Source organism: Protopterus annectens, chromosome 13.part0 (assembly GCF_019279795.1).
Source record: "Protopterus annectens isolate FY-2018-M chromosome 13.part0, PAN1.0, whole genome shotgun sequence".
Taxonomy (NCBI): domain Eukaryota; kingdom Metazoa; phylum Chordata; order Ceratodontiformes; family Protopteridae; genus Protopterus; species Protopterus annectens.
In genome coordinates, this window is record NC_056747.1 from 934,759,297 (window position 1) to 934,903,475 (window position 144,179).

Consider the following 144,179-nt stretch of genomic DNA (forward strand, 5'->3'; position numbering starts at 1 on the left):
CTTCCCATTGGTCAGACTGCTAGTTTCTCTCTATCCTCAATAATAAATGACACAACAAAATATTTTAACTCATCCTCTTAAGGTAGCTGGTCTATCATCATCTGCAGACAGAAAACCACTCATTTTGAGAAGAGAACCATAACGTCTGATTTAGAGGTGCTGAGTTTTATCCTGAAAATTTTAAGCTCAGCAGATAACTGCTCCAGCGAATGCAGGCAATCACTGTTATTTGAAGTCAAAAGAACGGCATCTTCTTCAAACAATAGCAATACATCCTTTTCATCTTTGAACAGAATATTTTCCAGTCATTAGGTGCACTTAGATTTCCTCTCCATAGAAAGAATAAAGAAGAAGGGAAACAAGACACACCAACTTACTCAATTTGAGTATGTTCAACTTAATTCTGATAATGCAGACACAGCTCTGACTCAACAAATACAGGTACTGAACAACACCTACTAATTGCACTGGGATCCTGAAATGTTGTAGCACCTCCCACAGAATATTTAGGAATGTGGTCATATGCCTTCTCCACATTCAGAAAACATATGCATTCAGTACTGACAAACTCCTATATCCATTCCAGTAATTAAGCAATGTCAAATAGGTATCTCACAGCTATTGCACAAATTCTGCCTTTCAGCACCCTGGCATTGAATTATCAAGAAAACAAAGCAGCATGATCCTTCTAGAACTGAACACACTCTGATCTCCATCCCTCTTTTGGAAAATGGAGACTGCCACCTCAGTTTGCCAGTCTAGCAGTACTTTCCCCACATTCCATGCAACAATGAAGAGATATTTTAACCATGACACATTAACTTTTCTCTCATTCTTTGTTACAGGCCACTCTCTCACTCTCAGGAACCACATGGCCTTCCTGAAAAAATTGAGGGGGGATAAATGTCTCCAAAACACCATCATACTAGGTGACTACATGGGGAATGTGTTGTTCCGAAGTATACCTACCCCCCACTGGTGAGATCAAATCATAAACTAATCTGCTTGGAGGTCCTTCCCCCGCCCCCAATAAAAAAAAAAAGACCACAGTGAAACTTCTCAAAGTCGACTTCACTTAAAAAAAAAAGTAGTGTGGTCTTTAAGGCCCCTGACCCAGATATGCAATAATTAGTTCAAAATGATGAAGAGATTACTGAACCTACACATTTGCCAACATACTGGCTGACAGGTTCAGTGCAAAAAAGGAGAGATATCTATACCAGAGGATTGTAGCCCACAGCTGTCTTTTTAATCTTACCCTCACCTCAGGAGCCAAAGGAGTGAGCGCTGCGCCACTGTGGTCCCCCTTCACAAGGGCGGTGCCTCCCCCGACCCTGGAAAAAATTAATCCATTAGCTTGACAAGCCCTTATCTCAAAGCCATGGAGAGGATCATAATGAAACTCATAAAAAAGACATAGGGAACTGTTTGGCTTTGTCAAAGGCAGATCATGCTTTTTAAACTTGGTTGACTTTTTCGAAGACAGTCACCAAGGCCATGATGAGGGAAAGTATCATAAAAAAAAATCAGCTTGAATGTAAAATAAAAACTCACACAAGATGGGTTGCACTGGCTGGCTAAGGACGACAGAACCCACAGGAGTTGAGTTGAGCCATGTCAGAGATCAAAGCCTGTCACAACAAGTGGTGTCCCACAGGGCTCAGTCTGGGTCCCTTTGTCGGCATCTCTACTTTTGAAGTACAAGCAAACACAAGAGGGTTATGGCTGACAAAGTTAGCCATGGCATAAAGTTAAACGCCAAGAAATGCATAGTCATAGCTACCATATAGGTGGCAATCCACTAATGTATCTGACCCGACACCTGCAGCAGCTGGAAAGGCCCCAAAAGTTCCTCACCAAAAGATTTGATGAATATGCTTCACCTCAAAAAGACTTAAACCTTGACATGGTTATTAACAGAACATGCTGGAGGGACAGATTCATCACCCAGAGACTCCCTATGCTGTGGAACAAATAGTTTTATTCAAACTAAAGGGGTGGCGAAAGCCACATAACTATGGGCTAGGCTTATAAATGCCCTTGGGCAGATAGCCTAGTATGAACCTATGAACCTATGAACCTATGAATAAGTGAACAAAGCAGAATACAAGCTCATGCAAGAATCAGTGTGACCATTGGAAGCTTTTTGGACTATATTTTAACCAAACTGAAGGACACAAGATGAAGAAAGGAATTTCAGTACAAATAAATTCCAATTTCCATTTTCTAGTTTGCGCGTTGCTCTTTAGTCCCGTACAATACTGCATACTGAAACAAGCAACAACAGTAGTTTGGTGTAAAGTGCCAACAACAAACTAGAAATAACAACAGCAACAAAAAAAACGTTTGTATGCTTTTTGTTGATTTTAGTGTTGCGTACTGCCTGGGTGCACTGCTGGCCGAATAGTTTTAAACTATATTAGCAAATGAGGTACAGTTTCTGTTTAAGACAATTGGATTTAGGAGTTTGTTCATACAAAGAACAAGAAGAAGAAACAAAAAACTGTGTTAATGAATGCTAAAGGGTTACTGCTTTCATAAAAGAATTAAAGAAAAAAAGGAATATACGCATCCATCAGGTGCCTCTGTGCATTGGGTGGTCCTATAGAATATAGAATAGGAATTTATTGAAAAAGCTGAAAGTGACAGGGGTTTAAGAGACTGTCCTTTATTTTCAATGATTAGAAAACAGGTTAATCAAAAATATGTTTAGAGTTAATTTTTATAAATCAGGTTGTAGCTCAACATATTTCATGACTTTCATTGATAACAGCAACAGCCTTTCTTAAAGATTTTAGTTGCTGTGGAAGTTTGGGTTTTATCTTGCCCCAAAAGGCAAAGAAATGGAAGTCAGTGATCACAGTGCAGTGCACTGCAAAATAAGTATACCTTAGTCTTAGAGAAGGTAATATGAAAAGAAAATGGAGAGTAGTTACTTTTCAAATAAAATATGCCCAACTCCTACCCGAGATGATGGGCAAGTACTAAGCATACCAGAGTGGGTAGAAAATAACTGAGCCTGCCCAATTCTTGTATATTAATAAAGTTGTTACAGGTAAACCTGAGATACAAATGAATAAGAAAGTGAACAGTGTGCATACCCAAACAGAATATATGGACATCTTCAATCTCCTCTACATCAACAGTGGGATCAACATAAGAATTTGATATACAGTTGTCCTCTACTAATGACCCAGCAAATATGGAAAGCACAGACTTTTTTATAAGCCAACATGTAGCATTCAGTACAAAGAACCAAATAAATTATGTCACTCAAATGGAATAGCAGGACCAGTAGGTGAGAAATTATGAGTGTCCTATTGATTCTGCTGAAAAGCTTTGAAGCAGTTACAATTTATAATGACTGGAGAAATTGGAAGTTACTGCACAGAATAAAATTATTATCGTGCAACTATGAGAAACTGCAGACAAATATCTCTATGGGACCAGGAATTGTGACAACTGAGAGAAAAATATAAATTCCTTCAATTTCAGTTTGAGAAGGCCCAAGACAATTTAAGAAAAATGTCAGAATAAAAACACTGTACCATAGAGTGGTGAATTGGAAACTGAGGGCAAGAAAAAGGAATTTAAGATTCTATAGAATTCCTGGAATGCAAGATAATCAGAAAAGGGCATGGACTTACAGTTTAAAAATGTATTCTAGAGTTTTAGATCTTTAAAATGTCCAGGAGCTGCCCCTAGAGAGAGTCCACTAAATTGCATCTAAAATGTTTCAACCTGCAATGAAACAATAAGGTACATTTCCTTGGAACGCAAAATTCTTTCAGTGGCTGCAGGTTCCCAAGACAGATTGTTGAAGCAAGGAAAAGGTTTTCAACATTAAGTAGATGTATTTGACAAAAAATGCAAACTTCTACTTCATATTTCCTGTGACATCAAAGGTTGTATTGCTAGGCCTGACCCTAAACTTTCACTCTCGTACAGAAGATGAACTGGAACTTAAAACACTTGGCGCCACAGCAAGAGAGAACTGACTTAAAGAGTAGTTTGAAAAGGAGGGCAATGCCTTACTCTTACAGTGAGATATTTATGCACAGCTTGGATATATCTGGTCTACTGTTTATTTTTTCATAGGTTCATAGGTAGGTACTAGGCTATCTGCCCGAAGGCATTTATAAGCCTAGCCAAAATGTATTGGCTTTCGCGGCCCCCTTAGATTAGTTCACTGTACCTCTGTCCAGCAGGGCCACCGAAGTAATCCCCAGAGTAAACTTTCTGTTTCCCATACTCTCGTCAAGGGTTCTCTTGAAGAGTGTTAACGAGGGGCTCTGCCTAATGTAGATTGGAATCTTGTTCCAGACCATGGGAAGTCTCTGGAACAGGAATCTATCCCTCCAGCACGTCCTATTTATTGTTGTGGTGAGGTTTAGATCCCTAGAGTGTGTGGCTTGAGGGGATATGGTTTTCTTTAGGTGGAGCATGTGCATCAATTCTGGGTTGGACATGGCCTTGTATGTCAGGCAGAGATCACCTCTGTGTAGGCAGTATGCAACCGGGTACAGCTGGAGTTTCTTCAGTCCAGCTACATAGGGCATCTGATTTAGGCCAGTGATCCTCTTGGTGAGGTACTTCTGTGGTCTTTCCAGCTATTGCAGGTGTCTTGTAAGGTACATACCAAATGGGGCACTGTACTCTATAATGGGTCTGATGAGTGATGCGTAGATGGGCACAATGACCTCTTTTGATCTGGATGCAAACCCTTTTGTGATTAGGTGGGCCACATAGAAGGATTTTCTAACCACTTTGGCAATGTGATTATCAAATGAGAGATTACTATCTACTTGGGTCCCCAGACCCCTTATTATGTCTTCCATATTTAGGGGGCTACCACCTATGTGGTAGTTTGTGGGCACTTTGGTTTTCCAAAGAGGATGACTATGCACTTTTTTGCATTTAGCTTGAGGCTATGGTTTTGACACCAGGTATCTGTCTCAGTGAGACCCTTTTGGAGGATGTCTGTGTCAGCTGGAGAGTCAGTTTTACCCCCTAGTTTGCAGTCATTTGCGAACTTGGTCAGCCATAGTCCTCCTGTTCTTGCCTGTACCTCTGAGAAGTATATGCCGAACAGGAGGGGTCCTAGAACTGAGCCCTGGGGAACACCACTTGTAACCGGTTTAGAGTCAGACCTAGCTCCCACAACTCTTACCATGAGGGTTCTGTCCGTAAGCCAGTTGGCAACCCATCTCATGACATAGGGGTTAATGCTCAGGCTGGTGAGCTTGTCTATAATACCAGAATGGGGAATAGTATAGGCTGTGTGGACCACCTTTTCCTCATCTATAGCCTTGGTAACTGTCTCAAAGAAGTCCACCAGATTTAGGAGGCATGATCTGCCCTTAACAAAGCCGAACTGGGTAGGGTCCAGTGTTTGGAGGTTCCCAATGTCTTTGTTAATGAGATCCATGATGATGCGCTCCATAGCCTTGCAAACCAAGCTAGTCAGGCTTATAGGGCGATAGTTCCTGGGGACTGTTGTGGTTCCACCTTTGTGGAGTGGAATAACCATTGCTGTGCGCCACTCTATGGTCATGTAGCCTGTGGAGAAGCTGAGTTTGAACAGTGTGCTAAGGTGAGGGGTTAGTTAATCTTTAAGCTTGTGTAGGACACAGCCTGGGACACCATCCAGTCCCATTGATGCTGTGTCTTTGGCTTTGGACATGGCTGTTTTAACCTGAGTGTCTGTGATTTCAGGGGCACTACATTCTTCTGGAATGGTTATGGGCCCTTTAGGGGGTGAGAAGGGGGTGAAGTTTGCACTGAACCTGTCTGCCAGAATGTTGGCGATATCGGTCGGTTCAGTGTATTTTGTGCCATTCTGCATTAACTCTGAGCAGATCATAGAATTGCCACTTGGATTCTTGACATAGCTAAAGAATGCCCTGTGGTTATCTTTGGAGTCCTTGGCAATTTTTCTTTCAAAGCTAGCTTTAAATGATTTTATGAGGGATTGTAGTTTCTTGCTGATACTGATCAGGGATATCTTCCCTTCTTGGGATTTTACTCTTTTCTGTACTAGTTTGCTCCTTCTATTGTATTATAGCTTGTTTATGGCAGGGGTTCACCAGACTAGTTTCCTTTTCTTGGAGGAGTGAGTCTTGGTTTTGCTTGGGATAGCATGATCCATGCATTCTTGTAGATGCCCATAAAGTGCATTATTAAAGGATTTTGCAGCTTGGGCAGCATTATCCTTTAGCATGGGGGCTTTGAAACTCTCCACCTCAGTCTTAAGTAACATGAAGTTTGCTTTTGAAAAGTTTTTCACAGTGGTTTCTTTGACCGGGGATGGGGGCAGAATGTGGATATCCAGAGTGATTAGTTTATGGTCAGATCTAACCAGTGAGGTGTTGACCTCTGGAACACCGGTCGCCCATGTTGGTGATGACCAGGTCCAATATGTTGTCACCTTTAGTAGGAGTGTTTGAGTTTATAAATTCTAGGAAATGTTTGGCAAGGGAGTTAATACTTGAGTAGTTCTCCCAGTTAATATTTGGGTAATTGAAATCACCCAATATCAGGGTGTTTGGTAGTACCTTTATGTTTCCCAGTATTTCCAGAAATGCACAATGGGGGTTCTGGGACATGGTTGGTGATCTGTAGCAAGCTACAATTTGAATTGCAGTTTTGCCTGTTGTTAGTTACACGTGGATGATCTCTGAAGCACCGTGCTGTGCCACTAACCTGGAGGTGTGGGTATCCTTGATGAATATGGATACTGCCCTGCCTTTTGCATTTCGGTCCAGGTTTTGTGGCCGAAATGTATGGTATGAGTTGTAGCCTGGTAGTGCTGAGGTGCTCTCTTGAGCCTTGAACCAGGTTTCTGTTACTGCACATATAGCGATTTTCTCCATACTGAGGAGTACCTTGAGTGCGCGCATTTTGAGGTTTAGACTTCTGGCATTGAGTAGCATTACCCTCACTTTTTTGTTACTTGTGCTATTTACGGTGGTGGGTTTGTCTTTTGAACCTTGCCTAAAAAAGGCACTATGGGGGTGACAAGACCCTTGGCCAGTATTCAAAAGCCTAAGGGTGACAGGTGCAAGCCGTCTCTAGCGAAGCAGCATTGCTTGTCGAGCATGTCATCCAGGCTGACAGACACTGGATCCCCTTTGAGTGACACCAGAAGCTTAGGCAATTGTTGAAATTGATATTTTTTTCTTTATACTGTGGTATCATTCTTGGTGAGGGCAAGATGCTACTCAGGGTCAGGATCATACCAGCCTGGGCTAAGTGATCAGAGAGCCTTCCATGTCTCTTTTCATCTTGTCCAAGGAGGTATGGCTCAGGTCATTCACACCAACATGGACAATGACAGAGTTGTATTTGTACTTGTTCTGGAGTGACCTGAGTGCTTGTGTTATGTGCCAGATCCTGGCACCCGACAGGAAGCTGACAGTGACCTTCTCCTTGTTCAGCATAGTGAGTGGGACGTCAGTGTGCCTGACTATAGACTCACCTATTGCTAGTGTATTGGGTATGTTATTTTGCCTTAAGGGCTGTGACTGTGTGGCACACTGGTTTTGTGAAGTATGTGTTTCATGGTTTGTGTTGGGGGATAGGGGTTGCTTGGATGTCTGCTTTGAGGTTTCTGTTGATTTTGCAGATTTTTATTTAGAGCCTCCAAGTATGTTTTCATGTATTTATGTGTGTTTTTTGCTGGTGCTGGTTTCATAGGTCTATGTGAGACTGGTGGTGTGATGCAGGTAGTTCCCTTCTCCACTTGACTGTCTGGTCCAGTCTTGGGTTGAGAGAGCTTAACCTCCAGTGTGGCTGTATAATTGCGTCTCTTGGATGTATTAGTGTTTGGTGGTAGGAGGAGAGGGTTGTCTCTGTACATGAGGCAGTTGTAACATTGCCTTAAAATGCCCAGAGTCACCACTTGGACTGGAGAGTACACCTGAAGCTGCCCTTTCGACATGCCTGGATAGTACAGTGAACTGTTTTACAGATTGGCTGGTAAGGTCGAATACAGAGCCTTGCCCTTCTTTCTAAGTATGGGGGGATCTAGTGCTTGTTAGTGCTTGCTATGAGTTTTGAGCAAGTGCCGGGCTGAGAAGTGAATGGTTTGAGTGCTTAAGTTGAAAGTCAGTCTAGTTCCAAGGGGAAAATTGAAGAGTAGACTTTGTGGATCCAGGAATAGTTATACCCTAGCTAACCAGCGCTGCCCAGCGCACTAAACTACACTAATGCAGGTTTTATAGCAGGGAAATGAAAGAGATAGAAATTAGCCCAAAATGGCCAATAAACTACTACCTTCTGGGCTGAAACCACTCCTCCATGGACAGATAGGCTGCTCAAAGCTCCCCTCTCTCACAGGTGAACAGACAAACTTCCTTCTATCCAAGTAAGGTATGGGCAGACACAGAAACTTGTAACACAGCCCTGAATTCAGCACTAACCTGAAAACTGGACTATACTAGCTTAAAAAGGCGGGAAAACAAGTATTTTTTTTTTCTTGGAGGGGTACAATAAAAAAAAAAACACTTTAAATGCACAGAAATGGCTATCACACTTGAGTGTGTAGCCTACAACAGTTACACAGGTAATTTAAACACAAAAATGACTTTGTTAAAGTGCAGGTAGTAAAATAAGTACAGTATGTAGCTGAAACAAGCTTTTTAAATCACAGAAACTCTAAAATAATTGGCATTTTAGGCGTTTTATCTGTTTTGTCTTTCCCCAGATAATCCATTCCTCATCACCAGGCTCCCCATTTCATTTATCTAGGTTTATGGAAGGAATTAAAACTTTTAAAAGTTACAACTAGAAGAAGAATGCTGTTTAGAGCACTAGTAATGAATTCATTAAATATTAACATACTGAAGCACATAGAGAAACAAAAAATGCCATTGGCTTACCTTAATAAACAAAAGGAAGACATACTATATATACAAGAAGTGAAATTGATGGAGGATAATGTTTTAAAATGGAAAAACAGAAAACGGAATAATAAAGTTGGAATTAATCTAAGTACCACCCACTGCTGGGATTACCAAAATGATTAAAAATACCAAAAATATGAAAGTAATTCAGGTATATAATTTGATTTTAACATTTGTTTACCGGGAAATTCCGACTTGGAATGAAGCCAATTTTCAGCGGACGCCTGGGGAGAAATGCTCCAGATGCATTTCTTTGTAATGTGGGAGGAAACAAGAGCACCTGGAGGAAACCCACATGAATGCAGGGAGAACATGCAAACTCCACACAGAAGGCACCCCAGCATCGAACTAGAGCACCTCTTTCTGTGAGATGACAATGCTACCGCTGCACCACTGTGCCCTCCATGATGTGCAATGAGGAGCAATTTTAGCCTGTATTAGCTATAATGATGCACTATAGGTAGTTGGGTCTACATGTTGTCCTTTCAAAAGATAGTTTTTGGATAATATTGATGTAGGACTGCAATCTCTTCCTGGGTCTCCACTATTTGAGGATAAGTACCAGTAAAATCATTAGTAGTACCTGAAGCATTTTATGAAGTTACAAACTTAAATACATTCATGGAGATCAGAGAATCCAAAGAGAAGTAAATTTACTCGAATCTATATTCGCGCATTGAATACGGAATACAGCTAACAGCTTATAATAGTATGTAAAAGAGCAAAATGTGAAAGTACCAACAACTCTTAGCATCATGCAATAATTCATTGAAAGGCCATAGCTGGCCAAAATTGCAAACATAATCAAACAAGGTGGGGCCCCAACTATATGTACCATCTCCAAGATTGCACTACAATGTGCAAAAGGGCAAATTTAAAAATTTAAGAAAAGGCTTCCTTCTCTTACCTTATGCATCACTGTACTTCCTGGTTGTTCGCCTGCTATGGTTATTTGGTGAATTATTTTATGACGTTACGTGCTTTCGGTACTTTAACGTTTCGCTGTTTTACTATCAGTTATAAGCTGCTCGCTGTATTTGATATGCATTAACACAGACCTAGTTTACTCATATGTCTCCTTAGGTTTCTGTCTTTACAAGAACAGATTTTTCTTTGGTCTTAAAGTAATTTATAATATCAAAGTACATGACAGAAATGTGTCACTGCCATTTCATGGATGATTGGCCATTGACAGAAGAGCACAGGAAGATTATTTCTCATAATAAAAGACCAATTTGTGTTTCATGCTTGTCAAATCAGGTTTTAGGAGATCAATCCAAGAGATAATTGAAAAGTTTATATAAGAAAATGCAGGTCAATCAGTCTTTTTTATATAATGCCAAGACTCAAATGAAGATGTTCTTATGCAATGCACAGTCAAACTAAAGAATTTGGAGAACTGGAGAATAAATATCCAATAATCTCAGTTAGATAGTCATGTAGAGCTACTATTTAATTTACTGCGGATATCAAATACCAAATACATTCATTTATAGAAAGATACAATGCAACAAAAGAATGTGTTAAGGGACTAAATTTATAGAGAGCAGTCAAAATGTAATAAAAGATAGGCTTGCATGCAGAATGATATGAATAGTAAACATTTGCAAATCAAAATATGCATATTTGAATATGAACTCATATACATTATGTAACATATGAAAATTGGAAGATAATTCAGACTGGAGAAAAAATCTATTATACAGAGATACAGAGTTATCACATACTGTAGATTGTACATGGCTGCATATTATGCATGCAGTTAGCTAACAAAGTTTTACAGTATTGACCTGTAGGCCTTCCTCCAGTGATATCTAGAGAGTTTCAGATCTGCCCCTCAGTTGTTCAAAGCTGTAAATACAGTGAGTTGGCTACACTGATTTTCTTCAGTTCCAGGAAATAAAATGTATGTATGTTTTCAAAGAAAAAAAAACATTACTGATTCATTTTGTAACCAAGTACAAATGTATTTAAAAGTAAATGGCGCACTTTGCTATGTGATGACAGCCTGATGAAAGTGGCTCTTATTATTTATTTATTTTGAAATAAAAAAAAACCTTTGAGGAAATACTGTCATTCAAAGATCACATTAAAATGAACGAGGCTATTTGGTCAGGTACCATTGAATATAAAATGTATAATGCTTGTTCAAAAGTTCATTGTTCTGCAGAGGTTTAGATTAATCATACCCAATTCCAGTATTGATGTTACTATAAATATAGATTCCTACAGCTTTAAAAATAAGGACTCTAGCATATTTTAGAAATGTTAAAATTAAAAATCATTTAAGCTTGGTAGGTATTCGTGCTAAAGAACATCTTAATAATAAAACAATAGCCTAAAAATTTGGGGTTTTGGGATCTCCGTATTACAAAGAGTAGGAAGCATGACTGACGTACTCAGTATCTTGGAGGTCAGATTTATTTTATGATTTAATGCTTTACTTCCAAAAGATTTGAAGTAGAACATGGAATGGAAACACTTTTGAATGACTATATGCTGACTATAGCTTCTTGTATGCTGTTTTTGGCCCTGTTACTTCCTTACTTGTGTGGATCTGTACCCTAGTTTTCTTTATCTTCTGTCCAGTTTAGCCTAGTTCAGAAATATTTTCTTTTTAGTCCAGAAACAGTATTTAATATATTTCATTTCACTGTGTTTTCTAGGTATTAGATGTTTGGGTGGCGCAGTGGTGCAGTGAATAGCATTGTCACCATGGCTGGCCTTAGGCCAATTGGACTTATTTGGCCCAATAGCACTCCGCAATGGCTGTGGCAAGATTATGTTTTTTTTTTACAATCCACAAGACTTGTCTAAGAGTCACTACAGCATCCTGCAAGGGATTTTCCTACCTGTAGTCTTACTTCTGCAGCAGCTTTGAATCTTGTCAGAGGAGCAGACTACATTTCCTATCAATCATTGCACCAATGGCTAGTATATCATTAATACTGCAGTTTTGTGATACTTGCATAACTCACAATGTTAGCTTGTCATTCCCCATAGTAGTTAGTTGCTGTTGTTGAGAGCTCAAGAAAGGTTTTAACCCCAAAACTGAGGTCATTTTAACTTCTCTGGTCATGTGTATCAGTCCAGTTATGATTGCAGATGATAGTAAGTCCATGTTTAATACGAAGACTGAAAGTGGTGATGTTTTCCATTGCTTTTCTTACTGACATGGAGTATACAACTGGCTGTTATTGAAAATAATTATAAAAAATAACTGTGGGATAATCAGTCTCTGGCAATATGAAATCAATCACTAGTAAGCACAAAAAAATGACCAGATATTGTGACGTGAGGTAACTTGTAACCACCAAGATTTCTGACAGAATTGTGCCCGTTCAACAGTATGGCAGAGAAACACTTGCTGCAGACTGAAGAGCGACTGAGGTGGATGGAAAAATGATTCCACTTGGCTCAAACAGTTAAGTAGTAAGTAACAGAATCAGCTTGACTCATAAGGGTATTGGTATTGCAGGAGGAGTACTAGACCCCACAGTTGCTAAGGCTGGTCTTGATTTCACCACAAAGCATGAGGTTCTCCAGCTTAAGTCTCAGCTGGAATGCATTCTGTGCGGTGTCTAAATGACCTCTCTGTGTTCACTTGAGTTTTCTCCACATGTTCTAGTGTCATTCCATAAAACATTGGCAAATGGTAAGTGGACTGATGACTCTAAATTGCCTGTAGGTGTGTATATGCAGTGTTTGTGTTACACAGAAGAAAGGCCTGAAGATGAAGTTCCTTTTCTTTCTTAGCACTTGCCTAGTAAACTCTGTGCATGACAGAACTGTCCATGGGGGTCAATATAGGAATGTGATGTGACTCAACAACATTGGATGGATGGGATGGATGTTTTGCAAAATCTGAGAAGGAAAAAATATGAGAATGTGCTAACATGTGCTTTTAAATAAAGATCATTTGAGTAAGTTGCGCATTTTGCTATAAAACACGTGACTTTATTCATATAACACTTTTTATAGTCCCAAGAAGTCTTAAGGATTGCAGAGCTAGTAAGAAGATTTACCTCAATTTCAATTTGACAGAAGTATGTGCTATTGGTTCATATTTTCTATAAGAAAGGGTTGGGAGGGTGGCCTAATGATTAAGGTGTTTGTCTTGCAAACACAAGGTGCAGGGTTTGAGTCTCACAAGGGACAATTGCCTAAGCTTAAAATGGCTCGCAAGGGCAGTTAGCTTAATACTAATCTATGAATCTATATACAGAACTCATGGATTTTTTTTTCTGATGGTGACCATTCTCAGTTAAGGATATGTAAATGACATTTGGTAATATATGTTACATTGCTTGATTTAATATTTAAAAATCCTTTAAATATATTTTATGTTGTGAGGGAGCTGAACAACAGCAGGATGATCATGTGTTCTTCATAGGTCAGGGATTTAATCCTCATCTCTGGTCACTGTTATTTGGTGTTTGTATGTTGCCCATGTGGTTGCATGAGTTTTCTCTGAGGTGTCTGCTTTCCTCCCACTTCCTTAAAAAATGCTGATAGATTTTCTGAAGGACTCAGTAATCTTTTTAACACACACACTAGGACACACACAGACACACACACACACACACACAGACACACACACACATCATCATCATCATCATCTTCTTTCGGCTGTTCCCGTTAGGGGTCGCCACAGCAGATCACCTGTTTCCATTTCTTCCTGTCCTCTGCATCTTGCTCTGTCACACCAACCACCTGCATGTCCTCTCTCACCACATCCATAAACCTTATCTTAGGCCTTCCTCTTTTCCTGTTACCTGGTAGCTTCATCCTTAGCATCTTTTTCCCAATATACTCAGCATCCCTCCTCAGCACATGTCCAAACCAACGTAATCGTGCCTCTCTGGCTTTGTCTCCAAACCTTCCAACCTGGGCTGACCCTCTAATATACTTATGCCTAATCCTGTCCACCCTTGTCACACCCAGTGCAAATCTTAACATCTTTAATTCTGCCACATCCAGCTCAAACTCCTGCCTTTTTGTCAATGTCATTGTCTCCAACCCATATAACATAGCTGGTCTCACTACCCTCTTGTAGATCTTCCCTTTCACTCTTACAGGTACTCGTCTGTCAAAAATCACTCCTGACACTCTCCTCCACCCACTCCATCCTGCCTGTACTCTCTTCTTCACCTGTCTTCCACACTCTCCGTTACTCTGAACTATTGACCCCAAGTATTTAAACTCATTCACCTTTGCCACCTCTACTCCTTGAATCCTTGCCATTCCTCTATCCTCCCTCTCATTCACACACATATATTCTGTCTTAGTCCTGCTGACCTTCATTCCTCTTCTCCCTAGAGCATATCTCCACCTCTCCAGGGTCTCCTCCACCTGTTCCCTTCTCTCACTACAGATCACAATGTCATCTGCAAACATCATAGTCCACGGGGACTCCTGTCTGATCTTGTCTGTCAACCTGTCCATCACCATTGCAAATAAGAAAGGGCTCAGAGCTGATCCTTGATGTAACCCCACCTCCACCTTAAATGCATCCATCACTCCCACCGCAGACCTCACTGCTGTCACACTACCTTCGTACATATCCTGTACCAGTCTTACATACTTCTCTGACACTCCTGACTTCCTCATACAATACCACAACTCCTCTCTAGGCACCCTGTCATATGCTTTCTCTAAGTCTACAAAAACACAATGCAACTCCTTCTGACATTCTCTGTACTTTTCCATCAACACTCTCAGAGCAAACATCGCATCTGTAGTGCTCTTTCCCGGCATGAAACCATACTGCTGATCACTAATCATCACGTCCCTTCTTAACCTTACTTCCACTACTCTTTCCCACAACTTCATGCTGTGACTGATCAATTTAATCCCTCTGTAGTTACTACAGCTCTGCACATCACCCTTATTCTTCAAAATCGGTACCAAAACACTTTTTCTCCATTCCTCAGGCATCCTCTCACTTTCCAAGATTTCATTAAACAATCTGGTTAAAAACTCCACTGCCATTTCACCTAAACACCTCCATGCTTCCACAGGTATGTCATCTGGGCCAACAGCCTTTCCATTCTTCATTCTCTTCATAGCTATCCTTACTTCCTCCTTGTTAATCCATTGTACTTCATGATTCACTATCCCTACATCATCCAACCTTCTCTCCCTCTCATTCTCTTCATTCATCAACCCCTCAAAGTACTCTTTCCATCTCCTCAAGACACTCTCCTCACTTGTGAGTATGTTTTCCTCATTATCCTTTATCACCTTTACCTGCTGCACGTCTTTCCTAGCTTGGTCCCTCTGTCTAGCCAATCGGTACAGGTCCTTTTCTCCCTCCTTAGTGTCCAACCTTTCATACAACTCTTCATATGCCTTATCCTTAGCCTTTGCCACCTCTCTCTTTGTCATGCACCTCATCTCCTTATACTCCTGTCTACTTTCTTCATCTCTCTGACAATCCCACTTCTTCTTTGCCAACCTCTTTCTCTGTATACTCTCCTGTACTTCTTCATTCCACCACCATGTCCCCTTGTCATCCTTCCTCTGTCCAGATGTGATACCAAGCACCTTTCTAGCCGTCTCCCTTACTAGCTCTGCTGTAGTTACCCAGCTATTTGGTAACTCTTTACTGCCACCCAGTGCCTGTCTTAACTCATCCCTGAACACCACCTCACAATTACCATTTTTCAATTTCCACCATTTGATCCTTGGTGCTGCCCTCACACTCCTCCTCCTCCTCTTAATCACCAACGTCATCCTACAAACCACCATCCTATGCTGCCTAACTACACTTTCTCCAGTCACCACTTTACAGTCTCCAATTTCCTTCAAACTGGCCCTCCTACATAAATGGGGGGTTGCGTCAGGAAGGGCATCCGGCGTAAAACTTCGCCAAATCATTTCATGCAGACACCAATGAATACACACACACACACACACACACACATATATATATATATATATATATATATATATATATATAGATAGATATCTCTATATATAGATATCTATATATATAGATATAGATATGGGTCTACACAAAATGATCTAAACTCACAAATATCTAAACTCTTAACATAAGCAAAAACATCTATAGTCAAATATATCTAAACTCACAAATACCTAAACAGAAATATATCTCAACTGAAAAATATTGACAAAATTGAATTTAAACTAAGGAATAATTTATACCTTCTCCACACTGTTGAGTGACCTCTGAGTTGATATGTATAATGAGCAAGGAGTGTGTGGGTATAACCTCGCCCCCCCCCATATGGGTAAGCAAAAATTAGAAGTTATGTACTTACCATAACGTTCCATCTGAGTAGGTGGATTCATTTGTCTGCAACCTGTGGGTATGGATCGCATGGTTTATCTAGCTATGGATCCCTCACCCATAATGCCCTGCTCTCCCTACATGACCTCAGATCGAGTTTGCCCTGCACCAGATACCCTAACCAAAGGGTAACACACCCTATGCAGGAAACTGACAAGGCCAGGGGGATAGGAGGGTGGGATGGTTGCAGACAAATGAATCACCTACTCAGATGGAACGTTATGGTAAGTACATAACTTCTAAATCTGAAGTAGGAGAATTCATTTTTCAGCAACCTGTGGGACAGAGTCCCCAGCTACCTGAATCTTGGGTGGCCATCATGGAAGGATATTCATGCTCTACGTCTAGAAGTGACGTCCAGCTTGTAATGAGTAATAAAGGTATGAGATGAAGCCCAAGTGGCTTCTGAACAAATGTCATCCAGAGGAACCCTAGACTTAAAGGCCGCTGAAGTAGAGACAGACCGGGTCGAATGAGCATGGACTCCCTCCGGTGCGGGCCTCCCAGAAGCTTGGTACGCCAACAGAATACACTGAGAAATCCAGCATGACAAAGAAAATTTGGAAATTGGTTTGCCCAGATTGAATTTGGCAAAAGAAATGAACAACTGGTCTGATTGCCTATGACTAGCTGTCCTATGAAGGTAAAAACGAAGCTGCCTGTGAACATCCAAGGAATGCAGCTTGCATTCGCCTTTGTTTTGATACTTAGGGAAGAAAACAGGAAGGTTGATGGACTGGTTAATGTTAGCTTCCGAAGCTACTTTAGGAAGAAAGGAGGGATTGATCCTGAGGTACACCCGGTCCGGATGAAAAATCAAATAAGGCGGTTTCATGGACAGGGCCTGAAGCTCTGAAACTCTCTTAGCCGAAGTAATGGCTACCAAAAAAGCAGTCTTAAAGGACAAGTACTTAAGATCAACTGTGGCCGCAGGTTCGAAGAGGGGAGCGGTCAAGGCCTGAAGTACCAAGGAAAGATCGGGAACCGTTTCTTTGACAGGGGGTCTGAGCAAAAGGGTGCCTTTTAGGAAGGTTTTGCATAACTTAGCCGACATAAGAGACCCTGAATCATGTCCGACATGGTAATGAGATATGGCCGCCAGCTGAACTTTGACCGTGGAACTACTGGCGCCATCATTAAAGAGAGTAGTAAGGAAATCTAGAACCAAAGGAAGGGGAACCGTGAAAGGATCTATGCCTTGCCGCTCTGCCCAAATGGAGAAACGCTTCCATTTACTGCGGTAAAGTTTTCTGGTAGAGGACTTGTGGGCCACTACCAGAATGGCCTTAACTGGGGACGAGATACCGGGAGTCCTGATTAGGAGTGGAACTGGAGCAGCCAAGCAGTCAACTTCAGGTTGTCCAGGCTCGGAGTTAGCAGGTTCGACGGGTGTGATATCAGATCTGGAATGGGATCTAGAATCCAAGGTGGATTCATTGAATGAGACCTTAGGTAAGGGAACCAGATCTGTCGAGGCCAGAACGGGGCAATGAGGATCATTCTGCACCCCAACCGAGAGGCTTTCTGAAGTACTTGTAGCATCAGAGGTAGAAGGGGGTATGCGTAAAGAAGACCGGGAGGCCAAGCATGCACCAGAGCATCTCTCGGAGAATCCCCTGGTGGGGGGAATTAGAGTGAAAAAACTGTCGCACTTGGCGTTTAAAGGAGAAGCAAAGAGATCGCAACAGGGAGTCCCCCACTGTGCGAAGATACTTTTCGCTACTTGAGAATTGAGAGGCCACTCGTATGGGGAGAGAATGGTGCGACTGAGCTTGTCCGCTAGGATGTTGGTCCAACCCAGAATATGCGTTGCGATGAGAAAGCGGTTGGTGGAGATCGCCCATTCCCACACTCTCATGGCTTCTCGACATAAAGGGTAAGACCTGGTTCCCCCCTGTTTGTTGATGTACCAGACCACCGACATGTTGTCTGATTGAATAATTGTTCCCAGGGAAGGAGGGCCTGAAGTGCTTGCAACGCCAAGAGCAACGCCCTCATTTCCAGAACATTTATATGCAGGGAGGTCTCTGAATCGCTCCACGTGCCTTGGACCATCCAGCCCGCAAAATGCCCCCACCCGAGGCGTCCGTGGTCACCGTGGCGAGAGGGGAGATGCACAAAGGCCCCCTGGAGGTCCGGAGAATAGAGTCACCACAAGAGAGGCCGCTTGCAAGCCTTGCTGATTGCAATGGGATGATACGGGGGGAGGTAGAGAAATGACCATTGCACCTGAAGTGTCCATTGAAGCACCCGCATGTTCAAGCGGGCGTGTGGAAGAAGAGTAATCACTGCCGCCATAGACCCTAGCGCCCTCAGGATCAATTCCGCAGGTGGTGAGCTGGAGTGAAGGATGGCCCGCACCTGGAGTTGCAGATTCCGAACCCTGTCGGTTGTGAGAAAGGCTCTTAAATTTCTCGTGTCTAACCTGGCTCCTATAAATTCTATTGTTTGAGTAGGGACCAGGTTGGACTTTTCTATGTTTACCGTGATGCCTAGCTTGACAGCTAGATGAAGGAAGGAGTCTCTTGCCAAAGAGAGTAGATGCCTTGTTGGGGCGGTGAGAAGCCAGTCGTCTAGGGTGCGAAAGACCTGCACCCCCGAAGCCTCAGGTGGGCCGCAACCACTGCTAACACTTTGGTGAACACCCTGGGGGCTGTGGTGAGACCAAAGGGAAGGACCCTGAACTGGTAGTGACTGGCTCCGCGAAGAAACCTCCTGGATCGTCTGTCCATCAGAATGTGGCCTTGAGGTCTATAGAGCACATCCAGTGATTCTTCCCTAGAAGGGGGAGGATGGACTGCAAAGTGACCATCCAGAACTTCTCTTTGGGAACTGACAGGTTCAACAGGGACAGGTGTAGAATGGGTCTTAGGTCCCCCGTCTTTTTTGGCACTAAAAAGAACCTGGAGTAAAACCCTGATCCGATCTGGTCTGGGGGGACGGGCTGGATGGCTCTTTTCTCAGCAGATGGCCAATTTCTGCTGGCGGCCTCCCTCTGATCGGGTGGAACATCGGGGAGGATTTTTAACTTTGGGACATGAAGAAAGGGGATCTTGTAACCTCTGGATATAATCCGGAGTACCCAGCGGTCGATGTAATGGACTCCCATGCCGCTAGGTGCTCCGTCCCGACTGCCTCCAGAGTGGAGCAGTCAGGCAACCCTCAGGGTTGCTGCGATGCGTTCAGGAGAAAGGTTCCCTGGACCCAAAGTTCCTGGGAGCCCCTCTGCCCTCCTCCCTGTCCTCCTCTGGAAGGACTGGTTGTCGCGGGTTGGGAATGCTGCAACTTCGAACCACATCTTCTTCTGGCCCTTTTGGTTCCTGGAGTAGGACCTCTGGGGCACAGAGAAGCGGACTCCGGCAGACAGCGTCTTCCGTCCTTCGCTCTGAACCAAGGTATCGCGAACCGTCTTGCCAAAAGGGCAGAACTAAGGGGCGTTTCGCGAAATACGCCTTTGAAGGGCTCCGTAAAAAATCGCAGGGCGGAGCCAGGCCTGCCGTCTTGTGACTAGGCCCGCTCCCGCAGCTCTAGCGGCTCCCTCGAAAAAATGGCATAGAGGTGTTAGTCACAGAACGAAGAGTGGCCATACGGGCGGAGTGCATAAGTTTGTCCTCCTCCGATATGGACTCGGGGGGGATGCAGCGTATTCCTTGATAAGATCGCGCTGCATCCTAATGACGTGTGCCAAATAGTTGAGCGCCCTCACTGAGAAGGTCGCTGAACTAAAGATTCGCTTCCCCAAATGGTCCATCATCCGAGACTCCTTGCTCGGGGGATGGACTGAGGGACTCTCCTGGGCGAGTTCCCTCTTAGTGGCTGCTGCCGACAACATGGCATCTACTGGGGGTCCCTTGACCAGTGGGCACGGTCAGCAGGGGGGGCTAAGGATCCTGTCGGGCCCCTTAGGGATTGGCTCCACGGTGTCCAGGTCCCTCCACGCCCTGGTGGTAATAAGGTCCACCAGGGGGTCGGCAGGAGGGGACACCCAAGAGGTAGACGGGCCCGCTTCAAATGCCTCCAAGAACACTGACTCCTCCGAGGAAGACTTTGGGGCAGACCACCCACCTCTAATCCATAACATTTCCATGATGTCTCCGAAGGAGACATCCTCAGGGGGTGATCTTGGGGAGCCTTCCCCTTCCTCCAAGTCAGTGTCTTTGGTTAAAGGGGGAGTCTATGTGCCTCCTCGGTGCTTCCTGTCTGAGGAGCCCTCACCAGCAGTGTCCAGAACCACAGGAACTGCTTGGGGCAGTGAAGCAGGCTGTCCCAGTGGCTGGGTGATGGAAGCCTGGCCCAGAGCAGATGGAGTGCGGAGTCAAGCAGGCCGGGGTCCGGATGCCCTCAACAGAGCCCTCTCCACAACATCAAAAGCCGAGGGAGCCAGCCTCGACAATAGGTGCGGCTCCCCTCGGATCCGATGGCGGATCGGAGCCAGCGCCGAGCCCTCGGATCCGAGGGATCAGTGTGCTCCGACAAGGAGGCACACTGAGTCCCTCGGATCCAAGGCTCCGAGAGGTCGGATCCGACAGACTCAAGGGCAGGGTCGGATGAGGCTGCCCGGCTCGGGTGCTCGAACCCGGTAGTGGGTCGGAGAAGGAGCAATGGGCTTAAAAGGGGTCAAGCTCTCCCCAGAGGGATCTGCATCTGGGCCTGGATGAACCTTCATCATCCGGTCCAGATCAAGGAGAGGCTGTAAGTAGACCTCAGCGAGGCTCATCCTCAGGCTCGGTGAAAAGCACGGGGACCAGAGCCGAGGAGGGGACAGCCAGCAGCCAGAGGCCGGAGGAGAAGCCTGGTGCTTCTCTCTCGGTCCTTTTCCTGGCTTCCTCTCCTCCGACCCTTTGGCGGAGTTTGAATCCCAGGTGGAGGAGGGAGCAGGCAAGGCAGGGACTGCCAAGCAGTGACCATAGGGGGCGAGCCGAGTCTGGGGCCCGAGGCTGGGGCAAAAAAAGTCGCCAAGACCAGCTTCGACCTCTGCTCCTTCAATGCCCTGGTGTTGAACCCTGCACAGATTGAACACCCAGAAGTGAGGTGTTCAACCCCAGGCAGGGGAGCACCGAGTGTGGCCATCAGCAGGGGAAAGCTTATGGCCACACTGAAAAATAGCCTTTGGGGCCTCAGACATCACTATTTTTTTTTTTTTTTTAAAAAATAGTAAAAAAAATAAACACTCACACAAAGGCCCCCCCCAAAAAAAAAAACACACACACACACCAACTACGAACCAGTGAGGGGAGGGTAAAAACTATATTAAATTAACCAAAAAAGGTATAAATAGAAGGGAAACCTATAACTTTCACACAACTAAAAAGTTTTTAAAGTTTTAAAACCCTTTTTATAAAAATACTAAAACTTAGCTTTGGAGCTCTGACGACCCAGCCTTCACCATGCGCGGCAAACTAGATCTGAGGTCATGTAGGGAGAGCAGGGCATTATGGGTGAGGGGAGGAGCTAGGAGCTCGGATCCATAGCTGGATAAACCATGCCGGTTCGGATCCGATATCGGATCCATACCCACAGGTTGCTGACAAATGAATTCTCCTACTTCAGATCATTGGTTTTGGATATGGTTAGATTTACTGAGATTTTCTGTTACACCCACCATACCCCAGCTAATTATATATACCAACTCCAAGGTTGTATAACAGTGGAAAAAAGGATATAAATCCTTCTTTAGTAAGACTTCAATTCTGTAGATATTTTTGAGTTTAGATAGTTTTATATTTAGATATTTGTTAGTTTAGATCATTTTGAATGTATGTATTTCTGACTTTAGATCTGTTTAGTCAATATTGTTTAGATATTAGAGTGCTTAGATCATTTTAAGTAAAGCCATATCTATATCTCTATCTATCTATATAGATATATGGACAGATTATGAGATATACACACACACACACACACACACACACACACACACACACACACACACACAGACATAACATTCAGTTAGTCACATGATGTTTTTCATGGTGGAGTAAACGAGTGCTTAGTCCTAACATATGATCACTATATGTGAGTTTCCACCTATAGCTCATTTTTGTAGCTATTATATGGAATCATTTTTTTTTATTTTGATTAAACAAAGTACAATTATATCTATATTTACAGATGTATAAATGCTATCTGCTAAAGTGTGCTACATTGCTTGGTTTAACAGTTAGTATATACACACATACAATTTGTTACTGATAGAGTTTGATTAGTGACAGATTCATTATCACCTTGCCAGTTGTACTGGTTATTAATCTACAACTGTGTAGGATGACCTGATTACACCTCCCCCAACTCCACCAAGACTGAAATTCATAATTTTCTTGGGTGGCAAAAGCCAGGGTACTGTTTGGCTAGGCTTATATAAGTCCTAGGGCCAATAGCCTGGTACCTACCTATGAACCTATGAACCTATGGGATATGTTTGTGATTCAGTTCCTCTGAAGAGGATTGCAAGAGTGATCTAACTTGGCAAAAGTGGCAATATATCTGCAACAATGTTTTTGTTTGTGAGTAGATGCTAATACCACATCATAGAGAGTTATTTGTTAATTTCCTGTTTTCCAGAGGTAGAATCAATAGTGTATTAATATATAAGAACAGCCTGGTAAAACAAACAAGAGCTGTATAACACAGACATAAAAAATAGTCTCCCTCTAGCGTATGCTTGCTAAATGCAGCTGAAATGATGCAGTTAGCAAGTATGAATAAAAGTAGTTTAAAAAAAATAATAATATTTAACTAACAAAAGTAACAGATGGACCTGTCACTTCCATTCCCTTCACAAAGCACATCTCTTAAGAAGAATAAAGAAAATAGTTAAAAAAGGTTATATCTGAAATAATTAATTGTATGTTAATATAAATCACTTTATCAATTTTATGTGTGCACACTATGAATATTTATTTATTGATTGATAAACTGAATTGATTGATTGATGGATTTATCCTTAGTTGACCATATTAGTCCCACTCAGCTTGTAGTCTTTCTTTATGGGAGCCGCAAAGTAGTTGTTAAAATGACTAGGAAAAATTTGTTCAACATAATGGGAAATTTCCCATATTATTTTCAGTAAATCTGTGGGATCTTTTGCATCCATCTGAGCTATCCCCAACTCAGGCAAAAGCAATCTCAGTTAAACATCACATGTGAAGAATGGTTTTAAAAGGTTCCTCTGCTTAATGAATGTAACAATTTTTACTGTGGCAAAGAAAGCTATTAAATAATTATCTAGTTTAAATAATAAAGAATCATACTGCTTCATCAAAACACTGTTAGAAAGTCTAAAGGCACACATTATTCATAGTGTGAGAGCGTGTGTGTGTGTGTGTGTGTGTGTGTGTGTGTGTGTGTGTGTGTGTGTCTGTGTGTTGTGCATGCATAAGCATTAGTAAATTCTCACATAATGTATATTTGGAAAGTAAAATACTTTCTCCAGCAACAATTACATATCTAGCAGCAACTTTAAAACAGTAGACAGATGAACTACTTTACATGAAAAAAAAAAAATAATATATATATATATATATATATATATATATATATATATATATATATATAGGAACACTTTATAATCCCGAAATTTTGAAATACCGAATTTCAGAATCCCAAGATTATAAAGCCGAAAGCTCAAAAGTCTGAAACCCCAGAAGTGCGAATTTCAAAATCCCGAAGTACAGTAATTTTGAAGTAGCGCTTCTGGTGTTGCACTGTGTGAAGGGATAGCTGGAAGTTCAGGCAAGTATTTATGTCTAAGGGTTTTGGTTAGGGGCTTTAGTGTGTGTCAGTGTGTGTGGTTACTGTCATATGTGTGTGCGAGGGGAATGTAGCTTGTATGGTGGTGTTTTTGTGTGTTTGTCTGTGTAGTGCGACCGTGGAGTTAGTATATTTAAGTGGGGTGGGGGGTGCAGCCCCCCCACATGGGGGATGCAGTGGTGCTTGTCCCCCTGCTTGTATGTAGTGTAGGATTTAGTGTTTGTGTGTTGGGGGAAGGTGTGTGTCTGTGTATGTGTGGTGTATGGTTAGTGTAGTGTTCGCGATTTTAAAATTCGTGCTTCTGGGGTTTTGGGATTGTCAGGTTTCGGCTTTATGATCTCGAAATTCTGAAAGTCAGTATTTCAGGATTTCAGGATTATAAAGTGAATCTATATATAAATATATATATATATATATATATATATATATATATATATATATATATATATATATATATATATACTATGATAATAATAAAACAATTTAGTAAACAACCTATTTTCTAAGTGCAATAATGGCCTCCAGTGTAGGCATTACAGAGAAATAATGGACCTTACAGGGATAGGGACGACAACTGCCTGCAGTATCAAGCCTCACAACACCCCTGGATGATCTATTATTTCCCTGTAAACCCCCCGCTGAGCATTGTTGATTGCTTATTTTTCTCTTGCAACTTACCAATAAAACTATTAAAGACTAGCAGGAAACATATCAGCACATCAGTCTCAAAATTTACCCACCTCAGATGTTTGAAATGTACCCTGTTTGATGATGCAGATCTTGTATTTGATCTTTAAAGTAAGACTACTAATGCAAGACAATGGCTTACTATGTACCATTATGTAAAACCATTTCTTTTGCTAAAACTGTAACTGTACTGAAAGAAAACCCTGCCACGATAAACCCTTTCCTCATTTTAGTTAGCCTAACCAAATTAATTGCTACTTGCAGCCCCACCTTTCTTTGAAGTCTGTTGAGGCGAGATCTATGACTGGCATATATGGCATTGTCAGACCCCACCCTGATGGACTGCCTGCATATCTGCAAAACAAACAGCAGCAAAAATATCCATTCAAAAGACTTAAAACCTTGCCTGTGATATAAACAGGACCTGCTGGAAAGACAGGTATGTATCCCAGAGACTACCCCTTGGCTGGAAGAGGCTTCCCATCCATGTGAAGCATAGTTCCCCCCTAACCCAGTTCACATATAATTTGGACAATTGGATGTGGAACAGGAAATTCATCCCTTTTTTGGCACCTATGTCTCTAATGAACACAGGCAGCCTGTAAATGGTTCATCTCCCAGACCACGTATTGTAAATGTTTCATCTCCTAAGCCCATGCTTACACTTATCTAGGGTACCAGAACTTGCCAGAGATTTGGAATGCATGGCTAGGCTTAAAAAGTGTGGTCATTAGCCTAGTAATACAGCTATGAAGCTATGAACCTATAAGCTTTCCCCACGGAAGGAGCAGAGTACAAAGGATTAGTCCAGATAAAAATCACATTAGCTACAGATCTAGTAGACTCTCTCTCTCACTCTCTCTCTGTCTCTATCTCTCTCTGATACCCTCCCTGTGTGAGGAATTAAGGCACCTTATTGAAGTTTCAAGTAGTTTATTCAGTTAAGTAGGTATGGATGAGTGTTCTTGTTCTAAAAGAGTCTGTATAATGAAGAAATAGGTTATTGTGCCATAACTGGTTTCTTGAAAGGAATTTATAGGGAGAAGTGGTATAGTGGCCAGTTGCCTGATGGGACATACCATCAGGAATTCTGGCCATAGCCCATGATATCCCTTCTTTAGGATTTATGGGTGTATCAACAGATTTTTCATCATTTGATCTACTTTGTCTTCACAGAATGATGGTGCCCCGTGGTTTAATTTATGATGAGTGAGAGACTGATTGTAACTCTTACAAGGTGTCTTTTGTGAAGTATATCCAAATTTCAGGACCAAGATTAGGAAGCTCAGATATTTGTCACACAACTGTCTAGCACAAGCACAAATGCAAGAAAAAGAATCTAGTATAACTGGATAGCTAGAGCATACAGAACAGTTGGACAAAAGGTGATGTTGCTTGGGCGGCCTTTGCAAGTGTGAGGGAGTGTAGTAACGTATGCACGGGATACACTGCTCATCTGTAGAAAAGGTTATGGATGCTTAGTATCTCCAGCTTTATCTGGGGAACACCAGAAAGTTTACTATTTCTCTAGGTATTCATAACATGTGCTGGCACTTGTGATAAATGTATTTCAGTTCCTTTTTTTACTGAGATAGATTATATGTTTGTAGTTGTATGTAGAAATTAATTCCATTTTTATGCATTACTGATTCAAATGCTACATTTATTTTCAATAAAGAATCTCTACACCAAAGCAAAGTCAGGCAGACTAAACATTAGGCTGGACAAATTATATTTAAAGACATTGAACACTCTGTGCATGTGCACAGCCAAGTGTCTTATTACTGGACTGCTTAGGTTCATATAGACACTTTGGGTTTAGTAAATCAGTCATTGTAAAATGAACATTTCAGGTATGCCCAATGATGTGTAAATGTGGGCAATGTTAGAAGTAAGAAAGGCAGCATTTACCAGGGTGAAATGGCTTAGTGTACAGATAATGTGGGGAAACCTCTTAGTCATTCAAATGTAAATATCAAGGTTCAGCTTCCATTAAGTGAGATGAATGATGGAAAAGAGAACTGTTTTATTCAAGATACCCTAAATCGAGACTTATCTGGTGTACTTCAAGTTCAGCATAGTGGAGATAAGCACAACATTGCAAATCAAGAAATAAATAATAGTAGCAATGCTATTTCTAATGCTAAATATACGTGCCATGGCATTACTCATGTATAGTTTTTGGTTAAAGACATGATAATGGTTAAGCTGACAAAGCTGACTCAGGTAATGTGGAAAAACAAAGTGTCAGCTCTAAAGAAATAATAATGTGGAAGCTGACAGAAATGTCCCATGTAACGATGAAAAATAAGCAGAGCATTTCTTAAACATTACGGAAGGCAAAATGCAAAATATATGCCAAAAGTCAAAGCATCATAGAGCCCTGCACAAAAAAAGTAGTTTTGATAAATGAAAATGTAAATGAGCTTGGAACATAATGCTTAAAGCAAACAGCTGCAATAACCTCAGAGTCAAAGTTAGCTTCCATAAACATTTTACAAGTTCCATTTCAAGATCAAGTGGTAAAGATATGCAGTCCTCAGAAATCCCTTGTAAACAATTTTTAGAATGTTGAATTAAGACCCAGACATAAAAAAATTCAGAATATTAGGAGTACCATATACATGGAATACCATGTTTGGTTTATAGAATGTGATCATCAAGGTACTGTCTGACTTTAAAAACAAATCAGTGGAAGGTGCTCTACAGGTTATTCAGACAGATTTTATAGGATGGGTCCATGTGGTGGCACAAATATAAAGCCATGCTCAGTAATAGTAGATTATTTGAAATCAGCGGAGTGTTATCAAATTCATTCTCAAACAATGAGAAATGTTCATGCCTTAATTATGCCAGATGAGATTAAGGCATGAAGATTTCTCATTGGTGAGTGATTATGGAAAAATGCGTAGTCTTATTCCATATTCCCAGTTTGCTCAAAACACCTTGGCAGAGACTCAACCCTAGTATTGGGCAATTTAACTGAAGATCTTAATGAACTCACCGCAAAAGGGAGCATTTCCTGATTCCTTTACCTCTAGCAACATGGGATGTTTCCTGAGAGGACTTGGGCATTTTTTCATATTTATTTTTCTCTTTATTTTTCCTTGGTATCACTTTACAATATTATATTTTTATGTTTCATACATTGGATTGAGTATCTGCTTAACAACACAACTGTCTCAATCTTATTTTCATATACTGGGTTCACCATCTGTCTGATAATATAAATGGAATGGACGTAAACAAAAGCAATGTGCTCAAACAATGCTAGACTGTGCCCTCCTTATAAATATAAATGACAAGCATCATGGCAAACAGTTAGTAAATACATGTAGATAAGAAAGGGACATATTGTGTTAATTAAGGAATCTCATTTTGAACAAAATATTAACACCCCGAAGTTTCAAAATTACTGGATAAAGGAGATACTATGCAGCAATAATATCAAATATTCAGCATGACTTTGTATTATCATCAAGTAAACCAGTAAATTTGTAATAAAATATTTTTACCAGGTCGTGGCATGTAGGGTTTTGTTTGCCAAGTTAAAATGTATGGTGTTTCCCATGTTAATTAGGTCAATATATATGCACCCTCTGAAAAGTATAATGAATTGTTAGATAAAATTTTACAAGGTTTTCTAGACTTAAATGCCAAATCTATATTTTTTGTACGGCAATGGAAACGGCATGGTCTCCTTGTCTTACTAGATAAGATTCTTAAGTAGATAAATGGCAGATAAGAGTTATATAGATCCACACGGATACTCCTGAGGAAGGCTGGCACAGGTTCTCCAGCTGTGCCCCTTTTACCCAGACTATACAGTAGAAATCACTGTCACCACCCAGCTAATATTTATCAGCTACTCAAAGGCCCTTATTAAAGGGTGTCCAATTATTACTGTGCAATATTATTATCCAAATGGTAAGTGCAACCAAACAGTCAAGACTTGTTTGGAGTGACTTGGTACAGTATCACTATATATATATATATATATATATATATATATATATATATATATATATATATATACAATGTACTCTAGAGCTTATATTATCTCTACACAAAACGGCCACAGTTGAAAGGTTTAAAATATTTAATAATAAATAATAAAAACACAAAACAATATGTCTTACTACATAGTGCTAGTCAAGAGTTCAGAGATCACAGAGAAATGTTTAAAACAATACAGTAGAAAATTTCTGACATCACAGAAAAACACTTAGTCTAATCTTCCAATGTCCTAGTTATTTCTACAAGAAACACTAAAGTCTAAGATCCTACTTACATACAGACATAGGCAGTGCTGGTGATGTTGGATGTTCTCAAGACAAATGCTCAAATGCTCTCATTCTTTATCTCCTTAAATTAATAACACAGTACCACTGATTCATTTCAGATTACGTCATTTCTTTCATGTTTCCCAGGCTAACAGAACTCAGAGGTTAATAGCCATATTAATATGGCAGCTGGTTAGGAAGCCAGGACAATAAAAGAAATTATACATGCAAATTCTAGCCATTAACTCTGGCCTCAAAACAACAGGCAAGATGCCTCCCTCTAGACATCTTGAGTCCGAATTTTGAAATCAAAGAATTGACTTATCAGCTCTGTTACAGCAGAGTGCACTCTTGTTACATTTTTAAAATTCAATATCCAATGCAGTCTTTTCAGATTTAAGAGAACAAGCCTGTGGCTTACATTAATATTCACAAATGACAGAATTATCTACCAAATTCTATCTGGCTAAACTGGCTGCCTTTACCTATCTTCACACATCTCCCCCCCCCTGGAGAAATCAAGCTAGTTTTTCAAGTGACCCTTGAGAAACATTTCTTGAGAGGGTTAGGTCTACCTAAGTATACCTTACTCCATTCCCTGTCTTGAGAGCCCATCTGCATTGGCATTACAAATCCCACTGCAGTGATGCACTGACATATCATATGCTTGCAACCCTAGGCTCCATCTTAGCAACTTGGCATTTTGCTGGCTGGCTCTGTGTTACTATTATAGGGGGTTGTGATCTGTCACTACAATTAATTTTCTTCCATAGAGATAAGGCTGAAGTTTCTGCAGTGTCCACACTATGGCTAGACATTCCTTTTCTACAGCTGCATAACACTCCTCCCTGGGCTGGACCCTATGACTGAGATAAACCACTGGGTGCTCTCCTCCCTCTGAAGAAATCTGGATAAGTACAGCCCCCACCCCATGGTTCAAAGCATACACCTGCACAACAAATTATTTGCTGTAATCTGGACTGGCTAACACAGGGGGTCCTCCCAAAGCTTCTTTAAGCTTCTGGAATGCCTGCTCACATGCTGGGGTCCACGCTACATTATCTAGCCTGTTCTTCCTTGTTAGGTCTATGAGTGGAGCAGCTATGGTACTATAACTGGGGATGAACTTTCTGTAGTACCCTGCTGTCCCTAAGAATGCCCTCACCTGATTTTTGGTAACAGGTGCAGGCCATGCCTGAATGGCTTTAACTTTGGCAGGTTCTGGCCTGATCTTACCACTCCCCACTCTATGTCCCAGGTAGGAAACCTTTGCCATACCCACCTGATATTTGCTCGGCTTAATGGTCAACCCTGCCCTCTGTAGTCTGTCCAGCACCTCCCTGACATGCTGAAGGTGCTCTTGCCAGGAATGACTGTAGATGGCAATATCATCTAGGTAAACCATCCTGCTCTTGCTAGGATATCATCTACCAGCCTCTGGAAAGTTGCTGGAGCATTTTTCATCCCAAAGGACATCTTTGTGAACTTATACAAGCCAAAAGGAGTCACAAAGTCTGACCTCTCTCTAGCACTGGGAGTCAAGGACACCTGCCAGTAACCCTTGGTAGGATCAATGCTTGTAAGATACTTAGCCCCACCCAGATGCTCTAGGGCCTCATCTGTCCTAGGCATGGGGTAAGCATCTGACTCTGTGTGACTATTCAATTTCCTGTAGTCCACACAGAACCTGGTGCTGCCATCCTTTTTTGGCACCAGCACTACTGGGGAGGCCCAGGGACTGTTGGACTCTTGAATTACCACTAGTTCCAAGATTTCCTGTATCTTCTCCCTCAGAGTCTGTTTGACTCTCTCAGGCACCCTATAAGGGGCCTGCCTAATAGGCCTTTGGGGTCCTGTATCCACCTGGTGCTGCACCAGGTGAGTGCACCCTGGTTTCCCAGTGAACATGTCCTCAAACTCCTGTAACTCTGCGTGGATTTCTAAAACTTGGGTAGGAAATAGCTGCTGGGACATTGCTACCCCTTCCACTGAGGTGTCAGTCTGAGCCTCAGTGAGGAGATCAGTCACCAGATTTCACTCAGACTCTTCCTGCAATCCACTGCAAATGCTCAGCACAAGGACCTCCCTATCATGGTAAGGTTTCATCATGTTAACATGGTACGATTTGTGTTCCTGCCTCCTGCCTAGCAGTTCCACCATGTAGTTAACATCACTTACTTTTCTTACCACCTTTTAGGGTCCCTCCCAAGCGGCTTGCAGCTTGTTGTGTCTGACAGGAATGAGAATCATTACCTGCTGCCCCCACAGCATACTCTCTACCTCGAGCATTCTCGTCATACCACACCTTTTTCTGTTGTTGGGCTTCTGCCAGTTCTTACTGGGCCAAGCCCATGAGTTCCCTGAGCCTTATCCTGAGGTTTACGACATATGCCACAACAGACTCCTTGTAAGGTTCACAGTCACCTTCCCAGTCATCTTGAATTAAATCTAGAGGTCCCCTCTTCCTATGCCCATACAGCAAGTCAAAGGGTGAAAAACCTGTGGATTCATGGGGAACCTCTCCGTAAGCAAACAACAGATGGAGCAAATAAATGTCCCACTCCCTCTTAAACTGGTCTGCAAATGCCTGTAGCATGGACTTCAACCTCTCAACAAGACCATTAGTCTGAGGATGGTAATGGTGGTCTTCAGGTGCTTCACCCCACAGTACTTCCACAGACAAGCCAGCAGGTCTGACATGAAATTGGCAACTCTGTTAGTCAGTATTTGTTTGGGAAACCTACACTGCTGAAAACCTATAACAAAGCATTTGCCACCTTTTCTGCCTCAATGGAGGACAGAGCCACTGCCTCAGGGTATCATGTAGCATAATCCACTAGCACTAGGTACTAGGATATACTTTATCCCTGTGGAACTTGGTGTACTCAGAGGCCCCACAATATCCATAGCTACCCTCTGAAATGGCTCCTCAATCACAGGCAAAGGCATCAAGGAAGCTCTCACTTTGTCTCCTGCCTTGCCTACCTTTTGGCACTGCTCACAGGTCCTGCAGCATCCTGTTACAGCTCTGGAAATTCCAGGCCAATAGAGGTTCTGCATAATATGTATCTTTGTACATTTTATGCCCATATGACCTGCAAAAGAAATATTATGGGCTATGGCTAGAAGCGCCAGATGGTAGGCTGTAGGCACTACCAACTGCTGTACCCTTTCACCTTCTAGCCCTCCCTCAGGGGTCCACTCTCTATACAGTAACCCTTTGTCCCAGTATACAGAATCCCACTTCCCTTGAGAATCAGGTGCCTTACTAGCTTCCTGCCTCAGGCCTTGCAATGTAGGGTCTGAGAGCTGAGCCTGTCTCAACTCTCTCTTTGTAAACCTTCCCAGCTCCCCTTCTACAGGAAGTCTGGCATCTTCTGACAGTGGTGCCTCACTGTCAGCCTGGGTACTACTACTTACCTCAACCTTTGAAGTCCCTCTGTCCAAGGGAACATCAGTACCCACAAGCAGCTGTGGCTCACCTTCAGTTTCATGCTACAGAGTAGCTCCCTCTCTGAAGTAAACACCTCACCAGTCCTGGCTGCAAGTATGCAGTCTGTCTGGGTCTCCCCAAGACTACCAGACCCACATGGTTGTCTCCTACCCTGACTGCGTGTAACTGCATAATCACATGGTACTGCCTCATCCAAATCCTTCCCTATCCGGACATCTGCAGGATGGTAGTTTGGTACCCTTGTTTTCTCAAGGCAACCTATTATTGGCATTTTGTCTTCCCCACTTACTGGCTCTCTCACCTTTTGTTCCCCATCTTGCCTCCACGGGCATCTGTATGCAACAGGGCCCCACTGGTTGCATTCAAAACATTGAACCCTAGGTCCTGAACGTGTACCTGGACTAGTGGCTTCCCCTGTTACTGGCAGATTCTGTTGGGGCAGTCTGTGCTGCCCACCATGGGTTCCTTTAAACCCATGAGCAGTACTGGGGGTCTCTTTCCTGAGCAGGGATGCCCTGCTTGCTAGGTATAGATCTGCCTTCTTCCCCAACTCCTCTGAAGTAGCTCATTGTCTATCAGCTAACCAGATCCTCATGTTCTCAGGCAAAGTGCTAAGGGCTTGTTCCCTCACCAAAAGGTCTGCTAGCCCTTCAAAAGTGGTGACCTGACATCCACTCACCCTTCTATGAAAATAAGTGCTCAGTTCAGCAACATATTCACACACACTTTTATCAGCCTTGCATCTATACTCATATCTTTTCCTATACGTTTCAGGTGTTAGCTTAAAACATTCTAACAGACATTTCTTGGCAACAGTATAATCAAAACATTCATGATCAGCAAGTTTAGACAATACAGTTACAGCTTTACCGTGGAGTAAGGGGGTCAGGAACCATACCCAGAGCCTTTGGTCAACATCATACTGTTTACATGCCTTCTCAAACATATGAATGAAAGTATCAAAATGATCCCCCTCTTTAAACTGTGAAAGAAATTTACTGACCTTTTGTGCTTCTGGGGTCCAGTTATTCCCTTCCCCATTACCTCCATGACTCTGTCAAAGAGTCAGCATCTCCTTCTCATGCTGCCTCTGCCTCTCCTTTTCCTCAGCTTCCAAGCATAGAAGTTTCTCATTCTCCTCAGTCTGTAAACATCACAGTTTCTCCTTGTCCTCACTCTCTAGACACCTCAGTCTCTCAGCTGCTTCTAGTTCCAAATGCCTGGTCTCCAACTCAAGTATCTTTAGCTCCAGATGGATTTTTAAGTACTTTGCAGAAAGGTTGAGCAGTCCATTCTCTGAGGGTGGTACATCTCCACTGCCAGTCTGATCACCCTCCTGGTTGCTGTTTTCTGATGCAGCTGTGACCAAAGCTGCAATCATGTCTGCCGTAGTCAGGGTTCCATGCACCAGTCCCCCTAGCCTGGTACATCTCAGCCAGCTGGCTCCTTGTCAGCTGTCCGCACTCCTCTACTGACATGCTGCCTGCTCTTCCTGACTAACTAAGCTAACCAAAGAAATAAAGCAATTGTGATCTGAACTCTGAGTATTCACTGTGTGGCTGATTTAGAGTACAAAACACCTTCAGTGATCACAGTACACAAGCTACAGGAATTCACTGTACCCACACCAGTACACGCCAGTTAGTATTTGCCAACCAAGTAATATGTGGTGTAGATATCCCACCACTGCCAAATAATTAATATGTGATGCCCGTGCACTGGCCCAGCAATCAAGGAGCCTCAATCCTCACCACTAACATGAGTGAGGGGCGTCCATATAGGGAAAGGATAACAAATACACACACAGTAAAGTACAATTTCCCTTAAGAGCACACAGAGATCACAGTCAGTCTGGGGCTGGTTTCTCCTTTTCTCTCCAGGTCCCCAATCAGACTGGCACAGCTATAGTGTCCAGATCTCAGCCGAGTGGGCAAGCTAAAACCTCCAGCACCTTCTCTGTCTAACCAGTGCTTGGTGTCCCTGCCCAAGTAGCTCACACACACACACACACACACACACACACACACACACACACACACACACACACACACACACACACACACACACACACACACACACACACCTATACCCACACACACACTTTGCGATGAGTTATATACAGCCACACAGACACTCCTGGGGAAGGCTGGCACAGGTTCTCCAGTTGTTCCCCTTTTACCCAGACTATACGGCAGAAATCACTACTACCACCCAGCTAATATTTCTCAGCTACTCAAAGCCCCTTATTAAAGGGTGTCCAATTATTATTGTGCAATATTATTATCCAAATGGTAAGTGCAACCAAACAGTCAAGACATATTTGGAGTGACTTGATACAGTATCACTATATATATATGCAATGTACTCTAGAGCTTAAACTATCTTTACACAAAACAGCCACAGTTGAAAGGTTTAAAATTATTTAATAATAAATAATAAAAAAAGACAACATGTCTTACTACACAGTGCTAGTCAAGAGTTCAGAGATCACAGATAAATGTTTAAAATAATACAGTAGATTTTTTCTGACATCACATTAAAACATATATTTTAGTCTTCCTAATTCCTAGTTATTTCTAAGAGAAACACTAAAGTCTAAGATCCTACTTACATGTAGACTCAGGCAGTGCTGGTGATGTTGGATGTTCTCAAGACAAATGCTCTCATTCTTTCTCTCCTTAAGTTGATAACACAGTGCCACTGATTCATTTCAGATTACATCATTTCTATCTGGTTCCCAGGCTAACCAAACTCAGAGGTTAATAGTCCTATTGATCTTGCAGCTGGTCAGGAAGCCTGAGCAATAAAAGAAATTATACATGTAAATTCTAGCCATTAGCTTTGGCCTCAAAACAATAGGCAGGATGCCTCCCTCTAGACATCTCCGCTCTGAATTTTGACATCAAATAATTGACTTTTTTTTACAGCAGAGTGCACTGTTGTTACATTTTTGCAGTTAAATATCCAATGCAGTCTTTTCACGTTTAAGAGAACAAGCCTGTGGCTTACATTAATATTTACAAATGACAGAATTATCTACTAAATTCTATCTGGCTAGGCTGGCAGCCTTTACCTATCTTCACAATTATATATATTCACATGTCACACAGAGACATGCAATGTGTACAAGTCAGAAGCTTGATTTATCATATCTATGACCTCTTATGTTATTAGTTAAGAGAATATCAGAAGTAGCTTTTAACATCTCATCAGGAAATTTCTGTATGCATGAATTACTTTACCCCTAAAATACCTATTATGAGTAGTGTAAACATTCAACTTCCCCTAGCTCTTAGTATACTCCAGATGATATACTGATGGTATTCTTTTAATAAAACATCTCTGGACATCTTTCAATAAATTAAGATGTTCTTACTATACATACAAAACATATTCCAGTGTAGGTGGAATATAAGTTTTGCAAAGTTGAGTTGCACTATTTTCCTCTCTTAATAGACTATGGGTGTTGGAACAGCTGAAGCACATCTTTTTCAAGCAAGAGCTCACTGCATTCAAACTTATGACCTTTAGTCTGCAAAACCAACACCTTAACCACTGTGCTAGCAGAGTGTACTCTAAATAACCTTCCAACTAAAAAAGTGAATGTTTTCTTACACCAGTGGCATGGTAAGAAAATATAAAGTCTGATGAAATAAGAAGTCCTTATAAGTAGTTGTCTTTTGTAATATTACATCTCCTAATTGCAAAAATGTTACTGATGACAGTCTACCAATGCACATAACTTGACATTTATATGGGCTGAAACTTAAGTTGACTTCCTTCACCCAAAGTGAAACTGTTGAAAAAGATGAGATATGCGTGATGTAACCCCATTTCTTTTAACAATAAATCTGATTTTATAATCATCAGCATGCTTTGCATGCCAATTATAAGAACATAAGGGACAAGCTGATAATACTAAATTAAACAAAAAGGATCCTAGTACTGAGCCTTGGGAAACTCCAGATTGCACTAGTAAGTATATAGACTGACAGCCTTTTATTTGTGTATATTGAATTCGATCTGTCAACCATTTATTAATCCAGTATGGAGTTATGAGAATTAGTATCAAAAGTCCTAGCCAAGTCACTATAAATAACCCCTACTGTTAAGGATAAGACTAAAGCAATAAATAATTGATCATAAAATTCTCCTAGGTTAGTTAATGTTCACCTAACATAACAAAACCCATGTTGGTATTGGTCATAATTGCAGGCGCCATTATACTCATCTTGTAAAATCACTAATAAAGCGCTCCCGAAGCACTTGCAGGCAATAGAGGTAAGACTGATTGATCTGCAATTAGACCAATCCATTGTGTCCCCTCTCTTACATACTGATGCTATTAGTATTTTTCCATTCAATGGGATCTAAGCAATTACACAAAAGGGTGTTATAAATGAAATACAATACAAGAATAAGAGACGCTTTTAAGCCATGCACTGGAATAGCAGAAATGTTAATCATGGCCTATTGATGTCATCCTGCCAGTTTTTTTACGCAATCTGTAATTAGTTTACAACTAATCTGAGGACATGTAGCTTGTAAAGTAGACACAGAATTGAAGTCAAAGCATGAACTGTTAACAAAGTTCAGATTAAAGTAGATCTCTTCTGCAATTACCTAAAAATCAGTATCATATTTCCCTTTATCAACAGTCCAAAAATTAAGTCTTTATTAGATGATAATAAAATTTTTTTATTTCTTGATGTGTGTGACAAAATAATTTCATGTGGGATTTTCTTTTATTTCAACTCAAACTTAATTTTTTTTTTTTAAATTGAATTCTTATTTGATGCAGAGGTAGAATTGTGCCTGCATTTTTGAAAGGATGTTTTTTTTTCTGTCTGAACCAATTTGCACAATGCAGACTCCTACCTGTAAGGTAACTTACTCCTTTGTCCAGCTCTTTTTAAAGAGCCCTGCGATATATTTTCTAACTATGAATATCCACCATCCTTTACTGAATTCCGGTGATGTGTGCATGCAAGTAAGAACTTTTTACATATTATCCTTCAAATCTAAGGTCATACTCAGTCAAGTTATTGTAAATATGCTATACATGCATATACTGTCTCAGATTTAGTGTTGTTAAAGGTCAGCATACATAGAAATTGATACTGTATGTGCGATAGTCATGAATGCTACTCTTCATAGCACTACTGCTGTAGTAATGCAGCATCGACAAAACCAAGGCTGTTCTTGTTAATTTATGCTGAAATCTGTTGTGTAATAGTCAAGAACGCTACCTTCCATAGCGCTACTGATATAGAAATGCAGCGTTGACAAAACCAAGGCTTCTCCATATAATTTATATTTAAATCTGTTGTGTAATAGCTTAATCTGGTATCAGCTTGCCTATATTACTTAAATGTGTCTGTGTGTTTCCTCTGCGAGTGCTAGTACAATCCAAAAGAGAACAGAACACCATATATGCATGTACTTGTTTGAAAACCTTCATAAGCATGTCTGCTTAGACTACATACTGCCTACTGTTAATTTGCTGTTACTTAATAGCTGTAGGTTATGTTATTTATACTTTTCCAATGCTTGAAAAACTGAGGAAGTTAGAAATGCTTGTTGTTGACCTGTATCAGTGATTAATCATTACTAGGTCTTACAGAATTGCTTTTGTAGGATAATTTTGTCACCTTTAATTGATATATTGCTGTCTTCTACCACTATAGCACTCTGGTTTCCACAACTTGCCTCTATCCCAGAATTCCCCTTGCACCCCTCCTATATCCCATTATACCTCCTATCCTCTCTCTCCTATCCCCCTAGTATTTCTCTATCTACTCCTACTGTTCACCATCTAATTCTTTTCTTTCTCTCCCATTTCAGCTACCGTCTCTCTGAACTGCGCAGACCCTTCAGAAACTCCACTCCCAATAAGGAGGTTCACCCTACACTTATCAGCAAAGAAATATTTAATCCTGCATGGTGCAAGGTTTTTAGCCCAGCAACAGTGTATGTTTCTATATTTAATCTATTAAAATAGCCATTTATTGCTATCTCTTAAAGCAGCTCTTTGTAACGTACACACAAACCGGATGCTAGCTTCCTCCTGAACCCACCCCAGAATCTGGTCAACACATTGAATTAAATTGGAAATATATCTACCCGGCCACAAGTCTTTATATTCAGCAACCTAAGTGGTCCTGATATACTGTATTAAGGCTCTGATAAACTGTATTAATGATAAGGGCCGTGTAGGACAGGCCTCAAATACATAGTTAACTTATCTGCCTGTATTCTACCAGGCTGTTTTTCTTAACTCTGCCGCCTCATGGTGGTTTCAACCTGTTCTGTTCACCCTCACTGCGCTCAGGCTCACTTCCACCCACCCTCACTACACGTACATTTATAATTAACCAGAACCATGCCTAAAAACCAGGAATCAATCCTACCAAATCTTGCATGATTTCCTATCTAGAGAGCTACTCCACTTTCCTTCAAATTAACCCTTAACACACAGTATACCTTCTCACCCTCCTACAACCATTAGCAAGCACACAAATTAGACCCTCCTCAGAATGACATCTCAAAAAATAACCTTACTCCTTCTTACATCCATCTCTCTACTACTCCTACTATATAAGCTATATATGAGACTCCTTTTAATCACACTATTCCTCCTCCATACCAAACTGCTACACCCCAACACCTCATAATAATCAACAATCGCTTATCACTCCAGCCCTCTTCCATACCACTAATATAGACTATCACACAATCAAGCTCTTTCCACAACTATCAAAATCTCCTAGCTCCTTTAGATTCCCTAAACTCCTAGATAAACTCTCCAAACTGCTTCATCATATACACAAACAGCTAGATCTCACAGGAGACATCCATCCTAATCCTGGTCCCACTATTACCCATGTCTTTCTACCCAACCCATCCCAACCTAACCTGACACTACTTCAACGTAGGAAAAAATCATCCCTTCTCCTCCTCAACATAAATGTACAGGGCATAACTAACAAAACCCACAATTTACATGCTCTATTATCCCACTACTCCCCAGATATAGTTACTTTAGCTGAAACATGGCTAAAACCAGTCATCAACAATAATGAAATAATTACCCCAGGCTACAATATCTTACAGAAAGACAGGATAAACAAAAAAGGAGGTGGTGTTGCTATCTTATACAAAAATCATCTATCACTCAACCTACTTGACACCTCCATACCAGACCTTGCAAATACTGAGCTAATTCTAGCCGAATTATCCATCAACTCCAGCAAACATATTAATATAATAGGTGTATACATCCCACCAGGCAACAACATTGCCATTCTGGAAAACCTTCTACAATGGTGTTCCACATCCCTCCCTCAAGAGACCATCCTAATGGGAGACTTCGATATAGAGTGGTACTTCTGTTCTTCCCCAACTCCCACCACACACATTAACCTCCATAATAGACTGGATTCTAGTTAACTCTTCCCACCTGTCATTCCACTCAGGCTGCCTCCCTGACAATCTGAGTGACCACTGCCCAATTTTCCTAGGGTTACCACCTGTCCCTCTTTGTGAGGGACAGTCCCACTTTGGGCAGTTTTGTCCTGCGAAAAATCTAAAAAATGGCAAATGTCCTGAGATTTTAAGACAGAAAATATTTACTAACTTTTCTTTAATAGTTACATAAAACAGTCATGTTGTATCTGAAATACCTAAATATTATATGAAATAGCATAAACAACTCATATGGTACAGGAATGAGCTTTTATTTGGAAAAAACAGTGAAGTTCTGTCCTTTGCACTCCCTCTGGCTATGTCTGTCCTGCAAAATCGCACGTTTCTACAAAAAAATGTCCCACTTTGGGCATTTGAAAAGGTAGCAACCCTAAATGTTCCTCTTAAGTGATTGTAACCATCCTCCACATCTAAATTCCTTCTGTATAATTAGGAACAAAAAAAGTTTTAATCCTAATAATTTTATCTCTGCCCTTAAAAATTGCTCCTGTGAACATCTCAAACAACTACCCTTGGATGAGGCAGTACTCTCCTTCAACAACACCTTCCTTGAGATTCTCAACACCCATGCCTCACCTCGGAACATTAGAGTCAAATCCAATTATGCACCCTGGTTAACCAAAGAAATTAGATCCTTACTCAAAGAAAGGGATAAGGCCTGGTTGCAGTTCCATAAGAACAAAACCAGCACTACCAAACAACTTTTCCTTGAACTCAGAAACAAAGTTAAAAAATTAATTAAAACTAACAAATCCAACTATTACCTCAACATCCAAACCAAACATAAGAATAACCCACAAAAATTGTGGACTGCAGTTAACAACCTATTGCACCCAGGAAAAAACACTACCCCCATTACAAAAACAGCTAACAACTGTGGAACCGTGGCCACAAAGTTCAACACTTACTTCACAGAATCTTCAGTTTTTCCCTTAGATCTGCTAGTTCTCGCCTCCTCTGCACTTTTACTAGCTTATTAGTCTAGCACTTTACCAGACTTCTTGTAGCAATTATTGTAGCACACAAAAGTGCTACCAGCACAAAATGTTCTACAAGGAAATGGCTTCAATACTTATTATTAATGCCCACCCAGGCATGTCTAAAGGTCAGTTCCCTGTACTTTCGCCTATTAACCTGGTGAACTTGGGCATCCTGAGGCAATGTAGCAACTGCCTCATGTACACTGACAACCCTCTCCTCTTACCTCTCAACACTCAGACTTGTGAGAGATGCACTTATATATCCAAACTGGAAGCCACGCACTCTCCGACCAAGACCGAAATAGCTGGTCAAGAGGAGAAGATCAACACGTGCACCATACCACATGGAACACACAGTCCTCCAGAACACACACAAGCACTGCCTTCACATAAAAACACAAATCACACACCCACTTTCATGGAGGCTCTCAATAAAAATCTACTGAAACAGCAGAGGCCTCCAAGGCAGAAACGCACTCAACCACAACACAATACTAACCATGAGACACATAACTCTCCAAAACAGTGTGCCACTCAACCAAAGCCCCTAAGGCAAAACAGCATGCCCAACATACTAGTCATAGGTGACTCGATAGTGAGGGACACTGATGTCCCACTCACTAGGTTGAATAAGGAGAAAGTAACAGTCAGCTGCCTGTCAGGTGCCAGGATCCACCACATAATGCATGCACTCAGGTCCCTCCACAACAGGCACAAATATGACTCTGTCATTGTACATGTGGGTGTGAATGACCTGAGACATACCTCCTTGGGCTACATGAAAAGAGATATGGAGGAGCTCTCGGATTATGTAGCCCAGGCGGGTATGACCGTAGACCTGAGCAGCATCCTGCCATCACCCAGAATGATACCACAGTACAAGCAGAAAATGATTGATTTTAACAAATAGCTACGTTTCTGGTGTCATTCCAAGGGGATCCAGTATCTGTCTGCATGGGATGACATGATTGACAGACATTGATGCTTTGCCAGAGATGGCCTGCATCTGTCACCCCTGGACTTCCAGATACCGGCCAATGCTCTTGCCACCCCTATAGTGCCCTTTTTAGGCTGTTCCAAAGACGAACTTACCACCATAACAGCTACAAACAAATGCAATCTGAGGGTCATACTGCTCAGTGCTAGAAGTCTAAATCTCAAAATGCACTCACTCGAAGCACTCCTTAAAATGGAGAACATCGACATTTGTACTGTAACAGAGACCTCGTTCAAAGCAGCAGAAAGCGCATCTACACTACCAGGCTATAACTCATTTCACACCTTTCGGCCCCAGAACTTGGACCGAAGCTCAAAGGCAGAGGTGTTTCCATTTTCATAAAGGATGCACACACCTCCAGACTGGTAGCCCAACATAATGCATCAGAGATACTTCAGGTGCAGCTAACAATGTGCAAGACAGCGATTCAGGTTGTAGCCTGCTATAGGTCCCCAACCATGTCCCAAGACTCACACTGCACATTCCTAAGCTCCCTGGCACCCTGGAGAATATTAGGGTCCAACCTAACAGTCTTATAATGGGCAACTTCAACTACCCCTCCATTAACTGAGTAAACTACTCATGTACCAATACACTTGCCCAATGTTTCCTGGAATTCATTGATTCCAGTGCCCTGGACCACCTCGTACTTACCGCCATTAGAGGGAGCAACATCTTTGACCTGGTCATTACTAACATGGGCGACCATTGCTCTACATCAATAGTCACCTCCTCCCTGGTTAGATCTGACCACAAACTAAGCACCTTGGAAATCCACATCCCTCCCACTCCCACACCTCACACAAAGGTAACCACCATGAAAAACTCCTGCAAAGCTAACTTTGGGCTCCTTAAAACAGAGGTGGCTAACTTCACGGCACCAATGCAAATGGATAATAGTTGCATGACACCAAATCATACACCAATGCACTGTACGAACACGTACACAAATGCATGGATCTCACCATGCCCAATAGAACTAAGGCACCCTCCTCCAAAAAAAGGAAACCAATCTGGTGGTCCCCTGCCATAAACAAACTCTACAACAGAAGGAAGAAACTGATGCGGAAAAAGGTGAAGTCCCAAGACTGGAAAAACTCCCTTATCAGCCTCAACAAAAAGATGAGATCCCTCATCAAATCCTCTAAAGCTAGCTATAAAAACAAAATTGCAGCAGATAGTAAAGACAACCACAAGGCCTTCTATAGTTATGAATAACCACAGCAATACCAAGATTTGCTCTGAGCTACTGCACAATGGTACCTCCTATATCGAGCCAACAGATAATGCCAATATACTGGCTGACAGATTCAGCGCCAACTTTATCCCCCCCCCCAGGACCAATCACAATACCAGTAGATTGCCAGGCCCCCAGTATTACTGCTGCACAGGTTAAATAGCACAGTCCAAGGCCAAGAATACAGCTTCTATGGGACCTACAATATCCCTGGCTGTGTTCTACATGAACTACAGAGTGAACAGGCACCACACCTGTGTGCCCTGTTCAATCACAGCCTCACCTCAGGCTTTGTCCCTACAGAATGGTGCACTGCTACTTTCATCCCTCTCCACAAAGTAGGAGCGACTACTAGAACTATTGTTCCATTAGCCTGATGAGTCTGATATACAAAGCTATCAAACACATCATCATGGACTTAATAAACAAAGATATAAGGAATCTCCAAACTCTAGATCCCACACAGTTTGGTTTTGTGAAGTCTAGATCATGCCTGCTCAACCTGGTCGACTTCTTTAAGTCAGTCACCAGAGCTGTGGTGAGGGCACACTGGTTCATACAGCCTACCTTGATCTGGTCAAGGTCTTTGATACCATTACTCACTCAGGAATCATAGAAAACCTCACTAAGCTAGGCATCAACCCCTATATCACTAGGTGGGTTGCAAACTGGCTCACAGCTATAATCAACAGTGTGAAAGTAGCTGACTCCATGTCAGACTGCTGACCAGTCATGAGTGGAGACCCACAGGGTTCGGTCCTGGGTCCTTTCCAGTTTGGTATATACTTATCTGAAGTCAATGAATGTCATATTCATGATGTTGCAATAAGAAAGTAACCCACAAAATGTATTCTGAATACCCCTTGTGTTACAGTAGTATAGGTTCAAAGTTTTATTAAATCATGTAAGTAAACAGCTGGTCTTAGTAGGAGGATGTTCAGCATATTAGTGAGGTGCTGAGCAGACTAAATTGAACACAGTTATCCAGAGTTAAGATTTATTTACATGATGAAGGAGATTTACCATATAGTACTGCAATGGCCCAATATTCCCAGTACACACTCATTCTAGAATACACCTCTGGAGTTTCTTCAAGTTAAGTGATTCTCATCTTGCAAATTAGCTCTATAGCTAATAATGTCAGTTGGTGCTTTCCTCTTAGAAGTTTGGTGGACTTTTAACAAAACTGGAAGCATTGAAAAAATACAATATACTGTACAAGTAATTTCATATCTATAAATGTTGACAGTTTACCTTTTGTAACTGCTAATTACTCATACAGTCACAGATATACAGATTATAATATTTTCAGTGAGCTATAGAGGTAGAACCAGATAGATGTAAGTGATTTTCTTGTGCAATTTGTTTAAAACATTTTATTTTATATTTCTCTGTGTAGGAGTATATTGGCTTATATATTTAATTTTCAGACTGCATCCTAATTTCTTTAAGTAAAAAAAAAATCATTATTCTATTTCAAAAGCATGTTGTTGCTGTTGTGTTTTTGGCTTTTCCCAGTTAGGGGTCGCCACAGTGGAACTCCGGTCTGCTGATGATTGGCAGTAGATTTTTACGTGCCGAGTTGCCAGCCCTGACGCACAACCTTCAACGAAGGTACGCCCGTTCACACATGTCTCCACACAGAAGACGCTCTAGCTGAGAATCGAACAGGACGTCTTACTGTGAGGCGACAACACTACCGCAGCACCACCACCGCAGATTTATTCTATTTCAAAAGAATATAGTCAGTAATTTAACAATATGCAAAAAAGTAATTACCCAGAATTGTGAATTATAATTGTGGGTTACCAACTTCTGAAGAAAGGTGCTAATTAACAATAGCTGCCAGACGGTAGCAGTATAACTGGCTCATTTTGAAAGGGAGCAGTAACTGTGACATTAGTGTGCTAGTTTGGTCAGGTTAGTGGCAGGGTTTTACCACAAATACAGGAAAAGTCAATTGAACTGAATAGGCTAATTCTAGATCTCCATGACAAATACTGCATGTGTGTTAATGCAAAGTAGTTTTAGACATGATACAGTTACTGCTATTAAGATAGCACTGAATTAAATTGACAGAGAGATGGGTGATTTCCTGGGAAATCAATATTCAAAACTCCTCTGTACAAAACTTGTTTGGGTGACTGATATTGTTCACAGCTCAAGACAGCAGAGTTAAATTTTCCACATACACGCACACACGCACACACGCACACACACACACACACACACACACACACACACACACACACACATACACACACACACGCACACACGCACACACACCACACACACACGCACACACACACAGATACATATACACACATATACATTCTTTTTCTAAACACCTTTATTGAATTATCACCGGTGAACATACATACACATATATTGTTGTCAGCAGTACAGTTTATAGGGCAGACCCTGACAGCTGACAGCTTGAATTTTTGGACTCAAAATATATAAAAAAAAAATTCTTGTCAAGAATTAGACACAGTGTCTACTCAATTATGCCTTAATGGTTGAGTCTAAGGTTACTGTGTAAAATCATATCTCACAAAAGAGCTGTGATGACAGAAGTACATAAGGTTATATATGTGGTACACTAAAACTATTGGCAAAAATGTTAAGAATTATCATACCATTTGGTAAAAACATGGCCCCTGCTGATTGCCACATCAACGGCAACCCCTAAGCACTCAACCTGTGGTGAGAGACCTGGGTACTCAGGTTGACAACAATCTCACATTCGACCATGTGGTGGCAGTGGTCAGAAAAGCCTTTTACTTGGTTCATCTAATAGGTAAAGGGTTTGCATCCAGAAAAAAAGAGGTCATTACCTCTCTGTACTCCTCCCTCATTAGCTCTATAATTGAGTATAATGCCCAGTTTGGTATGTACCTCTACAAACACCTGCACCAACTGGAAAGGCCACAGAAATACCTCACAAAAAGAATCCATGAACTTCACCATCTGTGGACAGGCTGAAATCACTTTAATTCTACTCGGAATCATACAGATTTCTAAGAGGTGACCTGTGTCTCGCCTACAAGGCAATATCAGACCCTGCCCTACTAGAGATGCTCCATATCCGTAAGTCTAACTCTTCATGCATTACCCGCTCTATAGGCCTAAATCTATTTTGTGACATCAACAAAACCTGCTAAAGAGAAAGGTTTGTCTCCCAGAGACTGCCCTGTCTCTGGAATAGACTTCCCATACATGTCAGAGTACCTCGCTGACCCTCTTCAAGCACAACCTTGATGAGTGGATGGGAAAGCACAAATTTGTCCCAGGGATTCCACCTATGTCCCTCACTGACAGGGGAGACAGGTGCTGACTGAGGTTTATTTTTTGGGGATAATCTCTTGGCTAGGCTTGCAAGGGCCCTAGGGCCATTAGCCTAGTAACCTCCTATGATCCTATACTCTAGGATTTCTTGAAACTGCTACACAAAATAACACTGTACACATAAACATTTAAGACAATTCTGTTGACATAGAGAAGTGGAAAAGTGTACATCTCCATCATGAGCTGCAGCAATATAATCTGGTGTGGATAATGAATTCAGATCAGATTACCCCCTTGAAGAAAGGTGTCGTCCCCACTCTTACCACAACAGTATCTGTTGTACAGAAGACAGAATCTAAAGTGGAGCAACAGCCTGTTGATTGGGACCACTGCCCAATGACTTCTAACAGGAATGGCAAAGCTATATATTCAGGAATTGCTGCCAGACCTGCAGAATGATGAATTATTGCTTGTTGTTCTAACTTTATCCCTGTTATTGAAAAATAATAAGTCAGCGAGGGACTAAGAAAAGCAATACCTAGAACAGGGGTGTCCAACCTTTTCAGTTGCAAGGGCCGATTGATCCCTACTAGTTAGAAGATTAACTTTTTAGTATAGAGCTGGAAGCTAGAATTAAAAGAGAAAGGAAAGCTTATGCAGCAGTGTGTTTTCTGTGTGTTCTCAGTGAAGGCATTTCCTCGTGTAAGAAATATGACAAAGATAAAGCTCTACATAGTGAGCACTGGAGGAAAATGTTGAAGCTGAGTCTGCAATGGGACTGTAATGGTGAAAAAAGTAGAAGATTTCAACATATCAAGAGTTTTGCATCAGAGAGCTTGACACCTGTAACTGCCTAAAATCAGGATTTTGATGTTGGGGTGCTGGGCACACCCCTCCTTCATAGAATGATATGACACTGATGAAGATCATTTGTTTCTGTCATAGAGTGGTATGATAATAATAAAGGTTGTGTGCCACTGTCTTAAAGAAAAAGAACAAAATTAAATAAAAGACAGTGTCTTTTTTTTTAGGTATCAGAGATCTATTGATGTGGCATTTATTAATGTCCTACAATATAAAACTTAATACTGGAATATTTGGTACATACAGTATCATCTGAGCATGTGGGTCTGCTAATTACTACCTGAAGAAAGAGGATCATAATTTTAGAAGAAAGAAAACCAAGCTTTTGGTTTCACATTCAAAATAGAATGGTTTTTATTTCAGCTACGGGACATAGATTGGTCAACAGTAGTTTCCAAAGCCAGAGCAATTAGCATCCAGGGTAGGAAATATATTACTTACAACGTAGAATAATTAATTAATATGAGGTGGCAGACAAATACCATGGAATCTCTGAGTGTTTCTCTTTCCCAGGCTATTTTTTCTTTTGCGTTGCTGAATAATTCAGTATAAAGGAATTGGAGAATCAGTAGCTCATTTAAAAAGAATAAACATGTCCATTAATGTAACATTCTTTTAAGCTCAGGAACAAAGATGATGAACCTGCGATACAGACCATTCTGTAATAGATGCATAAGGTTGTGTAGAGTCAATGCTGCATGCAGAACTGTACATTTCAGGTCCCAGAGCAGTGCAACAAAACCTTTATCCTGTAGACAAAAAGGTGTCAGGCTGCATGCAGAATGGAGGCTAATTAATTATATTCAGAAAACACGAAGATTGTCGATAAAAGTGCTATTGCTGCCCCTCCACATTGCTTCCCTACAATCAGAAGACTGTACTGCCTTTGAGTCCTATGAAATTAACTGAAGGATACAAATATTGCTAATAAAATGTACCATTAATTTCCCATTACTGAAACTTAGTCCAGCCATCTGAGTCTGAAATGTGTATTACTAGTTTCAAGTGTGTTTCAGTGTTTCATGCAGACAGTATTTTATTCACATCTTACTTCTGCAGATTTTTTCGTTTGGCTACATTTACAGATGTACCACTAATCAATGGCTTTGAGTCAGATATTTGCTTAAGACCAGTCTTGAGGTTATTTACCAAACATGTACATTAGATATAGTCCATATGAAAGCATCTGAAATAACAAGAACAATACATGTGTTACAGATGACTTTGTTGCAGAATATGTAAACAGCTGAGGCACAAATTAGATATAACCACAGATACATGTTTATATGTTTAGGACATTTTTAAAAAAAAATGTCCTGTCCATAATTTAAGAAAGCATATACACAAACTGTTTAAGGTCTATGTGTCTGTGTGTGTGTCTGTGTGTGTGTGTCTGTGTGTGTGTGTCTGTGTGTGTGTGTGTGTGTGTGTGTTAGAAAAGGTAAAATTTGATAAAAGTAATTTAGTGTTTTCAAGTTGTGACAGAATCTAAGAAGTAAACTTTTGATGTTGGTATAAAAATGCCTCCCTATAAAACTTCACTCAAAAAAATCTGCTTATCACATTTGTTTTTCAGAAGCAAAACGTTCAGAAATTCTTAAGAAAATACAATGCATAAAAAAAAAAAACAGATACAAAAATGACCACTTGAAACTTTGGCTATTCTGGACATTGCACTGCAGGGCAAAAATAGTATGAAGAGTAGCAATGTGAAGCCAGGAGACAATTTCACGATATGACAAGAGCAGTTGCATTTCTAGGAAAAACAGTGATGAGTGAACTGTATGCAAATAACATAGAAATGAGGTTCTAGGTGGTAATGACAGGCAGTGAATATGCAAATGACATCAAAGAAGTAGAGCAGGTGCAGAAAGTCATGGCGATCACCTATTCTAAGTGTTTAATTTATCCATGTCTTTTGGGTTCCTAATACTATGAAGGGGAATGGACCCCATTCCTAAGTCAAAGTATGATTAAAGTTCATGAAATTAGTATTGTTTCAATGTTCATAGGTTGGTACTAGGCTATCGGCCCTAGGGCCTATACAAGCCTAGCCATAACAATTCCCTGGCTATTTCTTCCCACAGTATTCACTTCCCTGGACCCCTGTCTAGCAGGGTGACTGACGTGATCCCCAGGATGAATTTCCTATCTCCCATCCAATCATCAAGGTTCCTTTTGAAGAGGGCCAAAGAGGCGCTCTGTTTGACATGTATGGGCAGTCTGTTCCAGAGTCTGGGGAGTCTCTGAGTCAGGAACCTATCCCTCCAGCATGTTTTGTTCATTATGATGACAAGGTTTAGATCTCTGAAGCGTGTGTCTCTGAGGAATTGGGATTTCTTTAAGTGTAGCATGTCCAACAGCTCCGGGTTTGACATGGCCTTATATGTTAAGCAGAGATCGCCTCTGAGTAGACAATATGTGACAGAGTATAGGTGGAGTTTTTTTAGATGGTCAGCATAAGGCATCTGCTTTAGGCCTGAGATTCTTTTAGTGGGGTATTTCTGCGACCTTTCCAGTTGTTGCAGATGTCTTGAGAGGTACATACCAAATGGGGCATTGTATTCTATAATGGGTCTAATGAGGGATGAGTGCAGTGGGACAATGACCTCCTTTTTTCTGGATGAGGTGTGCCACATAGGATTTCCTGACTCTTGTGGTGATGTGGTTATCGAAAGTGAGACCACTGTCCACCTGTGTTCCTAAGTCTCTTATCACACTTTCGGTGTTTAGTGTACTGCCACCTATGTGGTAATTCATGGGTACATGTTTTTTCCCAAAGGGGATAACTATACATTTTTTGGCACTGAGCTTGAGCCCATGGCTCTGGCACTAAGCATATGTTTCTGTAAGGCTCTTTTGTAGAATATCCACATCATTTGGGGATTCAATAATGGCTCTCAGTTTGCAGTCATCTGCAAACTTTGTTAGCCAGAGTCCCTTAGTGTTGGCCTGTAATTCAGAGAAATAGATGCCAAACAAGAGCAGTTCCAGAACTGAACCCTGAGGTACTCCACTTGTCACTTGTCTGGAGCTGAATTTGGAGTCAGCTACTTTTACAGTGTGGGCTCTGTCAGTAAGCCAGTTGGCAACCCATCGAGTGACGTGTGGATTAATGCCCAGTTTAGTAAGTTAATCTATGATTCCAGAGTAGGGGATGGTGTTGAAGGCTGTGGAGAGGTCCAGATGGGCTGTGTGGACAACCTTACCCTTGTCCATGGCTCTGGAGACTGATTCGAAGAAGTCAATCAGGTCCAGGAGACAAGATCGGCCCTTCACAAACCCAAACTGCGTGGGGTCCAGTGTTTGAAGGTTGCCAATGTCTTTGTTTATAAGTTCCATGATAATAAGTACTATGGGCTTGCAGATCAGGCTCGTCAGACTGATGGGGCGGTAGTTCCCGGGATCCAAGGTGGATCGCTCCTTGTGGAGTGGGATAACTGTAGCTGTGCACCATTCAGTGGGCACAAAGCCTGAGTTGAGGCTATGATTAAACATGACACTTAGGTGAGGTGCCAGTTCATTTTGTAGTTCATGTAGTACACAGCCTGGGATGTCATCTGGTCCCATGGATGCTTTGGAGATTGTGTTTTTTATCTGTGTGGCCGGGCCCTTTAGGGGATGGGGGGGTGAAGTTTGCACTGAATCCATGTTAAAGTGCTCATCACAGCACCTGCAACTTCCCTAGAACTGACTCCTTCTGTAATTCATATGGAGTTACATGTATCAGTAGCATATCTAAATAGGACTACACATTCTTATTTAATGATGCGCATTGCTCCCATTGCTATTGGAACCATTTCAGTATCCTTGTTCCACATTTCCCTCATTCCTGCCTGCAAATCCTGGTATTTTATGACTTTGTATATCTCTATATGTAAGACACTGTAATCACTGGGTCTAGCAATTTCAGTGATCAATTCCACTTTTGTTTTCTTTTCACAGACCGCTATATCGGGTTTTCTCGCATCTATTTTTTTGAACTTCTTCATTCTCTATAATGCTTTTTGTCTTTTGTTTCGAATGCGTCTCAACTACTTCAATATTGTAATCCACAATGCGAGAGCCATTGTTATATATTATAGTTTACTATCAAAATTGTGAAAGGCAAAACAATTTCTATTCACAATTTCGAAGTAAAACATCGAAAACAGAATCATGACCGCATTACAACTGATCTGCGTAGCAGATTTGACATTGTCTTCGAAAACATCATGTGATATCCATATAGAAGCTCATGTAAATGAAACTCCTATACAACATATCACGTTTGCTACACACCCCCTGCTAACAATATATTCCAACTCCGAGATTGCACTACAGTGGGGATATGGATGAATTTCTAAACCTCACTGTAGCAATCTCTGTACAGTTTGTCGAACTCTTAAAGCCAAATGCACTATTACATTTGCATAAGTGTGTTCGATGTTTAAATTAATTCTACATTTAGTGAATGACAATCTGACATTCGAAAGCATAACAGACGTCCGATTGTCGTTCAAAAAATGATAGTAAACCATATATTACACATGCGTATATGTATATATATATATATATATATATATATATATATATATATATATATATATATATATATATATATATATGTACACACATATATAGGTGTATGACAAATAGTTGAATAATCAGAACATGAAACATTTTATTTATTTATTTTATTTTACATTTACCAGGAAACTCTGAATGGGAACAAAGCCCATTTTTCAGCCATGGCCCAGGGAGAAAAGCTCCACAACAGTTTACAGCAAAACACAATGAATAAAAAACATGCAACATAGTAAATAATAATGTACAGCAAGAATATAGCTTACAAAAATGCATAGCAATTTATACAGTATGTAGCTGTAAAGAGTAGATTCTTCATTGTTAGGCTTAATGTGATTTACATTCAGGGGATTTTTTTTTTTTTATAGTCAGGCTTAAAGAGATTACACTCAGAGGAATATTCATAGTCAGCATTAAAGTGCATTAGTTGATATTATATAGGTTGAAGGTTGCATTGTCTGAAAAAGCAAAAGGGTCAGTGCATCATTATACTTGAGTTAGGTTCCAGTAAATATAGCTACTTATACAGTGAATGAATAGGGAAGATGGCGGGGGGGGGGTAAGATTATTATGGTTGGGGTTGTTTTAGGGAAAGAGAAAAAGAAGAGTTTAGTCTATACGCTAATGTGGAGAGGGGTGATGGGAGGATAAGTAGGGTTCATAGGTTGGTACTAGGCTATCGGCCCGAGGGCCTACGTAAGCCTAGCCAACAAGGTTCCCTGGCTTACGCCACCCAAGAAAGTTATTTTCCTATGCCACTGTCGAGCAGAGACACAGAAGTGATCCCCAGGGTGTATTTCCTATTTTCCATCCACTCAAGATTTTTCTTGAAGAGTGCTAATGAAGAACTTTGCTTGACATAAGGTAGCCTGTTCCAGAGTAATGGGAAGTCTCTGGGACAGGAATCTATCCCTCCAGCATGTCCTGTTTATTGTGGTGACAAGGTTCAGGTCCCTAGACCATGTAGCTCAGAGGGATTGGGATTTCTTTAGGTGTAGCATGTCCAACAGCTCTGGGTTTGACATAGCTTTATATGTTAGGCAGAGATCACCTCGGAGTAGGCGACATACTATAGAGTAAAGCTGGAGTTTTTTGAGACTGTCAGTGTAGGGCATCTGTTTGAGACCAGTAAACCTCTTTGTGAGGTACTTCTGTGGCCTTTCCAGCTGCTGCAGATGTCTTGTGAGGTACATTCCAAAAGGGGCATTGTACTCTATAATGGGTACAATGAGTGTCGAGTAGAGGGGAACAATGACCTCTTTTTTCTTGGATGAGAATCCTTTTATGATGAGGTGTGCCACGTAGAAGGACTTCCTGACTACTGTGGCGATGTGACTATCAAAGGACAGACTACTGTCCACCTGGGTCCCAAGGTCTCTTATCACACATTCGGTGTTAAGTAGACTGCTGTCTATGTAGTAGTTCATGGGTACAGAGTTTTTACCAAAGTGGATGACAATGCACTTTTTGGCACTGAGCTTGAGGCCATGGCTCTGACACCAGGCATCTATCTCAGTGAGGCCCTTCTGTAGGATTTCCACATTATTTGGGGACTCAGCTATGGTTCCTAGTTTGCAGTCATCTGTAAACTTCATTAGCCAGAGGCCTTCTGTATTAGCCTGTACTTCAGAGAAGTAGATACCAAACAGGAGAGGTCCCAGGACTGAACCCTGTGGTCCTCCACTTGTCACTGGTTTAGGTCAGATTTGGAGTGTGCAACTTTTACAGTGTGGGTTCGGTCAGTGAGCCAGTTGGAAACGCAGCTTGTGATGTAGGGATTTAAACCTAGTTTAGTGAGTTTAGCTATAATTTCAGAATGGGGGATGGTGTTGAAAGCCTTGGTGAGGTCAAGATAGACTGTGTGAACCACCTTACCCTCATCTACGACTTTGCTGACTGCCTCAAAGAAGTCGATCAGGTTCAGGAGGCATGATCTGCCTTTCACAAACCCGAAATGGGTGAGACAGAGTTTGGAGGTTACCAATTTCTTTGTTTATGTGTTTCATGATGATACGTTCCATGGTCTTGCAGACCAGGCTCATCAGGCTAATAGGGCGATAGTTCCCGGGATCAGTGGTGGCTTCCCCTTTGTGGAGTGGGATAACTGTTACTGTACACCATTCAGTGGGCACAAAGCCTGATGTGAGGCTATGACTGAACATGGTGCTTAGGTGGGGAGCCAGTTCATTCTGAAATTCATGTAAAATGCAGCCTGGGGTGTTGTTCGGTCCCATGGATGCTGTATTTTTGGCTTTAGAGAGTGCAGCTTTTACCTGCGTAGCTGTGATTACAGCGACTCTGCATTCTTCCTGTATAGATATGGGCCCTTTAGGGGGTGAGGTGGGGTAAAGTTAGCACTGAACCTATCTGCCAGGATGTTGGCAATATCAGTTGGTTCTGTAATTTTCATGCCATTGTGCTGTAACTCAGAGCAGATCTGGGTGTTTCCATTGAGATTCTTGACATAGCTACAGAATGTTTTGTGGTTGTCCTTAGAATCAGCGGCAATTTTGTTTTCGTAGCTAGCTTTGGAGGATCTTATAAGGGATCTCATCTTCTTACTGAGGCTGACCAGAGAGCGCCTCCGTCCACTCATGGGAGTTTACACTTTTTTGCAACAATGTCTTGCTTCTGTTGTACAGTTTGTTTATGGCAGGAGGCCACCAGATTGGCTTCCTTTTTTTGGAGGATAGCGTCTTCGTTCTGTTTGAGATAGCATGATCCATGCACTCGTGTAAGTGCTTAAAGAGTGCATTTGTGTAGGATTCAGCAGTCGTAACTGTATTGTTCATCTGCATGGGTGTCATGAAGTTCACTACTTCTGTCTTAAGAAGCATGAAGTTGGCTTTGGAGAATTTTTTTACCATGGTTTCCTTAATGAGGGGTGGGGGTGGGATGTGGATATCAAGACTGATTAGCTTATGGTTGGATCGGTCCAACGAGGAGTTGACTTCAGGTGTGGAACAACGGTCACCCATGTTGGTAATGACTAGGTCTAGGATATTGTTGCCCCTGGTGGTGATGTGGATAAGTTGATCCAGAGCACTGGAGTTTATGAATTCCAGAAAGCATTATGTGAAGGAGTTGGTACACAAATAGTTTTCCCAGTTAATGGTGGTGTAGTTGAAATTGCCCATTATTAGGGTGTTTGGTTGAACCCTAATATTTTCCAGTACATCAAGAAAAGAGGAGTGGGAATCTTGGGGCATGGTGGGGGATCTGTAGCAAGCTACAATTTGGATTGCAGTTTTGCCCAGAGTTAGTTGCACTTGGATAACCTTGGATGCATTATGCTGAGCAATTAGCCTGGAGGTGTGGATATCCTTAATGAATATGGACACACCTCCACCTTTGGTGTTCTGGTCCAGGTTACATGGCCGAAAAGTGTGGTATGAGTTATAGCCTGGAAATGCAGGGGTGCCCTCTGGAGCCTTGAACCAGGTCTCAGTCACTACACAGATATCAATGTTCTCCATTTTAAGGAGTGTCTCGAGTGAGTGCATTTTGGGATTTAGACTTCTAGCACTGAGTAGCATTACCCTCAGTTTTTGCTTGCCTGTTCCTGTTACAGTAGTGAATTTGTCATTTGAACCTTGCCTAAAAAAGGCACTATAGGGGCGCAAGAACCTTAGCCAGTATCCGAAATCCCAGGGGCGAAAGGTACAGGCCATCTCTGGCAAAGCATCGTGGTCCGTCAACCATGTCATCCCTAGCAGATAGATACTGGATCCCCTTAGAATGACACCAGAAGCTTAGCCAATTGTTGAAGTCAATCATTTTGTCCTTGTACTGCTGTATCATTCTGGGTGATGGCGGAATGTTACTCAGGGCTAGGGTCATACCTGCCTGGGCTACAAGATCAGAGAGCTTTTCCATGTCTCTTTTCATGTAGTCCAGGGAGGTACTTCTCAGGTCGTTCACACCAACATGGACAATGGCAGAGTCATATTTGTACTTGTTGTGGAGTGACCTGAGTGTGCGGGTTATGTGGCGGATCCTGGCACCTGACAGGCAGCTGACAGTAACCTTCTCCTTGTTTAGCCTGGTGAGTGGGACATCAGTGTGCCTGACTATAGAGTCACCTATGACTAATGTGTTGGATACGTTGTTTTGCCTTATTGGCTGTTATTGAGTGGCACACTGAGTCTGTGGGCTATGTGTCATTTGGGTTGTGTTGGGGGGGTGGAAGTTGCTTGCGTTTCTGCTTTGGAGGTCTCTGTTGCTTGGGCAGATTATTATTGAGAGCCTCCACAAATGTTTTTGTGTTTCTATGTGTGGATTTTGGTGGTGTAGATTTAGTGAGACTATATGATAAGTGTGGTGTGGTGCAAGTGTTTACCGTCTCCTCTTGAATGTCAAGTTCGTTCTTGATTGGAGAGAGCTTTACCTCCAGTTTGGCTAGATAAGTGCATCTCTCACAGGTTGTAGTGCTGGGTGGTAGGAGGAGAGGGTTGTCTGTGTACATGAGGCAATTTCTACATTGCCCCAAGATGCCCAGATTCATCAGATAGACAGGAGAAAACACTGGGAGCTGACCCTTGGACATGCCTAAATAAAAAAAAAAACTATTTTCCTCTAGATAAGTGATGAAAGTGAGTACAAGAGCTGTTTTTCTCTAAGCAAGTGAGAGAAGTAAGTGCAAAAACTGTTTTCCTCTAGGTAATGAGGAAGGTTTAGTGCTATAGTAATTAGTAGCTTATTTAGTGCTTACAACAAGTTCTGAAAAAGTGCTGAGCATGAATAAGCAAATTCAATTGCTAAAACTAAGAATCTGTATCTGCACTAGACTAGTTACAGGAAAGAGACAAGTACAAATGCAGGCTTTCAAATCAGAAAGTTGAGAGAGATGGAAAAGATTGCCCAGACGGCCAGTAACTACAATTTCTGGGCCAGAACCACTCCTTATGTGGTAGACAGGTTACCTAGTGCTTACCACTCCCACTGACAAGCTAGAAGGCTTCCCTCTAACACAGAAAGGCTTGGGGGGGGGTGCTCAAAAGCTTACATACAGTCCTGGATACAGCAAATCTGTATCTGGACAACACTAATTACAGGAAAGGTAGGAAACAGGCTTACAGTTTTGTTTTTCGTTTTTTTTTACAGAAAAGTAGCTAAAACAGCAGTAAAAATAATTCAAATGCAGTGCAAGCTAGCACACTTGAGTACGTAGCAATATTAGACCAAACACAGTTTAAAAAAATGCAATTAAATTAAAAATGACTAAAGACAAGTGCAGAAGGAGTGTATTAGGCAGAATGTGGTAAAGAGAAGGGACTGGAGGAAGTGTCCCAGATCAAATCTACAGTGGGGCGGGCAACTGCAAAAGCCACCAAATTTAAACAAACCAGGTATAGGGAGGGTGGGTGGAACAAGACACTTTCAGCAGAGATCTGAAAAACTACAGTGAATCAAAAATAACAGTGCACAACTCTGAATAAAATTAGTCCAGCAACAATTTACAGTACACAGTTCTGAAGAACCAAAAAAAATGTGTGTTATGTGTAAGAGAATAGAGGTCTGATTATGTAGGTTTGATATTGCTAGTAAAAATATTTATATAGAAAAGCAAGAGAAGTGGAAGGTAGGAAAGGGATAAAATTGTAGGATTTAACCAGGAGTGCTACAAAAACCCAAACAGTTTTTGCTCAAGTGGCCTTTGAGTTGTGTTGTGAAGTCAGATAGGTTAGTTGTTGATGGGATAGATTGAGGGAGGCTATTCCAGTGTTTGCAGATACAGTTTGAGTAAAGAGAGTCACCAGCCTTATTGTTAGATTTGGTAATGTGTAGGAGGGATTTGTTTGAGGAAAGGAGGACCAATGTGGGGTTGGAGCATTTGTTGCAGGGGAGAGATTTTGTCTTGCTGGTGAATGAGTTTGTGTGTGATAGCGAGTTGGGTATATGTTAGTTGTTATGGAAGTTCTAACCATTTTAGTTGTTGTAATGCCAGGTAGTGATGGGTTCTATATGGAGAATTTGTTGAAACTTTGCAATTTTGTTATAGCAGGTTTTTAGTTTTAATAATTCAGTCTTTTTTTTTAAATTGTTGAAAATAGGAGAGGCATATAATAATGTAGGGAGCAGCCGGGTTCTAGCTATTTCAAATCTAGTAGTGGTAATGAGGAAGGGTTTAAGTCTGTAAAGACAGCCAAGTTTTATATATGTCTTTTTAATTGCTTGTGCTAGGCGTATGTCCAATCAAGTTGTTATCAATTGTTACACCTAGTAGTTTGGTATTTGGCACAGTTTTCTGATGAGTGTATTTGATATGAGGTGGAGGAGTCAGGTATTTTACTGGGGTGGAAGAGCATGAGCTTAGTTTTGTTTGGATTGAGAATTAGTTGTCAATCCGATCAGAACATCGAGCACAATGGCTCAAAACTATAATAAACAAAACCCACTGATACTCATACATACCAAAGGAAAGATCACACCACAGTAGGGGGAGGGCAAATTCCCTACTCTTCTGTAATCTTGCACAAAAAAAAAAAAAAAAAAAAAAAGATGTTAAGGTGCAATCAGTTAACTTGTACCAGCTTTTTTTCTGTTCAAAAAGTTAAATTCTTGACCAACTGAATAATATCTATGTGCATACATATCATGTATGTTTACTATCAAAATAGTGAACAGAGATGCTCCGCAGATGGAAAACTCAAAAGATGGATGTTCGATTTTCCATGTTCCTGAACATCTCTTTGTTCGAAAGTTCATATCAGTGAATGTACAGTGCATTCACTGATATGAACTCAAAGTACTGTACAGAGATCACGGTACAGTGCAGTTTGGGAAATACATTCTTTTCCTCACTGTAGTGCAATCTTGGAGTTGGAATATATAGTTAGCAGGGGGTGGGGGGCAGCCCCCAAAATGTGATGTCAGGTGTAAGAGTTTAATTTACCAGGGCTCCTATATGGACATCACGTGCTCTGTTCAACAATAATTTTGAATCTGCTGAATTTGTTCAACAGATTTGACATTGTGCTCTTTTGAATGTTTTGTTTCGCTATTTTTTTGTCAGTGTTCTGCACAAGATTTATTTTGTCCCATGACATTTTGATAGTAAACCTCATATGTATATAGATGTTTTACAAATACACACACATATATATATATTATATATATATATGTATATATATATATATATAGATGCTAACAATAAAGCAAATAGAAAAGTACAAAACAACTTAACAGATAGCTAATTTTCCAAGAGTATTAATGCCAACCATGGTAGGTGTTACAGGGAAATAATGTACTTTCCACTGGTTGAGAGGTCTTCTGCCACTCTCAACGAACCTTACACACTCTGTTATTTCCCAGTAATAGCCACTTGTTGGACATTATCACTTGCTTATAAATTTGACTAAAAATATTAACCACTGACTACCCAGTGGTTTAAGAGATGTACTACATTCCTGACTAGCTCAGTCAATCATCCATTAGCTTGGACACTTGATGGAGCAGGTATGGAGGCTGGGCATGCACCCTCTTGCTTTAATGACATGGTCTTGGCTGGAGAGTGGAGAACTGTCATGATGTGGGAGTAAGTGCCAGGAAGCTGTAGGCATGGCCACCCAAGCCATTGATGGTAGATACTGTCAGTGCCTATGAGGAAGCACGCATGCCCCACGGAGGAGTACAGCTGGTCCTTACATTGATGCAAATGCTCATGTCATCACTGGGGAAGAGGTAAACCATAGAACAGAAAAATGCTGACGTTTCTGGTATAACAGTGTGAGAACAAAACACCCTCATGGTTAATAGGCAATGGTCCCCATCATACAGCTTACTGACTGATTGAGGGGAGTCTTGATAATTATCAGGCAGAAGGCAAAAGGATGGAAAAATACTAACCTCTGATTAGCCAGTGACTTCTTCTAGCCATGTGTGACAGAAGCACAACCCCTTCCGCAGAAATGACTACTTCTAAACCCCCACTGTTAATGAAAACACATATCTCTCAGCCAGCATCCTGAGAATATCATACTTAACAAAAATGGCTTCTGCTTTAACTCTGAGTGAAAATCGTTGTCTTTGCCTAAAACTTAAAACTTAACATTGTTTCTGTGACTATCAGACTCCCTTACACAAACAAATTCATCACTAAACATAACTAGTATTCCTATTTTTGATTGTAAATATTCCTTTTTAGATAGTATATAAGCATCCTTGTAACTTTACTTGTTAATGCAGGCAGAATGCTGGTGTTCCCCAGACATTTATTCTTACTTAGGCAATGGACAAAGCACGTACCTAATAGACAGATTTTTTAATTCATTTTATCATTTGAAGTCTGAAGTTATTACAAATCTGCATTGTCTATGATCCTTGGATGTTCATGTGTTTCAATCCTTTTGTGTTTTTTCATCTGGGATCATTTTAATCGAGTCACAACTTTATTTCTTGTGAATGGACAAACTGTACATCAGTACCCTGATTGGAGAATGAGCATTCTCCAGCAGGGTATTAATGTACAAGTAATGCCCACTGAGAAGAATGAGTCCACCGCTTCACAGTAGCATATCAAGCTGCTGTGGAGCTTGGACTGCGAAAACAAAAAGGCTGCCATTATTTTGCACTCAGTAAGCAGCTCTTTTGCTGTTTAGTGAGTGTAAAATATAAAAAAGAAGACAACTAACAAAAAAAACAAAAAAAAGTAGGTGTGTGTGTGTCTATGACTGTGTTTGAGTGCATGTGTGCATGTCAGTGAAAGTGAGAGCGAGCAAGCCATTGTTTTACACTCACTAAGCACCACTTTTGCTGTTTAGCGAGTGTAAAATAAAAAAAGAAAAAATTAAAATAAAGTGTGTGTGAGAGTGTATGTGAGTAAGAGAGAGCGACTGATCGAGTGAAACAGAAAAGTGTGTGTTTATGTTTCTGTCTGCATGTATGTATGAATGCGTGCATGAAAGCAGAGAGACTGTGTGTGTGTGTGTGTGTGTGTGTGTGTGTGTGTGTGTGTGTGTGTGTGTGAGAGAAAGAAAAACAGATCGAGATAGTGAGAGAGAAAGCGAGAGTGATGTCACTGAATGTATGTATGCAAGCAGAGGAGGCTTTGAGAGTGAGAGTGAGATCAAGAGGGGGAGCAAACTTGTGTGAGTGAATGCGTGTATGAAAGCAGAGAGACTGTGTGTGTGTGTGTGTGTGTGTGTGTGTGTGTGTGTGTGTGTGTGTGTGTGTGTGTGTGTGCTTGAGAAAGAGGGAGAGAGAGATCAGAGAGTAAGAGAGAGAGAGGGAGAGAGAGATCAGAGAGTAAGAGAGAGAGGGAGATCAGAGAGTAAGAGAGAAAGCGAGAGTGATCTGTGACTCAATGCATGTATGTAAGCAGAGGAAACTGTGTGTGAGAGATTGAGACAGAGAGAGAGAGAGAGATAAGAGAGAAAGAGTGAGGCCGATCTTGTGTGAGTGAATGTGTGTATGAAAGAAGAGGAGACTGTGTGTGTGTGTGTGTGTGTGTGTGTGTGTGTGTGTGTGTGTGTGTGTGTGTGTGTGTGTGTGTGTGTGTGTGTGTGTGTGAAAGCAGGAGAGATTGTGTGTGTGCATGGGAAAGAGAATGGACTGTATGTAAAATTATTGTGTTTCACTTGCTTATTTTTAAGCACTATTATTTGTTATATATGTTTGATGTAAAATGCTTCCTCCAACACTATTAACATAGACTACAGCAAGGATAAAATATTAGACGGAGGAACTATTTTACATCAAAAATAAATTAAAAAAATAAAAAGTACTTAAAAAATACATAAGTAAAACAGCAATTTTACAGAAAGCCAATTGTCTAAGCCCAATAATGCCCTTCAGGGTGTACGTTAATGTGTAATTAATGCCCTTCCCGGGGTGTAGAGGCCCTCCGCTAATACCCCTGGGCGGGCATTAATTACACATTAACACACACCCTGTCGAGCTGCTTGCTTAATCCCTCAATATGGCAGTTGTGTTTGTTACAGTTTGACTGACACTAGACATTCTAAATTAGAATTAATCATGAATCTGGCAATCCATAACTAACAAATCTTTGCTTTCTGGGTGTAGAAGTCATAAGGGAGAAAAGAAAAGAAAGAAAAGAAAAGGAAAGAAGAAGATGCCATTTGTGTGATGCCTATTATTATTTCTAAGTCCTCATAAAAGGGCAATACCAGCAGTTTAAAAATGTGAAAGCATTTTCATGAAAAGATGGTCAGAAGGATTCAAGTTTACATGTTTGCATGGTGAGCAGCAGTGATGATTACATATTCATGCCACGCTATGTTTAAACAAACAAGCACAGTTTCATGGTTGACAACAGGGTTGCTAGCCAGGAAACCATGTAATGCAATATGGATAGCAGACTTGTTTACCTTAGAGCACACTAGCTTTGTGGGATAGCAAGGAAAGCCACAATGATTACCCAGGTTTATCATATTAAAATGTATATGGTCCAGGATGTGTATGTCATTTTTGACATCTGTGACATAAATAATGGACAGAAAAGGACCTAGAAGACAGCCCTGATCACTGGACCCAAGATATAGGTCACTTCACACATTTCCACATATTTAGATGCCATGTACGTGATCCAGTGGTGTAGCCACTTGGTGATATAGGTGTTTATGTCCATATCTGATAGTGCTGAGTGAATACCTCCATGTGTATTTGTGTCAAATGACATGGCCCGGTCAAGTTCCACAAGATGATAGTGTTGTCATCATGCATGCCCTCAATGACCTCTTTGAGGACATCTAGCAGATGAAACAGACATGGATGTAGCATTAACAACTCATACATGTCTCTTGCACACAGACAGGATATTACTAACTTTCATTTAGGAAAGGTCCATGATAACATGTTGGTCTGTCTCATGGTTGAGGAGAGTCAGGATGTGTCTATACATGCAGGTATCAGTTGCTCCCCCCCCCCCACTCACATGGATGCATGTTGATGTACACCCTTCTACGGGAACATAGTCCATCTTGAGGGTGTGTTGAAGTGTGTATCCAACCATGTCAGGTAGGTAGATGTTCCGAGTCACACTATAGACGATATGTGATGTTGTCACAGCCCATTGATTCTGCATGATAGGCCTGGATGAAGGTCAGACAGTGCATACTGCCTATCTTGATCTGGTCTAGGGTTTGGACACAATCCCTCACTCAGGTATCATTGAGAAAATCGCACAGCTGGGGATTATCACTTATGTCACTAGATGGTGAATCAACTGGCTCACCAACAGAACACATACTGTGAAAGTTGGTGAATCAACCTCTACCAGTAGAGCACTCATCATTGGCATAACCTAAGGATCAGTGCTGAGCCCTTTACTGCTTGGAATCTATTTCTCGACAATCCAGGCTAAAGTATATGGCCTTTGGCTTGCCAAGTTTGCTGAGTCTTACATATTTGGTGCAATATGATGTTAACATACTACAGCAGGATAATCAAACCAGGAATTCTGAAAAAGCAGTCGCCAACCACGAAGTAGTAAATCACAAAGTTTTATTAACGCTGACAACACACAATGCGTTTTTGTCCTCAGACTTCATCAGATAATACAGTCCACAAATATACACATCCTTACTATAGGCGGAGCTAACACAGACAAATTACTAGTGCCAAAGCCACACAATATACAATAAAATGCAAAATGTGTCATTATTTTGGCATTCTGCAAAGTGGAATTTCCCGCTAATTACAGCATTGACAACACTCCCCCTATGCTCCAACCCTGTAGTACAACACCTGGGAACACACTTAAGATAGCAATATGAACTTCTGCCACCAAGTGTCCACAGTGGCATGGAAAGGCTACATTGTGCACCTCATAAGTCAGAGTATTGTATCCAGATCTGAGGATGATATAACAGCACTGTACTCAAACCTCATCGAAATACTAATAGAGTATAATGCTCCCTTTTGCATGCACCTCACCAGACACCAGCAGCAGCTGAACAGACCACGGGGGTTTCTCACTAAGAAAATACAGGACTTACAAACCATGTCATGATGTATGTGGATAGACTGAAAACTCTGCCACTTTGTATAGGATGAGGTGACTTATACCTGGCCTACAGGCCAGTCTCTGATCCTGTCCTGTTGGGAATACTGCAAATCTGCAAATTAGGTATAGCTGATAACATCAGCAGAATCTGATGAGAGGAAGATGGTAATAGCAGTGTCCCACATGCTGGTGTATAATGCTCTCTCTAATGTCAAGCAAACCCCCCCCCCCAGCTAACTGCCATGAGAACAGAACCCCTGCCTATCTAAGTACACTGACTGCAGAACTCTGTATTTACAGCAAGCACCACAACTCAAGTCTGAATTGGAGAGTGTCAGACAATACTTTATAGGTGATGACATCAGCAGTGTCTGATGGGGAGAAAATGGTAAATAGCTGTATCCCACATGCCAGTGTAAAATGCTCTCTCTAATGTCAAGCAAGTGTACAAACACACATCAACTCCAGTTGACTGCAGTGAGAACAGAGCCCTTACAACTCTAAGTACACAGACTACAGAACTCAGTACTTTACACAAGCACCATGGCACAAGTCTGATTTTTATAAGGCTGCAGGACAACTAATAGTGGATGACATCAGCACTGGATGTTGGACAGAAGATGTTGGGAGGCCTGAATGAAATGGATGTGTAGGCATATACATGTGTCAAAATATTGGCAATCCATGGGATTGTAGTAGCAACTGTAGGATACAAACTTATGCACCTCTGACTAGACACACACACACACACACACACACACACACACACACACACACACACACACACACACACACACACACACACACACACACACACACACACACACACACACACACACACACACCTCACAGTTGACTGCAGACATATCAGTACCCCTACCTATTTAAGTACACAGATAACAGAACTCAGCACTTTAAGCAACTGCTATGGCACAAGTCTAACATTTACAAGGCTGCAGGATAACTTATAGTGGATGACATCAGCACTAGATGTTGGAGAGGCCTGCATGAAATGGATCTGTAGACATGTTCAACTGTCAAGATATTTGAAGTTCTGCATGTTACCAGATTAATGAGTGTGCAATGTGTAGTATTTGGTGGTTGTGTTCCAATGTGCAGGTATACTTTAAGAGACAGCTTTACAAATTATATGCAAATCGTTATCCACATTACTCCAAGTATTGGAAAATCTAAATGGGTATTGTCATTTTAAAGATGTGCGTGATATATAACACAACATTAGTTATTATTTTATGCAGTGTAGTTGATACATTTGTGAATAAGTACTGAGAGACTGGGGTTGCAGTGCATGGAGGAGGTAACAGAAGGCTGCATTGTAAATGTGTGACATTTTCTTAGATAGGGTCTTCATTTTTTCAGTTTCCACATGTAGTTTCATGTCAAGAACACTAAATGGATAGTAAACAAATGAATACATGCCAGTTTCCACTTTGCATAGCAACTGCTGAGCAGCAGGTTTGCGCAATAGTTGGCAAAGTGTTTGTGCATGCGAAATACACATTTCTAATACTTTCCCTGCCTGTGCATAGTTAAGCAGTGCACAAATGTGAGGCTCATTGCTAAAATGAGAGTTAGTACTGAGTGTATAAAACACACCTGCCACTTAGTTGACTCTGTGGAAGCAGGTGTAAATGCACTGACACATTTGTTTTTGAGCCCAGATGATTTAGGGAATCCAGGTGTATGTAATACGTTTTCATAAGTACTGATAATGCAATGAAATTATACTTTACACTAAATTCACTGTATGTTGCTGTGTGTTGATGTAGCGCAGCATGTTTAAGCAGCATTGCATGGAGGTAACTGCACCAAGAAAGAGATGTTCACTGTTGCTTGGCATTGGTGAATGATGCCAAACTCTACACAAACATATAGGCCAAAAAGTGAAGAGCTCCATTGTTTTTTTTTTTTTTTTGGTACTTATGTGTTATGTATGATATAGGTGTTAAAATAGGGTACATAGGAAAGTGGTAAATTGGGGCTCATGCAGGGAGAGGAACAAAGGGAAAGCAATATAGGAATGTGCAGGAGGGAGGTAGGAAAGAACCATAGCTATCCATTTTTTCAACAGTGTAAAATGAAAATATATACAGAATATTAGCTGAATTTGTACTGTCACCTCCACAAAGAGGGAAAGAGGGGTGACAACAATGCAATCATGTTGTGTAGCTAATTGGACCAAATCAAATGTGTCAAGAAGACACTTGTGGAAAATGGAGAGCTATGTATGGGATGATATTTATTTTTGTGGGACAGGTGCCCATTTTTTTCTATTTCAGAGAGAAATAAGAGAAGAATGCAGGTTAGGGGAGTTGGTATTTCTAGGTCAGGAAACTTGGGTATGCGAGGAAGCAAATGCAAACAAACAGGACAAACAAGATAAGACACAGGGACAATGAGGAAGATAAAAGGTTGGGGTTTACCATGATTGGGGTGAGGGTGGGGACAATGCAAGCTCATGCCCATCAAATGTAGGATAGCGAGAATGTAGTCCTCACAGGCAGGAATGTCATCATTGTCTCCTTACTTCACTGTCTGTTGGAGTGCTTGACATCATCTCCTCCTATGGACCATGAGGGAGTGCAGCCTCTCCATCTGGCATATATGTACACCAATGGTGCGATGCATGGCCCTACACACCAACCCGCATCTTCTGATGATGAAATCTGCACCTCTGCCAGTGTTCCCAGGTGGTAGCACAGCACCAGCTGCAGGGGCACTGCTACCGGAAGGCTTAGGTAGTTCAGCGGCAGCAGAAGCAGTACTGGGTGTCAGTGGTGGAGCAGGGGCAGGCTGACCCACTGGGGTTGGCCTAACATGCTGTGCTGTGAAACATTTAGTGATTTTTTTACAGATCGATGATATGGAGACATTTTGATTACTCATAATGTAAAATTTAAAAAAGATAAGTGTTGGGATGAGAGAAAAATAGATAAGATTAGTACCATCATATGTGACATACAATGCACTATCACAATTATACAACTATTTTATCTGAAGAATTACATTTAACTATACTTCCTAACAACTACAAACTATAATTACAGATTTCTCAAAGTAATCCTTGCAATGTGCATATATTGCACATATGTTTGGTCCAATTATACAAATGAAAGTTAACAACAGGGAATGTATGCACTTGTATAGATTTTAATGTGTGTAATATTATTAAAGAAGTGCAGTATTGTATAATTCTTATTCATGGTATTTGAACCCACAACCTCTGACTACAGCTTTACACCTGACTTCTAAAGTTGGTTTGTGCTACAGACTTATGCATGTATACTTGCTGTTACAATTAGGATATGAATGCTTACTTTGCTAGTACTGTTTCAAAAAGAAAAACATTTTTATTTAACTTTTAAAGCTGCAATAATACTTATCTTGTGCTGCATACATACCACTTCCTTCCATCAGTCTCTCCAAATGATCAACATGAGCCTGTCTATTCACCACTATTTCAGGATTAGCTGTGAAAAGAAAAGAACAGAAGAGCATTATGCATACCAGTGTTGTCTATATTTATCTTTCTAACTATTATAAATTCTCTTTATTAGCATTCTAGATGTTGAGAGTTTGAAACCCATCCATCCACTGGTTGAGTGTATCTCTTTTGCACCTCTTTAGGTCACTGAAGTGGTGCCTACACTGTTCTCCAGTGTGTGGGATACCAGTCGCATGGGTTACAACCTTGGCCAGACTATTCCAAACCTCAGACTTGTACTGGGAACCAGAATAGTCCACCTGCAGAAGCTTTTGGCTGTGAAGCTTTAACGGAGGTCCAATAAATATTCAGGACTCCTAAACACCCCACTTCTGCACCCTACATTTGGCACCTTTCCTCTAACACCAGACATGTCTAATCCCAAAGCAATAGCAAATAATGATTTCCTACCAGTTCCTGTTATCATGTTTACTGGTAGCGCACAAACTCAGGAAACAATGCCAACTGTATTTGCATGATGTTAAGCAGACAACAATGGTGCCAAGCAGGGAGGAAAGCAATTTTTGAAAATGGAAGGTTAATCTGACACTTGACATTAGTTTGATGGGAGTCTAGTTTGATGGGTGTCTGGTGCTGTAACTGGTAGGTGATTAAACTTTGCAGACATGCACTGGGACCATGAATGTCATGACCTGACACATGTTTGTTTGGCTTTATAATTGCTAATATTGATTCTTACAGTGTGGGATTCACACCTATGCAAAAGGGGCAAAACATTTTTCCACAGGAGTGATTTTTGATCTTTGCCGAAGAAGTGCTTTTCAGACATAGTCATGAATCAGTCATAAATATGGATGACAGACTGAGATGCTAAACATTTATGTGTATGACCTAACAAGGTCCTTGTGCATACATTCATTTGTGTATGCGTCTTATTTAAGTTTAAAGGCCATCTAAGTCCAGATAGCAGTATTATACTTACAGAAACATAGTAGACAGTATACCCTCAGTCATACATCTAAACCTTCAAAATACAGTAAGGGTATCCGATTTCTCATACATATAATTCATATCAGCTCCACTATCTATAATTATGTATAAAGTGTTATAAATGATATTTAATATAATGTGAAATGGAACAACAGTAAAAATGTCTGGAATTTCCTGTATTAGAACCAAGGACCATGTATACAGCAGCCCTAGGTTTACACTTGTTGCCACAGGGATATTGAAATAACACTTCTATATTTTCCTGTCATTACTATAAACTGCACTCTCACAACAGTAAAAAATATTGCACTGCCTGTATTAGAATCCAGGACCATCTGTATTATAGCCCTGCACTTACACCTGCTGTCACAGGAATGGTTAATTCCCTATTCATTTTTAGGTTCTGTGTGTTAACTGTTACACAACGCTCTTACCATGTTCATATAGTGCCCAACAGAATTAACAGAATGCATCCGCTTTGAAATTGTTAACTCTCTGCTTCCTGTCTGCAGGTGTTCAATGGCTGCAGGTGTTGGGGAAGCTTGCTAACTGCCATGCTTAGCAACAATGCACAATGGAAAGCAAAAACTGCAACAATGTATCCTTTTTGACCATTACACTGTCTACACCCTGTCTACAGGTGTTACATCTGCTTCCTCTGTGGACCACTAGTCCAGGTTTTCACAATACTAAGCATTATGCAAATGAGATAAGCACAGATAAACATGACATTCATTGTGTTTCTCCATTTCCCTTGTTTGCTGTAAGCCATGCACTATGCAAACACTGGCATTAAAAAAGGGGAAAATTAGTAGAAATGAAGAAAATAAATCTATTAAATAAACAATACAAAATTTATGTTGGTACACATGAATTTTTTTACAAAGGTCTGGATTTAAACTCTCACTCCAATAAACCCTTCAAAACACAGTAAGGGTATCTTATCCCTCTGCTACACATACAGCTTTGCAGAAGAGAATGAAAATCATTGTGCATACAACCAACAGCAACATCATTAACAGTACTAACAAAACATATGACAGTTGTTTCTACATGTATTAATTTCAGACGTTGTACACTGAGTGATCATACAACCATTTATGACTATTGTTTGCATAAATGCAGCTCTGTCTTATTTCTCTGTGTTTGTGACTCATTCTTGGCTTATCTGACCAGTAATCTGAGACATGCAGTCAGTAAGGCACTCTGTATTATTGTCTTTAAAATGTGTGAGGATATTAAATGGCAATAATATACAGCTGTCATGAAATGAAGGGGAGGGTGGATGTTACTGAACAGAAAATGTGAAATGTGTGCTTACATTTAAAACCTTAATACAATTACTTCTACACTTTTGTAAGTCAAACCTGGCTGACACACCCACTAGATGAAAGGGAGTCTGAATTGATATTGTGTTTTCCTTCTCCTTACCAGTAATGATTCTCAGCTGCAATCAATTAGCAACAAACCCTGAGAGAGTGTCTACACTACACTATACTTACATCTGATACATGGAGACAAGTAATTGTTTTTCATCATTTCTAATGAGTTCACCCTCACTTGCATCTTTACCATACTTACAGCCCTGAATCTACACTATAATAAGAGAACTGTGTTGCTAGGGAACCTGAAGATGAGGACGCTTGTCTATGTGGATAACACAGAAGAAGATATTGTCTTGAGATTTATCTGCACAGAAGACTACTGACCCTGATAAGATATGCTTTCATTTTTCAGCAATATACTGGATATGCTGAAATGCCACTAAGAAAAATCTCTTAATATATATATATATATATATATATATATATATATATATATATATGTGTGTGTGTGTGTGTGTGTATTAGCAAATGCTACCTTTACCTGTATGCATTTCTTAGAAATGTATTGATGGCATAGGCATGTTTGTCAGGGCAATTTACTTTCTCAGATGCACAGCCTTATTAACTGTCATCACAAGTGCTACTGTTACAACTGCTTTTCTCTTTACACTCTTCTATTGTTATTTCCATGAAATATAAATGTCCTATATTGTCAATGACACAGGGGTTTTAACCTTGTAGTATGGCCCATACACACCTCTAGGGGAGTGCTGACCACAGGCAGACATGACTAACAATTGCATAAAATGGAATGTTCTGTGGTAAATGTGTGCATGTTTCAGGGACAATTTGATAGACTTTTAGCATTTTACTGATGGCTTGTTAGCAAAATATGTCATTTGCCTGTTGTTTTGGGGGTGGGGGAGCCAAGTTACATTTCTGTGTTGGGACAAACAAAATTTACTTTTGTTGCTCTCCTTATTTTGGATCTAACCTTGCTTTGTGTGTGATTGTAATTTGTTACAACCACACAATTACAACCACACAATTCCTTTTTTACATTTGAATATTTTGACTGTTTTATGTTTCTCCAGTGGGTAATAGTGAAATACTACCATTTATGTGTTATATCTAAGCAGGACTTTTATTTATGTTATACTTATGTTTATTATCCTTCTTTTGTGTTTTATGTCACCTAGGACTATGGCACTCAGGTGTCCCAATCCCCATACACCACCCTTCAGTGACCCCGAGAATGAAGTCATTGTGGAAGAATTTAAGTGACATGGTGCCTTTCTGCTTGAGAGGGGATGTGGGGATATGTCTGTCAGAATAAATTTGCCAGCAGATAGTGGCTGATGTGAATGCAGTAAGTGGCCAGTGCAGGACATATGATCAGGTGCACCATAGGACTATTGACATGATTTCATCAGCCTGGAGGAGAGCAGCTGCAGTAGCCCATGAATGGGGGGACCTGCTATAATGACACCACTGACATCAAATGAAGAGTTCCTGTCCATTGTCAGGGATCCAGACAGCTCACTGGAAAATGCACAACAGCATGTCATTGATGTTGGTGCTGCTGTTTCAGGGAGGAAACGTATATACCAGGAGAAGCTTCCAGGTAGGCTTACCTATCTAATTTGTAAAATACTGACAGCATATCTCTCAACTATAGATTTTCACAGACTGCCTAGATTTTTGCCTCATATTTTTGGCCATTTATTCATAAAATTGTGTTTTTTCTGGCAAATTAGTGGTAAATTGTTAAAGTCTGAAGTCAGAAAATAATGACAGACATTTGAGTCTCAGATTTCATACCCCTCAGAAAATTCATACTAATGCAAAACATGTTATTCTATCAACTTTCTTAGTTTGTAAGAGCAATATTTAAAAATTGTTTCTATTTTTGAGCCTTTGTCCCACTTTGATTTATGGCGTTCTCAAGATTTCTTGCTCTAAGAGGTTGAGAGGTATGACTGACAACAATACTTAAGTTCTGCTTAACTTTACATTTATTTGGGGGTAGTAGCTGTAGACTGATGCAGTTAACAACATATTCTGGTTGATTACACATGGGCATAGTGTGGACGTGTCATCCAAGTTCTTGTTAAAAGTATCGTTAATTGACCTATAAAGGGGAAAAAGTTTTAACCCCCTATATTACTGTTCATTGTGATGATGATGTCCTTACCTTTGGCTTAACTTTTTCAAGGACCATCCACACAGGGAGCCTATAATCATCTGCACATGGTAAGCCAAACATTTTTATGTCAGTAGTAATGAGCAGTTCAAAGATATATTTAGTTTATGATATGGGTGTTAGGACTGCTGTGTGTATTGCTGTACTGTCTGTAATTGTGATACCACTATTACATTTGTTAGCATATATTGGACTATAGTAATGTAGGTATTATTTTTTTCCTGTGTTTGTTGATTATTATCATAGGTGATCCTGACAGTGGAAGTGTGGGACTCCTACCACCTGATGTCAACAGACTCTGATGATAATGGTGGACAAACAGAGGCACAGTCAAGGGGTGCAGAGGTTGAATCTGACTGAGGTTGACATTCAGCCATCCCCTGGAATTCCATCAGACACACCCAATAGGCCTATGCCAACCCATTCCAGTCAGCCCTCAGATATTGGACAGGTGGAGGATGAAACACTCGATCAGTGTAGTGTGGTTACTGTGGCTTCAGTGCCTGTTGACTCTGGCTATAGCCAAAGTGTGGGTGAGGCACAATGTAGGAGGGTTGTTAGGGGTGCTTAGAGGAAGCCTGCTGTCCATCCTCCACATGATCCAGGTGTATCTTCCCGTGACACTCAACATATGTTTAGGGCCATCATGGAGGTGCAGGCACATTCCAATAGATCCTCCAGAGAAATTCTTAGAGTTGTACATGTGGCACAAACTGGCATGCATGACTACCTCCACTGTGTTGCTGATTCAATGGATCAGATGAATGACATGTTAGAATGGGAGGTGTTTTCTATCTTTTGGATTCAGGGATACATAAGCTTTGTATCTGATGCTCAAGGTGCATAGCTGACTTAGTGCTTAGTATATCTGTGTTTGTGATGTTGTTTGGCTAGCTGTACTTTTGACATATTTTGATCTTAGAAAGTTAGACAGTTGATAGAATCAAAACAGTTTTTTTGCATTAGTATTTTTAAGAATCTTCTGATGGTTGTGAAGTCTGAAACTGAAATGTGTCTAATCACTTTCACTTTCTAACATCTCTCTCTTTAATGATTTTCCGGTACAAAAGTATGAGGGCAAATTGAGGACATTCGGTGACCATCAGTACTTTTGAGAAGTAAGAATGTGTGAATATTTGATTACTGAGGCCTATTACTTGATAGAGGACACGTATTCACATAGGTCTCTGCTGTCACATTTCAAAGTTATTGCTGTACAAATCACCCACCTTTTACTTACTTACATTACCAAGTAACAACATGCAAAGATATGCCATTCATTTGTATTATTATTACATAGTTCTGTTCTAACACTCCGAGTTCAACACTTGCCTTGTAAATCTAGCAGTTGTTATGGTGTTAGTTCATGGCTGAATCTGTCTGATGCTAGGAGTACACAGACATTACATGGGTAAGTAAAGTTTGTGAGTGTTACCTGGCATCAATGTTACTATATGTATGTGCAAAGGATGAAGATGAAAGTTTTAGCCTTTTAGATGGTGAGTGAGTGTGCTATGTGTTGTCTCAGCCAATGTGAGGGCATATTGAACTTGCCTACATCTGTCTCCACCCACAGCAACTGCTGGTTCCCCCTCTGACTCCTCACCTGCGTGCGGCTGTGGTGACCTTGCCATTGGTGGTGGGATGTGTGTCCCTTACTCTTGTTGATCCTACTGAAACTGTACTGAAACTGTTTTCTGAGAATGATGTTATGAAGCATGGCACTGATGATGAAGATTTCAGTACTTGTCTGTGGATTGTACTGCAGGGCTCTCCCAGATGTATCTAGACACTGTTACTGCAACTTCAGCAGCCCAAACACACCCTCTATGATATTTCTGGTTTGAGTATGTGCCTCATTATGGCATTCTTCAGCAGGTGTGTGTGCATTACTGATGGGCATCATCAGTCACGGTTCCAATGCATAACCTGCATCCCCCAGTAAATGACCCTGTGGGATATCACCCCTAGTGAACATCCAATACATTTAGGAGGTGCCAAGATTTTAAACACTTTCGTTCTATTTTCATACCACAGAACATCATCAGAAAAAGATCCAAAAATCACTGACATTTTAAAAGCTCTGCCACTTGTCATGTGACTAATTAGACAACTCAAAATAAACAGGGTTCCTGTTACATTGTCGAATTCCTGAAACTTTGAAGGTGAGAACATCGAACTCAGATGTTCGGAGTTCCAGGAATTCGAACAAAAAAAATAAATAAATAAAATAAAAACTCTAACAGCTATCTAACTGTTGCAAGCTTGTGAAATCTTCCCTTTCCACACTGTATTGAGATCTCAGAGTTGGTATATTTAAAGAGCAGGGTGTGTGGGTGCACAGCCCCCCATGTGGGGGGTACGCTTGCAACAGTTTTTTGTTTTTCTTTTCTTTTTATTTTCATGCTGTCGAAGTTCTGAAACTTCGAACATAAGGTTTCGACCTTATGGTGTTCGAAGTTTCAGAACTTCAACAACATAATAGGAACCCAAATAAACAATGTGTCAGATAAAGTCATCTTAAAGCTGTAGAATCAGCATTTAAAAAGTAATTTAAAACATAACAACTTTGTATATACTCTAACTAATAACAATAAAGTATTAAATGTTACAGTTAAATCGTTCTTAAGTCAACTTTAGAGAATCAGACACAGTAAATTCCTTTAATAATTATAATCTACATACAGACATTAGATAGTGTGGCCATGCAATGATCAACATAGCATGCTATGCAGTGCATACTAATGAAGGCATGTTGACATGTAAATGACAAGCCCCCATGGAAATGAGACACATATAATGCAAATGAATTACGCAAAACAGTGGACGGATTCAGAAGCATACAAAATGGAGGTGGTGTGTGGTGGCACATGCCAATTTTGAATACCACGATTTGTGGTGTGCAGTGGAAACCATGATAGTAATAGCATTAGCAATGGTAACACAGCAGCACATGTTGGTATCTGTCATTAGAGCCAGTGCTGACAGTGTTGCATGTCATGGCCATTCGTACCACTGGATGACGTACAGACAGTGCCTGACATATTAACAGTTCACTGATCAACAGATTGTGGACTGTTTTGTGGTGGACAAGAATACTATAAGTGACCTAGTTAACGGTGTTGCCCATATGTGGAATTGAAAGAGATGCACATTATGCCCATTCTCATGGATAGAAGGGTGCATGTAACCTTACCCATCATTGTTACAAGGATCTTCCAGCAACCTATAAGGGACACATTAGGGATGTCTCAGGCATCTGACTTGAGAATCATAAACCATTTGCTCATCGTTATACTATGACATGCGGTTCTGCAGAATAGCAAAGGAAAGAACTAACAACATGTAAGTCTTTTATGACACAGCTCATTTCCATAGGATTCTGGGAGTTATAGATTGCACACTTGTTGCTGTCAAGACTCCACCTAGTCCAGAAGGTCTAGAATATATTAATAGTAAGAGCTTCCTTTGTGGTCTGTAATGTCCATGGCATTATTTAGAACATGTCTGTGTTCCACTTGAACAGTTCAAATGATTCACACATTTTGGCACTCATTTGACCTATACCAGTGGTTCCTCTGACAGGATGTCCCACAGGGTCACTCAGATGACAGAAGCACACACGTGCTAGATAGGTCTATACATACACAACTTCCATACAAGCAGGTATCATGCTGTATATAATAAAGTGTTCTTCTGTGTGTGTGTGTGTGCATGTGTGTGCGTGTGTGCATGTGTGTACAGCTAGATCATGGTCACATGGAGCCCTAGGCAGGAGAATGGACCAGCCCCCCCCCCCACACACACACACACACACACACACACACACACACATACACATACACAGCATTTCTGGCATTGTATCACTTTTCTTTCTCCTCCCAAATATCATAAACACTGCTCAAAACTGTCAGCATGCAGCATCCTCTTTACTTTTGAAATAAAGGCACAGATATGGATTTCATTTAAAACCTTTAATTTAAATATACTTGCTGACCAGGCTAGTCCCACTAGGATTGCAGTGTCTTTTCACTGAAGACCTTTGATGGTATTTATACTACTAGAAGAAATTTGGCCAAGCCTATTCCCCTATTCTTTTTTGATGTAAAAGATGTCACAGCACCTACCATTAGCTCAGACAGATAGGGCCTCAGTTTCATATCTCTCCAAAGGACAACACACTCAGGATTGCAACAGCCCCTTCCCCTTAAAGTGCACTGCAGTATCTGCAATCCATCTTTAGGGTGTGGGAATAGAACCCACAGTCCTTTGCACCAAGGCAAGTATGCTACCTGTTGTCTTACTAACAATGTATTCAAACTTACAGCACAAACACAGACAACCATTTGCTAAACAAAACAGTTGCACATTGAAAACAGTTGGCATGAGCAACAGTAAACTTCTCTTCCCTTGAAGATCACATTCCTTAAAAATGCACCACTGAAACTCACATTCCTTGAAAATGTACTGAAACTTACATTCATTGAAAATGCACCCCAGTAGATTTGAAGACTTTTTTTTCCATTATGCAGTGGAAACATAATGTATGAACCAATTACCCACTTGAGAACATTTCACTCAACCCTGATGACTTAAGTGAGCTGCGTAAGCTGTCTGGTAGTTGGTGTAGAGGATTAATGCTCTTGTCACGTCTAGGCAAGGCACAGGGCTTGAGCCTAAGTGAGTAAATTAACTAACTTGCCATCCCCAACAAGGGTATTAGACACACACACACATACTTGCTGAAGGAACACTTAGCAAAGTAGCAGCAGTTCTTCACCATGCATCCTAAAAGGATGCCTGGCAAAGCAGCTGTTTTCTCCAGTTCATTTCCAACTTGCAAAGCAGCAGTTTTTCTCCATGTGAAATCAAATACCCCATGTGATGCATCCATAAACACAGAGTGTGTTTGCCATTCTAAAGATGTACATGCAGACTGCTCTTAAACAAAAAATGCATTTTTTTTAATTGTTTAATTAAAAAGATGTGGGAGACCCAGCAGCACTCCCCCCAGCCCGCGGGTCCTAGGCAATTTCCTAAGTCGCCTAGTGTGTGTGTGTGTGTTTGCGTGTGTTGCAGGCAATGTTGAATATGTCCTAGAGCTCTGGTAGATGACCCTAATTTGCAATCTCCACACCATGGAGAAAATGTCACATAACACAGCCCTTGGGAAAATGTGAAACATAGTGGAGCATATATTTGGACTAATGAAGGGATGCTTCCTATGTCTAAACATAGAGTCTCCTTCAGTCGATCGAACGTTTATAAGTTAGAACCACATATGGCCGAGACCATATGTTCGAACTTGTAAAAGTTCGATCAGACTGAATGGAGATCTCCACACAGAGCGGAAAGGGAAGATTTCCCATTTCCGCAATGTAGTGTGATCTCGGATTTGGTATATTTAAGTAAGGTGGGTGTGGGAGGTGCAGGGGGGCTATGCCCCCCTGCTATACATGTTTAGTTTTGTGTTTTATTGTTTTTGATGTTTCTACTTCAGTGTTCGAACATTTACGAGTTCGAACATATGGTCTCTGCCATATGTGGTTCGAACTTGTAAACATTTGATCTACTGAAGTAGATCCCTAAACACCTCAGGAAGGGCACTGCAATACAAGTCCAGACATATACAGCAAGATATTTACTGTGGTACCATGCCACATGTTATGGCATTACACTAACAAACTGAGCAGTAGTAGAATATCTTTGCAGGGTCTTCCATACCAATTTCAGCAGCAACAGAAAAGCAGATGGGAGAGTCAAAGATGGAATATGTGCTAGCAATACCACAGCCAAGGCAGAAGTAGGCATAGTACATTACATCAGTGACAAAGAGTAGGTGTCCAGTCCACAACTATGGGCCATGATACACACAGCACAAAATGCAACAACAGATGATGTGGTATGACATCCAAGATAAGCAGGGCAGTTCATGAACTGGATAAACTGCACAACAGATATCAATGCACCCCACACAGGTTAGCAGTAGGTAACAGTCATTATCACTTGTATGGGTTGGGTAACACAATAGCAGGTGATTGCAGCACTATCATAGCTTTTAGCCTCTTAATGCAAGAAATCTGAAAAAGCCTGACATAATGAGAGGACAAAGGACCAAAAAAATAAAACAGATTTTAAATGTTGCTTTTATAAACTTAAAAAGTTGCTAGAATAACAGAATCTGTCTTAGAATGCATTTTTCTGAAAAATATAAAGTCTGAAACGCATATGTATGTCATTATTTAGTGACTTCAATCCTCAGATCACCCTAGTCATTTGCCAGAAAACCACAGATTTTATGGGAAACAGATCAAAACTATGAGGAAAAATCCAGGACATTCTGCGAAAATCTGGACACTTGAGAGGTATCATAGGAGGTTACTAGGCTAATGGTCCCTGGGACCCTTACAAGCCTAGCCAAGAGTTTATCCCCAAAAAGAAGCTTCAGTCAGCACCTTTTGCCCCTGTCAATGAGATATGAATACCATTATATGAGATGAGCATGCTAGCCACTTTCTCTGGGATGCTGTTTGAAATCAGGAATTCTACTTTCAGTGGTGATGTTATTTTGTTATTGGTGATGTCCATTTGTTCTGGTTTGTGGTGTTGAGGTTTAATGCAGTCCATGACAAGAAAGAGGTATACACTGTGTTGAGCCTGGTGAGCAGCATCACCTATTACAAGAAAACAGTGAAGGGTAGAACTATGGGGCCATGTCTGTGTAGCCTGATGAGGCAGCTTGGGTATTGAGGTGCAAGAGTTGTCCCCCCATGACCTGGATGATGTCCATGACAATGGTTATCAAGCCTTATGCCCACAGGAAACAATTATTCAGTCTCACAACAGTCTGTATAATTTGACTTGGGATGGCCTCTGTCTGATCACCTTGCATCTAGAACATCTCATTGTTATGGACTGCATGGCCTTGAGAGGGAGACTGCATTGCAGTTACAACGTGTCTAGTACAGGTTACAGGCAACATTAACTAGCAGCAACCTTAACAGCACTGCATGATTTGTGTTCCTATACTCCATAACACTGTGCTATTGGTATATAATTCCCCACACTCAGCATTTATAAACCTGTGCCTGGATCACTGACCTTCTGAGTATTGTACCTATAGCAGGGACAATCCTGCAATCATAATAGTGCTGCAACCCCCACATCTATTTCATGTGGTGGATATCTGCACTTTAGAACTGGTATGCATGTCAGTTGCTATATGGGCTGGGGCCAAAGATGAACCCTGTGAGGAATTGTCAGGTACATGATATATGTAATGCACTGCTGAGCCTGTATTTTTAGCCTGTAGCTCTATAGGAGCTTCCATACTGGAGGATGTGTGTGAGCATCTCCCTCTGTAGTGCTCCAGACAATGCCACTGTGACAATAGACTGCATCACTCACATAATACACAAATTATACAGATGAAAGAAACCTAAAATGGTGGAGCTATTCAGAAGCAATTTCTTAAACAGTTAGAGACCAGTTAATCCCATAGTACGTCACATTTAAACAAGAAGCAGTTTTGTAGAGAATTATTATGGCTGCCCCACCACACACACACACACACACACACACACACACACACACACACTATTTTTGTTTAAAGGTAAAATAGCATCATTGCGAGTCACAGGTTCCCTACTGACATCAGCTCTATTTTTATCTTGTTGTATTGGACCCCTCCCCAGCTGAACCTGTAAAAATCTTGAATACATATGACATCATTGTCAGCTCACACATATGTCTCTACAACTCAATGGCATGCAAAATGATATCCAGTACACTATTGTAGCATAAATTAATAGATATACTTTGTCATGCTACATGTTACTGCAGTTGCAGACTAGAGATACATGCTTCATTCCCTACAGAAAATGCTTGCTAACACAAAACCTGTTATACTAGCAACTTTCTATGTCAGAGTGATATTTAAAAGCTGTTCCTGATTTTGAGTTTTTTCTCTAATTGCTGATCTAACAGATTGGAAGGGCATGGAGGTACAATGGCTTGCACCGTATGGTTCTCACAGCAGTCAGATGAAATGCATTTCTGTGTATTTGTTCATTCATTTGTTCATAAGCAAACATCTGATGTGTATGCAGTTATACAAGGGGCTGTAACTGACGGTCACATCTGTGTGTGTGTGTGTGTGTGTGTGTGTGTGTGTGTGTGTGTGTGTGTGTGTGTGTGTGTAAATACTTGGTCCTTGCATCCCAGAGTAATTATAGTATAAAGGAAGGAATTGATTGTAATAAACAGGACCATTATTATATGAGTCGGGTTCTTTGGGTGCTATCCTTGATTTCATTGTTTCGTTAACAATGTGCTTATTATTTGGCTGTGAATTAACTGACACCATAATGTCTTAAGAGTTTAATGTATTTTGACTATGAATACATTTTTAATATAGCTTGTTTGTTGCAGGCACGCAGGCATGAAATGCACCGTATTGGGTCACAACAGCACTGTTTTGATTGAAGGGAAAGATAATCAAAATTCACACACAGTATTCTGATATTTGCAAATTATGTAGAGCTTCTACTAATTTCATTACTAGACATCAAACACACTCTCAAAAAATTCACATCTTCATTTTAATAAACAAAAATGTCTACCTTCCCCATTTAAGACAACAATGATTAAAAGCTGTTAAAACTTCACTCTACCAGAATTACAAGCAAACCATTTAGCAGAACAAAGTGTCTAACAGCATTTATAGCTCTTTATTGTTCAGATGGACACTTTGTTCTTCCTGTTGTGTCTTTGACAGCAAGTATATTACCAGCTTTCAAAGGCTTTAAAAGTGATAGAACACTTCCTGCTCCTAAACTTTTAGTACTAATACATATAATACAGAATGCAACAAATGATCCTAAAGATGCATGTTAAGCTGCATTCTGGGTTCTTAAAATGGTCCAGTAGCATGCTACTGATAGTATACTTGACATGCAATAGCACCAAGGAAATACATGCTATGTTATTTTGATGATGTGAGGTATTGCCAGCTATGCCAAGAGAAGAAAGGCACTGGATGTGCAACATATGTCAGCATAGCTAGCTGGAGTTTTGTAAAGAATTATATGCCATTTATATATCAAGCTGATTTGTACAGATGCTTGTGTTGAAAATGCATTTGAAAAGCTGCTTGTGTTAAAAATATACCAACAGTGGGTCCTGCTGGACAGAAAAGAAATACACCTGCATGTCAGGCTGTATTGCTACTGTTGAAATAAATATATTGTAACAGAGGATACCATACGAGAAGAGATTAATCTCAGTCCAGCTAACTTTAAATAATAATCAGAAATTAAATTACCTGGTTTAGACCATAGAGCTTGTATCTTACAGTTCTGAATGCAGCCAGATCCACAATGTCTGTGAAAACAAGAATTAGGAATCCTGCTGTATTGTCCTTAGTAGTGAACTGATTGCTCCCTGGAAGGGTGGAAATGTTGAAATGGTTTTATAGCTTCCAGATGCTGTGACACATCTTAGCAAAACTGTGTGTGTGTGTGTGTGTGTGTGTGTGTGTGTGTGTGTGTGTATTATAACACATACATGCTAGATTCTGGTTCAGATTCTAGTCGGGGGGGGGGTAGTATGGGAGCCAGAGTCAGATGACCAGATGTGATGTAATTCTATAGCCAGCACTGAAATGATATTTAAATATTAGTGAGAGATGTCACTTAGCCCTCAGCAGTCTGTTTTTGAAACTTGACAAAGAAGGATCACTCACCCACTTCATCCTGCCCTGCTCTAGTAAGTGAACTAGGGAACATTAATTCTTTAGATCAGTCAGGAAAATGTAGTGAGATTAGTTAAGTACTGTTTTTCTGAATCTGTGTGATTCAATCCATTTGTGTTATTTTGAGATTGAAACTCTGGTGTTTATTGTAAAGAGATATTTAGTATTTTCATGTTCTTTAATTGTTTACTATTAAATATATTTAAACTTCTCATTGTGTCTGGTCTTTTAAAAAATATTTTAACCTTTGAGAGTACTTATATTTATTTGGTGACGCTGTGGCCACTCCTAAAAGCCTTGCTGCATTAGTCAAACAATACCATTTGTATTACTATTAATTTTACTCAGTATAATTGGGTACCCTTGTAAGAGTCTCATAGTAGCTGGCTTTGGAGTGTTCTGGTGGCAGTACCTACCTTATAGTCTGGGCAGAAGGGGGCATAGCTGGTAAATCTGTACCCGCCTTTCCAAGGTGCATGCTCGCACGAGAGTGTGTGTGAAAATCAAATCTTAAAGAGTGTGTGTGTGTGTGTGTGTGTGTGTGTGTGTGTGTGTGTGTGTGTGTGTGCCAGCTGCTTGGAGCAGGGACATAAAGCACTGGTTTCACAGAGAGGGTGATGGAGGACTTGGCTTGGAACACTTGGCTGAGGACTGAACTCTACAGCTGTGTCAGTGGGAAGTCTTACTGGGGGCCTGGAGAGGGAGAGAGAGAGAAGTAAACCCAGCCCCTAGATTGATGTGTTCCTTATGTGGTCTTAACAGAGATTGTGCTTGGTGAGGAGATCTGCATCTGAAAATACCGTGTGGATCTATTTTTGTTCCAAGTGAACGTCCCTCACTGGTGTCCGTGGTGAGGATTGAGACTCCTTGATCACTGGCCCAGAAGAGGGATGCTCACAGTTATAAACAAAGTATAAAAAAAACTAGCTTTTTACATATATAAAATTTACTATTGGAATGATATGAAATAATTAGAGTAGCATTCTCACTTATACAAATTAAACCTGGATCACACATAGCTGTCATTTTTTTAATGCAAGTTCATAAGTTATGTCTCCTTTAAAAATGACAGTCTGTTTACAACAAAGAAGCTACGAGAGGAATTGCAATACCAAAGAGCAAGGCATCAGAAACACTCTACCAGCTTCTGGAAAGTGACTCAGTGGATGACACGAAGAATCTATATCAGGTTGTAATGCAAAGACAGAAACATAAAAAAGTTAGTCGTAAGTTACCCTTCATCATGGATGCCAGCAACAGCCTCCTCATCAGTCCACTGGACATCAAAAGCAGATAGGAAGAGTACTTCCTGAAGCCTCTGAATGAAGAAAAAACACACAGAAGCTGTACTGCCCCAGTACAGCCTACAACAAGAGAAGAAGAGGAGGAGCCCACCATACATGAAGTAAGAACAGCACTAAGGAAAATTAAGTTAGGGAAAGCAGCAGGCTCAGATTAGGTCACAGAAGATATGATAAAGATGTTGGGTAAGTTAGGTGAGAAATGGCTCCTGAGGATACTCATAGCAGTATGGAGAGAAAAATATATCACAGATGACTGGAGAATTAGCATACTAGTGAGAGTATGCAAGAATAAAGGGGAAATCCACAACAGTGGGCAGTACAGAGGTATCAGACTCCTGACACACTGCATGAAAGTTCTGGAAAGATAACTGATAAATGAATATGCAGAATAGTAGAAAGTAAGATGAGAGACAAGCAGTTTGTGTTTACAGTGAGACAGATAGTTAAGAAGAAACTAGAGATGAAGAAATAGTCCATCTGGGCATTCCTAGACTTGGAGAAAGCATACAACAATGTCCCAAGAAAGCTGATTTGGGCAGTCCTGCAATGGTTTTAAGTACCAGAAATATTGGTAGAATTAGTGCAGGTTATGCATAAGAACCCAAAGACACAAGTACAAATAGCATTTGGACTCTCAGAGGGTTTTCAGTGGGAGTGGGTGTGCATCAGGGTTCAGCTCTGAGCCCACTTCTGTTCATGCTGCTGATAGACTACATTAGCAAACAGGTCAGAGGGGTCAGCTCAGCAAAGTTGCTATATGCAAAAGATGTGGTATTATAGGGAGACTCTGAAGATGAATTTCAGCAAAAGAGGTGGATGAAATGCAAACCCTGAGGGTACATGGGATGAAACTCGGTACATATAAGATGGTTGTAATGGCAGCAAATGGAGGAAATCAGAAGATGAGAAATTAGATAGAAGAGAAGATAGTAGAAGAGGTTAACAGCTTCAGGTATCTGGGAGGGATGGTTGAAGAGAAGGGAGGCTGAATAAGGTGCTTAAAACTAGAATTAGAGGGGCTGCAGCCAGCTGACACAGAGTGGAAGAAGTTGTGTGTGACAGAAGAATGCCAAAAAAGCTGGGAAGTAAGGTGCTTAAAACAATGGTGTGACCTGTACTACTCTATTGCAGAGAAACCTGGTCAGTGAAGACAGAGCAGTTGAGGAAGCTAAAGATGATGGAAATGAAGTGCCTGAGATGGGAAGCAGGATGGTCACTGTGGGACAGATGATGAAATGAGGACATCAGAGCAGAAGCTCAAGTAGCTCCATTTGCACAAAAGGTCAAACAGAACAGATTACTGTGGTTCAGGCACATGATGGAGATCTGATGAAGAAGATTTGGGATAGATATAGGAAGAAGGCAAGAGGAAACAAGGACACCCAGCAAAGAGATGGACTGATTGTGTGAAAGAAGACCTGTGAGAGTCAAGCATGACTGTCAAAGAAAATAAGAGAGTAGCATTGAATCGAGAGAAATGGTGACAGCTAACACAACATTGCAACCCCATGTAGAAAATGGGACAAAGTAGGTTGATGATGATGATGTACCACAGCCTACCACTTACTGTGCTCTCATTTTACTCTACTTTAAAATTGTCTGTGTTCCTTCATATAGTTGACCTGTGGCCAGTTTCCACTTTTATCAGGATAGGAAACTAATTGCTGGTTTCTTGGGTTTGTACATTACCTCCCTCTGAGCTAGTCTGATACACTGTTTTCCCCAAAACTATTTTTTGAGTGACACTCTCATCTCCTGTATTATAAATCATTATATGTACTTCCTTTATTATTTGTACTATCTATAGCACAGTCACCTTCCTCTTTTTCTACCCAACCTTCTCCAGTTCTAATACGTTAGTCCTTATCCTCTTTCTTTGCAAAAACTGTATGGTCTAATATGTTCCCCAGCTATATTTAGTTCTTTCCCTTTCCTGCTACATTGTTGTCCCTAGTTTTCTTTACCTTTACTGTATAACTTTTATACAACTTAGTGTATGACTTTAATGTATAACTTTTATAGCTTTTTGCCCTGGGCCTCCTCTGCAAATGGGCTGCTATCCAGTTCGACTTTCCAGGTAATCAAATTTCAATAAACAAATAAATAACATCCTTCTAAGTTGGGAACTGCTGATTGAGGGCTCAGTGTCTGTTACTCTAAAAGTGTATTAGTTCTGGTTTAAGCACATGGGCTTCAGGCCAGTTATTTTACATTAAGAAGGTTCACGGTCTGCACTCTTGTGGGAGAAGAGGCTGGACTCTGCCCTTCTGAGCTGGGAATTTCTGGTTAAAGGCTTATAGTGCCTGCATATTTGAACTATTTCTTACTGTAATTGGTCCACCTTGTTTGCTGTAGCATAGGCTAGATCCAGGCCTGCTGAATCTAGTTTTGTTTGTATGCTTGTTATTTCCCTGAAAAGCTAATTCCACCTAAAACGCGGCTTTTCAGCGCTTCTGTGGATCCCTAGTGATATCTGCATTGCTTACTGTACTTATTTCCTTGTTTCACTTGAAAGAAAGTTACTGTTTGTCATTTTTGCATTTAATTTACCTGGCACTTGCTCACTAAAGCAATTATATAAGTCGGCACTAAAAAATTAAAAGCACTACACCCTCACAAACTCCCCCTGGAGTACCTTGCTCCCCATTGGCCATTTGTTTTCAATTATAAAGAAATTCCCAATACTATTCTAGCATGTCCAAAGGTCAGTTGTCAATCTCCTCTCCAGTCCAGCTGGTGAATCTGGGAATCTTGAGGCAATGTTACAACTGCCTCATGTACACAGACAACCCTCTCCTCCTCCCAATAAATTCCAACACATGTGAGAGATGCAACCATATAGCCAAACTGGAGGCTAAGCTCTCTCAACTCAGTACTGGTGTAACCAGTCAGGAGGAGAAGGAAACCACACTCACTACAATTCCAGTCTCACATAGACCTACCACGACAGCAAACCAAACACATAAACACACAAAAACATACTTGCAGGCTCTAAATAAAAATCTGCCTAAGCAGCAGAGACCTCCAAAGCAGACACCCAAGCAACCATTACCCCAAAACAAAACACGTGCAACACATAGCTAACAAAGCCAGTGTGCCGAACAGTCACAGCCCTTAAGGCTAAACAACACACCTGATACACTTGTAATAGGTGACTCTATCATCAGGCACACTGACGTCCCACTCACCAGGCTGAACAAGGAGAAGGTCAAGGTGAGCTGCCTGTCGGGCGCTAGGACCCGCCACATAACACAAGCACTCAGGTCACTCCAAGGCAAGTACAAATATGACTCAGTCATTGTCCATGCTGGTGTGAATGACCTGAGATGTACCTCCCTGGACTACATGAAAAGAGACATAGAGGAGCCCTCTGAGCATGTAGCCCAGGCCGGTATGACCCTGACCTCGAGTAGCATCTTACCCTCACCAAGAATGATGCCACAGTATGAAGACAAGATTATCAATTTCAACAATTGGCTTAAGTATTGGTGTCATTCAAAGGGGATCCAATGCCTGTCAGCCTGGGATGACATGCTCGACAAGCCACGATGCTTCGCTAGGGATGGCTTGCACCTGTCACCCCTGGGCTTTTGGATATTGGCAAAGACTCTTGCTACCCCCATAGTGCCTTTTTTAGGCAAGGCTCAAAAGACAAACCCACCTCCATAGGTATCACAAGAGATAAGAAACTAAGAGTAATGCTACTCAATGCCAGAAGTCTAAACCTCAAGATGCATGCACTCGAAACTCTCCTTATCATGGAAAACATCGATATTTGTGCAGTAACAGAAACCTGGTTCAAGGCTCTCGAGAGCACCCCAGCACTACCAGGTTATACCTCATACCATGCTTTTCGGCCCCAAAACTTGGACCGAACCACAAAAGGAGGGGGAGTATCAATATTCGTCAAAGATACCCACACCTCCAGGTTGGTGGCACAGCACGAAGCATCAGAGACTATCCATGTGCAACTAACAGTGGGTAAAACTGCCTTCCAGTTTATAGCCTGCTACAGACCACCCTCCCAAACCCAGGAACCCCACTCGGCCTTCCTGAGAACACTGGAAAATATGAAGGTCTCTCCAAACACCATTATATTGGGTGACTTCAACTACCCAACCATAGACTGGGAGCATTACTCTAGCTCCAACACCCTAGCCCAAAGGTTCCTAGAATTTATAAACTCAAATGCTATGGAACAACTTGTTACCACTCCCACAAGAGGGGAAAACATACTGGACCTGATCATCACCAACATGGGGACTCTATGCTCCAGACCAGAAGTGTATCCCTCACTGGTAAGATCAGACCATAAACTAATCTCACTGGATATTCACATCCCGACCCCACCCCATGCCCAGAAAACCACAGTGAAAAACTTCTCTAAAGCAAATTTCACACTCCTCAAAACCAAGGTGGAATCCTTCAAAGCCCCGGCCTGTGGATAATACGCCCAGACCGCAAAATCCTTTATAAACGCATTCTATGAACACCTTCAGGAATGCATGGATCATGCAATCCCAAATAAAACCAAGACCCAATCCTCCAAAGGCAGATGTCCTGTCTGGTGGACCCCAGCCATAAACAAACTATACAATAGAAGGAGGAAGCTACTACATGATAGAGCAAAATCCCAAAAGGGAAGGCATCTCTGATCAGTATTAGCAAAAACTATGGGCACTCATAAAATCGTCTAAGGCCAGCTTCGAGAGAAAAATTGCACAGGACACTAAGGATAATCACAAGGCTTTCTTTAGTTATGTTAGGAACCTGGGTGGGAATTCCCAGATATGCTCAGAATTAGTCCAAAATGACAAAAAATACACCGAACCCACAGACATTGCCAACATCCTAGCTGACAGGTTCAGAGCAAACTCCCCACCAAAAGGGCTAATATCTATCCCAGCAGAGTGCTGCCCCCCTGACATTTCAGATGCTCAGGTAAGAGCTGCCCTCTCCAAAGCAAGAAACACAGCATCAATGGGACCAGACAGTGTCCAGGGCTGCGTCCTACATGAACTACAAGAAGAGCTAAACCCAAACCTAAAACTACTGTTCAATCTCAGCCTTACTACAAGATATGTACCCAAAGAGTGGCGTACAGCAACAGTGGTCCCTCTCCACAAAGGTGGTGCCTCAACGGATCCTGGAAACTATCGCCCCATAAGTCTCACTAGCTTGGTCTGCAAAGCTATGGAAAGGATCATCATGGACCTTATAAATAAAGATATTGGGGACCTGCAGACACTGGATCCTACCCAGTTCGGCTTTGTTAAGGGCAGATCCTGCCTCTTGAACCTGGTCGATTTCTTTGAAACAGTCACCAAGGCCACTGACAAGGGGAAGGTGGTCCACACAGCCTACCTGGACCTCGCAAAAGCCTTTGATACAATACCCCACTCGGGCATTATAGATAAGCTCACCAGCTTAAATATAAACCCCTATGTCACTAGATGGGTTGCAAACTGGCTCAAGGATAGAACCCACATGGTTAGAATAGCTGGAGCCATGTCAGACTCTAAACCAGTTACAAGTGGCGTCCCACAAGGCTCAGTCCTGGGACCTCTCTTGTTCGGTATATATTTCTCGGAGGTACAGGCCAACATGGAAGGACTGTGGCTGACCAAGTTCGCAGATGACTGCAAACTGGGCGCCATAATAGACTCTCCAGCCGACACAAGCATCCTCCAAAAGGGCCTCATAGAAACAGACAACTGGTGCCAGAGCCATGGCCTCAAGCTAAATGCCCAAAAGTGTATAGTCATCCCCTTTGGCTAAAACAAAGTGCCCACAAATTACCACATAGGTGGTAATCCATTAAGTACAGAAGAAGTAATTAGGGACCTGGGGACCCAAGTTGATAGCAGTCTCTCATTTGACAACCACGTGGCCAAAGTGGTTAGAAAACATTTTATATAGCCCACCTAATCATGAAGGGATTCACATCTAGATCAGGGGAGGTCATCGTGCCTCTTTACTCATCCCTCATCAGGCCCATAATTGAGTACAATGCCCCTTTTGGGATGTACCTTACCAGACACCTGCAGCAACTGGAAAGACCCCAAAAGTACCTCACCAAGAGGATCAAGGGGCTCAAACAGATGCCGTATGCTGCCCGGTTAAAGAAACTCCAGCTCTACTCAGTGGCATACCACCTGCTCAGAGGCGATCTGTGCCTGATGTATAAAGCCATGTCCAACCCGGAATTAATGGACATGCTGCACCTCAGAAAATCCAAATCCCATCGAGCTACGCTCGAGGGACTTGAACCTCAGCACTGAAATAAACAGGACATGCTGGAGGGACAGATTCATAACCCAGAGGCTCCCTTCACTCTGGAATAAAATCCCAGTCCAGGTTAGGCAGAGTCCCTCATTGACTCTCTTCAAGAGGAATCTTGATGAGTGGATGGGAGATCGTAGGTTTACCCCGGGTATCACTTCTGTGTCACTGTTAGACAGAGGCACAGTATACTAACCTTGAAAAAGGGCATAGCAAAATTAATTTAATATGGGTGGCGAAAGCCATACACACTCTGGCTAGGCTTATAAATGCCCTAGGGCAGATAGCCTAGTATGAACCTATGAACCTATGAACTTTACACTTACTAGAGTCTAAGTGTTGTCAGCCCATGCATAGGGTCTACCAGATTATGCTTTTATCATCACTAATTACGCTAATAAACTGACTTCTCTGTCAGTGCCTATTCAGACATGTTGCGTTCTGTTACAGTTTACTAACATGTTGCAATGCATACATCTCAACTGTCCAAATTTTTGCAGAATGTCCAGCTTTCTTCCTCATATTTTTGGTCTGTTCCTCATAAAATTTTTAGTTTTCTGGAAAAATCATTGAATGAAGTCAGAAATTAATGGCAGACAGTTGAATTTCAGACTTTGTACCCTTCTGAAAATTCATGATAATGCAAAACATGTTATTCTGTCAACTTTCTAAGTTTATAAGAGCAATATTTAAAAACTGTCCTTATTTTTGGGCCTTTGCCCCCCCCCCCCCATTATTTATGGCTTTCTCTAGATTTCCTGTCAACAGATTGAGATGTGTGCTACAATGTAATGTGCGTGACACCAAATTCTGTGATCACTGCTACAGACTAGTTGATTGTGTGCCACTTTAGTGAACAAACAAAGGGCCATTCTATGCATCCCATGATCAATTCATCACCTGTCGCTCTACCTGTCTCTGTGTCTAATATCTATGCTTTCTACCTCAACTTTCTACTCACTACACAATCTCCTCTCTCCTCCTTTACCTAAACTCATATCAGTTATCCACACTTCTGTCTCCTTGATAGGCTGCACCCCCTTACTAACCATTCTACCAGTGACAGTAATGTGGTCTCTTACATTATGGCTTTGTTCAGCCTTATCACCTTTGCTCATTACCCATCTTATTCCTCACTCATCTGACAATGTTGGAAGTTCACAATTTAAAACTATGGCAATACTTTCAAGCTAATCTTAGCTCATGGTCACTGTTCTGCTCTAGCCAGCTGTATGCAAGCTCCACCCCCTCCCCCAGTCACACTCACTCACACACACACACACACACACACACACACACACACACACACACACACACACACACACACACCTTTGTTCCATGTCTATCTCACAATCAACAAATACCCTCTCAGATTATTTACTTCTGCACATGAAAGATGCTACCTTCCTTCAACTTAGCACTGTACTTCTCATCATCTAATTACTATTTCCACTTTACTGTGATATGGAAACCAACAATGATTCTACCTCCAAATGTAGCAAACAAACCTGATAACAGAACTGGCAACCAATTCAAATGGAGCTGGAGTAAGTTTTAGGACTTTGAGATTTTCAGTGCAACTTAGAGATGTGACATTTTAACCATCACTGAATTCTGCATGAGAGAGCAAACATGAGTACCTATCACCATTTTTTCTAAAGAGCAACTCTCCTATTGCAACCCTCCATGCAAAAAAATGGGTGGAAGACTTCAACTAATTCCCTTCCACATTCACTGCACTGCTTGGTGTTATTCTTTTTCTCAAATATTACTGAAATAAACTGAGTCTTTGCAGATGCTCTTTGCAATAATCACTTCAACTACAGGAGGGTGCAGTTTATACCACCCCTATACAGCCCCATACATACACAAAGAGACTATTTTTTACCACATCCATGCACAGAGACACAGCTACAGAAATACAAACACACATCTGTTGTATCCACCTAAAATCAGTTCTGTTATATAAAATAATCTTAACTTTGACTGGACTCCCAGATTATAATTTGTTAGAAAAAACTTTCAAAATTTAAACTGGCCCATCTGGTTGAAGACTGCAGTAAACTTGCACAGTGCTCCAAGGAAAGCATGTTTCTCCTGCTTTCAGTCCTCATACCCACACACTCTATGTAACGATTGAGGAATACATTCAAAATAACTGCAGATACATTGCAGAAAAGTTTTTTTTTTCCAGTTCTGGCCCTTTCTTCTTCTTCTTCTTCTTCTTCCGGCTTTTTCCCAGTTAGGGGTCGCCACAGCAGATCACCTGTCCACTCATGATTGGCAGTGGAGTTTTACAGTGTCGAGTTGCCAGCCCGGCACCCAACCTTCCACAGAAGGCACCCAGTTCTGACCCTTTGAAAAGTAAATAAGAACTTCATACATCAAAACAGCTACAAAAAAACTTGGTAAAACTGCTCCAGTGCACACATACACACACACAAACATACATACTCACATATACACACACACACACACACACACACACACACACACACACACACACACACACACACACACATAATTGAGGAAATTTATATCTTTAGAATAACTTCAAAAACATGCTACGTGGATATCTTTTATCGTAGAAACAAAGAAACTCGGTTGCTATGCTACAAGTATGCTAACCACTGGTCTCTGCAAGATTCCTACCTACTTGTTGCTTTTCTATTAACCTTGTAACTATGCTAGACACACAGAATTTCTCTTTGCATTTGAACACCCTCTTGTGGTGCTATTTAACTATTTCTTTATTATTTTGGCTAATGATGTAGCTCATATTCCCTGTTTAATATTTTTGGTGCATCTAAAAGGGTCTTGTTACTTTACATTTTTCTGTAAATTGAGTGGCTTACCTACAGGTCTGCCAGGTTTCAGTTACAGTTTCTGCATCCACTTGAACTTTAAACTACACGTTAAGTGCATCAGTTCAAAATGCAACAGTAGCCTTACTACAGGGTGTGTTTTTTTTAACAAATTTAAAAACGCCCTTGTCCTCCCCTACTTACACACTTCCAAGAATTTCCAGAGAAAACACAGTGCTTTTCAGCCAAGTCACCTGTATCTGCATTTCTTCCTGTTCTAAAGCAATCCACAAGAGCCTGCTATATGCCGTCTTAGTTGTACTAAGTTGTTGCAACATTTTATATTCTACCAAGATGGACTGTGGTTTTGTTATTCATTTTAGAGCTGCTCCACTAGTTCATTTTCATTGAAATTGGTATTTTAAACAATCATCAATTTTTTTCATGGGTTTAGTTTTATAATCTGTGCAATAAAGTATATATGCTATATTTTTGGTCACATGCCCTGGGATACAGAAACAGATTTCTCATCATGGTAGCCTGTTTTGCACATAGAGTGGACACATGCAGGGTGGAAACAACTCAGGGTATACTGAGTGTGAATGCAGAAAGCCAAGAAATAGCAAGGCTTGCATAATTTGCATAATATTCAAACGGTGTTATAATGAAAAGGAACTGAGCAACTGTATTAAAAGGTGGGCAATTGCATATGTAAATAAGGATAAACAATATGGTGGAGTGATTTAGAAACATATATATTTTATTTGGAGAGATGCTATCTCCCAGGTAGTTGACTACATCAGAATCTCAGAGCTATGATAGACAGCCATGAAAACATGTGCAGAGTAGCTGCCATATTAGTTATGTATATGAAGGAGGCTGTCTATGCAGGTAGTCATGGTGTTGCTCTTTGCCTTCCTTGGTGATGCTGATTCATCCATCCATTCATTCCTAATGTACCCTGCCCTCCATGACAAAAATTATGGACTGCTGCCATGATGATACAGGCACCATGCAGAAGCTGGTTGAGATGTGGCACCCCCATATGCAGGCCCAGGGGAATGTGTGAAGTACCTATCCCTGTGGTCACCAAGGTATATGTAAGTTTGAAAACACTAACTACAGGGACCATTCAGCAAGCAGTGGAGAACACATTGGGAGCATCCCAGGCATCTGCCATAAGAATATGCCACCAGTTCCTTGATGCCATACTACAATATGTGAGGCAGCATATGCCACAGAGGAAAGCAGCAACAACACGTGGGCTTCTTTATGATTTATCCCATTAACCTGAGTTACTGTGGGCCATAGACAGCTCCCACATTGCAACATGGATATATGTATATCAAATGTCAGAGGTTCTACTCTGTCAACTGCCATGCACAGAGTATAAGATAGAATATGCCTGCAGGCACAAGTGCCCACAACTCCCACATACAGCTCATGTGTGACTTCTATCAGCAGTTTGTGCAGGGTGATTTTTCCCACGGACACCAGATTAGTGATACCAGATATGCCATGGAGCCATTGTAAATGACACCAACTAGAAACTTGGCAGAACATAGCTACAGCAATGGTCTGTTAGAGACCCAGGTCATTGTAGAACATGCATTTGACTTGCTGAAGTTCGGCTTCTGTGCCTGGGAGTATCTGTTGATGCACTGCAGTAAGACCCCTGCATTAAAATCTTTGCATTCTGTGCAGTGTTACACAACATCTTGATATGCAGACAGTTACAGCAGGTGAGACTAACTCAGAAAGAGAAAAAAGCAGATTCAGCAGTAGAGGAAATGCTTCATGAAGAGTCAGCTACAGGGGGTGACTGTACTAGATGGATACAGGAACAGTGTGCCCTGGAACTAGCTAAGAGGCAACATCTGTCAGAGTTATAACTAGGGTGGGATGAAGGGGACAGCCGCTGTGGGCACAAAGACGTATGGGGCATAATCAGCAGGTGTCAATGGAGAGTGAGTTCAGAATGGGAATTGAATTATGAATCTGCAAGGACAGTATAGCTTCATAAATAAATCCCGACACTCATTTGCAGTTATGGCTGACATGCTCAATTTGTGGAAATAACTGTATTGAAATCTGAGAAGACTTTTTTTTTCTTTTTCTTTCTTGTTCTCAACTCTGAGTTGAAGGTGTACCAGTATGAGGAACTGCCCACGGCACCAGATGACTCAACTATATTTCAGGTATTTGCACATAATTATGGACTGTAATAAAGCAGTACATATAGAATATAAAATCATACATGCAAAAATATACACAGGCTGTGTTATACCATGCAAAGACTAGCCACACTGTGCATCAAACATAGGATACCAAGCAGCACAGTACTAAAGCCAAAGCACAGCTCTCATTGTATGCAAAGATGGGTAAGACTACTTTCTTAAGTGTCAACAATGGACAGTGTGTGTGTGTGTGTGTGTGTGTGTGTGTGTGTGTGTGTGTGTGTGTGTGTGTGTGTGTGTGGCATAGGCAACATTGGGGAGAGCTGGGTAGACTGGCATGAGTGGAGTTGGTGTCTCCAGTGTTGAGCAAGTGTGTGATGGTGGGAGCTGAGTGTGTGTGTGTGTGTGTGTGTGTGTGTGTGTGTGTGTGTGTGTGTGCTGGGACACATCTTCAGCAGATGATTCAGCACCATGCTGAGATCTGGTGGACAGGGCCATGGCATGCACATATGTTCTGACCTTGCTCCACCCCATTCATAGCATTCATAGGGGTGCCCTACCCTGGAAAGTTTATATCCATGATCCACACCACAATGAAAGGAATGATTAAGTTCACCATAAATGGAAATGGTGGCTCATATTACAGGCAATGCCCATATGAACACCCCGTCTTTCTGTACGCCCACTTCTTCCCATGGCACCCTCAACACTGGAGGCCATCATACTGGAGATTGAGGTAGACCAGCCATGGGAATCACGTCCATGATGTTGAACATGTGGCCATTGCAGTTCACCAAGTCACCATGTACACTATGAACTACCACAACCAGACGCAGCTGTGTCTGTGCTGGTATCCACCTATAACTGTATTATCACCCGGCACAAATGGACACACACACACACACACACACACACACACACACACACACACACACACACACACACACACACACACACAGCTTAGAATGTAGTTCTTACTGGTGATGTGCTTTGTCAACAGTATGTCATCCCTTGATGTTATCCTCATGGTTTATAGAGCTTGTGGCAACCAAGGGTTACTGTGCCAGTGGTGAAGACACAACTCTCTGGGCAGATGTGTCTGCATCTTCTAGTCTATAGGTGTCATCCATGGTTCAGGAAGTGGGACACACAGACACAGAAGATATGCCCATGGAATGAGGTGGGGATGTGGCCATCATATATCCCAAGTCTACAATGGTACTGTGACCTTCTCCATGCCAGGATGTGGCTGCGATCATCATCAGATCCAGACTGTTCCCTGACATCAAGCAGGCTTGTATTCATGACAAAGGACCCTGATAATATGTTACCTATGAAAACACCAAGAAATTCCCTACATTAAATAAGAACAGTTACCAATATCTACAAGAATACACTACTACTAGTTAATAAATCGGCATATGAAAATAATAGGTAACATACATTGAAAAGGTAAACTCTACAAATGAACTGCCAATGTTCTTATAAAAGAAAGCAGGCATGGCTCTACCTTCCATCAATTTACTGTGAGCTACTATTTCAGATACAAACCCATGTTCAGACATACCCACCTGGGGTATCACCAACAGATATGTCTGGTGCCCTGTTTAATTGTGTACCAATGTCTATCAATTTGATGTAGGCTGTACCCCCTATGCAGAAATGCTAGGAGCTCCCTGTGTCTGTCAAAGATGGTCCAATAACTCATCTGTGTCATCCTGCTCCTGTGCTAGACATGCTTCACTACTTCATGTGGTGCTGATGATGTTAGTGGTCCATCATGTGACCTAATGATAGGTACAGCTTTGGCCGCTGGCAGCACTTATGTCAGCTATGACACCCCACTAGGTATGCTAATGGAAGACCCAGTCAGATTTCTCATAATGGAGCATCCACCAACCAGTCAGACAGAGGGTCTGAAGCAGGATCTCATTCTTTGCATGGGAGAACTTGCACTTTCTGTACTTCCCATGTTCTGATATGATAACTTGAAACTGAGATGAAATACATCAAGGAAATGCTGTATGTTCATATCTGACATACGCCATACACAGCTGTACAATCAATGGGGCAGAGATAGTCAGACTCATATGCCCTCAGAATATGTAAGGATGACTGAACATATGTAAGTCTGGGAATCTTGTGGAGGTGTGATGTTTGTCTGTCTGGGTGTGTTATCCACATTGCACAGGGATGACTATCATCTCTAAAGGATGACACAGGGCACACAATTAGCTGTATGAGGGACTGCTCCTGGAATCCATAGATCCCTTAGCCTCATAGTTCAACATAAGGTTGCCATACAGTCTTTGAAAGATTTCAGTACTGTATAATGATGTATGTAACTTAGGTCCTGAACAGCCTCTGACTGACACTGTTAATTAACTTTCCTCTCAGTTAAATACAGTACTGCTTTGTTGTTCACAGTATCTGGGCAACTTTCTCAGTTACCCAGGTAGGATATCTGACAATATGTCTATGCAGCCTTCAGGTAGAAAGGACAACCTGCAGGATTTGACTATAATTACTTCATTTGTCTAAAGACTTCCCTCTATGCAGGTTTATGTATAGGCCTTACCACTCCCAAACCCTCCCACCACCAAAACCCCAACTGAAGTAGCACTAGCCTGACATGTAATGCCCTGTTACACTACTATAAAGCTGATGATCTTAAGCGTTACACTGGCCATGGAGAACACATCTCCTAGATTAATTCCTTAGTGAGCCTAATGAGGTGTGCATGGAGGAAACTATGTGATGGGCAGAATAACATGGTCGTGTCCTGCAAGTGTAAACTCCCAACCCTCAACCACTTCATTAATACTTCATATGGTTATACAATGCCTGAGGGTACCTGTGGGTTGGAGGGTGAGTTAAAAGTGTAGGTACACAAGCTATAAATAGTCATGGCCTGGATGGCTGCTGGATAAACATCCACTATATGCATCCCTTTGCACTCTGGAACCAATCCCACCACCAAACACAACCCATAGTTGTACACTAACACTAACTGCCACAGTAATCACAGCTTACTAGAAAGTTGGAGTTGCACAGATCCAACAGAATATTACACACATGACATGACTCACCCCAACATAACCCAAGTTGTACTATAACAACTTTTGATGTAAATATCACACAGTAGACCAACTAACACTGCCATATCAATAAGCATTAGGCTGATCATTCATTCCCTGGCCTACAGGCAGGGTTATACTGTAACAAGACTGAACAGTTCTAACTTATTTGGAATGCACTCTGCAACATCATTTTCCTTCCATGTACACTGCCATGGCAGTAAACTCCACTCAGAGTAACATTCCCACAACAATGGCAGCATTGCTGCCACTGGAAACCAGCAATGTCATCGTCATCATCGTCATCATCATCATTCATCATCACACCCCCCCACCTTTTTCCCATGTTCTACACGAACTCAGGGTGATGCATGAAATGTCGCAATCCTTCTCAATTCAGTGCTACTCACCTACCTTCTTCAATGGTCTTGGCCAAACTACAGCAGGTCTTTCCTCATCCATCTCTTTGCCTGGATGCTCTCATTTCCTATTGTCTTCTTCCGGGTCTCTCCCAAATCTTTTTTCCTAGATTGTTTCTACTTTTCTGCACGTGTCTAAACTGCTGTAATCTGTTCTCTTTGACTTTCTCTGCAACTGGGGCTATTTTGGCTTCTGCTGTGATGTCTTTATTTCTTCATCTCTTCCATAGTGTGCATCCCATCTCTCATTTCTGGTACTTTATCTCTATCACCTCTAGCTTCCTCAATTTCTTTGCCATCACTCCCCAGGTTTCTGTACCATGCAGTAGTACTTGTCACACCACTGTTTTGTACACCTTACTTTTCAGCTAGGTTGGCATTCTTAGGTCACACACTACCCATGACAGTCTGTCCCAGTTGGCTGCATCCCCTTTGATTCCAGTTTTGACCTCTTCATTCAAACTGCCCTTGTGCTCAACCATCCTTCCCAGTTACTTGAAGCTGTTAACCTGTTCCACTATTTCCCTTTTATCTCAATTTTCAGAGTCATCTGATTTCCCCTATTTGCTGCAATGATAACTGTCTTATCTGTACTCTGTCTCATCCAGTGTGCCTTCAGTTTGGCATTCCATTCTCTTATCATTTGCTGAAGCAAATCATCTGCATACAGCAGCTTTGTTGGTCTGTCCTCTCTAACCTGATTGGTAATGTAGTTCATCACCAGTATAAACAGCAGTGGGCTCAAAGCTGACCCTGATACACACCCACTCTGAACCCCCGTTGTGAATCTGAAAAATTTGCACTTGTGTCATTGGGTCCTTGTACATAGCTAGCAGTAATTCTACTAATGTTAGCAAGACTTCAAACCATCACAGGGCTGCGCAAATCAGTTTTCTTGGGACCTTGTCGTGTGCTTTCTCCAAGTCTAGGAATGCCTAGTTGGACTCTTTCATCATTTCTAGCTTCTTTTCAATTACCTGCATCACTGCAACATCAGATTGGTTGTGCTGCATCCTGATCTGAATCCAATGTGCTCAACTCCCATCTTACTTTTTAGAACTCAGAGTATTTATCAGTCACCCTCTCCAGAACTTTCATGCAGTGTAGCTGCTCATAGTTCTGAATGTCTCCTTTGTTTTTGTATACTAGCACTGGAATGCTTATTCTCCAGTCATCTAGGGTGTGCACTTCTCTCCATAATGTTATGAGTGCCCTCTGGAGCCATTTCCATCTGACTCATCCAACATCTTGATTGTATCTGCCATAATCTCATCTGAGCTGCTGCTTTCCCGACTTCATTTTCCTTAGTGCTGTTCTTCCTTCTTCTAGCATGGGCTCTTCTTCCTGTTTCATCATACAATATGTCTGAGGCAGTACAGTTTCTTTGGGGTTTTCTTTACTCAGAAGCTGTTGGAAGTACTCCTTCCATCTGCCTTTGATGACTTGTGCATTGGTGAGCAGGTTATTGCTGGCATCACCTATGAAGAGTGCCTGATGACTATCTTCTTTATCTTTTTGATAGAGTTTCTTTCTGCCATCGGCTGAGAGACTTTCCAGAAGCTGGTAGAGTACCTCTGATGCCTTGTTATTTGCTATTATGACTGCTCTTTTAGCCTGTTTGTTAGCTCCTGAATGTTTCTTCTTAGTCTGGGCCATATTTTCTTTCTCCAATTTATTCCAGCAAGCCTTATTTCTTCTGATTGCTTCATGGACTTCTGCATTCCAGCACGAGAGTTCCTTGTGTACCTTATGTTCATGCTTGGCTTGGCCACATATCTGCTCTACTGTCCTTCACATGTTGTTTTGAGACACTGCCATTCTTCTTCAGCCCCACCCATTTCCTCTTCTTCCTGAAGTACAAGAGCCATGAGCATACCTTTTAGCTCTTGTGCTGTCCCTTCAGTCAACTTCCATATCTTCAGCCTACTCTGTTGACCTTAGAACTATCTCTGACCACTGATTACAGCTAATTGCTGCCACCAGTGGTTTATGCAGTGGGCCAACTATTTCAAAATCTCTGATTCTATCACAAGGGCCCTTTTCTTACTAGGAGGAGGTCTACCTGAGTTGCATTACTAGGAGGAGGTCTACCTGAGTTGCATGTTGTCCACTCTTGTATGTGATATTGTGACTGTCTCTCTTGCTGGAAATAAGCAACATAAACAAATAATACAATAGCACATTAACTTGGATATCATGAAACACCAGATAAGTACTGCAGTACAAAATGAGTACAATACTAATACCCACAACTTTTCCCTTTCAGAAACACCTGCTGCTCACTGAAATCCTTCAAAATAACTTGAGAAAACTGGTCATCTTGTTACTCTCCTGCAATCTTTCATAGTGCGATGATAGTCATAGCATGAGTAGGTACTTTTATCATGCAATTATGAAGCATCTAACATGGTCTTTATGCTAATGAGGGTAATTTCAATGAATATTCCTGAAGCATATATTTATCTCATTGCAAAACTGACCAATGACATGCTAAAAGTCTTGCTCTGCTACATGAACTTGCATGAACACCTGTGAAGTGCATTGAGTATGTGTGGACAGATCAATTAATCCTGCAGGGATTAAGGAGAATAAATTGCACTTCCATGGCTTATAGATGTACTACAGAGCAAACTGCTGTCAGAGTAAAGCAGTATAATGCATATACACTCTTTTCATGCCACCTCAATTAGTCATGCTAAGTACTAGCTGTCCGAATTTGTGAGCCACGTGTCAGCAGCAGCAACATGCTTGACTGTGAGAAGACTCTATAGCTCTATGGAATGTGGCCTGTTGAATGCTCATAGCTTCCAAGGGCACCAGTGTTGGCAGGACTTCCAGGTGGTGCTCTAAGGAAAGTAAAATCTTTCTTTTCATGCTTTATAGGGACCACTTGGAGCCCCTGACCAGGAACAACTATGGGGGCTACCCAGTATAAAGTGAATCCCTGGCACTGTCTTGCCAGGCCTGAGTCTGATGCCACTGGCATACCCCTTTCTGGTCAGCACTGTTGGTACCAGTAGAGTGATAAATGGAGGCAACATGCCAACTTTCTATGCTGGTGGGAAAAAAGATCAGAGTAATAGCCCCTGACATATTGTCAATATACAGGTCATACCATTCCCCTGCTATTTGCCTTATAGGTATTTCTGATCTTAGTGGACATTTAAGTAATGACTTCTGTATTTGATTTCTGTTGTAGCTCAGGTGGAGATCACAGAGAATTATTTCCTGTCCAGAGGAGAATGGGACTGCTCTCTAGGTGAAGAAGGAGTTCATGATTTTTTGCCTTGTTGTGAAGTACTCCCTAATACTGATCTCACCAATTTGTGACAACTACCAGGGTTTGTATGATTAACTGCACAAGTGTTGTATTAGCTTGTTAAAGTGTTGCAGCTTAAAAAACAAAAATTGCACCAAGGCACCACTAGTAACTGATAAACTCCAAAACGTACCATTTATGGATCGGCCACACACTGCAGACACACAATACGTTTTTGTTTCAATAGACTTCTTCAGATGCGGACTGGGTATTAACAATTTGCTTTTATAGAACCTCTGACATACAAACGCCATTAATTAACTCATCAAGTAAAGGGAAGGAATTAATTGAAAATTAGTGAACTGGACAACTTTTTATCCTTCTTGATACCGTCTTTGTTAAAAAAACCTTCAATAAATACATTTGTTAATTTAATACAGTCCAAGCCAATGTAAAACTTTCCTTAAAACCAATGCATGTAATAAATAGAAAACTCTTAAATTGTTAAAAAGTTCAGTACTAAATTACTGTTCACATTAAATACATATAGAAAAGACTAAAAGCTCCATCTCTTGGCATTTTGCCATAAGTGCATCATAAAAAACAAATGTGTTTAATGAAGAAATAAAATGTATAAAATATGAATATATGTATAAAATTTATATTGTGAAATTTGTTCTCAGGGTCAACTAACGGTATATAGTTCTGTATTTAAATTTTTCTAATTAAAGTTTATCCCTAGTTGGGAAAGCTAGCAATATTCTAAAAAAGGAAAACCTAACACAAAATTCATAGTCTGGAAAAATAAGAATACACTAGACGTTAATAGGTCTATACATACTTGTTTAGAGAAGGACAAACCTTAGAGCTTAGCTGACCTTAATTTAAGAAAAGGGGCTATAGATATATGGTCATTCCACCCTGGAAATTTGTTCGCCTGCAAGGTGATCTGCCACCATAGCTCTCTGTATTCTAAGGTCTCCTCTCATAAACCACCCCTACCATCAATTTTTACAGTTTCAATAACAAAGAACTTATATTGTGCATTACTACATTTTAGCTTATGCCTGTATAAAGCGTTGGTCTCCTTGTTGGTAAAAATATTGTAAACATGCTCATAAATTATTTTCCTGAGCTTGCATTCAGTCTTACCCACATAGAATCCCTGGCAAGCCTGACATAACGCCAAATACACTAGCCCACTAGAATCACAGTTTCTGTTTTCTTTCCCCAAAACCATGCTGTTCCTACTTTCTAAGTGAATAGTCTCCTTACTGGCTATGTAATTAAACTGGGCACAATGATCACACTTGTAAGTTCCTTTTCTTTTTCTTGTCACCCTATTCTGAATTTCTTCTTTTTCCAGTAAGTTTTTCAAATTACATGAATTTTTGAATACCACCTTCAGTCTATCCTTAGATATTCTTTCAAGGTCTGTAAGTGCTATAAAACTATTCCATTCAGTGTCCACAATATTTCTTATCAGGTTCGAACTTCCATTATATTCTATTAGTAAGGCCTTTCCATAGGGATTTTGGTAGGTCTGTGACTCTATAACTTCATTAGGAAGACTAATACCTAAAATAGGTTTAAACTTGTCTGTTCTTTTCTCACTCACTTCTTTTTCCATCTGACCAATCAACCAACAAGGGTAATTTCTAGCCTTAGAAAAATGGTCTTAATAAAGTTGTTTCTTTCACATACTCATCATCGTTCGAAGTCATTCTACTTAACCTGATATATTGCTCCTTAACAATATTCTTCTTGTAATGCAGGGGGTGGGCACTATTGTAATGTAAATAGGAGTTTGAAAATGTGTTCTTTCTAAATATTTTTGAACTAATTTTATTGTTTTCCTTGTATAGCTCAACATGTAAATACTGTATTTTTTTCTGACTAACCTTGTATGTAAATTCTAAAAATTCAGTGGAATCATTCAAAAAAAATATAAAGTCATTGATAGCTTCATCGGACCATGCCCATAAAATACATATATCATCTAAAAACCTTTTGTATAGAGTCCAATTGTCTCTATACACTGAATTTAATATTAACTTCTCCTCCCACCATGCTAAAACCAAGTTAGCATATGTGGGTGCGCAAGTTGCGTCCATGGTCACCCCTTTTATCTGATGGAAGAGTTCACCCTTAAAATAAATATAATAACATTTTAATACCAATTCTTATAATTGCATAACCACCATGCATTTGTCACATGTAAGGGATGCATCCTCATAAATAATTTCTTCTAGTAGAGTAAGACCTTCTTGATGAGGAATACTAGAGAACAAATCCACTACATCTATTGTGAGGAATGAAATATTATCACTATATAATTCTTTATTTAAACACCTTAAGAAATCCCAGGAATTCCTCAAAATATTAACCCTCTTTAGCCATAATTGTTTCAATTTGCTATCCACATATTTAGCTAAGGGTAGGGTTTTCGAACCATCTGCAGAAACAATAGGTCTAAGTGGTGGGTTACTCCCATCTTTATGTAATTTAGGGATCCCAAATATTGTGGGGATTATTGGTTTCTCTACTTTTAAAAAGTTCAGGGTTTTCTGATCAATTAACCCCTCAAGTAATAAATCTTCCAATGCCAAATCTATCCTTCTGTAGGCAATATTAATTTCATTCCTTGACACTACAGAGTATCTGGAAAAGTCTCTTAGTATGTCATTCATTTTGCCTTCGTATGTTAAACAATCCATCAGCACAATCCCACCCCCTTTATCGAGTTTCATTACCCTTAAATTTTTATCTTGCCTCAAATTATTTAAAACTCTTCTCTCACTTTACTGTAAATTTATCTTATATTTAACTTTGTGAAAATTCTTTCTAATTTCATTCTCTACTATAGTCTCGAAGTTTTTAATCTGTGGCTGTAAGGGTGGATTATATATACTCTTCTTCCTTAACTCCTCTGGGTCCAAACAATTGTTATTGCTGAAGAAAAGTTCAAAATTAATTTTTCTAGTAAACATTTTTATATCCAATAAAATCTTACTTAAATCACCCTTCCTAAAGGGTATATATTTTAATCCCTTAGAGAGAAGTCTAAAATGTTCATTTTCTAAAACAACATGGCTAAAATTGTAAATACTAAAATATCCCTTAGTAAATCTAAATGGGTTGTCCACATCTTGTTTAATGTTTTCCTCGTCCAAGTCGAGGGGGGGGGTTACACGTGTATTATCTAGTATCTGCCCCTCCCCCTTCCTTTCCCTCTCCAAAAATTTGGAGGTTGTTGAAAATGTTGCTCATTCCTATTTTTTAATCTTTCAGACCTACATGGGGAGGGGGAGGGGTCTGGTTCTGAAAAATCATCTAACTCACCTACTAGTTGTCGAACTCTTAGTACATAATTTCCTTCTTCTGTTCTATAGTTTTCCTTTTCCCAAAATCTTTCCCTATCCTTAGGTTCAGGGTAACTAGTACTGTTAGTGTATTCCCTAATATCCCTCTCCAGTTTATTGATTTTCCTTTAAATTAATTCATTACAATGAACTTCAAGATCATTTCTAATGTTGTCATATTTAATCTTCTCAGCAGGAATTGAATAAATCAGGTCATTAACAATATTTTCATTTAACATTTCTATCTCTTTTCATAGGTCTATCTTGATTCTCTCATTTTCGTCTATAATACACTTTAAAATATCCAGTCCACATCTGTTAAATACATTGATTAGTTCTTTATGAAAAACACTTCCAGAAATAACTTTATTAGGGTACTTGCACACTCTAAGCCCTTTTGGGGCAATACCTTTTAAAATACATTCTTTTAAATAAGCATTCTCAGTTTCTAGAGTTTTAAACTTGTTGACCAGTCTGTATAGTTTATTCAAGTTTTTTTGGTAAGTATCTGGGACTGGTACAGGTTTAACAGATCTTTCTTTGAAGTTGAAAAACTAACCTGTAACCAGTCCTTAAAGTCCATTTTATTCCGTCATAAAGTACTTGGAGACATCCAATTCTCCTGCCCAGCTTGCAGCAAAATGGCTCCTTTCTCGCCCAAATCACGGTCTCCTTCTGAACCTCTCAAGGCAGCTGGTGTTAATAAAAACTCTGTTTTACCATTGAAATGCACTCTATTAGAGCCTGGAATGTCATTACCAGTTCCGTATTCACATCTGGCTCCTTCAACTGCCAGCATTTCTAGGGCATGCCCCCTTTGCACAGTAGTGGCAATCTCAATCATTGATTGGCTTAAGGGGGTAAGTAGGTCGATCAATTGTGACAATTGGCCAATAAGCTTTCTAGCTTGGCCAAGCTCCTCTTTACTTCCTTTCTCTCCAACACCCACATTCGTTTCCATCTCCATAGCTAAAGGATTCACCCAAAAAAAACAAAAATTGCACCAAGGCACCACCAGTAACTGATAAACTCCAATGGATCAGACACACAATGCAAAAATGCTTTTTCACCAATTTAATAGTAGAAAAACAAACACACCAATAACACTGTTACAGACACACAATACGTTTTTGTTTCAATAGACTTCATCAGATGCGGACTGGGTAATTACAATTTGCTTTTATAGAACCTCTGACATACAAACTCCATTAATTAACCTATCACGCAAAGGGAAGGAATTAACTGAAAATTAGTGAACCGGACAACTTTTTATCTTTCTTGATACCGTCTTGTAAACATTGTTAAAAAAAAACCTTCAATAAATAAATTTGTTAATTTAATTCAGTCCAAGCCAATGTAAAACCTTTTGGAGTTTAAAGTGTTGCAGCTTACCTATTACCACTGCCATATTTTCACATGTAGCATTGAAAATTATTTAGTTTTTGTTACAGTATTTAGACTTAAGCCTTACTATTGTATACTTTACATAAGTATAACTGAATCATGTAAGTCTCATTTCTTTCATCAGTAGGCAAAGTCTATATAAATATATACACAGTGCTATGTACAGCAACATACAAATGCATATGGTCACACTCAGTAGCTATGTGTAGTGAAATGACCACCTCTCCCTTCACTGCAGTACATGTTACTCAGAAGTTGACATGCAGGGTGGTCATTCCATCCCTGGCAGACCGCTCAACCCATGAAATACACTGGAGGGGGCAGACTTATGGTGGAGGTGGATGTTAACATACTTGGATAGGTGTCCTGTGTGGGGACCCTAATGTAGAGTGGGTTGTGGGAGTGGGGGGTCAGCATATGGGTAGTGGGGATGGGCCCCTTGGCAGCATATTGTTCATGCTTCAATACAACCACAATTCCCTGTTGTTCATATTTTCACGTGGCATATCACCATTTGTCTTGCTACAGCCATGTTATGTAGGTTAATATGCAGTAAGTACCATTAGACTCTTTATACATCAACTGCTGCTACTGGCTTTGCCAGTTCAACACAGCTGCTTTTGGTACAGCATAGTGCCATCACAGGCATTCTAGATTACATAGGTGTTCCTAATGTGACTCTTAGCACGTCCCTTCCGGGAATACACAGGACCAGTATTCCACACACTGGCTACTACATCTGCCACCCAACAATCTCATGCCACCACTGTAGCCTCCACACTGTCACACTCAATCCAGGTAATAGGATCACAGACAAGGCAAACCTGTCCTCAAATATTGCCATGAGGTTTTCTGGTAATGGACCTAAGCAGAGCTATGAGGTACCCTAGCAGCATATGTATTGCTTCTGTAATAGAACTTTACATAGTACTCTGACTGCTCATATGTGATATAATTAATAAAATATTTCTCACCCTTTCCAACTCTGTCATTATTTTTCATTTTAATATTTTTCTATTGTCTTTTCTTTTCTTGTTTTATTTATATTCATTTGTATTAACATTTTCTGCAATATCAGAACAAGCCTCTACCCTTCATCACTCCAGCTGGATCTAGGCCTGCATCCCTGTTAGGTGCAGTGGGGAGAGGTGTTGTGGCGTGGTGGCATCACCTGTGGCCTCTGGTGGTCACTCAACACAGGGAAGTATCATTGTTCCGTCCAGTGCTACTGTTAGGAATTCATAGTTTGTCATCCGGAAGGTGCTGGGGGAGGCGATGGCAGAGTAGGTGGACTGGTACCTGGAAGTGAGTATCAGCCACTTGGAGTCCATTCTTGAAGAACTTCAGAAATCACATTGTTGTCTGGTCCTGTCTTCACTACTTCTGGTAAGGCCCAATGAGCAAGGTAGTAAAGGTGGTGACTGATCTCTCCCCAAGTCTAGCCAAGGCAACATGGAAACAGGAGTGGGATACCCACCTTATGTCCCATCTTCTTGCTGCTCAGTCTTCCCCATCACCAATATCCTCCATCTGTCTGTATGTTTATATTCCACAGTCAACTCCCTCCCAATGTTAGCATCTATCCTGTGGGCTTTGTCTGGTCTGTGTTTTTAGTTCCTTCATGTGTCTCTAATTCCATCTCTATACTTTTACCTCACTACTTTTTTGCATCCCTCTGGCTTTCCCTTTCAGTATTTCCCATCTTGCTTTATTTAAGGAAAAGAAAATGGGTGCTTGTCCCTCAAAGAGGTATACCATTCTTCCCCCTCCCTAAACCCACACCCTGCCTTGTCTTTGTATTTGCATTCCTTTGCTTTGTCTACCCCTCTTCCTACTGCCCTATGTACCCATTTCCTCCCCATTTGCTGGACATCATTTTTCACCACTAGGTCTGCCATTTCTGCAAACAGTTTTTTTTTAATTAGTAGCAGCCTGGACTGTAGGGCGGCCATGGTGGTGCAGTGGTTAGCAGTGCCGCCTCACAGCAAGAGGTTCTCCGCTTCGATCCTCAGCTGGGGTGCCTTCTGTGCGGAGTCTGCATGTCCTCCCTGTGGTCACGTGGGTTGCCTCCCACATCCCAAAGACATGCTGTAGGTGGACTGGACACTCTAAATTGGCCCTAGGTGTGAGTGTGTGCATGTGTGTGCCTTCTGTGGAAGGTCGGGCACTGGGCTGGCAACTCGACATCGTAAATCTCCACTGCCAATCATGAGAGGACAGGTGATCCGCTGTGGTGACCCCTAACCAGGAAAAGCCGAAAGAAGAAGAAGAAGTAGCAGCCTGGACTGTGAAATTCCAGTTAGTTGATTGCTAACTATCTTTGTGACATATAACATATCTCTGCGACATATAACACATCTCTGCGACATATAACACATCTCTGCATCTCCACAGTAGTCCCAGTACAATTACAACAGGTATGTTTCTGAATCCCTGGGATAGTTCACTTATAAATGTGCTTCTGATACTTTTTGTACATTACTGATAACAATTGTTTTTAATAAATTAATTTGTGTAATGCTGAATGTTTGTTTTTATCTAAGCAGAATGGCTGTTGGGAGTCATCTAAACAGTTGAATATGGTTTTCCTCTACATAAAAGTTTCTAGTAGTTGCTATATTACTTAAGTGATCTTGATGTATTTCCTTGGTCTCCCACCACGTCTTCTCTTTAGCAAAGAAATCTGTTTACGTTGCTCTGTTGTAGGGAATGATTAACATCTGTTGACTCCTGTTACAAGCTATCTTAGTTTAATGATTTTAGGGCTGACTAGCTTCTATTGTACTGCAAAAGATTGACTGTTGCATGTTACTATTGGCTGAATAAGCTCCTTTTACTTAAATAGTACTAACTGTGTGTTTATATACATAGGTTCATAGGTTTATAGGAGATTACTAGTCTATCGGCCGTACAGCCTTTACAAGCCTAGCCATGTTAATCCCAAGAATCCCCATTTGTTCTTTTTGGGTAGTTCGTAGAATGAATTTATGAACAGAGTGGGTCTGTGATCAGCACCAGTTACCCCTGTCCAGCAGGGACATGGGTGTCATCCCAGGTGCGAATTTGTGGTCTTCCATACAATTATCTATGTTGTGTTTGAACAGGGTCAGTGAGGAGTTCTGTTTTATGTGAGTAGGAAGTCTATTCAAGAGAAGCAGCAGTCTCTGGGAGATTTATCTGTCTCTCTAGCATGTTCACTTAATGTCACAGTCTAGAGTGAGATCCCTACACTTGTGGATGTGCAGCATTTCCATTAGGGTAGGGTTGGAGACTGCACTATAGGCCAGGCACAAGTCACCTCTCAGCAACTTATAAGATACAGAGTAAAGTGACAGGGCTTCCAGCCTGTCCATGTAGGTCATGGTTTGGAATCCCTGTATTGGAAACCTCTCACCAGCTGCTGTAGGTGTCTGGAGAGGTACATGCAAAAGGGTTAGTGGTCTGGTGAGGGTCGAGTACAGTGGAGTTATAACATCCCTTGACCTGGATGCTATGCCCTTGTTTACAAGGTGCACTTCACAGAAGGCTTTCCTTACTACTGTGGAAACTTGGTGGTCAAAGTTCAGACTGCTATCAACTTGTGTTCCCAAGTCTCCACCACTGGGTTGGAACACATAGGGGCTGCTGTCAATATTGTAATTTTTAGGGAATTCCATTTAGCCAAAAAGAATAATAACACATTTTTTGCAATTAATTTTGTTTGTATTAGTCCTTGTAAAATGTTGATATCATTGGGGGAGTCAGTGATTTCTCCTAGTTTCCAATCATCAGCAAACTTGGTGAGCCAAAGGCCATTTACTTTGGCCTGAATTTCTGAGAAATAAATGGAAAACAGTAATGGGCTCAGCACTGACCCCTGTGGTACTCCACTGGTGACGGGTCTACTGGTGGAGGTGGAGTCACCAATTTTGACATAGTGTGTTCTGTCTGTGATCCAATTGGCTACCCATCTATTAACCTAAGGGTTAATCCCTATCTGGAAGAGTATCTCAATGATGCCAGAGTGAAGAATTGTGTCAAAAGCCTTGGTAAGGTTGAGAAATGCAGTGTGCACTTTCTTACCTTCATCCCTGGCTTTGGTGACATTCTCAAAGAAGTCCACCAAGTTTAATAAGCATGATCTAGCCTTAACGAAGCCAAACTGGATTGGGTCCAGCATTTGGAGGTCACTTATGTCCTTCTTGATAAAGTCCATGTTAATTCTTTCCATGGCCTTGCAGATGAGGCTGGTTAGACTTTTGGGTCTGCAGTTCCCAAGGTCAGTTGATACTCACCCCCCTTTGTGCAGGGGCATTACTGTTGCTGTTCTCCATTCTGCAGGACATAGCCAGTTCTCATGCTATGATTAAAGAGAATGCCAAGAAGGTCTGCTAGGTCTTGTTTTAGATTGTTTAGTAAACAACCTGGGATATTATCTGGTCCCATTGAGGCCATGTTTTTGGCCTTGGTGAGTGCAGAGATGACTTGATCTCTAGAGATGCTAGGCAGAGGGATGGTGTCAGGTATGCCTTGAAATATGGTAGGTGGGGACGGGGGGGGGCATGACGTTTGCACTGAATCTGTCAGCTAGCAGGTTGCCGATATCTTCCAGTGCAGTATAAGTGATCCCATCTACAACCAGTTTGGCACATAGTTGGGCATTCCTTTTTAGACTTTGGATGTGGTTAAAGAATGCCTTATGATTATCCTTGGCTAGTGATGCAATTTTAGTTTCAGAATTTGCTTTAGAAGACTTTACAAGGTTTCTGATTTTCTTGTTTAGGTTTAGGGGGGAACTCTTCCTCTGCAGAGTGATATCTCTCTTGCTTTCAGACAACAGTTTCTTCCTGTTGTTATATAATCTGTTTATACTTGAAGTCCACCACTGTGACTTGTTTTTATGTGAAGACCTGGTTTTGATCCGGTCAGATACAGCAAAGTTTATGCAGTTGCTTAAGTGTTTGTACAGTGCATTTGCTTACACTTCTGCATAGTTATCATGGATATCTGTGATTGCGGATGATATAATGCTTTTTATACCATTGCTTAGTAGGTTGCAGTTAGCTTTGGTAAAGTTTTTTATAATGTTTGATCCTATGAGGGTGTCAGTTCCAGTAGTTACTTCAAACAAGACTGATTTTTGATCTGACCTAACCAGGGAGGGCATCATGCATGGGGAAGTACATTGATTCCCCATGTTGGTGAGTACTATGTCCAGTACTTTAGAGACCCTAGTAGGGGTGCAGACTATCTGTTCCAGAGCATTTGTGTTAACAAAAGTCCAAGAACCTTTGGGTGAGCGTGTTTTTGTTCATGTATTTCCCCCAGTATATGGAAGGATAGTTGAAATCTCCCATGACTAAGGTGTTGGGATGTATGGCGAGGGATTCCAGTAAATCGAAGTAGGTGGTGTGCTTATCCTGGTTCATGGTGGGGGATCTACAGCTAGCAATGATGTTGTATGGTACTTTCCCAATAGTTACCTGGACATGGAGTAGTTCGGAAGAGTTATGCTGTTTGACCAATCTCAAGGTGTATTTGGTTTTAATGAAAATAGATACACCTCCACTTTGGTTCCTTCACGGTCATTTTGAGGTTTGAACATGTGGAAGGCATTGTAGACTTTTACGGCTCGAGTGCTCTCAGCAGCCTTGAACCATATCTGCACAGATGTCAGCATCCTCTAAGGTGAGGAGTGTTTCCAGGGACTGCGGTTTCGTGTTTAAACTAGCATTAAGCAGCACAACCCTGAGTTTGTATAGTTTATAGAATTTCAAGATGCATTCTTTTTCATAAAGGTATGTAAGTAATAATACTTTTCAGTGGCTTAAATATATATCTTTTACCTCCGACAGTGGCTTCCTGTACTGTACTCCCCTGCTTGAACAAGTAACCGGGAGGTGTTTTATATTCAAAATAAATGCAAAAAGTTTCCCGGGATCCAGACATTAGTCTCTTCTGTGGAGACAATTTAATATGGAAGCAAAGATATTCAGAATTATCACCACAGATCTCCATGTCATTAATCCAAATTTCTTGTTCTTTGTTTTAATACCAATTTCTTAGGTCTATGCCAGTGATGTCAAACCTATGACATGCATGTCAAAGGTGACACATCACAACCTTTTGGGTGACATGCCAGTGTTCACCAACACCCGAGTTACCAAAGAAACTGAGTGAACAAAAATATAAGAAATGTGTGACCCTGCACCAACCAGAGCTTAAAATGGAGTCTCACCATCTGTATCAGCATGCCACTGTCATCATGGCAGCTGCACAGTTCAACTGACTTCCAACCGCTGCTCTGAAAACTCATTTTCAAGGCACAAACACAGAAGATATCTGCAACCACAGTCTCCAAAATCAGCGTTCATGTGAAATCAGCTTTTGTTTTTGTTGTTCATGTAAACAAGAAGTGCACTGAATTATTTTGTGCCTGTTCAACAACACTGCTGCAGAGGTAAGGAAGCAGCTATTAACCTCAAAGAAATTGGGGCAGGCACTGTCAGTATAACCAGGAACCCAAATGCAATACAGTGCTGACATGCTGACACCAGAAAACAGTTGTAAAAACTTTTATTAAAATAACCATTGTGTGTATGTCAAATTGTGAATTTTTATTTTTTATTTTAATAAAAGTTTTTACACCTATTTTCTGGTGTCAGCATATCCACACTATATTGCATTTGGGTTCAAGGAGGTAGTTACTATCAATAAGCAATTGATTAATCTTGTAAAAGTTGACAAAAAAAATTGTTGTTAAGAGGGGTTGAATTGAAACCAATAGATAATTTATAATTTACATTCTGATGGGGTCTGGTTGCAAATTTATGAGGAACGTTGCATAAAAAAAAAAAAGCAAAGCCCTTCATAAATGAGCAAATGGAGTTAATTGGCTATGTCCTCCATTCGTCCTCCCCAGGTTAAAGTTAAAGCAAAAACAACAGATCTTGGCCCATATCATTTATGGGAAAATACTTAATGAAATTAAAATAATAAATTGTACCATTTATTGAATGTAAATGTGATACTGCAGAACATGGAATGTAAAAAGACATTTTGAAACAAATCACTGGCTTTCGGGAAAAAAGTGAAGGTGAAAGGAAGGAATATGTTTCTCGGCAGCTATACCACGAGTGTCAATCAAATAATTTCTTAATTTCTTAAAAGGCCCTACAAATTTAACATCAGCAAGTTCCAGCATTGCTCACTTCATAGCTCGGCATGAAAAGGCCCTCAGTGAAGAAAAATTTATTAAAGAAACTCTTCTAAAATGTGCACATTTTTTGTTTAAAATGTGCAAAATAAAGACGCTATTACTATGCGTATTTCTGATTTACCAGTCAGCAGAAATAGCATTAAAGACAGAGTGATGACACCGATATGTGACGTACATCAATTAAAAGGAGACTTAAATAATTGTAAATATTTTTCAATTTGTCTTGACAAAACTACTGATGTCACTTCATTGGCTCAGTTGGCCATCATTACTAGATTTTTTGATGGTCAATCAATGAGAGAAGAGCTGGTAAAGCTAGAAACTGTGCCAATAAGTACAGCAGGAAACAAAATATGCAGCAGTGTTCTAAAAATGTTCTGTGACCTAAGCATGTGTAAAGTTGTGTCTGTGACGACAGATGAGGCACCCAATAGGGTGGGAAAAAAGGTTGGATTTGTAAAACTGTTTATGGAAGCTACTGGGCATCCAGTTTTGCCATTTCATTGCATTATCTGCCAGGAGGTGTTGTGTGTCAAGGCAGGATTCACAGAACTACATGATGTAATGACAGTTGTAATAAAAATATTGAATTTAATAACTGTTTGACCCTTTCATAAGTGAGAATGTTCTGTGCTATTGCAGGAAGTTGAATCAACTTGCAGTGGACTGCTGATGCACAACAATTTGAGTTGGTTGAGCCAAGGAAAAGTCCTTGAAAGAATTGTAGAGTGCTATAAAGAAATGAGGTTAAATGTTGAGAATAAAAATCTGGAACTGTTTCCTCAGCTCAGTGAGTGGGTTAGCACACTGATGTTTTTTACAGACCTCTAAATTCATATGAATGTATTGAACTTAAAGTTACAAGGTATCGACATTATGTTTGGATATATAAAAGCCTTTGAAACTAAATTTCAAATTTTCAAATGAGATGTGGGACTAAAACTTATAAGTATTTTCATAACTAAAAACATACTTCGAGGGGGTCAGCTTGGATGCGCAAAATTAAATGGAGCCCTTGCATATAAAGTGCCAGCACATTTTAAACTCAATAATTGATCAGTTTGGTGGAAGATTTAATGAATTCATAAGTTTAGAACAGACAAAATAATTATAATGTAGTAGTCTACAGTACTATGGAATTAAATGATTTACAATGGCTACAAGTTGAAGGATTACAGCTGCAGTTAGCACAGTTCCATGCTAGCATCTGGGCTCAAGTTTGTCAGCCTGAAGTCTAAACTTGAGGATCTGGAAAGAAATTGCCTGCAGAATGAAGAGTGCCACTATGAACAAGAAATTTTGAATGCTTGGAACCGAATACTGGAAACTTTTAGCACCCTTAAAAATCTAGCAATGGCTTTACTCACAATTTTTTTCCTCTACATACTTTTGCAAGACTTTATTCTCAGCGTTAAATGTTAAAACGGACAAAAGACACAAACTGACAGATGAAGTCAGTGCTGCTTGTTTGGGCTTGAAATGCACAAAGTACCTACCTTCAGTTTTAGACTTATCTACTAAAACTCAGCAGCAAAAAAGTCATTAATTGATGTTAGAGCAAATGCAGTGTGTTCCATATTTTATTTCAGTTCAATTCAAAATCACTATTAAAAGTATGTTAATTTCATAGTGCACTATTTTATAGCATAATGTTTTCTCTATTATTGATTTTTTTTTCTTTTTTTTTTATATATAATAGCAGCAGCACGTTATTTATATATATATATATATATATATATGTATATGTATATATATATTTATATATATATATATATATGTATATGTATATATATATATATATATATATATATATATATATATTTTTTTTTTTTTTAAGAAATGAATATGTAAATCATTGTTTCTCTTTTGTTTGGGGGGGGGGGTGTAACACACCAGCAGAGTCAAGTTAGTCATTTCTGAATTTTTGACAATCCAAGCCCAAAAGGTTCACCATCACGGCTCTATGCTATTATTTCAACTCTTGCCAGATTGTGATAATTTCTAGTGGCACTACAATGCCCTCTTGTGGTGAGATTAAACTGTTGCTTTACAGTCACTGGTCTGGCAGCATTTCATAGTCTCTATTTAATAATTTAGTAATGTTTAATATTTAATTACATCTAAATATCTTGTTTTTCATTTTAGCAGCTGAAAGTGGCTAGCTACAGCTACACCTTGTTTTGCTTGAAGTCTTTATGTACATTTGAGCTACTGTTTCCCAAAGTACCATGGTTCTTAGTTACACATTTTCTCATGCAGGTTGTTGTTGTTGTATCTTTCGGCTTTTCCCGGTTACTACCCATACTCTGTCCCCAGTTACCTCAGCAGTTTCTACGCTTATAGCTACCCTTAATGTCCTTACCTTAAAAACACATAAACTTAAACCTGCTTCTCAAAATTCAGCACAGTTCCATAATAGTGGCATCTGAAATAGCCACAAGCATTACTTCACCATTTCTGTTACGCACATCATATTTTCTTTTCTTCAGGCTATACAACTTACTTCAAATAATATATAACTAGTTCTAACTATCAACACGGCTATTCACAAGAACCTTTCTACACTCAAAACTCACCAGTTACAACATTGTATTAATGCCATCGTACATCAACTGCGACCATACTTGGGTAAGTATGTTCCTCCTCATCTGTGCACATTAGTACCATCTCCAAATGTGTTAGCAGCATCCATCACAGAATACCACAAAGTCACTCTCATTCAGCTCATCCCCATGTTCCTTCTGTATGGTAACATGCATCTTAACAGTGCACCCTCCAACACGTCCCCATCCACAATCCCTTCTTGCAAGAGATTCCTGAAGGGGTGTCTTTTAAATGCTGATAGTGTTATGAACAAACTAGATCAATCAGACTCTTGGTTTGTCTTTCATTCTCTACAATGTTTACACATGAATAAGTCCTGAATCAAAGGCCACTACCCCCATCCTCTATATGTTTTCTTGCTATCTATACATCTTAAACACAAGGCCTAGAAAAATGGGTTGTGGTCTCTTACTTCACAAACAATATCTTAACCTTAATTTTATTGCCACTCAACTTCTTTACATAACCATACTTCAAACAGGATTATTATGCACATCTAAATTCACCATAAACCCTTGACCAGTGCTGTAGCATATTACTATATATTCCTTCACCAGCCAAGCCTGCCATAATTCTCTGTCATCCTAGTATCCTTCTACTGTGCATAAATATGCAGAAAAAAAGTTATTCTGGGTGACTTCATCAGCAATCTACTGTACAATCTTAAAACTGGACTACAAGTGGCCTTCTCAGATGTTTGCCTCAACCACATAGTCCACAAACCGCAATACCCATTTCTTCATCTTTCATGTCTGACAACCACTTCATGCATTAATTTCTGCTAAATTCCTGCTCTTAGTGGTCACTGTCAATTTGCATTCGCCTTAAAAATTACCAGCCTATAGCATCCCCATTCCCTTATCAACTTCATGCCAATGCCACAAGATAAAACCTACCATCCACATTATTCCATTCTGCTAACAAGGAAGACATTTTTTTATCAATTGATAAAAATATATCCTTCATACTTTTCATCAGCAAATTATTCAACTACAATATAGTTCTTCCCATTGCCACCAGGTAAAAAAAATCCTTGAATGACCACCAAACTATAAGCCTTACTTATGCAAATAACAACCCCAAAAAATGTTTGGACCACCATCTCATCACTACTTACCCCAGGGTCCAAACAAAATCCTGTTCCAGTCATAGACAAATCTTCACCTGAAATAGCAGAAATGTTTAACACTCACTTTACAGAAAGTATAGCCAGTTTGATCAATGATCCTACCAAGCCCCTCAGTCCCAGTTCCACAAATAATCTCAGTCTGAACTCACTGCTTCCTAAAACATCTTCCAAACATACTGCTTTCACTCCCTTCTCTTCTCAAAGAATTCTAGATATAGCCCCTCAGCCTTCATGCCTTTCATTGCAACCTGTACCCATTGACTATATATGCCACCTATGGCACAAAACTAAACCCTGCTCTCTTTCTGCTGACAACCTCCCTTCAGAATACTTAATAAATTGCAGCCAATACTATTGCCTATCCTGTCAGTATTCTCACAAATAGATCCATCATAGAATCCGATGCCCATCCCTCTAGAAAAAAATCAATTATAATCCCCTTACATTCTTCTTCTTTCGGCTTTTCCCAGTTAGGGGTCACCACAGCGGATCACCTGTCTGCTCATGACTGTCAGTGGAGTTTTACGGTGTCAAGTTGCCAGCCCGGCCCTCAACCTTCCACAGAAGGCACACACATGCACGCACTCTGCCTAGGGCCAATTTAGAGTGTCCAATCCATCTACAGCATGTCTTTGGGATGTGGGAGGAAACCGGAGCAGCCGGAGGAAACCCACGCGACCACAGGGAGGGCATGCAGACTCCACACAGAAGGCACCCCAGCTATAATCCCCTTACATAAAGAAGGACAATCTAATGACTTGTCTAACTATCGCCACATCTCCATCCTGCCTCATTTTTCGTTTGCGTATATAAACAACTCCTTGACCACCTTATTCATAACAAACTACTTACACCTACTCAACACGGCTTCAGACCAGCACATAGTACAACAACCACCCTAATATCCTTCATGGATACAATTAATAAAGCAAGACACTCGGGTCAACTAACCTCAGCACTATTTCTTGATCTATCAAAAGCTTCTGACATTGTCTCACACCCCAAACTCTTACATCATCTTTCTTCCCTAGGCCTTTCTCACGCTTCCTATCAGTGATTTTTGAGCCACCTATCTGAAAGACAACAATGTGTAAAATGGCAAGGCTGTCTCTCCCAGTATTTAACCAATAAAATGGGAGTTCCACAAGGCTCCATCCTTGGACCCCTCCTCTTCAATGTCTTCATAAATAACCTCCATACAACTTCCTGTCAAAGCTCCCTTATCCAATATGCTGATGATTCAACTCTCATTTCCGTTTCCAACAACATTGTACTCCTTAGACAAATAACCCAAACTGCCTACTCGTCCATTGAATCCTGGCAAAATAATGCACAACTATTACTCACCCCTAACAAAGCCAAACTCCTCCTTTTTACACCAAAGACACTCTCAACTGACTTCAAGATATATTCGCTAAATAACACAGAAATCTAAGTGGTTCCATACACCAAACTGTTAGGGGTAACAATAGATAAGAAACTTAACTTTGACCTTCATATACATAATACTATCAAACAAACACTCTAAAAAGTAGGAATGCTTTATTGGCACAAAAATTTTATGGATACAGCCACTAAAACAACATTAGCCTCAACCTACCTGCTACCCTTCTTACTATATGGTGCCCCCACATTAACAAATATACAAATGTCACTAGAAATAAGCTTGAATCCTACTACAGCAAAATTGCTAAATTTGCAACAAGCGTATCATACTATAAACATCACTGTGTTGCTCTTAGCTCCCTTAACTGACTCAAAATTCCCCAACATCTAAACTACTTCCAACTAACAATCGCCCATAAAATTATTTATAAACCTGAAATCTGTCCTGTTTTAAATTCAATACTCCAAATCTACACACCTAACTGGGCTCTCTGCTTTGAAGACAAGCAGCTTCTAACTCTACATAAACCAAATAAAACTGCCGGTTAGTGCTTATACTCCTACTCAGTGACCAAACTATGGAATGCACTACCCTTAGATATCAGAACTTCCTAAAACCTCAAGAAATTCAAGTTTAAATGAAAAGAATTCTTACTCAAGTCACGTAACTATCCCTTTTCAAAACCAAGCTGGCTCCTATTCCCTCACTTACATCACCCAACTACCTCTTTTTCACTTCCTTCCTCTTCCTCCTCTCATCCATCTTTGTCTCCCATTCAGCTACCCTTCTCACATTTCCTTCCATCCAGCCTCCTTTCACTCACCTATAACTCTCTTGCAACCACTACCTCTACTAACAGTCACCTACCTTTCACTGTTTCATAGCTCCCACTTTTATTCTACATAATCATTAATTCCCTTGTTTGTTCAATCTCGCCACCTTCTTCTTCTTAATGTCTATTTCTCTCATTTCTCTCTTCACTGTTTACATTCACAACACTTTTTTTTCAATCCTATATATTTTCTTTTCCTGCTACCACTTATAAATGTTTATCTCAGTATTACACTCAGACAATGAGACCAGTTACACAGTTTCTATCAATAAAATACTTATCAGTGTAACCTCTTGTTACAGCTGTGTCTCTTAGACAATTATTATCTTACCTGCTATAGTTTATTTTTCTTTCTATGAAAAATGCATCTACATAGGTATGTTTGTAAATTGTCTTAGTTATGCTTGTTAACCTCCCTTTTTCAAATGCATGTGTATGAATTTTTGGGTTTCACCTCTATGTTGGTTTTGTGTTCTGTTGCTTATTATGTAAAAGTTTTTCTGTTCTTTTTGTATCTGGAGCTTTTCTCCACTGGCCTCCGCTTAAAATGGGTTTCTTACCCAGTCTGACTTTCCAGGTAACCAAATGTCAAATAAAATAATAAAATAAATAAATAAAGATACATTATAGTAGAAAAAACTTACAAGTTGCAGAGGTAAATATGTATTAGCAAGAGGTCAAGAGAAAGGATGTGATGGGAAAAGGTAGAGAAGAGAGAAGAGGACAGGAGGACACGGGCAAAGGCTGACAAAGGAGTACAAGTAAGAAATACATCACAGACTAAGGTCAAAGGGGAAAGTGAGAGATGCAGTCATAAAAGGGAGACAGGAAGAAGTAAATCAAGATGGAGACAGATGCAAACATCAGTGGCAAGTCATGAGAGGGGAGAAAGAGATAGAAATGGCAACAAAGGAAACAATACAGTGACAGGAGGACGAAAGCAGTTGGCAGGGAGAGGCACTCAGCCAGCTGGAAGTGACAGAGGGTGGGATGGGACAGACCAGGGGAAAGAGATTGTAGAAAACATACAGGATAGGAAAGGAAAAGCACAGCTGAGTAAGAAACCATAAATGTAGATATTCAAGTCAGTGCCATCACAAGGGTGGGACAAATGAGGCTGCTGCCCAGGACCAAGGTATTAGGGGGCACAATGGGTGAGATTCTCTAAGTTTTGCTTAGATGAGACAATCATCCAGGTAAGGATAGGGGTGGATGCCCTTTGCATTCACTGTCATGACCAGCTAAAGTGTTAAAAAGTGCTCAGTATGTGGAGAGACCCTGAAGCTGCTGTTCACTTTTGTAGCAGGAGATCTTTTTCTTTTATGATCTTGGTCTTCACCGTCATTTAATGAGAAGACCTTTTTTTGTTCCTCATCTGTGAGTTGAGTGAGGGGGTGCCAGTCTGGGAACTGCACAGGATGCCTGATGACCTAGCTATGGGTCTGTTTCAAGTATATTCACCGTTGCAATCCTGATTCTTGGGTTTCCTACTTACAGGTAGCCCAAACTACCAGCCCAACTTCAGGAGCTCTGTCTTCCGCCTCAGTCTCGACTGATTCCTTCCCATCCCTAATCAAGTATGTTGATGTTATAAGAGGTACACTAGCTAATGCCATCATCAGATCTTTCCTGACACAGCCAGGACCAGGTTAGAATTCCCCAGTCCCAAAGCCCTAATGGACCAGATGTTAAAAGTCCTCTGTGCCCATGTTCCCCTCAAAGGTCCCCAGTCTCGCTATCTATGAAGTAAGTACAAAAAAAGAAAAAACAGAATGAGTGAATGAGGGAGAAAACCAAGACTACAACAGTTAATATGCTCAAACATCTACAACTGTAGTAAGTTCATAACACAACTGTACTATTTTCATCATATTATTCACTGTTGCCATCCTAACTTTTGGAAGGATTCTCAAAGCATGAAGTTAAGGTACACCCTCACACTTTTTGAAACAGCTGCAGATTCTCCCCTCCAGTTTTAGACAACACTGCATTTGGTGGATTTCATCTCAAGTAGAAAAACTCTCATATCTTCAGACTTTAATTTGCCAGAAATAAGTAGGAGGTTAGGATAGCAGAAGCAAATTCAGCTCTACTCCTACAGGCTACCCAAACTGTAATGCCTGTAGGCTTTAAACACGTCCTACACGGACAAACTCAAGAAACTTCAGCTGTTCTCAGTCTCTTATTGTCTACTTAGAGGTGATCTCTGCTTGACTTACAATGCCATGTCTGACCCAGGCCTTCTTGAAATGCTACACCTAAAGAAATTCCAATTCCCCCATGCCATACGCTCCATAGATCACAACCTCATTACCACAATTAACAGAACATGCTGGAGGGATAGGTTCTTCTCCCAAACACTGCCCATACTTTGGAATAAGCTTCCCATTCATGTCAAGCAGAGCACCTCGCTGGCCCTCTTCAAGAGAAATCTTGACGCGTGGATGGGTAACAGAAACTTCACCCCAGGGATCACTCCAGTTGCCTTACTGGATAGGAGTTCTGTGAACTAACATTGGGTGGCACGATGCCTGGGCAATTGTTTGGGGCCAGACTTGTAAAGGCTCCAGGGCCATTAGCCTAGTACACACCTATGAACCTATGTGTGGGCAGAGGTCCTGGTGGCAGCCTCTAGGGTAGCTTGTGTGTTAACCCATCAAAGGAAAGCTAAGGCAGTTGTAGTGGCTGCAATGGAGTGGACTCAAACATGTCCAACACTAGATTTGCAAGAGCTGTGTAACAATATGAATTGCGATGAGGAATCCATTGGGAAAGAGTTTGATTGTTAACTGACTTACCTTCTTTTCCCTTTTTCAAGGATACAAATAACTGATATATCTTTCTCAGATCTTAAGTCCTATGCAAATAAAACCTCAACTGTCTATGCACATCAAGTTACTGAAGGATTCTCCTGCCTTAATTTTAAGGTTAAGAAAAAATACTGGCAAAGTGAATATCCTGATTAGCAGACATCTTTATGACCACCTTTGGCATAAAGGAGGTGTTGTTACAAAAAGACACCCTGACCTGCTGGAAAACTAAGAATGGTTTTATGCAAATTATAATTAATTAATTATAATGCAGATAAGGCAGGTCAGGCTAATGGGTTTATATGGGTCTATATTATATCATCGAATGCTTAAAAAAGCGAACGCTGATCGATCGACCTAACTTAAGCTAAAGCTTACAATCTCGAACTGTCAGATCAGCGATTTTTTTCCCAGGGAAAAAAATCGCTGATCCAAAACACATACACACAACACAAGCACACCAAACAAACAGAAATCCACACACACACACCTACAATCTGATACCTAACCCTACACTAAACTATGCACACACCATTAACTACCCACTTACCTTAACCCAAACCCTAACTCACTTAAATCCACCCTAACCCTCATGTCCACTCAATTGCACACACACCTAACCTGAGCCCTAACCCTAACTCACCTAAATCACCCTAACACTCACATCCACACAATCGCACACTTACCTAAATCCGACCGGTAACTTTCCACCATAACACTGAAAATACCGAAGCAACAGAAATGGACAACCAAATTCTTTCCCTAGGAAAAAATTCGAGTTTCTGCTGCTTCAATATTTTGCAGTTTCGCAAAAATAAGTTCAATCAATCAGTGTTTGCTTTTTTAAGCTTTCGAGGATATAATATAGACCCGGTTTATACTTCCCAGTGTCTGTGGATGCACCCCTTTGTGCAAAGGGATGATGACAGCTGTTTTCCATTCTGCTGGGGTAAAGCCAGTGCTTAGGCTGTGATTGAAAAGGATGCTTAATGATGATACTAATTCCTGTTTTAACCCATGCCCGGGATGTTCTTTGGTCACATAGAAGCTGTGTTTTGGCCATGGAGAGAGCATTTAAGACCTGCTTCTCAGAGATACTAGGTAGGGGAGAGGTGTTTGGGATGCTTTGGGATATATGTGGTGGGGACAGGGGAGTGAAACTTTCGCTGAACCTGTCAGCCATCAGGTTTGCTATAGCCACAGGTTCTATATATGTAGTACCATTAGCTATGAGTCTGGCGCATATCCTGGGCCTTAACTTTGAGGTTATGGATGTAACTAAAGAACGACTTGTGCTTATCCTTAGTTAGGAAAGCTCATTTGGATTTGTAGTTAGCTTTGGAGGACTTCACTAGGAGTCTTATTTGCTTGTTTAAGTTGAGGAGGGAGTGTTTTTAGTTTTGAGACCATTCCTTCCTACACTTAGACCACAATTTCTTTCTCTTATTGTATAGCCTATTAATGGCAGTTGTTCACCAGGCAGTTTTTTTTCCTTGAAGATCTTGCTTTGGTTCTGTCAGGTATAACAGAGACAATACAATTGTACAGGTGCTTGTATAAAGCATTGGTGTATAACTCAACATAGGTGTCTCTTCCATCAGTGGGGAAGGGGCTATGAAGCTATTTACACCATCATGTAACCGGTTGTAATTGGCTTTGGAGAAGTTTTTTAGTCTAGTTGTTGCTAAGGGGGTCTTGTGTTATACTTACTTCTAGGAAGACTGATTTGTGGTCAGAACTCACCAGGGATGGCCACACACTGGGGGTGTTGCAGCAGTCCCCCATGTTGGCAAACACCAGGTGCAGGATGTTTGAGTCCCTTGTGGGTGTACCAGCCAGATGGTCCAGGGCATTGAAGTTAATGATGTCTAGAAACCTTTGGTCAAGTGAGTTAGAACATGTATAATTTATCCAGTCTATGGACAGGTAATTAAAGTCACCCAAAACCAGGGTGTTTGGTTGTATCTTGATTGACTCAAGTAGATCCAAGTAGGCTGAGTAGATGCCCTGATTCATGGAGGAGGTCCTATAGCTGGCAATGACCCAAAGAGGGGTCTTAGCTATGGTCAACTGCACCTGAAGTAATTCAAGAAAATTGTGCTGTTTCACCAACCTAAAGGTGTATTTATATTTAATGAATATTGATACACCACCTCCTTTAGTTCTCATGCCTTCAGTTTGTGGTCTGAACGTGTGGAAGGAAATGTAACCTGGTATAGCTGGGCTGTACTCTGCAGTGTTAAACCAGGTCTCAGTGGCTGCACAAATGTCAACATCTTCCAGGGTGAGGACTGCTTCCAGTGAGTGCAGTAGCAGCATAACATTTGAGGTTGTTTTAGAGGGTATTTTTATATTGGGAATTTTGTTCTAATGACACTGCCTAAAAAGGCACTATGGGGATGGCAAGAGACTTAGCCAGTAACCAAAATCCAAGGGGTGACAGATGAAGACCATCTCTGTCAAAGCATCGAGGTCTGTTGACCATGTCATCTCAGGCTGACAGATACTGGATCCCCTTTGAATGACACCAGAAACTAAGCCAATTGTTGAAGTCAATTGTTTTTTTGTTTGTATTGAGGTATCATCCTAGGCAAAGGTAAAATGCTGTTTAAGGCTAGGGACATACCGAATGAGACACATAATCATAGAGCTCAGTCATGTCTCTCATCATATAGTCCAGTGAGGTACGTCACAAGTCGTTCACACCAACATGGACTATGACAGAGTCATAAGAAGTGCCTGTTGTTGAGAGACTTGACTGCATGTGTGATGTGACAGATCCTGGCACCTGACAGAGAGCTGACCATGACTTTTCCTTATCCAACCTGGTGAGAGGGACATCTGCGTGTCACACAATTGAGTTGCCTATGACTAAGATGTTTGTTTTTGTGTTATGCCTCAGAAACTTGACTGGTGAGACACTAGTGTGTGATATATTATGTGTACTATGTTCTGCAGATGATGTATTATGAGAAGCATGCTTGTGTTTGTATTTGGGAGGTCTCTGATGTTTAGGTAGGCTTCTTTTAAAGACCTCCTCATATGTAGGTTTAAGTGTTGCATGTACATGAGGCAATTGCTACATTGCCTCAGGATGCCCATGTCGAACAGGCTGGCTGGAGGAACTATAGGAAATTGTACGTCCATAATGCTAGATAGGTTGATGTGGTCAGAAAACAGGGAGAGGACAGGAAGGACCAGGTAAAGTAGAGGACAGGAGAAGTGGACAAAAAGTATGAAGGGCTAGTAGGTAGAATCTGTGTCGGTACCTCAGGAGCTTCACTGAATGTATCACCTGCCAGTGAAGGACACTCATGAGAAGTCACCAATGGAGCACCAGCAGAGTACTAAGGGAAAATTTGCAGGCAAAATTGTGTGCCTCTATAACCACCAATGGTGCCCACTGCTGTGTGGCAGTGCATGATGTGCAAACGCAGTGCTATGTTGTAAATGAGCATAACCTGATCTAAACAGATTAACCAATAAAAAAGCATAAAACTGAGCCCTGTTCCAGCAACCTTCAATCAGATGAGTTCTAATTGCAAAATTTTGCAGAGATCAGCAGATGACTTGGATTTACTTATGTAGCATGACAGCAAATTGATTTAAACAAATTAACCAATAAAAAAACTCAACACTGAGCCCTGTCCCAGCAACTTTCAATCAAATGAGTTCTAACTGCACACTACTTTCACTAGAGTGCAGGGGAACCCACTCCAACAAAAGACGGCCTGGCTTAGTGCTCAAGTTATAGAAAAACAGAACTAGATTCAGCAGCTCTGAATGTAGTTTATGCTACAGCAAAGTGTAACAATTTCAAAAACAGTTCAAATAAGCAGTGATATGGTAAAAATGCAGTTCAAAAGTGCAATATACTGTGAAAAGTTCTACTTAGGTTTTGGACAGATCAGCAGATGGCTTAGATTTGCTTATTTAGCAAATAAGAGCAAACTGATTTAAACAAATTAACCAATAAAAAAGCTCAAAACTGAGCCCTGTTCCAACAACCTTCAATCAGATGAGTTCTAACTGCACACTTCTGCCACTAGGGTGCAGGAGAACCCTCTCTGACAAACGATGGCCTGGTTTAGTGCTCAAGTTATACAAACAGAACTAGATTCAGCAGGTCTGAATCTAGTCTATGCTACACCAAAGTGCAACAATCTAAAAAAACAGTTCAAATAAGCAGTGATATTGTAAAAATGCAGTTCAAAAGTACAATATACAGTGAAAAATTCTACTTAAGTTTTGAAGAGATCAGCAGATGGCTTGGATTTGCTGATGTAGCAAACAAGAGAAAACTGATTTAAACAAATTATCCAATAAAAATGCTGAAAGCTAAGCTCTGTTCCAGCAGCCTTCAATCAGATGAGTTCTAACTGCACACTCCTCCCACGAGGTTGCAGGGGAACCCTCTCCAACAAAAGATGACCTGGCTTAGTGCTCAAGTTATACAAACAGTGATACGTTCAGCAGGTCTAAACTAGTCGATACTACAGCAAAGTACACCAATTTTAGAAAAAAAGTTCCAATAAGTAAGCAAAATAAGACTTCAACCAGCAATTTCCAGCTCAGAAGGGCAGAAGCTGCCCTCTCCTCCCACAACAGTGTAGACCGCAAACCTTCTTAATGTAAAATATTGTCCTGAAGCCCAAGTCTTTACATCAGAACTAAGACACTTTTAGAATAACAGACACACTAAGCCTTCACCAACAATTCCCAACTTAGAAGGATGTAAGCTACCTCTCCTGCCACAAAAGTGTAGACCTCAAATTTGTGTAATGTAAAACAACTGGCTTGAAGTGCTTACACCAAAACTAAGGGGCTTAGAATACCAGTTACAATTTAACCAGGCTACTAACAAGCATTTATAAATGCAGCAGAATAAATGCAATTGAACATGTTTAAGAACAAGCAGCAAAAGCAAAATAAAGTAAGAAAACAAGAAAAACACTAATACAGTAAAAACGACTGAATAAAGTGCAATTTTTAAGGTTAAGTGGGAAGGTAGGAAACAGAAGATAATTCAAGATTGAGAAACTAAGGGGTGGGTGTTCACAAATGATCTATCTGTACTCAGTAGAATGAGCTGATAAGATGGGACTGGGAGGAGTGTCCAAAATCAGATTTATAGTAGGGGTGGGCAACTCAAAAGCCACCAAGTTTAAGAACACCACAGCAAGAATTAGGCAGGTGGGAGGGAAAAATAAAATGCAGACAGAGATCAGCAATATTCAGAGTACAGCAAGCAGGCCAAACAAACACTTTGGCTAACTAGAGATATTTCTAACTGAAAGAGAAATACTGTTTCTCAGCTCCTCTCACTAATTATCTGATGTTATTAACTCTTTGCAAAGGAATTCTTTCCTAACCTTTCTCCTCTTAAAATTACAACAGAACAGAAAACAAAAACAAATGTAATACAAGAATAAGAAGTGACCAAACCTTAAATGAAAAGCTTCAATTCAAAATAAAATGCAGCCAGAGATCAGCAATATTCAGGCAGAGTACAGCCAAAGATATCTATTCAATCAATGAAGCTCTTATCAGAGATCAGGATCAAACCTTGTACCTTGCTCATGGGTGATGAAATCCATTACCCTTGTGTCAATTGGTCTTGTGATGCCACAATATAAACAAGAAATGATCAACATCAACAATTGGCTTAGCTTCTGGTGTCAATCCAGGGGTATCCAGTATCTCCTAGCCTGGAATGAGATGGCTGACAGGCCACACTGCCTTGCCAGAGATGGTCTGCACCTGTGTCCTCTAGGCTGTTGGATACTGGCAAAGGCATTTGACTACCCATAGAGCCTTTTTTCAGGCAATATCAAAGCAACAGAAGTTCAGACATAAAAACCTCCACTGGAGGCAAACTCAAGGTTCTGCTGCTTAATGCTAGGAGTCTAAACATGAAGCTGCACTGGAGAAAATTGCCAACCTGCTAGCTGACAGCTTTGGTACAAACTTCACCCCCTGGACCCACAGACAATACCTCAAAGCATACTTGACAACAGTCCTCTGTCAAGTATCTCTAGAGATCAGGTCATATCTGCGCTTTCCAAGGCTAAAATCATGGCCTCAATGTAACCAGATAACATCCCAGGTTGCTTACTAAGCAATCTAAAACAGGACCTTTTGGGTCCACTTGACATCCTCTTTAATCATAACCTGAGAACTGCCTTTGTTCCAGCAGAGTGGAAAACAGCAACAGTAATCCCATTGCAAAAAGTGGGGACATCAACTGACCTTGGGAACTGCAGTCCCATAAGTCTAACCAGTCTTGTCTGTAAGACCATGAAAAGAATCATCATGGGCATTATGAACAAGGGCATAGGTGACCTTCAAACTCTAGACCCAACCAATTTGGATCTGATAAGGGTAGAGCATGCTTATTAAACCTAGTAGATTTCTTCGAGGAAAGTCACTATCTTGACCTGGCCAAGGCTTTTGACACAATCTCCCACTCAGGTGCCATTGAGGAAACTTTCCCGGCTAGGGATCTGAATGGAGAGATGATAAAATTAGAAAAAGGAGAGCAGCATTGCTGGAACTGAATTCATCCTTAAGTCTTGGTGAGTACCTTCATGAGGTGGACCATGTTTTTCACAAAATCTCATCAAGATGACACTGATATATAGACCGTCTTTTATATAGCATATATCATGGACAGAAGTAGGTTAAAAAGTAAAGAAGATAGCTGGGTGCACAAGTCCCAGGATAAAAAAAGTGCCCAATCCTGGTAGGTGCAATGGTACCAAGACTGGAAAAAATGACAGTGTAGAATCCTCAAGACACAAAAATATTCCTAGAATGGGACTAGGCCAGGCCCAGGGGGAGGATGATACCCCTGTTGTAGAAGGAAGTAGCAGTCCACAAAAATCACAAAATCTGACAGGCCAAAAAAGACCCATACAGATGATAAAGTGGACTATTGAGGATAAAAAAAAAAACTATGTATTGCTACTATAATGCAAGAAGCCCAGAATTTCCAGACAAAAGATATATGAAAAGATTAAGAGAGAAATTAGAGGCACTATGTAGGGAGCTTGTTTGCTAGGCCACTGTGGTTCTGTATCTACATAATTCTCCACCAGGTGGATACACACTGACTTGCCAGTAAACATATCATCAGATTTTTGTAATATTACTTGGATCTCCTGAACATGGGTAGGAGTTAGCTATTGGAAAAGGGTTACCTGATCCAGAGCCATAGCTGGATCATTTACTGCCCAGTGATGTTGCACAATCGGTCACCCCTCAACTGTAAGCTGAGGAATAAAAACAAAAGAAAAAAGTCACCCCTCAGCCAAGAAGAAAAGGAGCAGAAACTGCCAGGTTCATTCTGTTCTGCACCTCACATCAGACTTGAGGAGTAAACACACACACAGATGAAGAGCTGAAAGCAGTCTCAGACTTAATTTCCGTACTGGCATTCAGAAATACAGGCATAGAAGCAAATACTTGTACTGCACTACTGAACAACTGGTATCTGTTGATTGTTCCCACTAGCATTTTATGCCTGGGATTGTTGTCCCCTTCTTCCTACCCTACCCTACCTACACTTTTGAGCCCATCCATTGAGATATTGAGCCTTCACCAAGGGGTCTACCTCCAGATCTCTGTCTAGTTCCTCTAGATATGCACTGCAGAAACTAAGTACTAGGCCTGGTTTGCCATAATAGGACTGTATTATTATTAACATGACATGCACAGTTTGTGCTTATGCCTCCTGCCTCACAACGCTACCATGTAGTTGACATCACTCATATTTTTCAAAATGGTGAAAGGCCTTCCAGATTGTCTGCAGCTTGTTTTCTCTAACAGGAATAAGCTCCATTATTTGCTGCCTTATCGAATACTTTCTGGCTGTCCTGTCATGACACATTTTTAATGTTGTTCTGCCTGTGTCAGGTACTCCTGGACCATCCTTATGAGCTCCCTGAGTCTAGTTTTGAAATTTAGGGTACAGTCCTCAACAGACTCCTTTTGGAAATCATACTGAGCCTCCCACTCATCATAAATTAAAAACCTCTTAACGTGACCATACAGCAGCTGAAAAGGTGACAAAACAGATCCTGCCGTACCCTGTTACATACTTTGCAGTCCCAGACCAATAAAAATTCTGCTTAAGCTGTTGTTTTATATGCTTTATATCCCTATGGCCTGCAAAGAGAATATCACTGGCACTTTAAATAAGAGGCGAAGAGTCTTATAATTTGATTAGGATGATAATGCCAGTGATGTCAAAGTAAGAAAATATTCCTTTTTTTTTCTTTCCTAACTACAGTGTACCTGGAATTTGTACTGCAATGATATAAAAGTTAGAAATTAGTGTATCTAGGGTTGTTAAATGGAAGACATTGAAGTGAACTGACCATATATGTGCATTGACTTATGGTGGTTCCCCTAATGTTATGCACATTTGTAAAGTGGGCAGCAAAATAGTGTAAAAAGATAGTTTTCCAGCATTTGGGATGAGCTATACTATGAAACTGCAGAATCATTAGCTAGCCTTTTTATCTATCAGCAGAGCTTTGCCTGCAGGCAAAGTCAGTTAATCAGGAAGTGACTGAACTGTGTAATGCTAGTCATCTGCATGGAGAAAATATCAAAGCTAGTACTGAAAGTGACCATCAGTCCAGTGAAAATAAATGAAGTTTGATACAGTTAAGGCAAGACAAGCAAAAGCATTTCTAGTAACATTAATATCTTTAGTATAAATCACAGCAATGAAGAATCTATTCATTTAATGATAGCTAAGGCATTTTTTCTAAAGGCTAAAAATCAGTTAATTGAGAGTATGCAAGGTGTTTTTCGCATTTGGGAGGAAGATGGGATGTGACAAGAATGGATTGTGTGGGTACAAAATGGAATACATGCTCTCAAATTTGATTTCAACATGATTACACCTAACTTTAGAATGGTTAATGCCTGTGGATATAGCTGTCTATCTGGGCATTTGCCCATATACAGAACGATAATTTTTATTTTTGGAAAATGTGTATAGTTTATGTGTTTTCCTGATTTAAAAGGATTGAGGAGTTGAAAATGTGAATGTAATTTTTGCTTGTTTTTTGAATATTTTTATTGAAATGAAAAGTCTGGGAAAATATGCCATGGGTCCAAACAGAATATAAGATCAGCCTGTCAAACATCAATGTTTGCATGTAAGTCGTAAGTCGGAAACATATATTCAAAAACTGTCATGTAGACTATATGAGAACAATAGCAACTTATCAGAATGACCGCCATATCAATCATTTCATGGAATGTGAATGTCATTAGAGGTACAGACAAAATACAAAAAGCATTGAATTATATTAAAAAGTGTGGAGAGGAAATAGCAATGATACATGTGACACACTTTAGATAAAAATAAACATGTAAACTTGACAAAGAAAGAATTTCATTATGATTAGTTAACAGAGTATCAGGGAGAAAGGAAAAGTGGAATAATAATATTGATTGTCAGAGGGGCTTCAATAATGACAGAAGAGGAGAAGACAGACAACAATGGTGGATATGTGGTAAGGAGTTATTGACAGGGAAGGATGAGGATTACAATGGCATGTATTTAAATTCCACTGAAACCTACTATTAAGGAACTTAAGAGAATTACAGGAAATGTAATTAGTCTTGCTGGGAATATTATTCATGGGTGGGGACTGAAACTTGATATGCAACAGTGATTATGTATCACATGGACCTAGAAGAGAAAATATGACAAAGGAGGGTAGATTTCCAGAGAAATATATGACAACATTTGGGATAATAGATGTGAAATGACTGGCAAGAACCCAGACAGAATTTATATATTATTCCCCAAAGGCACAATAAATGGGTTAGACTGGAAAGAATTTGTTGTTATTGTGAGCACTGGTATTTAATTGAAAGCTTTGAAATGCATCTACCAGCTATTTCAGATCATGTACCAATAAAGACTAAGTTAAAGATACAGGGGAAATCAAGTAAAATGAGACACTGGCACTATCCTACTTACTTATTAAGAAGGATGGAATTTTATGGAATGCGTAATGGAAATGACTGAAGACTTGTTAGGGAAGATATACGGCTGGATTCATGAGCTGAAAATATCTGTGCAGGAACAGTGTAGCCGCTCCTGCACGAAATATGTCCGCCGAGTGATCCAGGAACGTGCCTTATTGACGTCCATGAGCGAGCTGACACTGTTCCTACACAGAAAACCATGTGGGATGCTAATTACCTCATTTGCTGGTGAAAACCATGCAAATGAAGTAAAACAGTGATCCAAGAAGCAGGTAGGTAACCGTGCAGGAACAGTGTAAGCTGCAGAAATGCATTCAGCTACTAGCCAAATACTTTTCTGCAAAAATGAAAATGGACCCATGACAACTCCAATAAAAGCATGTACCCTAATCTGTAGGCATGTCAATGGCCAAATATATGGCCAATAGCATGTTAAAGTGTTTGATTCTTTAAAAATAAAAGTTAAATTTTTTTGGCCGATCTCAGCCATTTAAGCATAGGGAAGCACCGTGCAAACGGGATCGTGGGGGAAAATAAAAATTAAGTTGAAAAGTCCATTTGAAGGGAAACCTGCATTTTGCCATTATACTCAATGGCAAGCAGAACCAAACCAATGGCAGGAAACAGTGGTTGTAAGGGGTAAGGCTCTTGTGTAGTGCAGTAACTATGGATGAAGGCAGTGGGGTATGTTAATGAGGGGACTTATGCTGAATCACAAAATTCATCTAAGTGTCACATTGCACCTAACCGTGTAGGTGCTGTAACACCATCGTGTAGGCAGGAGGAGCAACTAACATGAAAAAGGGGTGTGTCTAGCTTTGTGTAAGCACATTGGAGCTCCGTTGCCTGGGTTTGTGCTTAGCTAAGCACAGCTAAGCAAGGAGGTGTGCCTGAGGCCGTATACTCTTTTTCCATGAACTGAGGAGTGTGTTTGTACCCAGGGGAGGGCCATTTCTTGCTGTTTACACTAGCTAAACAGGTCTGTGGGGCATGCCGGGGCTCAAACAAGAAGGATATAGGAAAAAAAGAAAGAAAATAGCAGAACAAGGGAAACGCAGTACAAATCAGCAATATGGGATCCTGCAACTTAAAATGGGCCGTTGAAAGCACTCAATAGTACAGCTGGCAGGTGACTGCATAGCTGAAAATGGGAGGAGACGTAAAAAAATAAAGGGCAGTAGCACAATAAAGGAGAAATGAAGTGGAAATCACTAATATGGGACTCTTGCAACTCACAATGGGCCATGCAAAGCACACAATAATACAGCTGGGAAGTGGCTGCATAGCTGAAAATGGGAGGAGATGTCAAAAAAAATAAATAAAGGGCAACAGCACAATAAAGGAGAAATGAAGTGGAAATCACTAATATGGGACTCTTGCAACTCACAATGGGCCATGCAAAGCACACAATGATACAGCTGGCAAGTGGCTGCATAGCTGAAAATGGGAGGAGATGTAAAAAGAAGAAATAAAGGGCAACAGCACAATAAAGGAGAAATGAAGTGGAAATCACTAATATGGGACTCTTGCAACTCCCAAGGGGCCATGCAAAGCACACAATAATAAAGCTGGCAGGTGGCTGCATAGCTGAAAATGGGAGGAGATGTAAGTAAAAACTAATTAAAATAGAGCAACAGCAGCATAACGGCAATCATGCACAAATTATCACTAATGCCTCTAACACTCACAGTGGCCAAAGCAAAGCCATGAGTAATATAGGTGGCAGCTGGAATGTATCATAGTCAATCATGCAGGCAGCATCTGCAGCACAACAGTATAAAGTATGGAAACACCTTACAGTCTGTTTTTCCCCACAAACTCTGCACCAGTAGTGTATGCATGTGGGGGAGTTTTAACTGGAAAAATGTCAGGGGCTGCCATTGTTCTGATTCATCAGTATGTGCTAGAGGCTGATGGCAGAGAGGCGGATAATGCTGACAACTGCCACAGACCAAGGAGGAGGAGAAGAGACTTCAGACCCAGGGTAACCTACCAGGGGCTACATGATCTGGAGATAGTAGAGTGCTACAGGGTGGACAGAGGCATACTTTAGCAAATCACCAAGCTGTGCCAGCCTCAACTCAGAGCTAGAACCAACAGAGGGGAACCCATCCCAATGGATACCAAGGTATGTGTAGCCTTAAGAATTCTAGCTACAGGTACTTTCCAAAGACCTACTGGGGACAAGATGGGGGTCACAGGCATCTGCATCCAGGGTACTCCACCAGTTCCTGGATGCCATGATACCACATGTCAGTGAGCACAATTACTTCCCCAACACCTGTGAGGAGAAGACCAGCAATATGCATCTCTTCAATTGTGTAGAAGAATACCCAGAGGTACTGGGTGCCATAGACTGCACGCACATCCTCATTAAAGCACCACCTGATGAACAGGGTAGGGTCTACATAAACTGCAAGGGCTTCCCCTCCATCAACTACCAGGTCATGTGCAATGCCCAGGGCATTATCATGAATGTATGTGCTGGCAGCCCTGGAAGCTATCATGACTCCCACATCTGGCATTCATCACAGCTGTACCAGGCATTTGCCAGTGGGGGCATCCCATATGGCCATTTGGTGGGGGGTGCTGGCTATGCACTGGAGCCGTGGATGATGACACCCATCAGAAATACACACACACACACACACACACACACACACACACAAGAATGCCATAGAGAGGCACACGCACAGACCAGGATCATTATAGAGTGTGTGTTTGGGATGCTGAAGTCATGGTTCCACTGCCTTGACATATCTGGTGAAGCCTTGTAGTACTCTCCAGCCACATATGCACACATGTTCGTAGTATGTGCCACACTACACAATATGATCCTGTGGAAACATCTGCAGCAGGAACAGCATGGGGAAGGGCCACACAGCTCACCACCATTGTCAAGGTCCCCACAGGCACAGAGGGACTCACAGGAGGAGGCCCCTGAACCTGCTCCCATAGGCAGATACAGGTGTGCCCAGTATGCTCACGCCTTGGCAAAGAGGCAACACATAGCACACACACTGACACTGTAGGGACCCCAAGGACTTACACCTCTCTTTGACTTGCACACACAGTAAAATGGATGACACACACATCACATTATCTGTAACTTACCGTGTATAGGCAGTGTACTGTGTGCATCCAACGTAGGCAGCCCTCAAGCACCATCCTCATAACTGCTGCAAGCACAAGGTAAGTCAGTCTTCCTAACAATAAATGAATGGAATAGTATGTTCTGCTAGCATATCTATGGTAATGCTGCATGCATGCAAGGGAATAGGGTGGCCTACTGGGATAGCAGCACACAACTGACATCTATGTGGGGCACCAGGAAATGTCTGTTCAAAACTGGCCTCCACACACTATGCAGTAGTACCCAAGGTGGAAATTCCCACTGCAGTATATGTGTGGGGACAACTAACTGGGGGGTCATAGATCACAGGCATGGATGTCAGGGTGGGGGGGTCTCATGGGTCTCATAACCATCCCTCACACCCACACAGCAAGTCAGCTGTAGAAAACCACAGAGAAATGTCTGGTAAAGGCACACAAATGGCGGCAATGTTGAATTAACCCCTACAGACTCACACAGTGATAGCACAGTAGGATCTGCAGTTGCAGTAAGGCTATGAAGTGTTAGAAGTCTGAAACTCAAATGTATGCCAGTACAATCTGACCTGGGCTCTTTACTGATATGACTCTAGTCCCCAAGACAGGGCACAATAGTATGGTAAACAGAACCAAAATGTAAAGCAAATATCAGCACAGTCTGTGCAAATGTGTACAGTTGACAGGTGTGCCCCCCCCCATATACCCACACAACTGCAGTAACATATATGTTTGCATGGAAATAGCAGCATAGCACACACTGGCAGGGCTGCACCAATACACATGAAAACATGTCACCTGTCCACAATATACAAGGGTCAATAAGCTATGTGTATGTGTGGTTAATACTATCTGCATCTGGCCAGCATGTTCTCCTGGCAGTCGTCTTGTACTGCTAAGATTTAATAAGAATATGCTGATGAAGGGTGGATAGCCCGAAAGCTTCTTATTAAATCTTAGCGTTTTTAGTGATTCGTGTGTTGTTTTATAAGCTCTGCAGTTTGATAAAGAGTTTTTTAGTCGTTTTCTACTGCCTCAGGTACAGTGCTGCCTTTGACAGGGGCATGTGCAGATAACTGCAGTGCCAACTGTTATGCATGTCAGTGAGACCCAATGTTCTGCCACTGAAATACCTGGAAGTCATAGTGCTATGTGGAATATACTACACGTGTTAGTGACATCTTAAAGGGTGTGTAGCAGAGGTGCCAAGGCTTTTGGGAATTTAAGCACTTTGTGGTACTGTTGCCAGTGGTCATTCTCAATAATCCTTCTTCTTATGTTTGCTTTTACAAATAATGGACATGCCTGCACAGTTGAATGCACTCTGTACCCACACCCATAAGTCCCAATCTCTGACAGCAAGATGTCTGGACAAGGGCAGAAAGAAAAGTGGAACAAAGGCACAATGATAGGCATGTGTTGTAAATATCACCCTTACATACTGAGAAAGTTGGCAGGGTGAGGGGTTTGCAGTGGCAGTAATTGTCTGAAGGTTATTTATTCTGAAACAGTAATGTCTGTATTATTTTGTAACATCGCACTTCAATAATGTGTAACTAACTTGCCATAAAAACATGTTTACATCGAAAGGATGAAACCTCTAGCCAAACACCTGGACAACCTGCCAAAAAATGTACAGGTCAGAGGTATGCACACACAAGGATATGACATCTCAGGTTAGAAAGATACCACACAAGTAGAAAATCCCCAGTCAGTATATCACCAGGTTGCTGAACTGTTTACACAGCTGTGTGTCATTACTACACTGACTGTAGCCGCACCTCACAAATGGCCTTGTTGGGCAAGAATTTACATAGCTGCCCTCATAATATTGGTCTAGGTATCATACATTTAGTATTCATAGATTCATAGGTTTATACATGTGTACTATGCTAATGACCCTGGAGCCTTTACAAACCTAGCCCATAGGATTACCCTGGCATCGTGCCACCCGAACTTAGTTCCCAGTGCCTCTGTAGAGTAGAGCCATTGGAATGATTCCCATGCTGAATTTTCTATTTCCGATCCACTCATCAAGATATCTCTTGAAGAGGGCTAGTGAGGTGCTCTGTTTGACATGTATGGAAAGTCTATTCCATAGCGTAGGCAGTCTCTGGGTTATGAACCTGTCCCTCCAGCATGTTCTGTTGATTGTGGTAATGAGGTTGAGTTCTCTGGAGCGTGTGGTGCAGAGGGATTGGGATTTCTTCAGATGTAGCATTTCTAACAGAGCTGTGTCAGACATGGCTTTGTAAGTCAAGCAGAGATCGCCTCTAAGTAGGCGATATGAGACATAGAATAGTTGGTGTTTTTTAGTCTGTCCATATAGGACAAGGGTTTAATGCCTAGAATCCTCTTTGTGAGGTACGTCTGTGGCTTCTCCAGTTGTTGCAGGTGTCTAGTGAGGTACATGCCAAATGTGGCATTGTACTCGATGACTGGCTTAATGAGGGAAGAGTAGAGGGAGACAATGATCTCTTTCTTCCTGGATGCAAAACCCTTAGTAATGAGATGTGCCACGTACAAGGACTTTCTGACCACAGTGGCAATGTGGTGGTCAAAAGAGAGGTTGCTGTCAACTTTGTTCCCAGATCTCTTATAACGCCTCCTGTGTTCAGTGGACTACTACTGATGTGGTAATTCATGGGAAATGGGTTTTTCCCAAAGGGGATAATGACAAATTTGTTGGCATTGAGCTTAAGGCCATAATTCTGATCACCAGTCATTGGTATCAGTGAGGCCTTTCTGTAGGATGTCAACATCACTTGGGGAATTAATAATGGCTCCCAACTTGCAATTGTCTGCAAACTTTGTCAGCCAGAGTCCCTTAATGTTGGCCTGGACTTCTGAGAAGTAGATACCAAACAGGAGAAGACCCAGGACCGATTTCAGTAAGACTCCACTGGTGATTGGTCAGCAGTCTGACTTGAAGTCAGCTACTTTCACACTGTGGGTTCTATCTGTGAGCCAGTTTGCAACCCACCTAGTGATATAGGGGTTTATGCCTAGCTTAGTGAGTTTTTCTATGATTCCTGAGTGAGGAAAGGTATCAAAGGCCTTGGCCAGATCAAGGTAGGCTGTATGAATCACCTTGTCTTCATCCACAGCTCTGGTGACTGACTCAAAGAAGTTGACCAAGTTGAGCAGGCATGATCTACCCTTCACAAAACCAAACTGTATGGGATCCAGAGTTTGGAGTTCCTATATATCCTTGTTTATTAGGTCCATGATGATGTGTTCCATAGCTTTGCATATCAGACTTGTCAGGCTAATGGGGTGATAGTTCCCAGGGTCTGTAGTCACTCCTCCTTTGTGGAGAGGGATGACTATAGCAGTGTGCCATTCAGTAGGGACAAAGCCTGAGGTGAGACTGTGATTGAACAGGGCACACAGGTGAGGTGCCAGTTCACTCTGTAGTTCATGTAGAACACAGAAAGGGATATTGTCAGGTCCCATAGAAGCTGTATTCTTGGCCTTGGACAGTGCTGTTTTAACCTGTGCAGTGGTAATACCGGGTGCCTTGCAATCTACTGGTATTGTGATTGGTCCTTTGAGGAGGAGAGAGTGGTAAAGTTGGCAATGAATCTGTTGGCCAGTATATTGGCAATATCTGTTGGTTCGTTATAGGAAGTACCATTGTGCAGTAGCTCAGAGCAAATTTGGGTATTACTATGGAGATTCTTTACATAATTATAGAAGGCCTTGTGGTTGTCTTTACTATCTGCTGCAATTCTGTTTTCAGAGCTAGCTTTAGAGGATTTGATGAGGGATCTCAACTTTTTGTTGAGGCTGATAAGGGAGAATTTCCAGTCTGGGGATTTCACCTTATTCCATAAGACAAACCAAAAAACAAACTGTTAATCCACAAAATCCGACTAAAACTGTAAGCCAAGGAACTTGTAAATAAAATACAAATTTATTCTTATCGAATGAAGTGCTTTTCGTTGGCACAAATGTGTCAACTTCTTCAGATTCAAAACAGTTTTGTGAAATACACACACCACTTAAAACAACTTACTCTTGTCATGTGATCAGCATCAGCTGGTGCTGCTGTTCTAGAGCCTGCTCATATTTAAAGTGATATTACATATAAAAAGCAGTAATAAAACACATTGTGCACGCTGGTACAACATTCAACAGACTGATAAAACCTAATCTAAACTAAGCAGATTAACTACGCTTAGCAGTCAATTTCGACTGCTTAATAATAAAGAATAAATCAATTAGTGTTACATCCTTAAATATTTGTATTTTAAAAAAATGGCCTTGACCTATGGTCAATTTCTGACTTCTTGAGATAGTCGCTTGTCAGCATTTTTTAAGTACAATTTGTATAAACGTATTGGTTATTAATGTATTTTTAACACTTTTACTTGTATTGTAAAATTGAGTTAACTGACAGCATAGAACCAATCCTGTCTGAGTTGTTGGTGGACAATTTCTGACTTCTTAGGATTGTTATTCAACCAGGATTGCCATAAGTTTAACTTGTTTAATTGTAACACTAATTGATTTATTCTTTATTATTAAGCAGTCGAAATTGACTGCTAAGCGTAGTTAATCTGCTTAGCTTAAATTAGGTTTTATCAGTCTGTTAAATGTTGTACCAGCGTGCACAATGTGTTTTACCACTGCTTTTTATATGTAATATCACTTTAAATATGAGCAGGCTGTAGAACAGCAGCACCAGCTGATGCTGATCACATGACAAGAGTAAGTTGTTTTAAGTAGTGTGTGTATTTCACAAAACTGTTTTGAATCTGAAGAAGTTGACACATTTGTGCCAACGAAAAGCGCTTCATTCGATAAGAATAAATTTGTATTTTATTTACAAGTTCCTTGGCTTACAGTTTTAGTCGGATTTTGTGGATTTCACCTTATTCCGCATCAATTTCCTCCTTCTGTTGTAGAGCTTGTTTATAGCAAGGGAATGCCAGATTGGCTTCCTTTTTTTGGAGGACAGCGTCTTGGTTCTATTGGGTATGGCGAGATCCATGCATTTGTGTATGTGTTCGTACAGTGCATTGGTGTATGAGACGGTGGTCATGCAACTATTCTCCATTTGCTTTGGAGAAGCTTTTCATGGTGGTTACCTTTGTGGGGGGGGGGGGGGGTGGATTTCCAAGGTGATTAGTATGTGCTCGGATCTAACCAGGGAGTAATTGACTATTGGTGTAGCGCAACGATCACCCATGTTAGTAATGACAAGGTCAAGGATGTTACTACCTCTAGTGGAGGTAAGAACGAGCTGGACCAGGGCATTGGAATTAATGAATTCCAGGAAACGTTGGGCAAGTGTATTGGTACATGAGTAGTTTTCCCAGTTAATGGAGGGGTAGTTGAAGTCACCCAGTATGAGAGTGTTAGGTTGGACCCTAATATTCTCCAGGGTGCTTAGAAACATAGAGTGTGAGTCTTGGGACATGGTTGGGGGCCTATAACTGCTACGACCTGAATCGCTGTCTTACCCAGTGTTAGCTGCACCTGAAGTATCTCTGATGCTTCATGTTGGGCTACCGGTCTGGAGGTGTGACATCCTTTATTGAATATGGAAATACCGCCACCTTTTGAGCTTCAGTCAAAGTTCTGGGGAGGAAAAGTGTGGAATGAGTTATAGCTTGGTAGTGCAGGGGTTCTTTCAGCTGCCTTGAATCAGGTCTCTGTTACAGCATAAATGTCAATGTTCTCCATTTTAAGGAGTGCTTTGAGTGAGTGCATTCTGAGAATTAGACTTCTAGCGTTTCCCTCTGGTAAATCACTGCGATGATCTGAGGATGTCTGGCACTAGGTAATGACACAATACATTGCAGTGTCAGAATACAGATATGTCAGAAAATGGAGTTCCACCCTAACTATAGAAGGTCAGACTGGGCATGCTCCTACACAATCATAGGACATGTTGGAACCCACATTGGAATATATGACTGTATTGTGTATATAGGTCTATATCACATAGTCGAAGTTTAATAACTTTGAACATGGAATTTTCGAACCATCATGTTTGAAATTAAGAAATTTGACTATGGATAAAAGACAAACAAAAAAAGAAAACAAAATAAACTGTTGTAAGCAGGGGAGAAAGCCGCCCTGCACCTCCTACGTGGGGGGCTGTGCCCTCCACACCACCCACTACTTAAATATACCAACTCCGAGATCACACCACATTGAACAAAACGGAAACCTCCCCTTATGGAGATGTCCATTGAAACGCTCAAACTTCTGCAAATTTGAACTTATGGTTTCGACCATATGAGCTTCAAATTTGCAGAAGTTCAACTATCTGATAGGAACCCATGTATATGTGTTCATGCAGACAGACAGCTATGTACACCTCAACTATCCCCACACACACACACACACACACACACACACACACACACACACACACACACACACACACATACACACACACATCAGACAGGATTACCCTCGGCTAGCTGTAGGTGGCCCATATGTGACATATTTGCATCTGATGCATGAAATACACACAAATATATATGGGCAACAGATAACAACATATGTAAAGCATACACACACATAGATGTGGGGAACTGAGAGACAGACAGACAGTGATACAGAGAAACACAGGGGACACAGACAGAGTTAGTCACACACAAGGATACCCTGAATGGCATACAGTGATGCCCTGCTGTGGACAGTGGCATACCAGTTGTAAACAGTTGCACATGCCAGCATAAAAGGTGAGCCCCATTCCCACTGTGTAACAGTACTGAGGATGAGTTTATAATATCACATCACCTGCCTGTGTGTGTGTGTGTGTGTGTGTGTGTGTGTGTGTGTGTGTCTCCATAGGTCCAAGTATTAGGAGACTCTACCCACTCAGTACACTTCACATTGCCCTAATTCACAACATCTGCTGCTTTAATTCACCTTAGAAATACCATTGGACACCACTCACCCATATAAGCTCTGTAGCGTGTGCGATAACTGTGTAACACTATAGTACAAATAACCCGATAGGTAGGGGTTCTAATCTCAATACTGGCAACTGTGTGTGTGTGTGTGTGTGTGTGTGTGTGTGTGTGTGTGTGTGTGTGTGTGTGTGTGTGTGTCTGTCTGTGAGAGACAGTTGTGTTTGTGAGAGTGAGGGTGTGTGTGTTTGCTTGTAGGTGAAACAGTTTTAGGCCATTCCCAGCCACAACACTTCCCAGTGCCCCACTTTATCAGTCCTGCTGTCATTCCCCTTATTGGCACCTTTGGCCAGTCATCAACCCAGTACACTCTGTAGCATGTGTGATAACTGTGTAACACTATAGTACAAATCACTAACGAGACAGGGGTTCTAATCTCAGATTTTGCAATTGAGTGTGTGTGTGTATGTTTGAAAGAAGAAGTATTTTGATAAGTCTCCCGCCCACTGCCCTACTTTATCACTCCTGCTGATGTCATTCCCCTTATCAGCACCTTTGGCCAGTTCTCACCCCAGTGAGCTCTGTAGCATGTTGGATAATTGTGTAACACTATAGTACAAATAACTAGGCAGGCAGGGATTCTACTTTCAGATCTGGCAAATGTGGGTGTGAAAGTATGTATGTTTGTAGGAAGAAGCATTTTGATAAGTTCCCCACCCACTGCCCTACTTTATCAGTCATGCTGATGTCATTCCTCTTATCAGCACCTTTGGCCAGTTGTCAGTCCAGTAAGCTCTGTAGCATGTGAGATAACTATGTAACACTATAATATAAATAACTATACAGGCAGGTGTTCTACTGTCAGATCTGACAAATATGTGTGTGGGTGTATAAGTGTGTGTGAAAGTGTGTATGTTTGTAGGAAGAAGTATTTTGATAAGTTACCCAACCATTGGCCTACTTCATCCGTCATACCGATGTCACTCCCCTTATAGGTTCATAGGTGTGTACTAGGCTAATGGCCCTGGAGCCATTACAAGCCTAGCCCATAGAAGTGCCCTGCCATTGTGCCACCCAACATTAGCTCCCAGTGCCCCCATCAAGTAAAGCCGCTGGAGTGATCCCTGGGGAGAACTTTCTATTACCTATCCACTCATCAAGATCTCTCTGGAACAGGGTCATCTAGGTGCTTTGCTTGACATGTATGGGAAGTCTAGTCCAGGGCATGTGCAGTCTCTGGGTGAGGAACCTGTCCCCTCCAGCATGTTGTGTTGATTGTGGTAATGCGGTCGTGCTCCCTGCAGTGTGTGGTGCAGAGAGATTAGGATGTCTTTAGATGTAGCATTTGTGAAACAGCTGGGTCAGACATGGCTTTGCAAGTCAAACAGAGATCGCCTCTAAGTAGGTGATATGAGACAGAGAATAGCTGGAGTCTTTTGAGTCTGTCTGTGTAGGACATGTGGTTAATGCCTAGGATCCTCATTGTGAGGTACTTCTGTGGTCTCTCCAGCTGTTGCAGGTGTCTAGTGAGGTACATACCAAATGGGCCATTATACTTGATGATTGGTCTAATGAGGGAAGAGTACAGAGATGAAGACCTCTTTCTTCCTGGATGCAAATCCTCTTGGTAATGAGATGTGCCACATAGAAGGATTTCCTGACCACAGTGGCAATGCGGTGGTTAAAGGAGAGGTTGCTGTCAACCTGTGTCCACAGATCTCTTATAATGCCTACAGTGTTCAGTGGGCTCCCATCGATGAGGTACTTACTGGGAATTGAGATTTTACCAAAGGGGCTGAGGATGCATTTTGTGGTGTTAAGCTTCAGGCCATGGTTTCCACAACAGTCAGTGGTCTCAGTGAGGCCTTTCCGTAGGATGTCTACATCACTTGTGGAGCTAATGATGGCTCCCAGCTTGCAGTTGTCTGTGAACTTGGTCAGCCAGAGTTCCTTTGTGGTGGCCTGGACTCCTGCGAAGTAGATGATGAACAGGAGAGCACCCAGGACTGATCCCTGTGGGACTCCATTCATGACTGGCTGGCAGTCTGACTTGGAACTTGCTACTTTCACACTGTATGTTGTGTCTGTGAGCCAATTTGCAACCCCCTAGTGATATAGGGGTTGATGCCTAGTTTGGTGGGTTCATCCATAATTCCTGACTGAGGAATAGTATCAGGAGGTTTGGCCAGATTAATGTAGGTTGTATGCAGTGCCTTACTGTCATACACAGCCCTGGTGACTGACTCAAAAAAGTCAACCAGGTTGAGCAGGCATGATCCCCCTTTCACAAAGCCAAATGGTCTGGGGTCCAGAGTTAGGAGATTTCCTACATGTTTGTTGATCAGGTCCCTGATGATGCTCTCCATAGCTGTACATATCAGACTCATCAAGCTACTGGACTGATAATTCCCAGTGTCTGTAATTGCTACACCTTTATGGAGAGGGATGACTGTAGCAGTGCACCATTTGGGAGGGACAAAGCCTGAGGTGAGGCTGTGACTGAACAGAGCCCACAGATGTGGTGCCAGGTATCTTTGTAGTTCATGTAGAAAACAGCCAGTGATAATTTGGGGTCCCACGGAAAAAGAAGTTATGTCTTACCATAACGTTCCATCTGTATTGTTGATCC